The sequence below is a fragment of the Aulonocara sp. 'chitande type north' Nkhata Bay genome, linkage group LG11 (assembly GCF_057382095.1).
Source record: "Aulonocara sp. 'chitande type north' Nkhata Bay isolate Kocher_YH1m ecotype deep benthic linkage group LG11, A_spYH_male_GT1.1, whole genome shotgun sequence".
Taxonomy (NCBI): Eukaryota; Metazoa; Chordata; class Actinopteri; order Cichliformes; family Cichlidae; genus Aulonocara; species Aulonocara sp. 'chitande type north' Nkhata Bay.
The window spans coordinates 8,343,720-8,465,615 of NC_141354.1; the positions used below are offsets into that span (position 1 = coordinate 8,343,720).

A 121,896-nucleotide genomic window follows, 5' to 3' on the forward strand; every position below is an offset into this window, starting at 1 on the left:
TTTAATAACAAGGAAATTTTACAACTCGACTTGTTGCACAGGTGCATCCTATCACAGTACCACACTAGAATTCACTGGTCCTGAGAGAGAACCATTCTTTCACACACACCTGTGGCCATGGAAGTGATTGGAACACCTGAATGAGTGAGTCTACACTTTTGGCACTATGGTGTATTTTGTTCCCACAGCTTTTATTTTTATTTTTAAAGAGACAAATTTAGCATGGGACCAAATAACTGTGTTACCTTGATCTGCATGCACATGGTTCATGTTGGACACTGCTGTGGTTTTGATTAAATGTTAATAAATCCACAGTGTCTAAAGCTGCTTTTTGTGCATCGACACAGCTGTTTTATGGTTTTCACCTTTTACACCTGATGCTAATGATCCATATTTGTTTTCTTTCTTAAATTAGGTAAAAATGTTCACTCGGATTTAAAGATGATCAAAGCTCATGGTCACTGTGAAGTTATTTTCTTGATTATAGTTTTAAAAAAAAATGCTAATAACAGTTCACACAATGTCTAATAGTATAACCTGATGCAGTGATGACATTTTAAATGCTACAGTTCAGCTTTACCATGATGTCACAGTGTCCTGCAAAAAGGGCTTCTCAAACTCGGGAAGACTCAGAGAATGTGTGGACGTGTTTTAGATTTTGTTGGATAATTATTGGGGAATCTAATATTTGGTGTCCACCTATTGTATTCATTTAAACTCCTTTGACTGCTCAATGGAGTAATTCCAGTTCTGTTATCATCATCTTTCCCTAACATTCATTGAGTGTTAGGTACAGTACTATTAGGAAAATAGGGTAGAAGGGATATTGATGTTGTTATAGACAGTGTGTCCAGCTTGTACCCCACCTCATGCACTATGAAATCTGGGACAAGCTCCAGCCTCTGCGTGACCCTGAATTGGATAACGAGTTAGGAAAACAGAGAGAAGATTGCACTTGTCAGAAAGATTCATTAACATTTATTTGTTGCCTTAATTGGGTACCTATACAATTTCTACAAGATCTTGTTTGAATTACCTTGAATTTATTCCAAAAGAATGGTGGAGTGATTGGTGTAATTAAAATTTCTGGTAGGTGAAAGAATGGAGGAGCTGCTACGGCAACAGACTGATGGGAATCTGCTCTTTCAAACATAAAATTAAGCAAGCAAACTCCTTTGTAAGGTGGCTGTGAGGCGTCCGTTTCAGTCTGTTTCTGCTCTTGTATCCAGGCAGGGCCAAACCTCTCCAGCACACCCGGAGCATGAAGAAAGAACCTCTTCACGCCACTCCTCTCTATTCATTATCTTGTTCTGTGGTACACTACTCTAGGTGTGTTGTGCTGTGATGTGCTGCTCTGCTGTGTGTCGCACTGAGCCGTGTTGCTCGTGTATGCTTCCCTCCTCGCCGCTGCGCTCCCTATCACTAATGCAACAGACATTAGCATAGTGTTTGATGTCAAGTTAGGAGACGTTTAGACGCTCTCTGTTTAACAACTGTGTCAAGTGTTTGCGGCGTCTATTTACTTCTAAAACAACATCAAACAATGCGCACACGGGGCCACAATGACGCCCTGGCTGAGGTGGATGATGGGAGGAGGAGAAGGAGAGAGGAGATAAGGAGTGAGAGGGAGAAAGAGAGGGAGAGAGAGAAATGTGAGACGAGTGTGTCTCCCAGCACTGTAGCAAACAGGAGTGCTGTGAATCAGCAGCGCTGTGAGGCGACTGCGGTGTCCACTGCAGGTCTCTATTAGAGCACAGCAAAGACTCGGCTCTTCTTTTTTTTTTAGATGAATGAGCACCATTCAACTTCCAGATATACAAATGTGCACATGTCATTCGTTTTATGTGTCTAACGTGGGGGGGAGAAAATATCTGTGCAAGTTTAAAATGCATGTCAGAGGAGATAAATGAATCTCTAGATTTACAGAGGGAAAGAAGAGATGGTTCAAAGACAAGAAAGAAATTCAAAACGTGGATTTCACACTGAATCATCTGTGGATGAGGCAGTCTCACATTTTCCTAATTTCCCAAATTTGTATAAAACACAATAGAAATGTGACAGTGTTATGCTAGGCATGTAGTTTTCATGTGTGACTGGACTGCTTCCTTTTCCATTAAAATCACATGAATATCAATAAATAAAAAATGTTTAATTATATCGAAATCCTGTCACTGTGACTCAGGATCCCTGCATACAAACACCAACAGGCCACAAAGCCTCTAGACGCTTACAAGGCATTCAGCTGGTTTTAGGTATGTTTTTATTGGCCATTGGCCTCAGTATGTCACCCAGGACTAATGATGCCATTGTAAAAGAAAGACATGGCACACGGAAATATTGGAGTGAGATAATTCTGCAATAGAAAAAATGTTTTTACCCTGGAACTCTGATATTCGATATTCTTATTTTTGACCATTTAGATGCATCCTTTAAAAAACTGCCCAAATGAGTGTCTGGAAAGATGAGACTTGCTTCCTGGAAGGGCTTTGAGGAACAACCCAGCTGGATGTTTACTGTTTATTCACTCTCACCATCCCAGAAGTGAAACTCACATAAATGTACAGTTCTGTGAATTGCATGTCAGTTTGCATGTCTTTCATCCTGTCATACTTCTCTCTCCCCAACCGGTCGCAGCAGATGGCCCCGCCCCTCCCTGAGCCTGGTTCTGCTGGAGGTTTCTTCCTGTTAAAAGGGAGTTTTTTCCTTCCCACTGTCGCCAAAGTGCTTGTTCATAGGGGGTCATATGATTGTTGGGGTTTTTTTTCTCTGTATGTATTATTGTAGGGCCTACCTTACCATATAAAGCGCCTTGAGGCAACTGTTGCTGTGATTTGGCGCTGTATAAATAAAATTGAATTGAACTGAATTGAATTGAAATTGAACTGTGAAACAATATTTACCCCCTTCCTGATTTCTTAGTTTGTTTGTTTTTCAATACTTAAATGTTTCAGGTCATCAAACTTTAACATTATACACAGAAAACCTGAGTAAATATAACATGCAGTTTTAAATAAATAAATAAATCATTTTATTTATCAAGGGAGGAATGCTTCCAAAAGTGCCTGGCGCTGTTATCTGTCTTGTTCAATCATGGATTAACTGTGATAAACCACATTTTTGGGTAAGCCGAGTTCAGACCAATTAAACCAAGAAATCACGTAAATAGAACCTGTCTGACAAAGTGGAGTGGCTACAAAATCTCATAAATAACACATCATGCCATGATGTAAAGATTCTGAGAAGCAACATCACCGACATCTATCAGTCTGGAGGGAGTTACAAAGACTCTTAGAGTCTTAGGTTTGGACTCAAGTGAACCGCGGTGAGAGCCATTATCCACAAATGGAGAAAACTTGGTACAGTGGTGAACCAGCTTACCAAAATTGATGACTCACCAAAGGAGGTCACAAAAAAAACTACATCATCTAAAGAACTGCAGGCCTCATTTACCAACCAACAGCAGGGGAGCTGAGGGAGGTGAGAATAGAGCCAACGAGTTGAATCTGTTTTTCAATAGATTCGACACCACAGTGTCTGCTCCCACCCCCACAACCTCACCTGTAGTCAGCCTGGAATCCAGAGCCACACCACTGTGCCAGCCTCTCTCTTCACATGTTGCCTCCTGTGAGATTCCTGACACCCCTCCCCCACCCATCACCTTCACTCAATACCAGGTTGAGATGCAAATGAGGAGACTTCACTCAGGCAAGTCTGCTGGACCAGACGGAGTGAGTCCCCTCGTCCTCAAGACCTGTGCCCCCCAGCTGTGTGGAGTCTTTCATAAACTGTTTATGCTGAGTCTGAGTCTGCAGAGGGTCCCGGTGATGTGGAAGACATCATGCCTCGTCCCTGTACCAAAGTCCCAGTGGCCCCCAGGATTACAGGCCCGTGGCATTGACCTCCCACATCATGAAGACCCTGGAAAGGCTCATCCTGGACCAGCTGCGACCCATAGTAAGACCACACCTGGATCCCCTTCAGTTCGCTTATCAGCCTCGTCTCGGAACTGAGGACGCCATCATCTACCTGCTCAATCATGTCTACACCCATCTGGACCAGCCGGCGAGCACTGTGAGGGTCATGTTTTTTGACTTTTCCAGTGCTTTCAACACCATCAGGCCGACCCTCCTGGGTGATAAGTTAGCAGCGATGCAGGTGGATGCTTCTCTGGTGTCCTGGATTGTTGATTAGCTGACAGGAAGACCACAATATGTACGTCTCCCACAGTGTGTGTCTGACAAGGTGATTAGCAACACAGGGGCACCACAGGGGACTGTCCTCTCCCCCTTCCTCTTCACCCTCTACACCACAGACTTCAGCCACTGCACAGAGACCTGCCATCTTCAGAAGTTTTCTGATGACTCTACGGTGGTTGGATGCATCAGCAGGGATGATGAGACAGAGTACCGGGCTGTGGTCGACTCCTTTGTCACGTGGTGTGAGCAGAATCATCTGCAGCTCAACGTGGCAAAGACCAAGGAACTGATCGTGGACTTCAGGAAGACCAGGAAACACTTGACCCTTGTTTCAATCCAGGGGGTCAGTGTTGACATTGTGGAGGACTATAAATACCTTGGAGTACACATTGACAATAAACTGGACTGGGCTAAAAACACCACAGCACTTTACAGGAAGGGCCAGAGTCGTCTCTATTTTTTGAGGCGACTGAGGTCCTTCAACATCTGCCAGAAAATGCTGAGGATTTTCTATGAGTCTGTTGTGGCCAGTGCGATCCTCTATGCTGTTGCATGCTGGGGGAGCAGGCTGAGGGTTGCAGATGCCAACAGACTTAATAAACTAATCTGTAAGGCCAGCAATGTTGTGGGGATGGAGCTGGACTCCCTCGAGGTGGTGTCGGAGAGGCGGATGCTGTCCAAGATAAAGACAATGTTGGATAACACCTCCCACCCACTCCATGACATGCTGGTCAGTCACAGGAGCTCGTTCAGTGAGAGACTGAGATTACCGAAAAGCACCACTGAACGACACAGGAAATCATTCCTGCCTGTGGCCATCTCCCTGTACAACGCATCCACTTAACACACTGGTTACTGCTACAACTACACATGTTTCTTTTCCAGCTATTTATTTATGAGTGACTTATGTATGTATGTATGTATATATATGTATATATTGTACTATTCTTAGTTAGTGTATTGTCTGTCTTGTCTTAATGTTGGTTTAAAATGGAGCACTGTAACAAAAAATAATTTCCCCCAGGGATCAATAAAGTATTCTGATTCTGATTCTGATTCTTAGTTAAAGTCAGAGTTCATGATTCAACAATAAGGCAGAGACTGGACAAAAATGGTATCCATGGGAGAGTCTCAAGGAGCAAACTACTGCTGACCAAAAAGAACACAAAGGCTCGTCTCATATTTGCTATAAAAAAACCATCCTGATGAGCTTTAAAAATATTCTGTCGACTGACAAGACAAAAGTTTAATTTCTTTGAAAGTTTGTTCTGTTACATTTGGCATCATAGTCAAACATGGTGGTGGTAGTGTGACGGTCCGGGTGTCATGGTCCGGGTGAGCTCCAGCGTTTTCCCTGTGCCCTCCCCGTGTTCCCTGGTATCTGCCCTGGGGCGGAGCCCTCATCATGCCACCTGATCAGTTCACTTGTTCCTGATCTACAAGCAATCAGCAGACGTTATTTAGGATCTGCGTCCTCATTTCTGAGGTCAGCCAGTCGATCGGCTAACCTCACATTGGTAACAGATCTTGTTTTATGCTCTTTGTTAAAATCTCGTACTTACTTCATATTCTCTGTGCTACTAGTTGCCTCGTCTCACCATCATTCCACTCACCTGCAGCTCAGGATCTTCTGGACGCTGGTCTCCACGGCAAGGCTCCTGTTTTGTCACCGCACACTTCACCACTCAGGTTTGTATCATTCACCATCTCCACCTGGCTGTCTTCCTGGCACCGTCTCTTGTGGCTCTCTGGAATAACTAGTCATCCTACTCACTCAACTGGCCATTCACCAGAGCTGTTTACACTCCACCCGCCAAGTAAGGCTTCTCTTCTCTCTAGCCGTACTCTCCCTCTGCCCACAGTTTTGACTTGCTCGCCTCCTTGCCAAAAATCTCTCCTTCGTGTTGCCTTTAATTCCTATGTTTAAGCAAATGAAGCTAGTTAAATATTTATTATTGCTGTCTCCCCTGCTTGAATCTGCTTTTAGGTCCTAGCTCTTGCTTTAGCCTCCTGGCTTCCATGACACTGGGGCTACTTTGCTGCTTCAGGACTTGGATAATTTGCTGAATTAAAACAATTCTGCAAAGAAGAGTGGACCAAAATTCCTTCACTGTGATGTGAAAGACTCGTTGCCAGTTATCACAAATGGTTGATTGCAGTTCTTGCTGCCAAAAGTGGCGGGGGGGCAATCATTTTTTTCTCAGTGTTTTTTATTTACTCAGGTTATCTTTCTCAAATTTGACTATTTCTTTGATGATCTGAAACATGTAAGTGTGACTAGAATGCAAAACAGTAAGAAAACAGGAAGCAGCACTGTAAGTAAGGCAACACTTGGATAAAGTAAACTGTTGTGTGTTCAAAGTGTAAATGTTCCAAACTCACTGCAGGTTTTGGCCACATCAGTCCAGCTGTCTACACAGGAGGTATAGTTGTTCATTTTTCATTATACAATAAGTTGAAGATTTGAGAACTAGATCTAAGACATATCTTCACTCTCTGAGTCTTCCATTCAGTGTCAAAATACAACACACACACACTACATGTCCACATATTTGTGATTAAATCCACACATATTTGTTAAATGTCTCAGTAAAGTGTTCTATGACTATGTTGTGTACCTGTATATATATATGCAGTATTACTTAACTGTTACAACAAACAGCGCATATAAAGTCCACACACTGATTGAGTGCAGTCTAAAATTGTGTTTCATCTGCATAAATGAATGCATATGCTGGAGTATGTAAGTTTTTGTGTGTTTGCATGTTTCCCTCTCTCCACCATCGAAGAGTCCAGGAGGAGAAGGAAGAACGATAAGAAGAAGAAGATAAGAGGGGGACCAAAAGAGGAGAGAAAGCTCTGTGCACGAAGGGAGATAAGGTGGATGAGGTGAACAGCAACACTTGTCACAGCCGATGCTGCTGCAGATTGGGACGGGAAGAATTTAATGGAATCAGGGCAGGAATGGGATGGGCTGAAGGCGAAGAATCTGTTTGGATCTTTGCTGTGGGATGCAGCACTTTGTTGCACAAGAAATAATATGCTGTCATTTGTCTGTTTTTCATTTTTCCAGGAAATTGGATTTACATTGCATTGAAACATATGAAGCCTCACAGCTAATCTCTGTTCTCCGTTGTTGCTTGTGGGGTTTAATAAGAAAACATTTAATTATTCTCGATGGTGCCATTATGGAGCCAGGAGAAATGAAATGTACTTTCTGCCGCCATTAGATACGCTGTCATTAAACAAAGGAAAGTAAAGATCAGTAAAGTTGTAAAAACGAGTAAGAGCTGTCAAGTCATTGTGGACTGTTTTATAACATTTTTATGTTTTGCCTGGGGTTTTGGGGGGTGGTTTGTACATATCTACTTTATGTATGTGTACATTTGATCCCTAAAAATCAATAGCTGTCCATCATCCTGATGAGGAACACTGTTGTCAAATGTGCAACTGTGTCCAGTTGTGACAGGTGTTTCTCTGCTTGGGCAGTCAAGGACAAATGGCGGGAGATGTGAGGGTCAGCGGTAAGTAACAACAAGCAATCTGTGAGACATCTCGCCTCCATTTGCTACCATCAGCTTCAGGCTGACTCGGGCGGTCAGGGCTGCCCGAATTTTATATATATATATATATATACACACACACACACACACACACATATATATATATATATATATATGTATAAATATATAGATTTTGTCCTCTGAATATCTGCTACCTGTATAACAATTGAGCAGAGGTGTACAGCAGCCAAAGGCCTCCTTCCTTTGATATGAAGAGCAACCAAGAGGTCTTTGGCTGGAGGCTGATATGTGTCAATCAGCTTTTTTTTCTCCTTCTACCCCTCACATAGCTGCAGCACAAGCAGTGTACGGCATCCCGTCCGTCTCTCACCCACAGCGAATTCCTCCCCAGCACTGATAACACTCCAAATAACAGGTGAGCGACTGCTGGCAGAAAGGAGATTGCCTGACCTTATTGTTTGCCTTCGCCTCCTCTTTGTTCTTCACAAATAAAGGGTTTTTTAATAAACTGAAAGGTCCTCTGTCGTGGCCCATAGAGAAAATGAAAGGGGGCAGTGAGGTATGGTACAATGTGGCGGGGAAAAAAAGAAAAAAAAAAAAGAGCAGCTCATCAGAAAATAACAAAGGTGCAAGTTAAAGATAAGGCGCCTGTCAGAGATTAATCCAGGCCTGCTTGATTGTTTTCTTTAATACCAGACCTGCTACAGCAAGCGATAAGTTTGCTGAGTAATTTGGTTTTCTAGGGGACGGGCAGCGAGTGGGTGGCTGGGTGCTCGAAATAATATTCAGGTGTGCTCCATAATTGATTTCTTTTTTTCTTTTTTTTCACACCCCACGGTTCTCAAAGAAAAATGAGATGAAACTCAAAACTGCTTTGACTTGCCTTTCTGTTCTCTCTCCTTTTCTCCCCCACTTTTTTTTGCGCTCCTTACCCCTTCTCTTCTCTTGTTCCCCTTTGGATTAATAAACTGGCTTTGTTGAAGACAATAAAGGAAAGAAGAGAGTGTGCTTGAGGAAGCAGTTTTCTGTTCTTGCTTGCAGCTCCATTGTGATGGTTCCTGAAAGAGGCAGAGGAGAGAGGAGAAGGATGGGTAACATACGCAGCAGACAGACGTGTGTGTGTGTGTGTGTGTGTGTGTGTGTGTGTGTGTGTGTGTGTGTGTGTGTGTGTGTGTGTGTGTGTGTGTGTGTGTGTGTGTGTGTGTGTGTGTGTGTGTTTGCACGCACATCACGTTTCTGATGAGTCTGAGGAAAATGAATGCAAAGAACAATAGATTAAAATCTATTAGTCTGGTAATGGAAAGAGCGGATACAGTCGCCCTGTGTTAATTTGGCTGCAGAAATAAAATATGTAAATACGATATGGGAGGGAAAACGAGTTAGAGGAAAAATGCTGCCTAACTTATCTGAAAGGATTTTTTAATTTTCTGCAGCAATTACCATCCATTCGCCCTTTTCTGTCTCGTCCCTCAGAGATCACCCTAGTTAAGTTTCTCTCACTTGCTGCAGAGGAAATGTTTTGCAAGACACACTTTAAATTAGATTCATCAAAAATAAAAAAGACAGCGTACTTATGGGCTGTAGGCTAGGTTTGTGCATATAGTATCTCTCTCTTTTTTTACATACATATATCTCAAAGGTGAGAGAAGGCTTTTGCAGTTTGAAGATCAGTGCAAGACAAGCCTTGGCAACATATTTATTGCTAAATCAATCATTCAACCCCCGTGATTTCCCAGAATCCGCTGAGCCTCTCAACAGATTTGAATAAGCAACTTGTTTTTACGGTGAAAGAAGGCGCGGAGAGACAGAAACACAGGAAAGAAAACCTTTTCCTTCATTTCTCATTTTTGCCATTTTGATTCCAGAATTGATCTGCCTCTTAAAGTGCCTCTCTCCCTCACCCAGCTTTGTCTTGCTCTCTCTCTTTCTCCTCCATCTCAGCCACTTCTGCAAAAGATGGCCTGTACTCTAGGGCTGTTTTCCAATTATGGCTCAACCTTTTCAGAGAAGGTCATTATAATTAGAGACCCATTTAGCTTCTCCGTGAAAAGCGCAAAATAATTTTTTGTGATTGTGGTCCCTGAAAGAAGAGGAAGCATTGGGAGTAAAAAAAATTGCTGCTGTGGTGCTGATCTCAAGTGGCTCTATTATTATGGCTGGCTGGACAGGTTGCATGCATTAATGGCTTCACTTGGAGGAAAGACTGGCCTTTTACACATTACTAGTGCATGAATGGAAAAAGACATCTTGGAAATAGCTCTCCAAATCAATACCAGCCTTGTATGTGTCTGTGTTCACTTCAGCAAAGAGAGGATAATGAGTAGAGCGCCACTTTATTGGGAGTGGATGTAGCTACCAACTATAACCTGTCTGAAAGATGAATTCTTCATATGTAATCTGAAGTAAAATGATTACAGAGTTGATCAGTCCTATTTGAACAAGTCCAGCAAAGACTCCCTTTATTACAGTGTAGTAACAGGATTGAGTCTGTGGACTGAAACACTGTACAGGTGGTTAGTCCATACCATCTGATACTAAAGGGTTATTGATTTACACACAACTGGATAAGGAAGACCTTTAACTAGACACAGTGCATTGTGAAATTCTCCAGCCACCACTCAGTTTGTATTATTTCTCTTCTAACGAGTAACAGTTCTCCAGGGGTTTTTAAGGTCTTTAAAAAAATTTATTTTAATTGAAAAGAAAATAAATTGTGTAAAAAATGAGGAAACTGCTGAAGTGTAGAAAAATTAGATAATATTTAAAATTTGAAATTGTAACACTTGGAAAGGATTTGATTTGCAACTTCTTTTTTTTCAGCATGACAGTGATCCCCAAAATTAAATTCAGTTCCCTTTCATTTATATAGTGCCAGTTCACAACACTCACCTTGTGGGGCTTTATATTGTATGGTAAAGACCAGACAATAATAGAGAGAAAACCTCAATAATCAGTGTATGCACTATAAGCAAACACTTGGTGACAATGACAAGGGAAAACTCCCTTTCAACAAGCAACCTCTGGGAGAACCAGGTTCAGGGAGAGGCATTTGGTTGGGGGTGAGGGGAGGAAGAAGCCCCTTCTTCCTCCCCTCATAAGACAACACAGAGTGAAAAGATGTTGGTAAAGAAGAAACACCCAGTGCATCATGGGAAGCCCCCTCAGCAGCACAGGCCTATTACCTAGGGGACAATTCAGGGTCATCTGATCCAGCCTAACTATAAGCTTCATCAAACAGTAAAGATTTAACTCTAATCTTAGAAGTATTGCATTTATGCATTTATGCTTGCGCATGTTTCAATAAATCTGTACCTATTTCTTTACCATTATATAAAGGAATGATGGTTAGCTCAAGACTTTTGCACAGCACCGTACTATAGTTCTGTTTTAAACTAGAAACAGAACATCTGATTTGATTTTGATTTTGATTTTTATTGATTAGCATTCAAATTCAAATCTCAGTGAAAACAGTGAAAAAAAAACAAACAAACAGTGAAAACAGAACAAAAATCTACCATAAAGAAAGAAAGCACGAGACAAGGCTAATCAAAAGGTATTGGCTGAAGCATTTGCTTATTACGCCAACCCTTTTAACAAAAGATCTTTTTGTATGCAGCTTCTGTACACAGGGCTTGAAGAAAATAATAAAACAAAGCAAAAACCAAACAAACAAACAAACAAACAAACAAAAAAACAAAGAAAAGAAAAAAAAAACTTTCCACCTTAGATAAGTAACCACATCAAAGCAAAAGAATCAAGAGGTTGTTTTTTTTTCTCCTTTTTGCTCTTTTCATTCTTGATTTATATATTTTTCTAATACTCTATTTTTAAACATGTTTTTAAACAAGGAAAATGAACCACACCTTTTTAAATCACTGTCATAACTATTCCACAGGTTAACTCCTCTAACAGAAACACATCTCTGCTTTATATTTGTCCTCATCTTGTTTTGTTTTTTTAAAGAAATCTGTTCCCCTTAAGTCATATTGACTCTCTCTGACTTTGAACAGCTTCTGAGTACTGCGGCAAAGCAAGTTATTTTGTGCTTTATACATTATCTGTGCCATTTTATATTCAACTAAATCATAAAATTTCAGGGTATTCAGATTAATAAACAAAATGTTAGTTGGTTCTATATAGTTTGATTGGTTTATAATTCTTATAGCTCTTTTTTGTAATTTGAAAATAGGAAGAGTATTTGTTTTATATGCATTACCCCATATCTCCAGACAATAAGTCATATATGGAAGCAACAGAGTACAATAAAGTGTGTATAATGTTTTTTTGTTCAGGACATGCTTTGTTTTATAGAGAATAGCAATGGTTTTTGACATTTTTGTTTTCACGTGGTTTATATGAGACTTCCAACTCAGCTTATCATCAATCATCACTCCAAGAAATTTATTTTCGTACACTCTTTCAATTTCAATTCCATTAACCCTGATTTTAGATACATTTTTCATTTGTCTAGTGCCAAAAATAATCAATTTTGTTTTCTTTATATTTAATGATAACTTATTTACATCAAACCAGTTTTTTAATATATTTAACTCCTTTTCCGCTGTAGTCAGAAGCTGTTCTAAGTTTTTACCTGAGCAGTACTGAGACTGTACTGTGTTAATAAATCACAGATATCTTGTTTTCTGATGTAATTGTACAGAGTCTAAACACAACTATCGCTTAGCAGCTGCAAAGACGCATGACAGGCCTGGGAAACTTTGATTTCTATGTGCTGCTGTCTGCTTGGCACCCATGTATAGTGTCTTTCTAAAACATAAAACACTAACCACAGTAGCAGCTGGGCATGACTTCAAAGCCAAGGAGCACATGACTAACTACATTAGCTTGTCAAGTTCTCACATTCCCTTAACATACACTGTGTAGCATTTCTCAGCTTTGGCATGTCCTGACTGTTAACAGGGTAACATTAGCAGATTTGTCCTGCTTTTTTTTTATTGGATTTGGTTTGCACTCATGTAGCCCCTGCAAAACTCCATATCTGAGTTTTGTCAAACACACGAGGTAGTCCCCTAGAAGACCTGTTAGAAAAATGTATATCTGTGAGTCAAAATGTTTTTTTGCATGAATTAGAATAAAGAAAGACAGAAATTTTGCTGGTATAACTAAAGAACTTTACAAGAAAAAGTCCATGTCTTCTCATATAATCATTAACTGGTAAAGATGATACTTTTTTCCATGAGACTTGCTGCTTTAGTAGTGAGGGTGTGCTGCTCATGTAATACTACCATCTATGAGATTCGGGTTTACAATGACTGAACTGGTGTTACATCCAGCCCACAGCAAGGAATGTAATGCGCACATTTATCAACAACATAGTTTCTGTGCTCCAGTTTCTGCTTTTCATGAAACAGATTAGACAGTGTTACTGAAATAGATTCCCTCAGCAGCCACGCACAATAAGAAATGGAATCTGCGTAGTATACAATCTATACAACAGTATTTTTGCTCCTCTCTGTACTATGGAAGCAGATGGCTGGGGACCAACTCTCAGAAGTGCTGGAAACCAACTAATTGGTTTGAGGGAAATCGATATAGTGCTGGCAGCAAACTCCTCCTCTCCCCTTGCAGTCTATCAGTCTCGCTCTGCAATTACCCCATTGATTGGCCGGTGCTAATTGCAGGTCTCATTATTGCGGGTTTCAGCCAGTCGCTATTGCTAGCAGCTGAATTCTGAGGTAAACGGTAAGGAATGACTCATAGAACAAAATATGGCATGAATGAGAGTGTGTAAAGGTACTCCTGGGATGGGTGGGCAGTACAGTGTACCCAGATGTTTTATTAGACATTAAAGGATGGTTCCCTTAATGCTCTAAAACAGAGGGAAAACAGATCAGCTGTATAACAGCGTGTGGAAAAACAAGTCTACTTTGAGCCTAATCTCTGAGATGGTGAGTTTAAAGCTGCAGCACTAGTTTTTATATAATTACTGTCTGCGGGCGTAATATCCAAACCTAAGGAGAAAAGAAATGACACAGCAACATTAATGTTATAATACTTTCTTCCCAAGACATCTCTTCTGCTCATTTCTAATGCAGATGTGTAATGTGACGATTCAGAAATGAATGCAGAAAACCTCAAAGAATTTATATGATGTAAATGTCCAGCTTTTTTAAAATATGAAACATGTAAACGTGACTAGTGTCCTTGTGATCTGATTCAATTTCACTGATGAAAGAACTCAAGTGAAATGAAATGATGATGAACTGGTGTAATCAGTGGAAAATGAGATTATTCACTGAAAAAAACATTTCATATCTTATCCAGTCGTTAGAGCACTGTAAAAACCTGATATGTATAAATTCATTACTTTACTCAACACTAAACCTTCACCTCACCTTCAACCAACAAGCAAAGAGTGCAGGAAAAGCTTGAAGTTTTAAAATGAAACTTAGATGATGATGAATGATGACAGCCACAGCACAACCACAGTCACACACACGCACACACACACATATATGCATCCATTCACATACTGATATATACATATGCACACAGGTAAACAAAATGCATACACAGAGGGACACACAAACCCAGTCTGTGTTGGTCCTCTTCACTCCCGTGGGTCTGTGTTAAAATTGACCTTCTCTGCCTTTCATCACAGGAAAATATCATCCTCAAAGAATAATAAGGCCGCCAGACACATTAATTAGGGAGCATCTATTTAGATAAACGTCTAAGGGGGGGTGGGGGTGGCTGGGGTAGAGGAATTAATATGCAATTTGTTAATAATTGCATTATAAAATAATTGAAACAATTTCTCTGTAGTTGGCAGTTTCTGTCTTTTTATGGCTATTTGTACGGTAATATTTATATTTTTTTTATGTGTATCAACAATATGCAACATTTGGTTCGGATTTTTTTTGTCAGTCATATTAATCACAATATCCGTTGTATGCAGTATCCCCGTGTCTTGGCATGTTTCTTTGTGTCGCGTTGTGCCTCCCTAGATGTATAAAGACTGAAACAGCTGTCTCAGCTAGCAATAAGTGATTTTTACTTGACAACTTACCCACTGGCCTTTTCTTGGGAAGAGGCCAGCTGTGAACTTTGCAAAGAGATGAGGGGTTATACCTGGACACAGTTATAATGTGATGTTAAGGTCAGATAACATCACAGTGTTTGCCCACCAGAGCTTGCAAGAGTGTAAGATCTGTCTGTCTGCACACGGACTGTTTGCATTGATTTCGATGCGAGGTACCCACCTCCTCTGCTCCTTAAGGGCTTGTCACCTGATCGGGACCTTAAGTGTGTGTGTGTGTGTGTGTGTGGGGGGGGGGGGGGGGGCAGTAGAGAAGTCATCTGAAAATAACCACATCTGCCACCATTTAGGATGATCTGTAGGTGACAGCTATAACCTGCCCAAGACTTTGGCTCAGCTGGGATAAGTGCTTCATGCTCCACGTGTCTCATAATAGAGATGCTAAGGGAGCTGGACCTCGCAACGTGTTTGAGGACGTGCATCTTTTAAAGCATATGGGGTGAGCCGCCTTATTTTCACTGACTAGTGAGAGAACAGAAGAACTACTTTCACTGCATTTGCTCTTAGCCTGTTTGTGGTGGCGATCAGAGAGAGCCATCACTTCCTCACATGGACTAAAATCATTTTCTTCACCTCAGAGCAGCACTGAAGCTCAATGCCTTCACACTGAGCGACCCCATGTTTGCTCGAGTTCCAAAGGGTAGCACGCACACAAAGGTTGCATTTGATCAATAACCCCTGACTGGATGAGTAAAAAGATCTGTCTCGGGGCGGTGATGCAGGGCTCCAAATGCATTAACCGATAGCAGTATTCATTAGAAAGCTGTGCATGCACGCACAGACTGGAGTTAACATTGGTAAATGTTATTTGTCAGTGTATGTATTGTATCTATTACTGTAGGATCTACTGTACAATATAAAGCGCCGTGAGGCGACTGTTGTTTTGATTTGGCGCTATATAAATAAAATTGAATTGAATTGAACAGTGTGTGTGAGCCTCCTCTCTGAGACATGCTCATATGACACACATCACTCTCTTATGTCTCAGGTGTGTTAATCATGCACCGTAGAGCTGAGTGCAACCTAAGATTTCAGTAGGTGTTACTGGCATTTCAGCGGGGGTTATTTGCGTGTGTGTTTGTGGAACCTGAGAGAGACCCTTTATAAATAAGGATCTGTGCTCCATCTGGTCCCAGTCAGAACAGTTTGAGGTAACATCTCAATCAGAGCTGCTGATTGGTGTTGCTTTCATGTCTGCGCTGCACCTGCCCAGCCCTCCGCCCAAACACACAGGCCGAGATCAGCTATGCCTGCACCTTGTTCATCGCTTACATTCGCGTTTTGTGACTTTTCAGGCACTGCAGGGCCAAATGAACGGGAATAAACAGAACAAAACAAGTTTATAATTAAACTTCTGTCCTAATAATTGAATTTTCTACGACACATCCATTTCCTCTGATCTTGGTTAATCCTTTGCTGCCTTCAGCTTCTGCTGGAAAAGTTGTATTTCATGTATGCACATGTATTCTTACAGTTACATGTAATATACCTGTTTTTTGATGTTTTACATGAAAATTTAGGGTCGTAGTGGGGGGCTGGAGGGATGTGGGCTGGGAGGGGGCTCTTTTTCTATTCTTAAGTGTTGTTAGTGCTGCCATCAAGTACAGAAGTTCAGAGGTATGACTTAGAAGTTCAAGGTTGCTGCTGTCTTGATTGTGTGTGTGTGTGTGTGTGTGTGTGTGTGTGTGTGTGTGTGTGTGTGTGTGTGTGTGTGTGTGTGTGTGTGTGTGTGTGTGTGTGCGTGCGTGCACTTTTGTTTTCTTTTTGTGTCATTATTTATTCATTTATTTGGTTCTTGTGTGCATTTGTGTGCGCCTGGCAGGGGGGAAGCGTGATGGTTGCCAAGGCAACAGTGAAATCTTTTTCTTGTTCTTTTGCAGCAGGAGGCAGGGAGACTTCATCAGCACTGGATGACCCCCACCCTCCAGAAACACAGGTGCAACATCTCCTCTGTCTCTCTGTTTCATTTTCACACAACCTGCACTAACACTGTCAGCAGGGCACTGATTCATGTGAGGCTAAACAGCTGGTCAGTATATCGACAGGTCAGTTAATGGGAAAAATAATTACACTGATTATTAGAGATTCATTTGTAATAATTTATAGCACTGTAAGTGTAGCTAAACAGGGTTTTTCTTTGTCTTTTATTACACCGAGCTGCATCCTCCTTACGCTTGAACTCCGCGATGCCATCCATCCATTCTGTTTTGCCTATTTCTTATAGGGGCCGCGTCAAATCATGTCATATCTGGCCTCTGACCTCACACAGTTACTCAAAAGTATTTTGCCGTTGTTTGTATTGACAGCATATATATAGAGAGAGAATGATATATGGGGATTTTAAATATCACGTTACTTTGGACCTCTGACTCCTTCTTCAAGGTCGAATACGTCAAGCTTTTATAAAACGTCTTTTCACTTTAAAACCATGTTTAAAATTCTACTTCCTTTGGTCCTAATGATGATACTGGTATATGGCAATTCTAACTATCACATTATAATTCACATAGTCCATTTATCATATCTATTCCCTTAAAAGTAAATCCTGCTAACACTGAGAGCTGCTTTGCTGGAGGTTTGTGCTCTCTGAGTTCTTCTTGTTTCTAATATATTGGGAGGAGTGGTGCCGTATATTAACATGTTTATATTTACAGTGTTTCCTTGTTTTATTATTCTTTAATTTCCTTTATTATTGAGTATGACCCCAAAAAAGGGATTGAGAAGACTTGCTAAATTAGCTTTGTTGTTGCCCACGTCACCATGTCCATGCTCTCAAATTACCCAGCAGCTAAAATAGCAGCACACAACATGTGTGCCAACACAGAAGACATCCGGATCCAGATAGAGATAGACAAATATATAAATGATTAACTCATACTGCTGCTTTCACAAACATCTGCTTTCACTTCTGTGTCACGAGTGAAAACGTGCAGCACAAAATTAGCCTGCGAGTTGAAGATGTGCCCCTCTACTGCAGTATAAACTCAGCTGCTCTGACATTTTCTTTAAATAAACAAAGTCAAAGGGACAAAAAAATTCTTCAGACAGCTGTCAGTGTGTGTCACTCACAAACCTGATTACAGCACCTGATGGAATTATCATATTTACAATAAGACCTTTCTGTTAGAACGCTCAGCTATTGTGCTTCAGGTAGCTGCAGAAATACAGCACGGGTAAAATGCAGCCAGTAAATGTCAGAGCAAATTTGACAGACAGGAAGGAGAAATTAAAAAAAAAGAATGAGTGAACATAATAAAGTGAAATGACAGAGTGATTGTGATCTGACGGGGCTGCTTTGTATGCATATTAAACAGCAGGTGATATCAGATCACTAGTGCTTTTTTTTGGAGGGGGAGACAGAGGGTAGAGTTAAAATCTGTAATTTTTATTAGAGCCTCAAAACTAATTACACATGTTAATGAGGAAGATGTTTGGTCACAAGGAAATGTGAGGTTAGAGTGTAATTTCGGCGCGCTCCCGGTTATCGCTTTGCCATGAAGACTCGGGGAATGTTTAACATGCGGCACTCTAGTTTGGACCTTTTCTTGGCTCCGTGCCTCATGAGTGTAATTTGGATGAGTGCAGCTCGCTTGCCTTTGGGCTCATTAACAACAATATAAACAGTAATTACTGTGATCGCCTAATTAATTCATTTAAAAATGCTGCACGGCGTAAAAGGCATGAGCAAATCTTTTCGGGAGATAACAATTTTACGGAATCACTGTTGACACAATTAGCAATTTCATGTCCCAAAATACAGCCCAAATAATTAAAAACTTCTTTTTTTTTTGCACGTGTGTGTTTGTGTGTGTGTGTGTCGTGTCACGCATTTACTCCTTTATTATTCAGGCCGCTCCCCGGTTTTCTCTCCCTTTTCTCTAAGCCTGCTTTCTGCGAGTTATCCCTCTCTGATCCCGTCTCTGTCTGCGTGGCGGCTCTGCGGTCCTGATAAATGTAATCCTCCCCTCTGGACACGTTCTTTTGTTTTTAGGCCATTTTCACGCTCCTCCTCTGATCACTAGGCTTTCTTTCTCACAGAATTCTCCGCCTTCGTTCGGTGGGTTTTGTTCTAGTGAAGAATTGTTATTTGGCCCTCGATCTACTTTTTTGGGGGGTGGGGGTTGGACAGTTAATTGTGATTAACAGTAATTAAGACTGAGCAGAACAAAAAGTGGATTTGGACAATAGACAAAGTGACTGATTCAATATTTTATTTTTATTTTTTTGCATTTTCTCCTCCACACCACACCAGACAGAGACAGACCCCAAAACAATGTTTCAATTAAGTCTAACAATGAGTGGCACAGACAGTATGTTCCCTGATAACTGGCTGCTGCGGTTTCCACATGACAGATAAGATCAGTTCATATATAGGAAATACAATGCATATTTTCCAAAATCTATCATTCAGACATCCAGAGCTTTTAATAAAGCAACCACTGGTGCATAAGATGAGAAGCAGAATGTGAGAAGCATGTGACAGAGTGCTTTATGTTGGAGGGACAGTCCTCTGACCCTTCAAAACCCCAATTAGTATTCCTGCAGAATTTATTACCACGCCTGGCATCACTTGGTGTTGATTACCTCTCCGCTCATTAAAGTGAGAGTAGATTTATGGACAGATCCAACTGATGCAAGTGCATGAGTTGGAAAAATACTAGTCGCGGCAGTGATAAATCTCGTTTGGGATCCAGTGGAGTTTGGCTGAGATTAATGATAGCCGTGAGTTATTTACAGCTAAACAGAAGCAGAGGGTAACTTCCTGGAGACTCGTGAAATGTTAACAGTATCCGAGAGTCCACTGAAAAACTTTTCTTGCCTTTGTTTTAGATGATTAAATTCGAAAAATATAATTTTCTTTATTTTTTTTGCGGTTATTATTTTGGTTAGTTGTAGCAAATATTGTAAAATGTAGAATTTCTGAGCTTTAGGTGTCTGACCAGCACTACACAGATGTATTTAGTTTACAGACGCCTGTAAGAAAAGCATTAAATGTTTGGATTTGAGAAGCTCGAAATAGCAAATAGCTGACTTTGGTTTGTAGTTCAAAAATTCAGAAAACTATTGTAGATGTTTTGTCTTTCTCAAATTAAACAACACTTGTTTGTAGTATAATCAGTAATTCTGAAAAAAAAAGTAACCTCTTGCAAAGAGCAGTATCTTTTGGGGCTAAAATTATCTGAATCGCAGGGTTTTATTTTGGCGCCTTTTCTAAGGTAAAGAGAGACACAGGACCACATGAATATGGAGTGCAGCACTTGATCGCCACCTGGTGGTGCATCTTTGTATAAACCTCAGCTCACTGTTGGTTAACAAACGGAAGAACTGAACTGACTGTGGCTCCAGATAACACGGCCCCTGTCCTTTGTAGGCGTTCTGTTCAAGCAAACAGGCAAACCAGCACTGTTGGACCCCGCTTTTGGTTCCACACTGATGCTCCTCTGCTTGGGTCACTGAATACTGCAGAAACCTACACTAAACATACTAAAAACCCTTTAAGTAACAGCAAAGAGTCAGCTTCTGTTTTCTTAGAAGAAGAGCTAGTTTCCAGCTGTTCTGACTTCATTAGCTTTACTAATTTCATATCATTTTACTGAAACATCACAGTAGTCCGAGTATGCTGTGCAGCTCTATTTTGAAATGATAAAATAGTAAATGGTCTGGTTCTTATATAGCATGTTTCTATTCTACTGGAGCACTCAGAGTGCTTTATACAACATGCCTCATTCACAAAAGCACCTTTTTCCCCCCCTAAAACTAAGTGTTTTCTCTCTAACATTCACACTATGATGAATGCACCAGGAAGCAACTTAGGGTTCAATATCTTGTCCAGTGATACTCTCTGACATGCAGACTGGAGCAACCAGGGATCCAGCCAGCAACCTTCCAATTAGCAGCTCACCTGCTCTACCTCCTGAGTTCAAAAGCATAAGTATAACTCACTCTTTGAGGCTGCTTAAGTAAAGGTTATCCATCCATGATCTTCACTGACACTCCTGCACCAACCAAATGTTCAAGTATTGATGGGATAGTCTTCCTATTAACTGTGAATAGACAACAAATTTTTCTTTTGTTGGTGTGGATGTGCTGGGGTTTTTAGGATGTGTACATATGTGTTAAACTAAATAAATACATTTTGTAAAACCTCCAGTAAAAGTCAAAGTATTTACTCAACGTCTTTAGTCAGGTATAAGTGAAAAAGCACAGGCTCTGAAATGTGCTTAAAGAAGGTCAAAAGTAGTAGTGTTCTCTGGATTTTTGTGAAAAGCTAACTGAAAGCCATGCTAGATTAATATACTAATAACATAATATCATGACCAGGTTTGAGTTTGCCTCTACACCTAAGCAGAAGAATAAGTGCAGGCAGGTGTTAAAGTGGGGTTGAGCAGGTGGAAGAAGCTGAAGATCAGTTAGTGGCTGATCAGTGCTGAGGTTTACTGCTCCTGGAATGGTTTTACACAACTGTATTCAACTAGATTTAACCCATGAGTTCACACGCTATTTAGCTGATTTCCATTCCCCACTAGGCCACGCTGTTGGTATGAATGTAGAATTCAGTGGTTGAATCTCTGTATCATCAGCTTAAATTCAAATTCATCTCTGCTACACTTGATGTAATCTAACTAACCAGGAACACCACAGCCGCTCTACTCCAGTCCAACACATTGCTTTGATTTCTTCACAGTACAACAAGTTAAACTGTTTACCCTGCTCTAAAATACTGAGTGTTTGCATGCAACCTTTGAATGACACAAGGTTGCATGCATCAGTTTTGTTTTGAAGGACGTTACACAATATGAAAAATCACATCAGATACAGATCTGGTATGAGGACACTTTACATTTTAACAAAGCCCATTGAGCCTTTAAATGAAACCTCGCTGCTGCTGCTGCTGCTTCTTCTTCTTCTTCTTCTTCTTCTTCTTCTTCTTCTATCCAGTTCTGTCTTACATCTTATTTCATCTCTGTCTGAAGTTATCTCTCGTGTTTTTTTCCAGTACAGATACCTGAAAACTGTAATAAACTAGAGTGACAAAGTACTTAGAAGTAAATTAGATAAATCTGTTACAATGCATTATTTTTTCTCAAGAGATCAATATTTTTAGTGCATGATCTGAAGATATTTTTATTTGTGTTTATTTATTTATTTATTTATTTATTTTTTCAATTTATTTGAGTTAGGAACACAGTCATGCCAAAAATGATCGTCTGCAAAAATTTGATTTCTGGTATTTGCCAAAAAAAAATGATTGCAGGAATTTAAACTAATATAAATGACTTATTGGACTATAATCTGTCAAAAATATGTCAAACATATCGCTCATGAATGATATCATTTTGAGGCAGAAAGAACATTCCTCCCACAAGGTAGAAGCTGCAATCTGTTTTAGCAAAGTGACTTTTGTACATCCATCTGAGTAAAAAGTCTTATTGACATTAAAATGTATTTTTAAGCGAGATCTGGCAAAGAAGGCATCAAAAACAGAGACAAATCCAACATGGCAGTCATATAAACACAACAAGGGACCAAAAAGTGCTATAATGATTATAAGGTCAGTACAATAACGCAGTCACAAAAAAAACTTGCAGAACTGGTCATGTCTTTATTTTATATATTACCCTTCATATATCCTATTTACTACAGTCTACTTACCAATATAAGTAAATGTATTAAACATTAAAACACACACAGAGGGAGAGAGAGAGAGAGAAAGAGAGAAACATCGAAAATCACTTCTTGGGGACACCACCAAAAAAAGCCCTATTGTCTAGTTGTCCACTAGATGGCGCCAGAGTCAAGTATAAAGTCATTACAATGTAATTTGATTCGCGGTGGCTAAAGCGGAAGAAAACAACAGAGGTCCCACTCCGCTCTTTTTCTTGGTACCGCAAAATTTGCACACATATTTTCTTTGCAACACACGAAAGGCGTTTTCGTGTGTTGCAAAGAAAATATGTTTTGTTTGAGCAAAACAAAATTTTTTTTATTTAGTTTCTAATGATTACATTCACACTTTAATGCAGGGAAATGCCTCGCAATAGACCATTTGTATAACCGTCTCTCTCTCCTGGGCAGCACATCTTTTCTATGCTATCTTTGCTCTGACTCCGCGCTCGCTGACACTTGTTGGGGGCTACATGTGTTCCTGTGTCTGAGCGGTTTGGGCTCTCAGGTTAGCCGGCAGACGAAGAGGCCAGCCCCGGGTGTACTGTAACATAGTGGTGAGTGACCGCTGTGAAGTTGTTTGTCCCTATTTGATAGCATGTGTAGCTCTTTTGTTTCCTCGCAAATGGCTGTGGTAAATGACTGCCGAGCACAAACATAAAGCGACTCACTCGTGTGGTCTACAGCGGTCTACTTTTTGCTGTTGTGCTGCAGGTTTGCTCAGCACGTACCCGCGTCCTGTATCCGAGCACAGCTGGGTAATATGAGGTTTTAATAGCAGAAACTAACGTAACTCATCTGTTATTACATTTGTCCTTTCTGGCCTGTTAACATTAGTTAGCATACTGTTCCGATTTGCTCGTGTTTACGGGCTGTAGGCGGATTCAAACTCGGACTGTTTGCTTGGAGAAAGAAAGCTCAGGAGGATTTAAGCTGAATTGAATTTGTGTTTGTTGGCGATCAGGCTTTGAAAACCTTCACTCAGCATCACAACTCTGTCCTAAAGGAGTCTTAAGCTGTGATTTGAAGGGGGGGGCAGGCATCGCCTCCTGTTTTACTCGGGCCCATGATCATTTCATTACATATGAACTGAAGTTGAGTGTGGATGTACACGCCCACATTTATCTGCCTTGGAGAGATTTTTCCTGGTGGCTGAGATACAGCCGGCTCCTTATCACACAGGTGAAGAGTAAACAAACCTTAACTCTGTTTAGTCTGTATGCATCACATATCTCTGATGACAGGCACCGCCGATAAATCAGCCGTGCTCATTCAGACATATTATATCAGATCTGAACGCCAGGCTTTAAAAAGCGACCGCAGGAGTGACAGACATAGCAAACTGCCCCTAAGAACAGGCACCATAATCTGAGTTTGACCACCAGAGAGCACTGACAAGCTGGGGTTTTGTGTTAAGAGTGAAAAACGCTTTATTTATTTTTTATTTTATTTTTTCCCCTATCTAGAAACGTAAAGAAGTCTTTCTGATGTATTGGATCATTTTGAATTCCCTTCTGGTGTTGTATGAAAATATGACAGCAGTAAAAAGTAGAAAAAACTTTTTCTTTTTTAGATACATGTAACAGTCAACAGTCCACAGCCCTGGTAGGTGCAGATCTATCACAAGGACACCATCTGTCTTTAGTTTTTTACATGTGTTGAGAGACATCTGAGAAAGGAGGCGGATCGTTAGACCGCGGGAGAAGTTTTTATGAAGAAAGACGTGCCCTCTGGTCAGGCCTGGAATATTTGAAGATAAATATGAGGATGCTTTAACAGTGTAAGATATTACTCAAGTGTAAGTGATCTTTCTGTTTTTTATATGACAGCATGTGATAAAGCGCATGACTTGCTCAAAGTGAAATATATATACTGGAGATATGGGGCAGTGATGATGCTCATATTAACTATCGACAAGGTTTCAAATAACGAGTCTGTAAGCCTAAAAGTGAGACATTGTGTGTGATGACAGTTGAGAGTGGACCTGTTGATACAGTCCTCTCATGCACACAGCGCAGGCACCCATCCACCTTTTGCTCAAATTCGTTGTTTGAGCGGTGCGGCCAATCACAAGAATGCTGGGTGGCTTTGAAGGGAGAGAAGGTAAAGCTACTTGTTTTAGACAGCGGTGATTTTGAACTGTGAATATTGTAAAGCTGCTCTGGTTGAGTCCAATAGTACACAAATAGTGTTGAAGATGAGCATAATAGGTCTCCTTTGTATTTTTCTTAGGATTGTGCAGTGTTTAGTCCGCAGCGTCTTCTGTTTTAGTGGGCAACGCACCGCATGGTTCTTTGTAGCATGTGTATGAATGGGTACAGTGTAAAGTTCTCTGGTTCAAAGTGTTACAATGTACAATAGTGAAAATGGCAACTTGCAACTGAGCAGCTTTAATCAAGTGAAGTCTATGACAAGAGTCAGTACAGGCAGCGCTGCAGTCAAACCAGTTCTCACACTTGTGTGGGTCACTGACCCTAAATCATTAACTCACATGCACTCTAACAAACAAAGAATAGTACACTTATGGTTACAGACTTCGTGCTTGCATGTTGAATACGCTACATTCACTTCTGAACTGAACATGATTTATTGTGATAGAAAAATTCATGTATTCTGCGATTAGACTTCGATGACCCATCGTGGCAGCACGAAATCCCAGCAGTGATAGGATTTAGGACAGGACCCACCCCCCCAGAGTCTAGGTGCTGCTGGTGGTGAAGATGAACTGAGGCTTTGATGGAGCTCTGGCTGAGGTGTCGGTGAGGTGGAGATGGAGAGGAGGTGGGTTGCATGCAAAGTGGAGGCTGATTGGCTCAAAGGAGGCAGACAAGGAAATGATTGGACTAGAGTAATGAAGTCTGTACTGAGATTGAAAGCGTGGGAAAGTGGTAGTGATGTAAAGAGCAGAAAAGCAGCCTAACACCCAGGAAAGCAGGCAGATGACTGATTACAGATCTTCCTAATAGAACTCACACATAAGCTTCATATAAACAGCTGCTGTTCTACTGGTAAAGTCGTCCTGCTATTAAATTGAAGTTTAAAAATTATATTTTCTGTCTTTCCTCAGGTGCTGGTAACTTTCAGATAAAGTTATTGGTGGATAAGGACTACCAGCATAAATTCATCTACCAGAAGTAGAAAGCTCACCTTGGTGAGTGGCATCCTTTTCATTACTTACCTGATTTGGGTTCAAAGTGATTGATAGTGTTGTCTCAGAGCTTTGGCTGGAATGTGTTTCCTGCCACAGTCCAAAGAAATGCATACGAGGCTGACTGCGTATGAATTTCTAGGGAGCACAAGCACATTATAAGCCCAAAAAGAACAAACACTTGATGTTTCATAGGATCCAGCCCCCCTATAAGAAGATCCCCCGCCCCTCTGAATTGGATAAGCGGAAGAAAACGAATGACGTGTTTAACCGTCATACCAAAACAAGCAACACGGGGTCTCCACAGCTGGTAGCACCAGTGTGGTAGCTTCATGGTGGACACCATTCCTCCCCTAAGAGGAGGGTAGTGCTGGGATTCGAACTCAAATCGCCCCTTTACTAGAAAACCAACTAAGACTCAATGCCACACTTATCTTACCAAGTTAATGGTTGTAGTGTTGCTTTTATATATGTGTTGTAAAAAAGATTTGCTAGAAACAATTCAAACAGTCTGCTGCAGCACTGTTCTTCTCACGCTGCTATTTTGATCGTTCATTATTTTTTCACACCTGTTTCCCTTTGTGGTGAAGGAGGTGTCTCTTTCCTGTTCTAGACAACTTTTCAGCCAATCGGCGTTTGACCTTCGCACAACATCGTCTACGCTTGGCTGCATATTGTTGGGGTTTTTTGGAGGACTGCATACAAACTCATCTCAGTGGGTTGCATACCAAAGTCCTTCGCTCTGTGTAGTGAAAGGGACACAAGCACTGTACCACACGCTCTGCTTATAGCTGTGGTATTGCATTTGTTTTTTAAATGGATAGGTGGGCTTACATTATAAGCATATCAAACACTGTGTCCTTAAAGGCCAATCATCCATGTTTGAGTGATTTACAAATGAAAACATGTCGAAGCAGAAAGTTCACTGGTAAATTTTGAATAGAGCTTCAGTTAGGGATATATTATTTCATATTATTTTTCAGAACCGCATTAAGTTTGCTGTGCTTGTGTGTAACTGAGCAGTAATTCAGGCAGCTCCTTTTTCCAACAATGTCTTTTTTTAAAGCTGGCAAAACCTCATTATTTATAGTATCAGTTAAAGAGGCTCCAGCTTCATAAGGAGAAAGAATAGCGTCTGTTAGTAGAAAACGATTGAGCAGCACCGTGGTTGACAGTGTGGTCTCAGAGCATGCAGTGTAACCTATTTCCCATGCTAGGTTTACTGGGTGTTGGTATGAATTTCTGTTAAGTGTTTGCACTCTAACAGAAAGTTCATGAGACGAAAGCACCCTGTAAACCCAAAGGCTGTTAAAAGATGATGAATATCAAAACAAAAGGCAATGGAGCCCTAGACTAACTTTTCCACCAGCAATAGTCTTAACAGCGCTTTTAGTTGGTTGTAGCAGCTCATGGTTGGGCCACAGACACTTTTTTGTACAATATTAATTCATGACCCAACATGCTGGTGCCTTGTAATAACTTTAGTGCAACTTACAGTGTATAGGCAACATTGTCTGTACACACAGCAACTTAGCATTCCCATTGTGCTAATTCGGTTGCATGTACTGCACTTCATTGTTAGCTGCCTAGTCACTCCCTGCTTGCACTTTCATTATCAGTGTTGTCTGAGTTGGAACTTCTCGTTAGCTGTTCCTCCCCCCTCTTACTTGTCATTTTTATTTTTAAGATACAGTAAAAAATATATGTGATGTATTTTTTGTATTTGGCAGTTGATCATACACAAATTAAAATCATATACACATTACTAGAAATAAAAAAAAATATGTATGTAGCATGCAGGATGAGAAGAGTAGACATGCTCTCTGTGATGGGCAACTGACATGTAGAAATCCAGCCAGCTATGACAGCATGGTAACACTTGTGAGCTGGTCGTTTGATTTTCTTTGGCTCGTTTTCTCTAACATGATGAGCACAGTGTGGGAAACAATGTCTGCGCTTGTCCTTCGGTTTTCCCAGGAGGGATAGCTAGGATTGTTGGCATTCCTCATTTAAACCAAGGATGCAGCTACACTGCAGCTCACTGAGCTCAATACTGCTGTCAGGATGTAAACAGGTCAAATTACAGGCGGGAAGCTCATTTATAAATATTGAGATCACAAGGGCTGGAACACTTTTGAGTGCAGTATTATGCAATTCGCTGATTTACAACCCAGATCACTGCAGTCACATGCCAAGAAACCTAAAGACTGAAGCTAAAACAGTGTATCCACGATGTCCCGTGAAGAAGAAATGTCAAGACACATGCTTCATCAAATATGCTTGAAGCAGCACAGCACCTGCACACAATATCCCAGCATCCAAGTTCACCCCTCTTCACACCGAGCTCTGCAGTTGTTCTCCTTTGGCTGCGCTCTGCTCCACATGAGTGCGGCTGAGATCAAACTTGATCATTCCGACTCTGCTTTATGGTTCGCACAGACGCGGTGGTGACAAGTGAGAACATGATGTGCCGTCCGCTGGTGTCAGGTGAAGCTCTGCGCCCGGCACCCTACCCATGCGTTCACAGGTGGAGTCTAGTGTTTGTTTAATACTTTTAAAAAAACTCTGTTGTTCCTGTTCTTCGTATTTAGGATGTCACATTTAGATTTCTAGCTGCAGTAACTCACAGAGATGGCAGTGTGATGCAAACCGAAACCTAATTTTACAAGAACCCTCTGAGAGATCTTTGACTGATGTTACTGCCTCAACATGCAAGCCAGACCTTTTTTATTACAGCCCCTGTGTCATCACAGGCTGAATGGATCTGCTTCTGTTTTTCACTGTGGCATGAAGATTGTTGTAACAGTAAAAACAATAATAAATCCATCTTTATCTTTGCCATTTCCTGCAAATAAAGATGTGCATGAGGCAGATGAATTAAATCTGTTAACAGCTGAAATGAAGCACAGAAAACAGCTCGGTGATTTATTCTAATTATTTAATACCACGCAGTCTTATGCTTTGCATACATAGCACAACATGGAAACTAGGTGTTGCTCACAGTGAACCGAGTGCTGATGTTTGTGAATGAATACCAAAACGTACCCATGTATGGTAACACTGTGACATTCATGTAGAAGTACACCAATATAGAAACAGGAACTGGATGACAAACGTAATGAAATGAGTTTCATTAAAGGATCCTGGAGTCCTTCATCCACTGAGGTCTTGATTTGTGTCAGATAATCAAACCACCACTCTAATGGACACAATTAAGCGTTTGGGTACAGGAGTTCACATCATCTTAAGATTTTGATGTGAAAACGCATCTGTTGCCATGTTACAGAAAGCAGTTAAAGCAGCCTTTTATGTTTCGAGAGGTTACGAGAATGAAAGGCGCCCGACGTCTCTCTCTCGTGCGTGTCACAGAGTAATTTTGTGTGTCAGAGATGACAGCGCTGACACCTGGCCTCCCAATTGGTTCGATGCGGATCTCTGACCTGTGAGTCATCGCGGCGCTGCGCTGAGTGCCTGTCTGTTGTGTTAGATCATAAGCACTGTTGGCATTAAACGTAATAATAGATTTTAGTGAAATTGAGAGTGTGAAATGGTTTACTATAATAGAGCTGCAGTCTCTCAAACATACTTACTGTAAGTGTATATGCTGATTTCAGACTGTTGTATTAAAGCGGGGCAGAGGGAGATTGTTTGCCTTTACGACATGACATAGCACTTTACAGCTTAATCCTCTTGGCAGACACAAATAACTGTTAATTTAATTGTTTGGCGAGTGGAGGTATGAGGATATGCACGGTGTCCTTCAGAAAGCTACATCCCTCTGTGTCTCGTGTTGAAATGTCAGCTGTACACACCAGCTGTCTGTTATATTTAACCTCTCTGCTCTGTGTATGTGTTTCTCTGTATATCTGTCAGTCTGCCATAACTTTTCTCTCTGTTAGCTAGAGATGACCAATTGCCAGCGTCTTAGCAGTGTTGTGATGGGCTTCACAAGATCCTACATAAAAACATTTTCATGTCAAAATGACAAAAAAAAGAGGATTTCATTTGTCCCTTTATAGCTCATGTAAAGCAGCTTTTTGTTTTAAATATTGGTAGTCATGATCTTTACAGTATTGTGTGCAAAAGTCTATAAAAGTCTACATTTTGCTTCCAAGGAGCCAGACTTTTGCCAGTTTTTTGAAGTGGCTTTCTTTTTTTCTTTTTTTTGGGTTTTGGGTTTTGGGTTTTTTGGTCACCCGTGTGTACACCTGTGAGCATGGACGCGCTTGTTTTTTTAAAAGGTTCCTTCATGTAATGATCTGCTAGAGGGTGTGGGGGGGCCACAGCCCCGTCCTCCAGGGCATGAAGCAGGTATGGAGGAGATCAAAACTCCAGACATCCAGAGGCCCCCAGAACACAAGAGACCAAGGAAGACTAACAGAGGGGCAGCTGCACCACTGTCCCAGAAAGAGCTGAGGAGAGTCCCAGATGAGGGCTCACCCAGCAGCCGCGGAGCAGAAGCCAGGGGGGGTTGCAGTGACGCGCCCGTGAGCTCCGCCGGCAGCCAGCTGTGCCTGAGTGACCGAGCCCCAGGCCGAGAGGCTGGGGGCACCCCACCTCCGAAGTGGCCCGAGCGAGCCCCAGGCTCCAGGCCCCGATAAGCGGCCGCCAAGGAGTGAGCCGGTGTGTACCTGGACGCCCATCCCCAGACACAAAGAACCACCAACGCACCGACACCTGAGGGAGTCCGCCACTGGCAGGGGAAGTGGTGGTGGGTGAGATAGGCCTCCAAACCTTGGAGAGCCTGAGATGACCCCAGAGAGGTGGCATCTGATACCCAACCTGACATATAGACACAGACATACAGGCACACACAGATACAAACATCCATTCCCACCCTCATGCTCTCATATGCACTTACTCCACACTCAACCAACATGGAGACAGACATAAAGAGACGCTGTACTAGAGCTGGGCGATATATCGAGTTTTTAAAACATATCGATATATTTTTATACGAGATATAAGATGTGACAATATCCTTTATATCGATATAGTCTATGTTACGTTATAATTATAGTTGTGGAGCCGCAAGTTTGCCTCTCTTTCGTCCACTTTTGTCTCTACGCAACGTTACTCCGCCTCGCCTTCACTGAAGACAACTCCCCCTCCTCCCCCATCGCTTCACGTGCAGGCAGCGACAAGACGGACACGGCAAATCTCCGTTAACGAGTTACTGCGCATCGCCCCATGCGTGGGGCTGGACGGCGTCAACGTGCTAACGAGCTAAACATGCTAACGAGCTAACCGCGCTAACGAGCTAACAGCGCTAACCCTAAAATCCTTTCATTCTCTCAAAAGTTGATAGCGCGCCTTATGTATGAATTCTGGTTGTGCTTGGTGGCCGCGAACCGATTTTATGTGGTACACGGCGTTCAGCAATCTGTCAAAAATGTTTGAGTACGACTTTGGTAAGCTACGGAGCTGCACCGCTTGATAGATTGTCGGCGCATTACGGCTACCGAGGAGCTTCGCGGAGTGATACGTACTGTGCATCAACGTAATATTACCGTATTGTGTGTGTATAAGGACCATAAATGGCACCTGTAAGAGACGTGGTTATGAAGCGGATTTCAAACTCCAGGCTATCAGTCACACAGTAAAACTTGGGAACAGAACAGCTGTAAAATCTGTCTGTCTTTGTTATTACGCTCAGCGTCTTTTAGTTTACATTTTGACTGCACAATTGTGAGCTCTTTGTTTAGCACAAAAACAACCTTGTTTTCTTTTATTTATGGAGCATTATTATTTAATGAATGCTCATAATTTAATTTTGAGTAATTTTTCATGTACATCTGTGCTGTATGTTAATAAAAGTGCCTGTGTGACATCTGGGACACAGCTTTGACTAAGAACTCTTTTTGTTCTTACTTTATGGCTTAAAAAAAATATCGAGATATATATCTTATATCGCCATCCAGCTAAAAAATATCGAGATATGAATTTTGGGTCATATCGCCCAGCCCTACGCTGTACACACGATCACACTCCCCAAGCGTACTCTACGAACCGGGTCTAGGTACCCTTGCCCCTGGAGGGGGGAACTGCACCCAGACCCAGGTGGTGTTACCCTTTTCCCTGCGGTGGGGAGAGGCAGACCGCCCCGACTCCGCAGCAGCAGGGAGGCCCCACACTCCAGACTGCAGTCGGACGGCCAACTCCTCCTCCTAGCCCCCCCGCTCCAGCAGGCCGCAGAGAACGGGGGTGAGAGAAGACTCCAAACCTCCCTCCACCCGCTCATTGTAGTGTTGATGCATGTGTGTTCTAAGGTGCATTTAAAACCCAGGAGGGCATGGAGCTACCTGCCAGAGAGCAGCAGGTAAGCGCATAGTCCCTCCTGCTAGCCTTCAATGTCTACGTGTATTTAAAATTGAGAGGTGGGCAACGACGCCAGGGGTGAGGTGTACACCCTGATGGTCTTTTGGAAGTGGCTTTCAACAATTGTTCCCCGGGCTTTGTGAAGTTTTCTTTGGACATCAGCTGCTTTTTCACTCATTTTCAGCCCTTATTGGGGAGCTTTTTGTCAAAAACATTCCTTACTGTTAAAGTCAAAACAATAACTTCCAAATTGTTGGTGTTAAAAGTGGTTTTAGATACTGTTAAATCACAGGGTGCACTTATTTTTTGCATACTAGGTCTGCGTCTTAGCTAGGGATGGGTATTGATAAGATTTTCACGATTCCGATTCCATTTTCGATTCTGTTTAACTGTCACAAACTGAAAGCAGGGACTCAAGCGCAGAGCAGGTTGACGTATCAGAACACGATTTATTTACACACCAGTGCAATACTATATACAGTGACGGGGAAAGTCCAGGGTTCCAGGGGATTAGGGGAAGGCTCTCTCTCTCTCACGCTCGCTCACGTCCTCACATCCGACTCACACACGTCCGTACCGCGGGGAGGTCACAGGTCCGGGAAGATAAACTGGAATAGGGAAGGGAGAAATCACTCACAAATCACGAAGGTAGGGCGTAAAGGTATAAGACCAAAAGAAAGACTAACGTCAGTAGCTCAATCATCCAGCGATGAGAGGATCTGTGACCCAGCCTCAAATAGTAGACCGGTAATCAGCTGATCGCCATCAGCTGATCGCCAACAGCTGTGTGAGCCAAGGGTGGGAGCCAGCTGTGAGCTCCGCCCAGGCAGAGAGGTAGGGGAGAGAAAAAGCAAAACACAAGTGTAGCCTTGTGAGGCCGGCTGGGCAGGCACAGGGACCATGACATTAACGATTCGATTCTTTATCGATTCTCTTATTGATTCTTTTTAAAAAAGGAGAACACTAAGGTCGATTAGCTTAGAACTTTGTTTTATATCTTCTCTTTGAACGAGATAGAAATTTAGGAGTAACATAACCTTACAAACCCAACAGTGAGATCTTAAGAGATCCAGCCTACGGCTCTTCAATGGGGTGTCACAAGAATATCCAGTAATGTCCCTGCCTACAATTAAACACATTCACTTACCATCTGCTGTGGCAAATGGGTTCAAGCCTTTGACCACAAACTTAGTCACTGCGCGGCGACATTCGTCTATCCTGGCCTGACAGGAGACGCTACCGGTAGACTGCAGTGAGAACTGCCAGCGAGCGCCAGCCAGACTCTGTCTGTCTCTCTCATCATGGTCACCTAAATGCACAGTAATGGCAGGTTTTGTATTAAGGCAGATTGCGCAAACATAATATGCACTGTTAGTTGATTATTTACCTGCCGCATTAACGGGAGAGGACGTGCAAACATTACCACTGCTGCTGGGTTGAGATTCACGAGTCCGGAGCGGAATTAAAAACACGACATTCATTTAAGTTTATCGCGTGTTTTGTGAGCAAATGCTTTTGCATATTCGTAGTGTTTCCTCCCTTAAATGAAATATCTACTTTGCAAGTATTGCAAGTTGCCCTGTTGTCATCCGTTCTCGTAAAGTAGTACTACTAAAGATGGCGGCGCGTGAACAACGCGAGGCTCAGTGTCTCTCCAGAATCTGCTATTTAGCGGTTTTTTATCTACTTTTAACCGGATTATTCGTCCAGAATTGCTGTGCGTTGCTGACCTACAGCAGACAAGAGCTTCTGGACATCTGGACTCACAACTCCAACAGTTTTATCGCCGATCTCCGACTCATCCCAGAGATCTCCAGAACACCGGAGGCTGCCCACTCTCCCCGGCTGGGCGGAAGTGCACGCAGACGGCGCCGAGATCGTAAACAAAGGCGAGGTAGGCGCGGAGGGCTACGGGCTAAGCTAAAGCTAACACCACACCGGCTGCCTTTACCCAGTATTTTTCTCGCCAATGTCCGTTCTCTGGCAAACAAAATGGATGAGATACGGCTCTCCATCACTAACAACAGACGGATTATGGACTCAAATGTCATGTTTTTCACCGAAACATGGCTGAACAACAGCTGCCCGGACAATGCTATCGAGTTAGCAGGACGCCACACACACCGAGCCGACAGGCTAGCAGATGACTCCGGCAAGACCAGAGGTGGAGGTTTGTGCATTTATATTAACAATGCTTGGTGCATGAACTCCACTACTACTGAGAGTCACTGCTCACCTAATGCGGAGTTTTTAATGGTCAAATGCAGACCTTATTATCTCCCCAGAGAATTCACTTCGATCATACTCACTGCCGTGTATATACCCCCCGACGCTAATGCTAGGTTGGCCATGAAAGAACTTTCTGCAGCCATTAACAAACACCAGAATAAACACCCCGAGGCTGCTTTTATTGTTGCTGGCGACTTCAACCACACCAACTTAAAGACAGTCCTCCCCAGATTCCACCAACATGTCTCCTGCCACACCAGAGGAGACAAGACTTTAGACCATGTGTATTCCAACCTGGCTGGAGCCTACAAAGCCACACCCCTCCCCCACATTGGACAATCGGACCATCTCTCCCTGTTCCTCACACCTCGGTATTCACCACTCATCCAACGTGTGAAACCTGCTGTGAGGACAATTAAAGTGTGGCCAGAGGGGACAGACGCAGTGCTCCAGGACAGATTTAAAAACACAGACTGGAATATGTTCACCCACACAGACCTGGACCAGTATGCCTCATCTGTACTGGATTACATCTCCAAAACCACAGACAGTGTCACCACCCAGAAACGGATCACCATGTACCCCAACCAGAAGCCTTGGATGAACCGGGATGTTCGTCTCCTCCTGAAGGCCCGCAACACTGCCTTTAGGTCAGGAGATGCACACGCCTACAGTACAGCCAGGGCTAATCTAAAGAAGGGCATCAAAAAAGCCAAACACCATTACAAAAAGAAGGTAGAAGAACACTTCTCCAACTCCAACCCCCGACGCATGTGGCAAGGACTCCAGACCATCACAGACTACAGGACCACCAAACCCTCCCCCGCATCCTCTGATGTCTCCTTCCTCAACGAGCTCAACAACTTTTATGCTCGTTTTGAGCGAGGGAACCCCACAACCACAACCAAAGCAGACATGACGCCAGACCACCAACCTATGACTCTCTCCCCCACCGATGTAGGAGCGGTGCTGAGCAGGATCAATGTCCACAAGGCTGCAGGCCCTGATGGCATCCCCGGGCGTGTTCTCAGAGCGTGTTCTGGGGAGCTTGCAGGAGTGCTCACAGACATATTCAATCTGTCCTTGGCCCACGCTGTGGTACCGGCCTGCTTCAAATCCACCTCCATCGTCCCGATACCCAAAAACTCCAACCCATCTTGCCTCAATGATTACCGCCCAGTAGCACTCACCCCCATCATCACTAAGTGCTTAGAGCGACTGGTCCTAGCACACTTCAAATCCTGTCTCCCCCCCACCCTGGACCCCCACCAATTCGCATACCGCCGGAACAGGAGCACAGAGGATGCAGTCTCCATCGCAATGCACTCTGTCCTCTCACACCTGGACAACAACAACACCTACGCCAGAATGCTGTTTATAGACTTCAGTTCAGCATTCATTACAATCCACCCCTCACAACTCATCAGGAAACTGACAGACCTGGGTATCAGTTCCCTCATCTGCAAATGGTTACTGGACTTCCTGACCAACCGCCCCCAACATGTCCGGCTGGATAACCGCTGCTCATCTACCATCACAATGAACACCGGTGTACCACAAGGCTGTGTGATGAGCCCTTTCCTCTACTCCCTCTTCACCCACGACTGCAGACCTGCTGATGGTTCCAACACCATCATTAAGTTTGCAGATGACACCACGGTGATTGGCCTCATCAGTGACAACGATGAGGCCGCCTACAGGGAGGAGGTGGATCGTCTGGCTGAGTGGTGCGACAGAAACAACCTGCTGCTTAACACCGAGAAGACCAAGGAGCTCATCGTGGACTACAGGAGGAATGCTGACCCACATCCACCCATCCACATTAAGGGGACGGCTGTGGAGCGTGTGAGCAGCTTCAAGTTCCTGGGAGTCCACATCTCCGAGGATCTCACCTGGACGACCAACTGCTCCAAGCTGGTCAAGAAGGCTCACCAGCGCCTCTTCTTCTTGAGGACTCTGAGGAAGAACCACCTGTCCTCAGACATCCTGGTGAACTTCTATCGCTGCACCATCGAGAGCATCCTGACCAACTGTATAACAGTCTGGTACGGGAACTGCTCTGCCTCGGACCGGAAGGCGTTGCAGAGGGTCGTGAAAACTGCCCAGCGCATCGCCGGAGCACCACTTCCTGCCATAAAAGACATCTACAGGAAGCGGTGTCTGAAAAGGGCTGGGAAAATCATCAAAGACCCCAGTCACCCATCACATGGACTCTTCACCCTCCTGCCCTCTGGGAGGCGCCACAGGAGCCTCCGGACTAAGACCACCAGGTACCGGAACAGCTTCTTCCCCACAGCTGTCAGACTCCTGAACTCTGCCTCCTGACATCTGACCCACGTTAAACTCATGGACTGAACATACACACACCCACAATGGACAACTGTACCCTCAAACACAATAATAACATGGACTGAACCAATTCAATTCAATTCAATTCAATTTTATTTATATAGCGCCAAATCACAACAAAAGTCGCCTCAAGGCGCTTCATAGATACAGAGAAAAACCCAACAATCATATGACCCCCTATGAGCAAGCACTTTGGCGACAGTGGGAAGGAAAAACTCCCTTTTAACAGGAAGAAACCGCCGGCAGAACCAGGCTCAGGGAGGGGCGGCCATCTGCTGCGACCGGTTGGGGTGAGAGAAGGAAGACAGGATAAAGACATGCTGTGGAAGAGAGACAGAGGTTAATAACCACCACTCACAACCACTAGCACTTTATATAGCCTCTGTAGGAATTATATCTCACTTATCTTAACTGCACTACTGTATAGCTCTGTGTAAATAATCATTCTGTACATTCGATAATCTTTAATCCTACAACTGTTTACAACTTGCATAGTTCCCATTTCTGTATAGCTGTATATCCCAGATTCTGTAAAGTTATTTATTTCATATTCTGTATAGTTTTTCATATTTATATCCTGTTCATATCCTGTACATAGCTTGTACTCACTACAGCCTGTACATACTTATAGTTATAGAATATTCACAACATACTTCATACCGTGTACATTATAACATACCATAATAGACCCATTTCTGTAATATACTCACATATCTATATTATTGCTAATATATATTGTAATATATCTATATCACTAAAGCACTTCTGGATGGATGCAAACTGCATTTCGTTGCCCTGTACCTGTGCATGTGCAATGACAATAAAGTTGAATTCTATTCTATTCTATTCTATAACCAAACTTTTGAGCGTTTGAGCCGCCATGTTTCCTGCCAGGTAAATGACGCTCCGCAACATGGTGACATCATTCGGGGCGACTGGAATCGATAAGGGAATCGTTTGCAAAAATGGCAAACAATTCCAAGGAATTGAAACAGTGGGAACCGGTTCTCAACAAGAACCGGTTTTCGATACCCATCCCTAGTCTTAGCTTTGTTTTCTTATTTCCCAATATGTAGCACCTTTGAACTGCAAAAGGGTGTACTTTGTTTTTCACAACTCTACGTCTATGACCTGCCTAAGTAAGGTGTATGTAGGAAGCACTGAATATTACATAGGTGAAACTACACAAAGCTAAACCAAAACCATTGACAGGCATCCACACTGGTGATGCTAAAAAGCAAGATAAGAGTCAGGCAGTTACTGACAGCTGAACTGCTAAAAACTGTACGTGCTACTGTAACACTTTAGCAGCCACAAAGTTACACCGCAGTGCTGAGGCCAGGCAGATTGTCAGAAGTGATGGCATCACTGAGAGGACTTGCTAAGCCTCACTGACAGGCTTTGGCTTCACACTCTGACTGGCCAGGAGTCAATGGGCATGCCCTGAATTAGTGCAGGGCTTTCCCACCATCGAGAGTGCTGTGGTGGCTGGAAGGCCTGTCACTGGCAGACAAGTGTAAAGATCAGGGTATGTGCCTTATAGTTAGAGGGATTTGTAGCGACTATAGTGGACTATAGAGAATGAGATTATGCTCCATTTTCTAATGCACACATGTGCTACAATCAAAAACTGTCTTCTGAAATAAAGACATTTAAAGGGAACTGGTGTGTCATTGTCCTGGCTTCCTCCCCTCAGCTGGTCACAGCTGATGGCTATGCCGCCCTGAGCCTGGTTCTGCTGGAGGTTTCTTCCTGTTAAAAGGGAGTTTTTCCTTTCTACTAGAGCTGGGCGATATGAGATTTTTTCATATCACGATATGTTTTTTTCATTTCAGGCGATAACGATATCTATCACGATATAAGCCAAATAACTATATTTGTAAGATTTAAATGTGCCGTTGCTCACAAGTAAAATGTGAAATAATCAGCAGCTTGTTTTTATTTAAATATTTATTTCCCATAATAAGTTCAACAGGGTAGATGTACTTAAGGAACATGAGACTTTTTCAGATAAATAAAGGCAAATATTGCAAACTACACAAAAGGCAGCCGCTAAAGCGTTTAAGTTTCAAAATAGAACAAACGAAACAGACTAAATTGTCAATTCCACTTAGAAACAAAATATTAATTCTAAAAATAAATCTTAGTTTGTTTTACAGAAGAACAGACAAAACTGACTAACCTTTGTCAATATCAAATAAACTGAGAACTAAAAGGAAATTCTCAATCTCTCCTTGTTGTATAGCTTAGCTTTTCAAACAGTTTTAACAGTTACTTTAGTCTGACAAAAGCCGAATGACGAATTAGCGCTTCCAGTCAGAGACTGAGGCTACGTCCACACGTACACGGGTATTTTTGAAAACGGAGATTTTCCGTTTTCGTTTTAAAAATAATCCCGTCCACACATAAAGGGAGAAATGAAAGAAAACGCTGCTATGAACATGCCAAAGCAGCAGGTGGCGCTAGATTCCTAACCGTGCAGAAATGTTGGCCAATCAGAAGTCTAGAAGCCTCGGTGGGAAAAAGTAAACAAAGCTGGGGCATAGAAGCAGAACCGAGTCGTATGTGTGGACGGACAGAAAAATGTGTGTATATGTAAGCATTTAAACACTGCAGAGAGTAGAATTAACAGTAACAGTATTGTAGAAATTCATTTCACCGAAACAATAACGTGGCGCACAGTGTGACGCATGCACCAGTTTATTGTATTTCCAGACTTGCTTTCGGCACAATTTACAGTGCACGCTACTCTGTTTTTTGTCAGACTTGAAATAGCCGAAATACCTTCACACTACGGAACTTCTATGGCTCTTCGGTTCGACAATCTCTCCGGCATTGGAACCATCATCTGTTTTCTCTTCGGTCACGCTCGGTTGATTTTTCTAGTCGGCACACTCATTTCCTCCATTATGCGCTGGCTCCATTACCCGCTGGCTGCTTCCCAAACAAACACACGTGCGGCGTGGCACTTGTGCTGTACGTAACAAGTCACGCGACGTGACGCTGCGGCTGTGATTGGTTCGGCTCTGCGCTACTTGATTTGGATTGGCTGACCCTTTTTTTTTTCTTTTTTTTTTAAGAGGACAAGAGCGGCGAGGTCTATCGCGATAGCTTAATTTCTCTATCGAGTAAAAGTTATATCGCGATACATATCGTTATCGTTCTATCGCCCAGCTCTACTTTCTACTGTCACCAAGTGCTTGTTCGTGTGCGGTTGTGTCATTATTGAGGCTTTCTCTGTATTATTGTAGGGTCCGTAAATTACAATATAAAGCACCTTGCGGTGACTGTTGTGATTTAGTGGTGTATGAATAAAATAAAATAGCACTGAAGTGAAATATTTTTTTCATTTTGCTTAGTTTGCCTGTGTTTGTGAGGTTGTCTAATGGTTGAATGATGCTTAAGGAGGCATAGTAACACTTAAGGAAATCTTGTGAAAAACTACTGGAGGAAAACTGAACCACACAAAAAACAAAAGGTCAGAACTCAGCAGTATTATTTTTATTATTTATAATTACCCTAAAATGAATTTTTAGAAAGTTTTGTAACTAGTACAGGTGAATAAACCACACATCCACACACATGTGTAGCCCACATTCTCTTTATATAATGCTCCAGTTTGCCACCCAGCATTCAGCAGAGGAGAAGTAGGATGAAAGATTGCCGGAGCGACAGTTATATGAGGTAAACGTTCACGAGTGGGCTGCAAATCATGACAGCCGGTCTGCTGCGAGTATGGGAGGGTGAGAGGAAGAGTGAATAAGAGGAGGGGGTTACATGTGGGAGTGTACCACATCAAATATGGTAGGGAGACAACACGTTGCAGCCGCAGCCCAGTTTTATTGAGCAGATGAGCGAATGAGCAAGCAAGCGTGTCTCGTCCAGACACCCACACTGCCTGGGCTGGTGTCCTAGGAGATTAGCAATACATTGTTACGTCTTTCTCTGCATTATGTAGTTTTAAATGCCATTTTATTTTTTATTTTACATTCAGTCCTTAAAATCTTGTTTGCTACGCAGGGTTATTCCTGTTTAGCACACTTGCATCATGTTGTGTACCCACCACTGTTGGGGTGCAGGGCCAGCCTGTGCATGACGCCTGCTTGTGTAGGTAGGATAATTTAAAGATTTGAAGACAAAGCACAAAAGGTAAACGTTTAATTTGAACTTTGTCATTCAGAATGAGTACAACGGATCATTACAGAAGGTTTTAGAGACAGAAAATGCAAGTCATGTCCCTTAATACAACACTATGAGAAATCTATCCAGAACAGTGTCCCATATGCCATCTCATCTGCACTATGGATTTGCTTTGGGGCCAGCAATTTGTAATTGATTTTCATAAAGTGCACCACTCACTGCCTGATTTCAATATGGCTGGGATCCCTGTGCCCATCAAACCACAACCACAGCCTGCCGCAGCGCAAAAGCACAAACAGCATGAGCTCAGCTTCACCACATTAAAATGAAGCAAAGCAGGTCAGATAAACATGCATAAGTTCAATTACATGCTTTTCTTGTTCAGCTGTCAGTGATGTTTGGTCATTTATAGGAATGCTTTATCCTCACAGATATATTAGAAAAATAGAGCTCGGGAGGATGCTTGCTGCTAATAAAATGTAAATCTCTTGCAACATAGTCTTTCTGTTCATTAAACACAATTGCTCGAATTTGATTTGAATACACACACAGAGGAGATTTCAGTGGCTGATCCCTATGACTGTTGTACTGATTACACCTGAATCTGCTCCTTTCCCTCACCTACCAAATGCATAGAACATGTTGCCATGGTACCAGAGAAAGGCTGAGGTCTTGCGGTTGTCACATTTTGTTCAAAGACAACCTTAGCTCCCCACACTTATGTGTGTGTGTGTGTCTGTATCTAAATTATTTTACTTCCTTTGTGCCTCCTTTCCATGACTTTCCAGATGGAAAGCATGCACCTGCAGGTGTGTGTGTGTTCGTGTTTACATATCTTTGTGGGGACCAAAAATTGGACGTTTATTGTATTTGTGGGGACCAACAGACCTTATGGGGACAAATCCCAGTCCCCACGAGTTTGAAAGCATTTTTCAAACTCAAAATGTGATTTTAGTGTCAGGGTGACGGTTAGGTTCAGGCTAAGGGTTAGGATTATTCATTCATTTTCCATAGGGTAAGCGACTAGTTAAAGCATTATGTCAATTAGATGTCCCCACAAAGATATGAAAACACAGTGTGTGTGTGTGTGTGTTGGGTGGGGGGTTCTAAAAGCCACTCCATCACAGGCTTTTAGAAACTGGAAAAAAGAAAAAACAACTTCACAAAACCCAAAATGGATGAAATTAGAAAGCCACACTGCTATCTATAACGGTTAATGGCCCATTACGGTGAGCTCGTATTAGCCTGCTTAAATGGCTGCGTGATGATGTAATGGCATTGAATACCATCTCCTGAAAACCAAAACTGGCCTTCGTCATGGATTTTTCATGCTATTATTAGTTTTGTTTCAGCGCTTTCCTCTTTTTCCCTGACTAACTTTGTTATTGAGCCAGAAGTTACATTCCATATACGGACATCAGACAGGCCAACTACCAGGTCATTAATGTTTGTTTTAGTCACAAATGGTGTGTGAAATATGCTCAAGCCCTGGACAGCTACGTGCTACATATGTTTGTGTGTGCAAGAGAGCGGTCAAGCAAGAGTGAGAACGTGAGTGTGCGTAAACACTGGTGGTTCTGCTTTCACCCATAGGCCTATTAACATTGCTCTGAGCCAAACCAGAGCTCACAAAGCCAGGGCAAATAATGCCACATGATTCAAAGACGTCGGTGGATTGAAGGAACTGTTATGGGAATGTGTTTTGATGGATTGACTGTTATCTGTATACAAATGTGTTCTCAGATCTTTATTTCTCTTTTCTCTCCCTGCTTACTGTTTGGTTGGAAGGTGATGTGATAAAGTTATATTATTACATTATGCGTCTCTTTTTTCACAGAAAAGATCAGAGAAATGTTTTCTCTGACATCAGCAAGTCTATTTTGAGATGTTTATCGAGAAGCTCCCTAATATTATTACCCAACACTAAAAAGTGTTATCACATGATGTGCTATGTCTTTATTTGTCTTCCAAACTGCAAATCCTTCCCACTGAATAACTATTCTGGGAAAGACACTGCAGCAACACTTCATGTTTGGAGTTACAGTTGGAGCTGTTACGGAGGCCCTTTCACTCGACTCTTCCCACAGCGTAGAGCAATGATACTGCGCCATCATCATCACTGAACGATAATTATTATTTTATTTTCTCATTAATCTCACTTTTATTTCCTGTCACAATCCCTATTATTGCCAAGTGAGGGATCAGATTTATCTTAATTCGGTGCAGATATTCCCCCCATTATAATTTGGATAAAGTATTAATATTGCAGTATATTGTGTTGGCTGCTTCTTACTCATATATACTGGTGGCAACGTATTTTGTTTTGGTCCCTATGCATTAGGAACACGTGAATAGAAGTTAAGTAAGTTGTTTGCAGGGGCAGCAGGGGAAAATAATATACATTTACTGAAAGCATTTCTAAAATAGATAACGGCACACACAACCCAATTCCAAAAAATGTTTAAACATGTAAAAACACCATGTAAGGATTTGCAAAAACAAATTCTCAGTTTTATATAATATGATAACTTTTTTAGAATTAGGATTACAATCTTTTATATTACCATTATGAGCCAGAATCTGCAAACTTCAAGTATTATCAGCTATATCCAATTATGACCAACAGGTCAGCCTCCAATATGTCCAGTTATGATGCAGTACATTTCATGCATACACAACATAAACACAGTGGTGCAGGCACATAGTTCCGCTCACACTGATAGCAACAGGCGAAGACCTTAATAACAACAAACCGAATCAGACACTTAAATCACTTTTACCTAGCTGAACGCAGACATGTTTACAAAGCTAAATAAGACAAATCAGCTAAAGCTATCCAACACTCTCAAATGAACACAAGCCAACAGCGGGCCTCATTTCAGTTGTTTAAGTGAGAAGATGATGTAACTTCATGTAGTTTTGGGGGAAATTATAAAATGTAACAAAAATTTTGCATTGAATAAAGATTCATTTTTTTTAATATGATGTCAGTTTTAGGTCTTACAAAGAAAGAATTTGAATTGAAAAAATCAGCATTAGTATGTCACACTCAAAGCTAAAAAACATTCAGACCTCTTCTCCTAAACCAAGGTCAAGGCTCTAAAACACAAAAACCTGCATTAACAGGCTCATTACCTATTCTCAGCAGATTAGACATGGAACTCTATCATCTCCAGACAACTGACAACGAGCCAACAATAGCAACAGCTAGTTGGCAGCTACAACAGCTAATTAGCTAACGTTACACCAGCTAATGTTAGGTTTGAGTATCCTAAAAATAACTTTTCCTTTGATAAATAGTTTGTTTATATTTTCACATTGTATCAGAGTTTATTTGTTAAGTGTCAGATTCCAACAACATTAGATCCCCTTGAAGAAAGCTTCACTAACTCCGGCTAACAGCAGCTAACTCCGGCTAACAGCAGCTAACTCCGGCTAACAGCAGCTAACAGTGGTACAAACAGTAGCGCGTAGCAACAGAAATATTCAGGATATGCTCAACAACTCACTCATATTACTGTCATCAGACGGAAGTGATATTCACTGAATCATCAACTTGTATCAGTAATAATTCAGTTGAGTGCAATCTGCAGTTTACTGGCGTTAAGCAGTGAGACTTTACACACTGATAGATTAGGTTTTAAAACATTTATTTTTGAGAAATATTTATTCTAGATTTATAGAAAACACACACTCATCATCACCACCGCCAATAATGCACTGTATCAGGTATCACAGAATAGATGTTTTGCAGTACTGTTGTCATTATGAGCACCTTATCATCATAGTTTCATATTGTGAGATTTTACTTCTCATTATTTTGTAAAATAAAGCCCCAAAAGCAGCCGATATAGCTTTATATTTTATACATGTCATTTGGTGAACCAGACTTTCTGCTATTCGGTTGCCATGTAGCTACAGTGACTGTGTACTGGGCTCTGAGCTCTGCCAAAACACAGGTGACCTGCAGCTCAATAATGTTTCCTGTGTAGATACAGATAGTTGCTGCTGCTCTGCAAACACACAGCTAATGCTCAGCAAGTCATGGAGATTCAGTTATACTGTTTCAACATTTCTACATGACTGACAATAAAAACAATTTATTTTTCCATAATTCATAAGGTAATGCAAAGCGCTGGCTATATGTGAGAAAAGAAAGGGAGCAAATCTGTGCGTCTGCGTAAAAAAAAAAGAAAAAAGAAAAATTCTTCCTTTGTTGTGTAATGATGAATATGCTCTTTTGCTTCCACTGACACACAAACACCCTCTCACACACATGCAGAGTTGTCAGTTTGCCTGCAGAGTTTGTGGCTACCACACTGTGCTGTGCCAAAATTGTGTTGTTTGAGAAAGCCTGGGGAGAGAGGACAGGAACCTCAGGAGCTGTTCTGTTCCCTCAGCCGCTGCAACACGGAAGGTAGCTTTCCTCACACTTTCCCCTGCAGCCGCCCAACAGGAAAAAGCTTTAATGGCATCAGCTCTCATTGTTGAAGCTGAGACAAACACTCTGCGCTTGCAAAGAGAAGGTCATGCAGCTCGGTGTCCAAAAACGATGCCTGGAATTGAAGGGTAGTTATTATAAGATGGCTCATCTCTGTGGTAAAAAGGATAATAATGAACCGAAGTCCTGCATTGTCATTTTTTTCAGTCTCCATTCACTCCTCATTGCACGTTGTACTCAGACAGTCTTTGACGTCTTAAAAAAAGGATAATTTCTATTCTTTTCTCATTTTTCTTTTAATAATCTGGAGGCTTAATGACAGTTTAGACAGATAGATTGTTGATCAGCTTTCAAGTAATCAGCACACAGCTGGGCCTGTCCTTACTTTTAGATTTAGAAGGATTTGCTGTTCAAAAATAAGATTTCAGCTTTGGTATTCTTCCAGTTTTTTTCTTCTAAATATATCAGACCTAGTGACCAAGCTTAATTCCAATAATTCCAAGTTAATTTGACTATTTCCTTCTGAAATGTACAGTAGTTATATTAGATTCCCCCCCCCCCCCCAGAAAACGGGAGCTCTGTGCATAAACAAGCGCCTGCAAACCTCAACTAAAGCAAGAAAAGTGGGCCTGAATTTCTTCACAACAGTGTGAGACTGACAGAGTCCTACTAAAGATTACTTTGAGTTATTGAAGCTACAAGCTGCTGAATCATGGGATGCACTTGGTTTTCACCTAGCTATGTGCACTCACATGAAAACCTTATTTTCACAAGAATATTGTACGATAGTGTTGGTGTACAGATAATAAATCATATTAATGAATGGGTGTCGTGGTGGGCTAATAGGCTTCTGATGACTCTTAGTTTTGTTTAACTATTTTCAGAATCAGAATCAGAAAGGGGTTTATTGCCAAATGTTGAGCAGGTTTACAACATTAGGAAATTGCTGCGGTGCTTCAGTGCAAACATAGTGTCATAAATAGCACTTAAATAGACATGAAAAAATAAAAGTAGGGATAAGAATTAAAAGTGCTACGTAGAAAGATATGTGCATGAGCTATACATGAGATATATACATGAGAATAAGAATTAAGAGTGCTACGTAGAAAGATATATACATGAGTGGTGATCAGTGCCAAAACATGGAATGATGCAGTGACACAGCGTAGGGTCATGTGTTAGTGGTGGGAACAGTCATATGGTTATTGTTCATGTGTCCAACAGCAGAGGGGAAGAAACTGTTCTTATGGCGAGAGGTTCTGGTGCGAATGGACCGGAGCCTCCTGCCTGAGGGGAGCAGGTCAAACAGACTGTGTCCAGGGTGAGAAGGGTCAGCTGAGATCCGAGCTGCACGCCGCAATGTCCTGGAGGTGTACAGATCCTGCAGAGATGGGAGTCTGCAGCCAATCACCTTCTCAGCAGAGCGCACAACACGCTGCAGTCTCTGTTTGTCCCTGATAGTGGCTCCAGCGTACCACACGGTGATGGAGGAGGTGAGGATGGACTCGATGATTGCAGTGTAGAACTGCATCATCGTCCGTGTTGGCAGGTTGAATTTCTTCAGCTGCCTCAGGAAGTACATCCTCTGCTGGGCTTTCTTGATGACGGAGGTGATGGTGGGCTCCCACTTCAGGTCCTGGGTGATGGTGGTACCCAGGAAGCGGAATGAGTCCACAGAGGTGATGGGGGTGTCAGTCAGGATGATGGGGGGGAGTGGGGCTGTGTGCTTCCTGAAGTCCACAATAATCTCCACTGTCTTCTGGGCATTCAGCACCAGGTTGTTGTGGCTGCACCCTGTTTTTTTGCAGATCTGACCAAGCCTGTGCTCTAAAATCAAGACGTTACCCTGTACACTCAGAAGAAGACACTAAAGGTTAGCACAAAAAAACAAAACAGTAGCCACTGGTTTCTTTCCACATTAATATTATCACACCTCCAACATGAAAGAGTGATAAAGCAAACCAGGGTACACTGTGAACCTGTGGGGTAATCAGGAGGAACACATTGCTCACTCGTGTTTGTACCAACCTTTTCTCTGCATTTCAACCCTACAAATATAGATTTTTATAACAGGCAAAGAACACCGTGGCACACTAAGCCGATTAAGCTTTATTAAACTAAATGTTTCAGTGAGGTTTCTGTTTTTAAAAAAAAACAAAAGTTTTCATAATTACTGAGCAATCTATTGTTCAGTTTTCAAAGTAGTGCTGATAGTAGTGGCAGTTTGCGGCGCTTTCAGTCTTTTAAAATAAGATCTGATCGTTTTGATTCTACGGGTCACAGGCCAGGAACATAATTCTAGGTGTAACCCTGATCATTTTTTATCAAGCCCTGTTGACTTGGGTCAAAAGGCCATAGTGAAAGCAGTGTAACTGAAAAAGCTAAGTGAAAATACCATAGACTGTACATAATTTAGAGACATAGCCACCGGCATTTTCATCATCACGATTTAGGTGTTTTTAAACCTGTTGTGACAAGCGAGGGGTGGACCTGACTTTGAAAATGAGGAATACAGCAAGTTTTTCTACACTCAAGGGAGTCGCCCATCTGCTCACCACTTCAAATAATTCAGGTTTAAGACATGTCTGTCTTTTATACAGGCTATGATTACCACATAGTATTTTCTGTGAGTACTTTGGTACACAAGTCATCTTGTGTTTGACCATATTGAAAGCTTTTAATGTGAAACTGCAGCAGGTATTCTCAGTTGGGAGTAGAAGTAACCTAGTGTGTGTGGGGTTTTTTTCTTTCTGGGAACATTGACACAGATACCCACAAAATATATAAATGTTCCAGTACTAACACTTGTTGAAATGAGCTACATCATTATAAAGAAGAGATTTCTCTTTCCGTTTCCTTGTGAAGATGGTTTGCTGTGTCCAGTCTGAATTGGTGAAATGTGGAGTTGTCACTCTGCGGCATGCATGAGCCCTGTTGTTTTTAGTCAGTGTTGATTCCCAGGACTCCAAGATGAGCCAGAGGAAGCCCAGTGTGATTTCGACACAGTTCCCAGGCCCCCAGATCTCCCTCTGAACAAGGGCCGTTACAGTTACTCATAAGACACGGACAAATATGTGCATGTGTGTGTGTTAAAAGAGATAAATGGACCGAGCATCCTTTGGTCTTTGATCCACACATGTTCAGTCTTAGTTGTTAGCCACACACACACCCCCCCCCCCCCCACACACACACACACACACACACACAGACATGTCTCTCACAGTTACAGACAGCTGCAGCTTGTCCATATAAGAGGTCTACTGCAAAAAACAAGGACAGCCAGCAACTGCGCCTCCCCCACTCATGCTTGAGGTCACTTGGAGTCAGTGGAACCTCTTCCGCTTCTGCTAATCTAAAATCTAAAAGGGGAGGTGGGGTGTCACTGAATTTTGATTTCAGTTTACAGATAATATTTTATCAATGGAAGCAATCACAGTTAGCTGTTTTGTGTATCTAAATTGAAAGTTTAGATACGCACATGTGAGAATTAAATGGGAAAGTGGATAACACTCTGTGCACGCTGCAGTGCAATCAGTCTGTTTACAGTGTTAGCTCTTTTTCATCAACCTTTTTGTGTTTGTCCAAAGTTGGGGGAAAAAATTCTGCGTGACTCACTGGAAGTTCTGGGTGAATAGAAATCAAAATGCCAAAATATCTTCTGCTGCTTTGAGCTTCCTTCTTGAATTTGATCAAGTCTGACATTTGATTGGAGAGCTGCATCTATCTGTTCCCTTCTCCCCAGCAGGCAGTCATCAGTATGTGAACCCAGCGGCTCTATTTCTGTAAGACTGTTGCAGTTGTGGGAGTGTTTGTATGCTGGGTCTTTACATATGTATTCATTGTGTTCGTGCTGGCTCTAAGTAATAGTGAGCAGGGGACCAGTGAGTGACTCATAGGGGAGGTGGTGATGTTGCTTTTTCTTGCTTCTGGCTCCCAACCTGCTGTGTTCTGATAAGAGAGAGACTGAGACAGTGGGCTCTGCTTAATCCTTTCTCTGCATCCAGCCTGCCATCTGCCATAAAAAACAATGGGATGGGACAGACTGGTCATCAGTCTTGTCTTCAGCCTTTTGAATCATTTAGGAAAGAGTGGGTTGTAATGCTATTGAGTAACTCTTGAGACACTTTGCCGATTGTATAACAAACCTTTCTTTCACTGAAAATTTCCCATTTCTTCACAGCCCACCTCTTTAGCTATAAATAGAATTAAATAAATCCATTCTGTAAGTAACAATCTTCTCATCTCTCTGGACTGTGAGGAAATATAGACACATTTGACTCATACACAATTAATATGATTAATGAATATGAGGAGAGAAGTACAGTCATTTTTCTGCTTCAGGTCAAATTAGAGTCTGTCATGTGAACACAAGAGCTAGTTCCACTGCAGGGGAGCCCCATAGCTGAAGGGTCTGCCTCCCATTCAACTTCTGGAAACTCTAGGAGCCACAAGTGCTCTAGTTAGGCTTTAGTCACTTGGGGCAGGAAGCTGATTGGCAACCTCCAGTCACTAGGGAAAGATACTGTGGCGGGGCATGACTTCCTGCACGGCATCCACAATCATGCCCCACTGATTTAAATATTGTACTGGGTCCTGTGTTTGTTGTTATTGGTTGTTTGTTATGTTGAGCAGCCTCCCACCGCACCCATCCCCCTCCTCGGGTGGGAGCGGCTTGTACCCGGCTTGTGCCTGCGCCTGTTCCTGCTACCCGTAGGAGGGCCACGGAGCAACCACTGGGTTCACCAACAGCTCACCCACCTGCTCAGCCAGAGCGAATGGCAACCTTGAGTTCTAATAAAGAGATGCTTGAAAGCATGAACGTGCACCCGGGTCTGCTGTGGGTTTGTTACAGATACGTATTCTCGGACCAGTTTGCGAATAGTTGCTGGCTATAACTGGGTGAATTGCTATGGTTGCTTGCAGATTGCTAACCAAGTGGAAACTTGAGAAATTGCAGTGTAAACCAGAAACGGAGACAGTTCACCTTCAAAGTAAAAGTTGCAGATGTTAAAAGATGTTGGTTTCAGTGGTATTGCACAACTTTTAGTTTGAAGCCCAGCTGTCTCAGTTTCTAGTTTCCATCAAACAGTTTCGCAACTGCTTAGCAAATGGTTGGCTAGTAGGGGTGCAACGATACTTGTATTGATATTGAACCGTTCGATACAGTGCTTTCGGTTCGGTACGCATATGTATCGAACAATACAAAATAAATTTTTAATTTATTTTATCAACTTTCCTTCTGATGATGCTGTCTGTGTTGAGCGCTCAGTGGATCTGCGCTCGACAGTGCAGCCTAGGCGGAGTAGTCGAACGCAGATTCACTGAGCGCAGGGCAAGCTAGCGAGACAGAAGCTAAGCTCGTGGCAAATTGAACCTCCCGCACCCTCATTCAGTTCTGGCGTTTGGAACTATTTTGGTTTTCATGTGACGTATGACCCTGAAGGTAAGCGCGTCATGGACTAAAGTAAAACAGTATGTTGGATGTGCCACGCAATGCTCAATTACATGGGTGGGAGCTAGTGTGTTAGCGCAGTTAGCTCATTAACGTGTTGGCCATCCAGCCCCACGCACGGGGCGATCCGCGGTAGCTCATTAACGGAGATTTGCCATGTTGTGGCGTTAACGTCATTTCAACGAGATTTACGCTGACAGCACTAGTGGGAACACAACGAATACGACTGCACATTTACGCGGACATCATCCTAGTGCAAAGACAAGTGGAAGCCGACAAAAACAACAAGCACGCATGCTACAAACTTTACCCGAGTCATTTAGACAGCCGTTAGCACATGATTCTCCTTATGGGGACCTGATATGTTTAATATGCTGCTGAGAATATAGCCCAGAAGAAGCGTATAGTATAGCTTTTATTTTGGAAAGAGACATTTCTCTGTAATAAACTCTCTTTTCCAAAGATGAGTGATTCCTCAATCAGATACAGGGCTCACAAAATCGCTAGCCCGACGTCCCGGTGCTAGCGATTTTTCCAGTCGGGCTACCAAAATCTATCTCTGCCCTGCCCGTCGGCCTATCATAGGAAGGAAAAATATATGTCAATGCTTTTGCATTCTTTCGGAAATGTAGCTGGGTAATTATGTCATTGGCATCGGTGAGCCACTGTCAATATGTGACATATTGAAATCGCGTTTGAATTTGCGCTTGTTTTTTGCTTTCACTACTGATTGGTGAGTGATGATAATTTGCGCACCAATTCCTCTGACATCGTCTTATCAATCGTTAGCTTACTATGCAAACATGACAAGTGAAATCTCCCGCAGCAAGCTTAAACATGTGAGAGGTTGATCGAGCAGAGAATCACTGAGCTTATGTGAGTGCGTGTGTAAAAGCAGCAGGATATATATTTTAGTTCTGCTGAGCCAAATAAGACAGGTCAGGGTGAAGAAGTGACAGCCAAAGAAAAGCTTACCACAAAACGGAAAAGTTATGACAAATCAGACTATAAGGCAAAAAGAAAGTGCAGCTTTATGGTTTCATGGACAAAAGAATTTCTGTGGCTGCAATATGACGAGCTATATAACCAGGGCTGCACATAAGTGGTCCGCAGGTGCGCATTCGCTGTCAAAATAAAAGACGCGCACAAGATATGAAGTTGCAACGCGTGTTTGCGTACATAAGATTTTCAGGAGGAGGACAGACATTTGTTTAGAACTCCAAAGAAATGTCAGAAGGAGTCCGAACCACAAAAGAAGCACGTGTTCTCGGAAAAGTAGTTGCAGGAGGTGAGCTGGCTTCAAACAAATGATGAACGCACAGAGATGTGTTGCGGAATGTGCCGTGAAAATTTAATAAATGACAAATTAAAAAGGCATGAATATTTTTTTTGTATCGAAAAAATATCGAACCGTGACACCAAAGTATCGAACCGAACCGAACCGTGAATTTTGTGTATCGTTGCACCCCTATTGGCTAGTGTTTGCAGACAAGTCGATGTCTTCCATGCAGACCACAGGGAACTGTGCCAAATCTGCTACTGACCAAAGATGATAAAATCATATTGATTGACATGCAGTTTAAGCTGATGAACGTTTCAGTTCTCATTTGGTTGGTTGCCATATTTTCATAGTTTCTACAGAATGGAAAGAAAAGAGAATTATAACCTTACTCTGGCTGTGATTACTGATACAGTATTTCCATGTGATACCACCCATTTATTTACTTGATTAGCCTAAATTAGTTAATATGTTTGTGTATTTGTAGTAGTTTATTACTTAGTGACATCTGAAATGAGCAAAATTAGACCTATTAATTGTAACATTTTTCTGTCTACATTTCCTGATACATTTATAGCCACTCTGACAACAATTTGTTGAAACGTCTATTGCTCCCAATGTCTCATTCATGGAAATTACAAATGAAAGGGTGACATGTTGTTCTTAACACCCAGCTCCTCATAGTAATGTTAATGTTACAGTTTAGCTGAATTGTGCCCAAATGCAGGCTCACACAGCAGCTAGCATGGCTATAACTACTTTCATTTGTTGCCTAGTGACACTGCTCTATTCCCAGTTTGCCTTTTTCCTGTGTGTTATCATCTGTATGTACTCACTTGTTCACTGTGTTCTACTGTCTGACTGTCAGTGTCCACATGTAGGGTCTGCTCCCAGTCCGATACCTGTCATCATATAAACAACGTCTGCAAAAGAAATAACAGCCTTAATGCGATGAATCATTTCAATGTTGCAGCTAATCAATCTCAAAGACATGTATTTATGTTTTTATCTCTTTCAAGTTCTTTTTAACTTTGTGCACAAATCATTTTCTCCTTCAACTGATGTTTTATATTAAATTAATATGCATTACCGTATGTGTTTTGTTGCACTACACAGACCTCTGAGATGCTGTCGTCATGTGCTTTGGCAAACAGTGTGATATGTTGGATTAGCCTGTTCAGCGAGGTGCATCAGTCTGCCCTCCCCTTGTGTTGCAGTTGCATAACACACAAGGAAGAGATTTGCTTTTGATTAGTGGTTCTACTGAGTGTAGTGAGATTTGTGAATTGAACGTATGGCTATAAGAACAGCTTTGTGTATATACTTTATATGCCAGACTCCCTGACTCCAACTGCTATAGGGTGAAGGAGGATTTGCAGTCAAGTGACCTCCTTGCGGGTTTCTTTTCATTTTTTTACAGGTTATTTTTCCCAATGGGATTTTCTGCATGACTGCACATTTATATGGTTGGTGGTGGGCATGTGGATGTCTTCTGTCTCCTCTTAGGACAGTGCATTGTTACATTCATAACCATATGGTGTGTGGGAGATGATTTCACTTCCCTCTCTGCCAGCCAGGTTTCTGCTGATTCCCATACGTGTGTGTTGCAGTTGGAACATGCACAGAAATGCAAGACTTGCAATTGTGCAATGCCACATTATCTGTAATACCAATTAACAGTATCTGACATGCAGTGACAGAAATGCTTCATGCTGTTCCAAGCAGTTCTTGATAAGGATGGAGCAACAGTTCATGCGAAATCAGCATTTATTTACCCCTATGCTAGAATTTCACAAGAAATCCTAAAAGAAAACTATAATATTTTCCTTATTTCATGTCGTACAAATGTGAGATCATAATATTGAATGTTAATTTTAAACAAGGGCAAAGTTCATATCAGGATATGTGAAAGTAATTCTTATCAAGCAAAATCTTTTCATTTTTTTTCTGCTCCAAGTTCTGTTTGACAGGGTTTACACCCTGTCCTCAATGCCAGCCCATTGTTATATATGGTTAGTAGATAATGTTCTTAACTGCCAGCTAGATTGCAGAGTGTCCCGGAACCTTCTTGCTAAACGCTCTCTAATGCTTTTATTAATATTACTGGTATATTTTAATTATAAAATGGGCCATTTTGCAGCCATAGGTCTCTGTCTTTATGCTATTGGATCGCTACTACTCACATTGCGTGCATCCCAAGCTTTAATCGCAATATCTCACTGTAAAGGTTAGTGCAGAAATAGTACCACAGTCAGAATAAAATTTACTGTTTTGTTGTCCTTTGTTATAAACTTTGTTTTAAAATGATTTCACACCACATCAAATGTTCAGGACACCAAGTGCACTGACAGATTTTTCTACAATAATCAATGTTCTCTCTGTTATTGGTAGCACAGAAATAGACCTGTAATATAGTGCGTAATCAAACACTAATGCCCCAGTACAACTCAAAACCTTGTTGACAATCATGGGCCTGCCTCAGCTGACCTGCTGATTATCCATTTTATAAGCTGTTGTTATGTAATACCTCCAGCCCAGCTGCTGATATTAATATCACCAAAACTTCAACCCACTCATAAGAATGCATTCATGCACTGCTTGTTTTGATTGATTTGCCAATTCAGGAACTTTCATTGTTTCTAACCTTAGTTTATTTTAATGCCTTCAGCTGATTTTAGAAACTCAAGTTAAACAGTAATGGAGTTATTTAGAAATGTGTTTGAAACACTGACACAGTGTTCAGGGACTGTTTCCGTTTCCAGAGGAAGAACTTCTGAAGGGTTTGCCTTGGAAAGAGTTGTTGTTTTCTCTTCCGCCCAGGCTGTTGCTTCCTGAGTCTTCAGGAGGAAGGAATTCTCTCTAGTGCCTGTTATCCACACACAACATACACACCACACGCACAAACACAAATACCCAGAAACTGGTTGCATGCATGTAGAAGTTCTGCTTCGAAAGCAGCCACACCAGGTGGTCTACAGTAATGCATCTGTTTTCTGGAAATATGTACATAAAGTGTTTCCACAGCGCTATATACAGCACAATAGATGCACTATATAGCCAAAAGTGTTGGCTCATGTGCCTCACACACATATGAACTCAAGTGCAATGGCATTCTTAATCCATAGGGTTTAACGTGATTTCGGCCCACCCTTTGCAGCTGTAACAGCTTCAACAACACGTGAAAGACTTTCCACAAGTGTGCTTATGGGAATATATGACCATTCTTCCAGAAGCACATTTATGAGGTCAGACACCAATGTTGGACAAGAGGCCTGGCTCGGAGTCTCTACCCTTATTCATCCCAAAGGTGTTCTACCAGGATGAGGTCAGGACTCTGTGTGGGCCTGTCAAGTTCTTCCACACCAGACTTGCTCATCCATGTCTTTATGGGGCTTGCTTTGTGCAATAGTGCGTAGTCATGTTAGAACAGGAAGGGGCCATCTCCACACTATTCGCACAAAGTTAAGCGCATGAATGTGTTCAAAATGTCTTGGTATGCATTAAGAAGCATTAAGAGTTTCTTTCACTGGAACTAAGGGGCCCGACTACAACTATACAACACCACACCATAATCCCCCGCCACCAAACTTGTCACAGTGCGGTCAAACTAAGTACCATTCTCCTGGCAACCGCCAAACCCAGACTCATCCATGTGGTTTTATGTCACCACATCTCTGCAAATTGTCCCGAGCTTGGACGCAGGTTCTTGTTAATTGCACAATATTATTTTTAGGTAATTATTTTAAACATGCTTTAAAAGTTTTCACAACATTGTGAATACGGACAACAGGACAGACTCATATGATGCCTATAACACACGCCCATAATCCAGTTATTTCGATGGGCTATTTTCGCTATAGAGACCCAAGCCATGTGTTATGCTGATTGGATTTGAAATCCAGATTTTTGAGGATTGATTAGTTTTAGTGCGAGCTTCAAGTGGCCACTCCGTTATATGGTTCTGTATGCATTTTTCATCCTGGATGATACAATTTTACTGCAGCATGTTTATTTATCTCCTGCGTTAAAAAATACTTCACAGCAGTCATCATCATCCGTCAGTGGTTATAATAAATACCATTTTCTCCCACCTCCTTTGCCAAATCATATTCTGAAAGACTTTGCATTCACCTTAAGGCATCACCAGCCAGCCCACTAATCCCAGGACTCAGACTTTAGTCTAATATGTCTTTCAGTCACTTTACCAGCCTGACAGACTCTCTAAATTCTCTCTCCGAATGACTTTTCCTTGCACTCTGTAGCTTCTCTTCACCCTGTTTTTCTTTCTTTAGTCTCTTTCTCTGTGCCTCTGACTCATTCATACATAACCTTATTCACAGTAGTTCAACCCGAGGGTGCTTTTCTCTTGGCTGACCTCACCCCCACCCTCCACACATCCCCACCCTGTTCTGGGCCCCAATGCACTCCTTTCAACTGGCCAGCAGATGCTATTCAAATGATGTTATCATGCCAAAGCTGTTCATACTCACAGACTGGATGAGTGTAGGGAGGGAGGGGGGACAAGGAGGTTCTTTGGCCATTTTTTTGTCTCGCTGTCTCGTACTGGGCTCTGGCCCAGTTACACTTAATACAATGCAAACAACATTTTGGAAATGGTAGTGTAATGACCCTTCAACAAATGAGTATGTAATGCTAATGCTACAATTGCTAGTACAAAAAGAAAAACATATTTGCACCTACAGTGCTGCAAAAAGTATTTTCCCCGTTCATGATAACTTTGTTTTGTACATTTGACACCTCAAACAATTTTAATATTAGTCAAAGATAACTTAAGTAAATACAAAATGCAGTTTTTAGAAAGAAAGCCTTTAAGTTCATGCCAAAGTATATCAATGGGATGTTCTTGTCTTTCTTTATATCGTGTAATGATTTGTTATCTGTGAAATCTGTTAGCCTGCTTCACTATGTCAGAAATGTCCTATTTAGGTCTATTCTAGCTGTAAATTTCTATTTACAGTAAACTACAGTAAATTCAAAACAATCCAAATTTATCGTGTACACGGCTTTGTTTCACCCCCTCAGACCATTCATTTTCTGAAACAAGCTGTTTTAGCTCCCTTTGCAATCCCTTTAATTTAACACTTCTGATTGGCTGCCTCCTATAAGCAGATGTTTTGAACAGCCATGTGCCTTGGATGGGGGGGACTAGTTTCAGGAGTCAGAAGATACACCTCCTGTTGGCCATTAGAAAGAAAGCAGGTTTAAGGCACTTCCACCTTGTCTAAGTTTGGCAGACCCAAAGTAACATCCATCTCCTGTATGAAGTCTGTGTTTTTTTTTGCTGGGACCAGAACCGTCCTAGAGCCTTTGTCTTCCATATTCACACTCATAAATTACTGAACTGTACACATGTTTACACATGGATTTTGTTATGTCTGCACAGAGCCATTTCCCTGCTCTTATGTCTGGTTAACAAGCTGCTGACTAAAACATTCAAAATTAACCCCTCGTGTGTGAGTGGCATCAGTTTTCTCCTGCAAGTCTCCACCTCAAAACCACTTGAGTATCAGTGTGTTATTTCCTGTAAAAGGACATTTGTGGCACATTTCAACCAAACGCTGCTACCTGAAAGAATCAGGCTGATGTGCCTCATTAACTCTAGTGCATGTAGTGTTTCCAATAAAACACGGAGGTATAATCATACTGCTCCTTTTTTTGTATCTACAGCTTAATTTTACAGTATAATGACATTAAAACAGAGACACAACTGAAACTCAGCTGTTGTTGTCTCTTCTTCCCTAAATCAATGAAACTTGGTAAGTTTATGTGGGTATATTAATAATTTATTCACTTCCACACACTTATTTTAGTAGTCACATCTTGAATAGATCACTGGGGTCCTGCAGAAATTGAGTATTGTTAGACGTTTCAACATAAACAACAGAAGTGAACAGTTACCTCTGGAAGCCAACGCAACATATATGGAAGGTTTCGAACTTGAGCTTTACAGACAGGCACTGTACGGGCGGGTGAAGTGGTGATTTTTTTTTGTAACACATTTTTGAATAAGATTTGGAGAAACAGAAACTTTTTTATTCCACTTCTCCTTTTCTCTCTTACCTCTTCCTTCGCTCCAACTGCTCATCGTGAGTCTGTGTTTTAACACTAAGAATCTGTGTGTGTGTGCGTGCGTGCATTTGTGTGTCAGATGACCTATTGAAATCATTGTGGTGCAGAATTCCTGTTACCAAGGCAACACCGGCTTCTCCTTCTCGCACTCTCTCTCCCTGTGTCTTTTTCTCTGTCTCTTTATTTCTCCCTCTGTGACTCGCTGTCTGCCCTCCCCTTTTCATTTCCCCTCCACACCACAGCAAGGTCATGTGACTGCTGACGTCAGGCCTGGGAGGCAGGCAAGCAGTCTGAGAAGCAATTAGTTTGTGGGCTTTGAATAAACCTTCTCAGACTAGGAGAGTCTGGGAGTCAGTCACCGTCAGCTCTGCTTCACTCTCTCAGGCACTCTTCTCCTCCTACCCCCTCTCGACTGTTCTCCCCCCCTCCCCTCTCTCTCGTTCTTGCTTCATATTTGTTTTCTCTGGTGCTTTCTTTTATTCTCGCCTGTTGCTTCTCCTCCTCCTCCTCCTCCTCCTCCTGCTGCTGCTGCTGCTAGTGCCACAAAGTTAGTCTAGAGAGAAAGTGCTGGGTGATGGACTGCTGAACAGCTTGTACATTGCTACAAAGTGAGGTAAGCTTCCTGTGTTTTCTCTTTTGTGTGTGTGTATTGTGTGCTTTATCAGCCAGCGGTTGCTTCTGGAACAGTGTGCAGTGAAGTTAAAGCTGGATCAAGGATGGCTTTCGTTTCGTGTACTTAAAACACGTACCCGTGCAAAAGGGAAGTGGCAAATGACACTGTGTGTGTGTGTCAAGAGTGCTTTTTTTGTCACCTTTCAATCTAAACTTCGGAATGTATTAAGTGCAGAAATGCCGGGTGATGTCGGAGGGTTTCGAGGGAGATCCCCGCTCAGGGTCGGCTCTTGAAGACTAGTTGCTTTCTTTTGCAGCAAACACAGGCGGATCTGTTTTCGAAGCCCTTGCAGGAAGTGAGTGCACAGATAGAAGAGAGAAGGAAGGAGAGTGTGAACATTACATGGGGCCGTGTGTGGAGCTCCACATGGCTTTTTCTTCAAAGCTTTACTAATGTTACAGGCAGTAGTGTGGGCTGGAGCTTCGTACTCTGTCTGCCAGAGAGTCAGAGGCGGGGAAGTGGTGGGGGGCAGAGCAGCTGCCACCTGCCCCCCTCAGAGGGGATGGGAAAGCCTCAGAGAAATGCACTACAAAAATGGTTGTTGTTGTTTTTTTTTAAAACAAATCAATAATGGAAAGATAGAAGAGCTTTTTTTGTCTAGAGGAGTTTATTTCTTTCTTCTTTTTTTGCTGACTTTTCTTGGCAAGCTTGACAAGCTCCCCTTTTCACCACCAGACACCCCCCCACCTCCCTGCATGCCTCTCACAAAAGCATGCCAGCTAGTATTTAGCCCAAATAGGGTGGAAAGAAGGGGAAATGCGGATAACAAGTGGTTTGGATCCACTCGTCAGTCCTCCTCCCTCCCTCTGTCTCTCTCGCTGCTTCTCTTAAACTGCGAGACTTTATCTCTTCCTCTCATCCTTTCCTCAGCAGTGCCTCCCTCCTCCCAAATGAATGAAGTGGAGATCGGCCAAAAGCATGTAACCGGTTTCTGTCACTGTAGCTAAAGTGTCATCTAATGAAATGTCCGCCTCTGTACAGAATATTAGGGCACAAATTAGCACTCGCCTAATTGTGTGTGTGTGTGTGTACTGCATTCAAAGTGTGGTCTTTGTAGAATACCATAAATGGTCCATTTAAAAAGATTTTGTTATCTGTGAATGTTATTAGATAAGATGGTTTAGGCAAATAAACAGTACAGACATAAGTCACTCCTTTTTATGCCCCCTTTCAGATGGATTATCAGCTGATTATTCCTAGACTGACCTCAAAAACATTGAAATTGAATGAATTTTGCCACGTAATAATTTGTGCAAGCTACAGTTGAAGGCATACGTTGCTCTACTTTAAGTGCAGCTTCCATGTTAAGCAGTCCCAAATGTCCTGAAAGCCTGAGGGTCTCACCTTGTTGCAAAATGGGCCGCATGAGTCAAGGGACAGAAAGAAATTATATCTGTCTTCATATCTGTTCAACAGGCTGGGAATGTTGGCAGTATGAAAGCATGTTTGCAGAGAGGAGACACATATTAAAATACAGAGAAAGGTAGCAGTATACAGCTGAAAAATCAAATTCACGCCCAGATCGCAGTTTTATTCATTGTTCCGTGTGAGTGGCTGCGTGAAAACAGTGATTAACTGCATCTGATAGCTAAACTGTAAAACAGCTTTCTGTCTGTTTCTAAATCAAAAAGGGCCAAATGCCCCCAAAACTGAGGCAGGAATGCTCTTTTTCTACCATCATACATAAAATATGTCATCCAATGATAAATACTGATCTACTTTAAGGAACCCAAGCATACTAAATGCACTTTTTTGGCTTTAAATCTAACAATGCCTTAGCAAACAGTGCAATATTAGAGAATTGCATAATCATAATCATTAGTTGAAGCTGTTTATTTCTTAGGCTGCTGATGTGCTTCATCTGCTCTGCAGCTTCAGAGCTCTGTGCAAACATCAGCTGCATCACCTGTGTAAAAGTGCGAGTTTGCAAGCGTACACAGTGTGTATGCAAGCGTGTGTGTGGTTTCAGGTGTGTGACAGGAGCAGAGTTTGGCAGTTGGTTGTGTGCACATCACTGGCTCTGTTTCTGTTCAGTGCACATGAATGAGAACGTTATTGCTGGACCCAGGTGAGCGCAAATGTAGCCTCTCCAAGCTCGCGTGTATTTATATGTTCGGTCTCAGCTGATTTAATACGGTTATATCATGGAAAAAGTCGACCCTTCTCCCGTCTCGTGTTCTAGCAACCGAGCCCACACTCACACAGAGACGTTTGAGCGATGTGTTTATGCCCACATCCGCCGAAAAACCTGGAGAAGTTTAATTCTGCTACACACATGCTCAGCTGAACTGTACGAGCCAGGCTTCTATAACATCCTGTTTTGTACTTAAGGGAGTCTCATCTAGCACTGGTGGAAACTAACTTGAAGGCAGTTTATGTAACTGTTGATTTATGGCCAAAGGCAGGGAGAAAGAGAAAAAAGTAATTTAAGTGAGAAATATACAGAGATAAGAGAACAGACAGACACTTAGGAAGGCAGTTGGATGTTTTTCCGGTCTGGATTGCTCTTACTTTGTTCAACCTAGAAGTCTTCAAGACTTCAAATACTAATTCAGTGCTCACTTTAGGTTTGAATATAAAAAATATTCTTAGATGGTATAAAAAGGTATTAAAAGTCTTGGATTTGAATCCACCGTCTGGCTGGGCCCTTCCTATCTGGAGCTTGAATGTTGTTTCTGTGCCTCTCAAGGTCCCAACACAACAGATGTTCATCAAACATATCAATTACTTACATTTTCAGAAACATTTTCAGCCTGATCATTTCAATATAAAAGAATGTAAAAAAAAAAATGTATATAAAAGTTTAATATAAAATTTCTCAACGCTTGATTTTGCTTGAAAGTTAGATAGCACAATCTGCACTAGCATATTTGAGTCTATTATAATGTTCCAGTAGAATGACATCATCATCTAACAATTTCTATTTGACTTTTATAGGAAGATTTGGTGTCTGATAGCAACATATCCAAAATTTATGATATTATATCATAAATGATATCATATCTTCTGCAGCCTCAGAATGTGTAGTCTAATAATTGTGACAGAAAGTCTATTCTATAATGTGTGTCTCATGCACTAGGCTAACTTATGTATGAACCATTAATCCAGTATAGCCTTAACTATGGAAGCACAAAAATTGATGCTTTCAACATGACCCCAACTTCATCACAAAAAGATTTTTATGAGGAAAATAACAGTGGAAACTTCAAAATTGTATCGTCACCCTGTAATTTCTTCCGGGAAATCAGAGACAGGCAGGCTGGAAGCATTTGGTGAGCTGACATGGGATGACCCATGGTAAAAATGTCAAATAATGAGGTCAGTGTGTGTACACGTAATCCCTGTGAGGCAAAAGCTCAGGCTTTAGACTGCTCTAAACTCTTAGTTATGTAAGAAAGTTATCAGCACTTTTCCTTGCTTTACTAGAGAAAAAACTCAAAACAACAGTGGCTACATTTTCTTTTTTTTTTTTTTTTGAGCCCATCAGTAGCTAAACAGCATCATGTTTATTTGTTCACGCCAATTCTCAGAGGACTTTTTAGTCAGCAGAGCACTGATGAAACCGAATTTTCAGCTAGGCTAAAGCTAAAAGCAAAGGTTGTTTAATTTATAAAAGAGTGTGCTGAGGAGTCAGAATATAACAATATAAGCTGTATGTGAGATTAAATGACTTGTCACATGTTGCTTATAGCAAAGCTGCAAGTGCTGCAAGCTGAATTTGTACATATAAAAGCAGCTGTGAGTGATGACACAGGGAGATATGTAACCTTTGGTATTTCCTGACAGCACAGGTTCTTCACATCATCCGGCCTTTCAGTGCCTTTGTGTCATGCAACGATAGCAAAGCATATACATACAGTTGTTATTTGAAAGACTTTATCCACCATATTCAGGCAAAAAGTGTAACATTTACCAAAACATGTCCTGCTGTATCTTTGTTCCTGCAGATGTTCTGGACCTGATTTTCTTTTTAAAACTGTCAATCAGTATGAGACAGGATGGTTTTTGGTTGGAGTTTTGAACCTCTGCACCTGCAGGTGGAGGAGATGGTGCCTATGAGTAGCATATTCAGATTGCCGAGGTGAAGCCAGAGGACAGCCCGTGAGAAGAACGTTAGCTTAACCTTCTGGTTTGAATAATGGTAGGCTTAAAGGGACAAGAGTTAAAATGCTGAGGATTGCTCAGAGTAAGATAATTAGGGATAAAAAAGGATTTATTTTGATCACTTTATCATGAAAAATTGTTATAGCCCAAGAATAAAAGTAGAACGTAGTGCTGTAAAGACACGCTATGCCGGGTTCATTGGAAAGTTAGCAAAACTGCCTGGTTGTCGCGTGCAAACAGGAGAACATGCCACAAAATCAATAAAGGGCTGCTCATGCAAACACGCAGCGCCGCTGATGGTTTGTTTAATGGCGTAAAAACAAAGTGTTATGCTATAATTTCTGCTTTTGTGTAGCACGTGGCTTTAATTTGAGGTGGAAACACTTTGAAAGTATGGGCCCACTCATATAAACATGCAAGAGTGCTACTCGCATCAGTGCTAACATCTAAAAGATATGCATAACAATATAGATATTCACTGTTGCACTTTTAGTCAGACAGAATTTATTTGTTTGTGTGTGTGTGTGTGTGTGTGTGTGTGTGTGTGTGTGTGTGTGTGTGTAGTGTCCCAGTGTTACTGATGGAGCTGGTGCCGAGAAACACGTTTGACTTGAGTGTGGAAATGTCAGTGGCTTTGATTACTGCACTTAGGCAGCTGTGACATTTTTCACTACTTTACGTGCACTCAACGCAAAGGTCAAAACAAAAAGTACCGGGCCACTTAAGAGGCAATTACACTCCTCTGCCGAGGCGTTGTGGTTTGAGTTTGAAGTTCGCTCTGGGTGAAGCGTTCCTGCTCATTGACTGTTAATGCGCCATCAAGCTAGATGGATGCGTCGCACATTCATTACGTACAGCCGTGTTTTGTTGTCATCACAATCGATGCACATTGCTTTCTTTAACCTGCACTGTTACACCGTCACTGCCAACAAACACTGTCTATGCTGCCGCTGGTACATGCACTTAGAAGGTGCACGTCTGTCTGGAAACTCTGGTTAGTGTCGTTGCAAAGACAGGTCGAATTTAGTCTTTACTTGTCAAGAGCACGTTTCCTTTCATGTCATTATTAATTCAATTCAATTCAGTTTTATTTATGTAGCACTGAATCACAAACCGAGTCTCCTCAAAGCGCTTTATATTATAAGGTGAAGACCCTGCAATAATGTGCTGTTACACTGGATTATGTATGACTTTTGTGATCAGATGGAAAATCGCAGCAAAAATTTTCTGGCACAACTTCACCTGCTTCCAAGGTGCATGGAGAGGATGAAAGAATTCACAAGGCAGGAACTCCAGCCACACTTGAGGGAAGATGAACAACTTTAATAATTGACCAGATGGGATACATTATTACATGCCTGGCTGTCTGAGAATAGAGGCTTCTAGCACTGGGACCTGGGTATTTTCAAAGACTGTCAGAATTATGACATTTACGACAGATTTCCTAAACGGACTAAAATAGCGCGTTAGTGGAATCCCATAATGGCGCTCGTAGGTGTGGTTAGTTTTATGGGTGATTTGCAAAGGCTGCCCTGTTTTCTGAACACTCACTGGTGCACTCACAGTTCATTCTAAATCAATTTGTGCGCGTGATCTAAATATTCTTCCGTTTATATTTTATCCTGTGAAAAAGGAACTCCCAGAAAAACATATGAAACAGGTTAAGTCGCAAAAATCTCAGATTTCCCACCACTTACAGTCTGTGATTGCGCTCTCTGTAAATAGCGACAGTACTTTTTAGTGCAACACGTTAGTATATTTGACCACAGGTCTATTAATGGACGGAATTACTTCACCGTGGCTTCGAGAGTTGCTCTGGAGTGACAGTCTTCAATTTGGATTTTCAATTTTTTAATTGAAAAAGCAAAAACACTTTGCTTATAATGTGTTAACATTTATTTTTAGGCTTTATTTGAGCGACAGTTTATATGTGTTGGACAAAAGAGAATGGCAACGGTGATAAATTGATCCCAAAAACAAAGTGTGCTCCAGAGCAGCTTGTGCAGATACTTTAAGCTCCCATTCCCTTTTGAATGCATTCATGTCTGTGATATACATGTTGAGTGAGCGCTTGCTGACAGACAAGTGATTATGGAGGTTTAGAGGGACAGCTGGTCGGTCAGGCTCTTTGTCATTCTCCAAAGGGCTTCTTTATGAAGAGGTCATAGGTCACTGAGCTGAAATCCAGCCCCAGAGGAGAGCAGAGGGCTCTGAAGGATCGCCTGCAGCTAAAAGGTCCCACAGAAGGTTACACTCACAGATCATTTTTGAAGGATGGCCGTGGTCTATAGGCTCCCGTGTGTTGGTGGGGAGGAACTATGGGAAACAGATGTTCTATTTTTAGCCGCGGAATGGAATTCACACGCGCACACTGTCATGCTAGACGCGGGACACAAAAGATGGGAGTTCCTCGCTGGAGAATACTTGTCTTAGGTTTACTGAGAAGTTTTCTGTGTGTGCTTGAGAATGTTTATCTGAGTTCATTTCACTACACTGCACACTCCTACTTTCTGCTTACACTTTGTAAATTATCTTCAGGGTGTAAAACAATGTGAAAGCACAAGAAACTTTACTTTTCTATCTTTAGTCGTCTTATTTGCTGCGTTCCCCATGGGGGCTTTGCAAGTTAAATATTTCCATATTTCTTGAATGTGTGGTTAGCAGTCTTGGCATTCCTTCCACGAATGCATTTGTTGTCCTTGAGTTTCAGCTCTCATACAGTGAAGTATTAAGAAAGTAAACTTTTGCCAGCAGAACAACACTGGCCAGACGCTACATAATTGTGGTTGCTTACTCACTTAGGATAATAATGATGGCCGTCTGAAATAAAAATCTATAATTTTGTTGGGTTGTTGTTTTATTTATTTATTTTGCTCTACTACAAAGAAACCTTTAATGTTGACTGTCTTTAAACAAAAGAGAAAATCATCCATGTGATGCAACATAGCGTTTCATGTTAGCAAGATGCAGACGATGATGCCGTTAGAAAACGAGCTCAGAATATTTGAGTAGAGACCGATGGCCTGACTCAGATGAGGAGCTTAGAAGCACACACGGTGAGGATTGAAAATAACACAAAGTGCTACAAAAGCAAGTCAAACGTCCATCCATCCATTCGCTTCCGCTTGTCCTTTTCAGGGTCGCGGGGGGCGCTGGAGCCTATCCCAGCTGTCATTGGGCGAGAGGCAGGGTACACCCTGGACAGGTCGCCAGTCTGTCGCAGGGCCAACACATAGGGACAGACAACCATTCACACTCACATTCATTCACACCTAGTGGCAATTTGGATTATCCAATTAACCTATCCCCACAAGTTGCATGTCTTTGGACGGTGGGAGGAAGCCGGAGTACCCGGAGAGAACCCACGCAAACACGGGGAGAACATGCAAACTCCACACAGAAAGACCCCGGCCTGATGGTGGAATTGAACTCAGGACCTTCTTGCTGTGCGGCAACAGTGCTAACCACCGTGCCACTGTGCTGCCCCAAGTCAAATGTGTTGCTTAAAAATTGAGAGCTTGAAAGAAATGAATGTGGTATAAATAAGTGGCTCTTATTTTTTACTGTTGTCGGTCTGATCAGACCATCAGCATTATCTTTTTTCAAACTTTGCTTTTGTGTAATGTTATTGTCCTGGTCACAAAAGTAACGTTCAAAAAGAGTAATATATGTTTTCCTCTCATTTGTAGTCAGAAATAATCATGAAACAAATATTTTATACAAGAACAACAGCAAACAAAATGTTACATATTGCGATGAGATGTCCTTAATAAGATTTTTTTAGTTTTTTTTCTGTTTTTCTAAATTTCACACCAGATGCACTTAATAATTCACAGTATAGACAGTAAATTATATCCCATCAGGAATGATCCAAATAACTGGGTGGCAACTACGTGATGAATCTCACATCCATAGCTACTTGGAATTCCTCAGTGCTCGCAGAGACCTTTGGCAGGCAGGATGCATGCCTTACTAGGGTATGTGAGGCATAAGCAGATGAGTGCTATCATCGAATTGTCACTAAAAAAATGCTGAATTTAAATATCGGGTTGGAAAATCTGATCTCAAGCCGTTTATTAAAGGTGAGCTGTTACAGAACTGCTGTAAATCCACACAGATTAGTCTACCATAGATTATGAGTGTCTTTTTCCACATGACAAATCCTGTTCATGACTTTCCTTCATAATGTGTGATCAGTTATCTACACAGTAATTTCCTCTTGCATCTTTGGTCCTTCTTCAGTCGATATTAACTTGTTCTTAAAAATCTTTGGGTAGTTTTTTTTTCTGTAAATCTAAAACATAACATGTATTAATGTGCATTTGAAATGTTATTTGTATTTACTTGTCAAAGCTTCAAATTGGACTTTGGGATATTATAAACATTAAAAAACAGAGATTACTACACTTTCACTTTCTTAAAAGTCCAGGCAGTCTGACACTGCGATTGTGATCACATTTGTAATCTGTAAGTGGTTTTTTTGTGTTGTTTTTTTTAAACACATTCATTAAAAACTCTCGAGTATTGCAGCTTTTTTTAACCACTCCAGAGGAAACACTTTAGAAAGCTCTGCCTTTTCTGGCTGATTCAGTTTCACATATTTGCGACTGAGGCCCAGTGTCTCCCAGCTCTGTCTTTGTGACGACATTTTACATTTTTTATTTTTTGGAGAAAAAAACATAAACATAGATTTTGAAACGATTCAACATCACTTAGCTGCGTCTGCGTTTACGTTGTAGCGCCTTTTTACTGCCAGTAACAGACGACACTGAGCACAGTTGTGGTTAACGTTTTACGATACACTGACCTCTTAATGCAGTTTGCAGTGGCTGTTTTCCACTCACGCACAATAATGCGTGTCTCCTTTGTTCTGCCTCATCATCACAGGTGGTAACCTTGTGCGTTTGATGGTTACTCAGCTTTTATCTCCCGCTGAAGGGCAAAGAGAGATTTCCGTGTGCATGTGTGTGTCTGTCTGTGGTTATGTCTGTGTCTGTGAGATCAGTATATATCAGTGTTATTATGTCATTTTTCCAAACAGCAAATAAAGATAGTGGACGTCTAGGCTGGCAGACATCATTCTGCAAAGAAGGCTGTCCGCAGAATGTTCACATCAGTGCGGGAGGGAGAGTATTTACAAAGCCACATACCAGTCATAGCAAAAGGGGAAAAAATGTTGCAGTAAACTTGACATTTACAAAACCCAGTCTGGCCTACTGCACAGGTGAACTCATCTAAGCGACATGTGGAAAAGAAAGAAACACAGAAAGATAAGAAAGAAATACTTTAAACCAGGAGGCTGATGTAAAGATGATTAACAATATCTAAATCCTTCAATCTGCACATGTTTAAATTAAACAACCTGTTGCATAAATAAGTATAAATTTCAGGCTTTATTTCCAGTCTTGGAATCAAATGTTCACTGTTTCAAAATAAGAGCCTCAGATACTGTGCAAGATATTCTTTTTGTTCTTGCAGACCACGTCAGGTGCTTTACTTTTAATAATAAATATATTGGCTTTTGTTGGTTAGCTAGCTCCTGCGGTTGTTTCTCTTCTGTCAAACAAAGGGCCGTCGTTATTACTGCTGCCACAAACCTAAAATATCTTTCTTAACTTGGCAACAGATTGAAATGTACAGGATTAAGCTCCATTAAAACTAAAGCAAATTATGTTAATGGGAATGGGAAAATGTCAGTTTACTTGGAACAACACAGACTTATTCAAGCTGACTGACAGTCTGAATATCCAGAAATCTTAATGCCCCAAAATCTCTCTTCAACACAGCCCGGTTCCCCGGGTTAATCCTGACCCCTGACCTTCACACTGTGATGTAACTTCCCTGCTGTTTGTTATTTTCCGTGATGTTATATCCTGTTTCTATATTTTCTTACACCACAGGAAGCAGAGCCAGCTTTGTTGCATCCCCAGGGGCATTCTTCAGTCAGAACCATCTCCAGACTCAGGCTTTGCCCACGTCACATTCTCTTCCCACTCTTTCTCTCATTAATGCATACAGTGTTACAGGCCGCACCCTCAGTCCTGTAACAGACGTGCATTCCCCAGCTGCTCCTATAATTACTCTGCAAACAGCTTTTATCAGTTTCAGTTCAGCACAGTTTACAGCCATGTCACTCTATCGCTGCTGAGCAGGTGCTTTTCTTTCTTGTTATCAGCCGTCATTCGTGTGGAAAATTCACTTGGAAAGAAAAGAATAACACAGGCAAAAGTTGACATTATAGTGATGGAAAAATGTCAAGCTGCTTAATCTGTTCTCTTCCTTTTGCGTGGAATAAGAGGTTGACATCTAGTTCAGATTTTTCCCAGATCCATGTGGATCTGGGAACTGATGTCTGCACCAGTTATGACAATGTAAACCGACCACATGCAACTTCTGGGAATCAGTCCATGAAAGTCAAAAGCCGTGATACCATAAATCTTGGAAATTTGGGTGATTTCTACGTCAAGTTTGTGTTCTAGTCCAACTCTGGAATGATTTCAGTGCGACTGCTATTCTTAGAGTGCTATTTTGTCATCCTCTGCTGCTTTCTCTGGAATGTCACTATGAACTTGTGCCATTAGCTGTCCTGACTCGTCTGAAGGAGAACATTTAAAGGTTTATTCCACAGTGCTGTCATGTGGTAGTACACAGCACCGTGAAGTTTTCTTGGTAACGCTTTATAATCACCATCACTAACATTATACTTTATTATTAATCACAAATTATAGTTACCTATACATATAAATGTATGCGCTAATAACTGAAATAGGCATACGGTAGAATGAAATAGCTAGGATCTCAGGACCTTTCATTGGGTTCTTGTATTAACCCTTGTGTGGTGTTCGTATTTTTGTTACTCAGCCAGTGTTCATGGGTCTGGTGGACCCGCTAGAGTTTTGGCTTTCCAAATTAACATTATCAAACAATTTTATGTTAAATTACTCAACAGATGTTTACTTCATCCCAATTACAAGACATATGAACAGCAAACATGGTTAATTTTTTCCCTTTACCTTTATTAGATCACATTTATGAATTAATGTGCTTCTCGTTTTTCTTTTATATAAAATGTTATAAATAAATCAGTTATAATCAAGTGGAGTGAGTGGAAAGACACAACACATTTACACGTGAAAAAATAATTAATTGTTTAATTTTTCTTTTGAAAAAAACTGAACACGGGTCTCACAGACCCGAACACCATACAAGGGTTAAAATATATGTGCAATAGAAAAGTGACTGTAGAGTTTTAAGCAAGTTCATAGATTTAGGTTTAGCTCAATTAGCTTCCAAGCTGAAGTTGGGCTTTTATCTCTGACAAAGACAACCTCTACCCACAGAGCTGTGTAACAGTGCAAAGCTCAGTAGCTGAGCTAAATGGGGTCTGTTTGGGATTTGAGAAAACTCACTTGTATGAAATTTAGCAGCAGACCTCAGACGTAATCACCACAATAACAGCAGGGCAGACATCTATTCTGTTTCCCCCTGTTGGGCCCCAGGAGTTAGTCATCCAACCAATTTAGCAGGTCCAATGATCTAGTGCCAGGCAGACAGAGCGCTCCCACCAGGGCTACACAGATGGAGAGCCAAGCAAATTAGACACGACCTCGGAGTACAAGGCAGGGGTCGTTTTCTCTCAGACACAGAAGAGAAGAACAGTTTTCCACACAGGCATGCAACCAGACCTGATTCTCATAACAGTCGAAATAGTTGAGCTGAGATGTTGTTGTTATTCTACAGATTCATTGGGCCATCATACATTTGTACATCTAATGCAAATAAACAAGCCTGTATAAATAATTATTAAAATTAATTAATGTTTAATACCTTTAGCATGGCCACAGATCTCTGCACTGCAGCTTCACAGATTGAATTACATAACCTTTAAGCTGATTATAAAATTGACTTGAGGAAGTGTGTCATCTTGTGCATCTCACTGGATCGCTCCTTTTGCTCCTAAATCAATAGACACTACAGTGTGTGCGGTTGCCTACTCATCCACCCGCTATCAGGTCTGTTACCATAGCAACCTAATGAAGACTAAGAAGGCCTTTTAAAAGTATAACAGCTGAAAATAACGATCGTGGGCAGCTAACCAGCTAGCAACAATCAATGTGACAAGACTTCAAATGCTGTCTCTGGTTTGGTAGCGACTTAACGGGAAAGAGCCAAACAAACTGAGACGAAACAAGGAGTTCGATCCTAGAAAGACAGACTTCACTCCAACTGCTGCAAACTCACACGTCCTACTCTAAAGGTTTTAGAGTCACCTTCTATCCACCTGCTGACTAGCCAGTTGGAGGCCTCTTTGGTACCAGTGGAAGTTACAGACTGGTTAGAGATTTGCCTTACTACTGTAGTTAATGAAGATTCATTTGAAACATGTACCAAAGGCCTTAACCCCCCCAAGTTAAGTGATGAATAATTTGAATTGTTGTACAGTTTTCCTGCTGGGGCAGGAGGTGGGTTTCCTCAGGCTCAGCAGGATATAAGCAGAAAGAGTAGTCATCCATTCCTCAGCATTTTCTTTCTTATTTTAATGTCTATTTTTGTGTGTCTCCCCCTCCCCTTTCATTCCTGCTGTCCATTGTTCTGGAGACTTAAACTGCTGCAGATGTTTCTAAAAAAAACATGGGAAACTTTCTCTCTCTCTTTTTTTAACAATACTGCCATTTCTTTTTCAGTCACTCTCGTAAAAACAACAAAATGACTGCTTTATATTTGCACCTCACAGTCTCTTGGAGATCCGATGAATATATATGTTTTATTCAGGGGTTGCATCCCAAACTGCTCTCCCAAGTGCAGATTTTGCATCTGCACTTTCCATTCAGATATATGCGGCATATAAATATAATATAATAAAAGCCCTATGAATTAAAAATTAGCAGTGTCATGCAAAGTGCTTTAGCAAATAGAAGAAAGCTTTCCAAATGAAGTATCCCTGCACTTAATGAAAACCTTTTAGAACAGGTTTCTGTATCTTATACTCAAAATCTCATATTTGTTTGCCACATTTATCAATAACATCACCATTGCATAACACGGATTCCATGTATTATAGTGTAAATGGTAAATGGACTGGTTCCTATATAGCCCCATTCACACTAGCACATTTTTCTAAGTGCTTTCTAGGTAACATTCACACGCGTTCATATTCCGATGGATGCATCAGAGAGCAATTTGGGGTTAGTATCTTGCCCAAGGATATTTGGCGTGCAGACTAGGGGAAGCCAGGAATTGAACCACCAACCTTTCAATCAGTAGATGACCTGTTCTACCGCCTGAGCTACAGCCACCCTTGTACGAGTCAGACAGTGTATGTACGAGTTGAGGTGATAGGGAGTAAAACTGACAGAACTCTCTGATATAGCTTCAACAGATCCAAAGAGAACAGCAGTCTTTGGATCCTGACATAAAAACAGGATCTGTATCTGTATAAGCAAATGAGTTACATGGAGTTAAGCATCCCAGGTATTCCATGTGTGACTGCATCCCTGTGTGTAGGCATCACAGCCCAGTTCTACAAACTTGTTACATTGCAGCGCTTCAGTTTTACCCTAGAAATACTACTACGGCTTCTGATTGAAATTACAATCTATATACTAGATAGTAATCTGGTGAATTAGCATGCTAACCAGCTACCAGTTACCAAATGCCACTTTGTACCAACATTTTTTCCAACATGGGAGGAAAACTAGCAATTTTGAGATTCTGTTTTTCTTTTTTACAGTCTAGTCCCTGTTAAAAGATAGCCAGGGAATAAAACGGTAAACACAGTGAGTTCACTACTGTGCTAGTCTGATGTGATTAGCTAATTCAGCACGCTTCAGTTTTAGAAACCAAGATACCAGTGAAAGTTAATTACAATACAAATGATTCCAACTACATTGCATTGATAGCTGTACCTGTTCTCCAAGGTGTTATAGTCATTTATACCACCCAGGCATTCGTGAAAAACTGGATTTACAAGGTTGAATTAGAAGATACAGTTAAGCTAATTAGCTAATTTTATTGGATTGGTTGAAGAAATAGAACTGCTATTTCATCATTTTATCACAAATTGCAAAATAACAGCAACGTCTTTTAGAGTAATTTTTTTTTTGACTTTTAAGAAACAATGACTAAATGAATTGGTAGATTTTGTTCATTAACTGTATGTTTTTCTCAAAATGGTCAGTGTGTAAGAAAGGAACGGAAATTATAGAGAACACAGCTAAAACAATATTTCAAGCAACAATTTTCGACTTCATTTAAAAAGAAAAATTCAACATCTCGTGGCATATTTGGTGAGAAAACCTGGAAAAATTTACCTCCTTACTTGTGAGACAACTATTGTTTCTCCAGAGTTATCAGGTTTTCACAGCAAGCCCACATCTTAAAATCCACACATTTATTTTTGTTAGTCTTCTCCATTCAAGATTCTGTCTACACGGGCAACTGGTGCAGTGCTGCTGCTTGTGATTTCAATAAGGGGCAGCTATTGGGGCAGTTTAGGTATAGTTTGGGTTTTACTGTAAAAATATTTTATCTGTAATCGTTCATAATGTACACTTTAGGAAGAATGGGCTGTTGATATGTTGTTTGCTTCAGGACTCAGAACATCCAGCTGATTTTATGTGAATAAAAACATTGTGCCTCAATTTGGGGGGGTTGCTAGTACACTTTCATCTTGTTTTCCATGTATACTATTTACTTACTGCACAGAGTGTAAGTGTTGACCGATTTATCTGCAGGCCGACAGTATCGGCCGATATTAACTATATAACAAGCAAACAATCAAATTAAAAAAGTAAAGAAGAGGCAGGAGAAACACCCTTCAACCATGTTGATTTTGCATAGTTTATCCACCAGATGATATTCTGCAAATTCCCTGTTGGCAATGCAGATGTTTGGAACACCGCAAACACAAAAAAACCCAAAACAGCATCGACAGATTTATGAGAATATCTGATTTTTACATTGCCAAATATCGATACTGGTATCAATCCTTAAAATTCTACATTCATCATGCTTATTAGACCATGTATTATTCTGTGCAACAGCTATGGTGACATCTAAACAGCAAACCAATCCACAGACATCAGTGTCTTAAAAAAAAAAGATAAACGTAGCTAGCTAACATTTATATTACCATCTGCAGTATATTCCTCCTTCTGGACAAAAATTGCTTGCTGCTTCCTCCTCTTCTGCTACGCAGCAAAGATTGCAAATACTGAGAATGAGAAGTGTGCATCATTCTCCACTCGACTTTTTGACAGCTCCAGGTCCACCACGCAGGTATTTCTTGTGCATGTAGTCGTACGTGTCAGTGTGAATGCAAGCATGAGAAGAATGGCACGTATGAGACAGCAATAGACAAAAAGAAATCTGGCCTCAAGATGTTGCAGCATTAGATTTCCTGTTTACATCCCTCAAGGAATTAAGAACTGTAGTTACCAAGCTGCACGTCTCTATCTGGAATTGATCGGTGTATAAAAAACTGAATGGATGCTTCAAATGGAGGATTCATGCAGACCACTGTAGCGTTGGCCAATTTTACCTAGTTGTGATTACGGTTATTTGACTTTCTCTTTCCATTTTAACATTTTATTACCTTTTTTGAATTTGTTTAGCAGTTAACCACAGTTGGTACTGCACCTCACATTTCTGCACCCCCCACCATTATCATACACCTACACACAGAGCACAGTGTATTTGATTGAGAGTAGTGTGTGTGTGTGTGTGTGTGTGTGTGTGTGTGTGTGTGTGTGTGTGTGTGTGTGTGTGTGTGTGTGTGTGTGTGTTTTCCCATGTGCATGTGTCTGCTGTGCATGCAGCCAGAAATCTCATCAATGGCTCTATGATTTTGCTGAATGTTACTATGGTAACTGCAGTGGAATTGCCTCATAAGAGAGAGCTGGTCCTGTGTAGGTTGAAATAATGCTGAGGATGAAGAGCATTTAAATAATGGAAAAACAAGGTGCAAGAGAAAGGTGAGGAGTTTATGAATCAAAGAGGAAAAAGATGAAAGACTCTATAAGTTTCATATCGATACTACAAATATTTACTGAATATGTATTCTCTTCTTTCACTTGTCTCATAAACATGTTCATACAGTTTGATTGCAACCTTTGTTTTACAAAGAAATGATTTTGTCCACCGGGGAAGTGATCAGAAAGTCTCTTCAGCAAAGCTGAAAGGACTGTAAATTGTGAATGTGAATCCAAGCCGTAGTCAACCAGATGTGCATAGACTTTACTTCAATCTGAATGACTGTGCTCATTTTGAATGATAGTTCATTTGGTGTTTAAAGAATGCTGCAGCTGCTGTCTCCCTCTCCCTACAACAACTAAAATAAATCAACTGATGAAGTAGAAGTCAATTTCTGAAGTCATATTCAACAGTAAAAGTGTCTTTGATGCTCTCACTTGAACTTTTTGTGCCTGCGTGGCTTCTCTCCAAGCGCACCAGTTTCCTCAAACAATCCAAAGACATGCATGTTAGATTAATTGGTGATCCTAGCAGCGGAGGTGAGGATGTGATCGTGAAGGTCTGAGTGTTAGTATCTGGACCGACGCCATGTCCAACACACAGCCTACCTCTTACCCAGTGTCAGTGATTAAGCCAAGCCCCCATTGTGCCTTGGAACCACTTAATCCCTGTGTTTACATTGAGGCTGAAATTGGATGTCACTACATTACCTTCAAGGTTTTCCATGTGTAGTAATTAGAAACCAAGATAAGATCCTTACCCTGTTTGCTTAACCTGCAACTGATTATCATAAAAAGACATCTAGGATGAAAACCTGAAAAATTTCGACTACTACAGGTCACTGCTAGAGTTTAAACGTCTTAAAATCCAGCAAAAATCACTAACGTTGGCCTGGATCCACTATCCAGGACCACTATCCATCTTCCACACAGTAGATAATCTGCTCATGACAGTGGGTTCCTAGGCATGCTTGGAACTACAGCTTACAGTAAAGCTTAGAAGAAGCCCAAAACTCAAATGGGACCATCTATTAGCCTATCTAACACAAGAGTGTAGGCTTTTTTGGAGGACATATTATGAGGACTTAGCACCCCCAGCCTGAAATGCAAGAAACCAGCTTTTCCACTGTCTGACGTTCTGAAGAGCACACTGAAGGATGCAGCAGCCTTGAGACGCTCTGACACGTGTCCTGTCACTCAGCAGTGCCTACTCGTTTTAATGTCAGCTGCTGTCAATCCTTTGTGCACATTGCAGTACATATACATAGACATCTATCTGATTTGTTGTCCTAAGGATTGCCAGGCCTTTAGATCAGAGTTTTACAGTCCCCTTTGTGTATTTTTACCAAGGATAGCGAAAATCATTTTTCAATAACATGAATTTATTAATGATAATGTTACTCGCAAGAATCGCTATCCATTATAGAAGTAGCCAGTTTTGTTTTTTTCTCTCCTTGAGGAACTTTTTGGTCATTAAAAAAAAGACCACATGAAGATGAAACCACCACAAAACGTAGAACTTCCAGTGGTCCAGAAAAAAACACATACAGGCTTCAGCTGAAAATCCATGTCATCATCAAGTGGGTTGCCAGGAGCATCCTCGGTTGGCTAAGCATGTCATCGGGACTGGCAGAGTGGTTTCATGGCTGCAGCGGTGTGTGGGGTGAGTGGGCTGTGTGAGCGTATATGTACGCGCTGGAAATAGCAGGTGACAGGGCACAGTGGGTCACTAATTACAGATTTGTAAGTGTGCATGTGTCTGTGTGTGTACGCAGGCTGGTGTTAGAGCAGCAGACAGGGTCACGGCTGTGGATTTCATTAGGTGAAGTGCTTGGCGACAGACTCTGGTGTAACCGCTCCGAGGGTCCGTTGCTGACATTCGGTCAGTGTGGTAATTGGCACTAAGTCAGAGCTTTTGAAAGTTATTCAACCAAAACCTTTGTTCAGCTTCACCTGCTTCAAAGAAGAAAAATGAAAAATCACATGTGTCCGTCATTTCCTTTCATTTAATTTTAAAGGCCTTGAATGTATTTCTTTCTATGAATCATCTAATAAAAGAGAGTGCACCATTGCACACTGAAGAAACCACCTGAAAGTAAGCACTGCTTCATTTTTATTTCCGAATAGTATCAAAATTGTAACTAAAGACTTGGTGTAGAAACAAATAGCTTAATGTTTCATATTCTGTACAAGCTTTGCAGCCACATTTGGTTACATTAGCAGCATCTCTCTATGGTAGATGTTACACCTTCACAGTGTAATATCTACCATATGTGATAGGTTGCAGTGAAATTCTCTAAAGACACACACAATTCCCAGTATATATACTGGATAAATACCAATGTTATTTCCATTACCTGCTGCTGGATTCATGTTCCCTTAAATATTAATTGTAAAACTTCTGATCTTGTTTGCAACATTGAACATGATATAAGTCTGAATGCATCCAGTCTCACTGAGGCCTGAAATTATAATGGACATCTTGCTGTTGCATCTTTATTCCGTAGACATCTTAAGATGTCGGCCTCGCATCTTAAGAATGTAGCTCAAAGTGCAGCTGGGCTTAGGACCACCTTTAGTGCTGCTTGCATAGCTGCTGTTTTTTAGAGCAGTTGGAAAGAAAAAGAAAATGAATTTGTGGTGTCTGACCATGTTGGAAATACAGTGTTTATATTGGCCACTCGGAGAGAAAAAGCCAGCTGTAATATCATGAGGCAAGACGTGATAATTGTTTAGATATGGGGACATTCTCTTGCCGTAGGCCTTCGTACCGCTGCGTTTGGTTGCTCACAGAAAAGCTAGAGAAACAGCTGTGTGACAAACAAAAAGGAGAGAAGTTCAAGCCCTGCATACTCTTTGACACCGCTGTAAAGTTTTTGACCATTTAGTCCTGTTTAACTTTTGTCAGAATTCATACTTTGGGATTATAGCGCACATGCTGTATGTGCTAACATCTCCCCGGCCCACATTTTCAGTCCACTGCAGTTCTTTGTTGTGCCCTACGTGTTAGCAGAAGTCGTTTAATAAAAAGTAAACAAAGGCGATTGTATAAGTGTCATCAGTCACATGGTACTCAAGCAGTTGATTATGACCATAGCACCCCAAGCATCAGGGCACTTTTCATCGCCATGTTTACTGAAGAGAAGTGGTAGCTGTTCTATAGCGCCTGCCTGGTTATTGTACCATGATTTAGAGCACGGCTGCAGCTCAGATAATTCAGCACTCACTTAACTTATCACTTCTCAAATAGCCTTGCTTACACTGGGGATATTTTTCCTTGGTGACGGCCTTAGTCATACCTTGATATGAACTTGCTGGTGGGTGGGACTGCAAAGAAGTCACCTTCTTTTTTTGCTTCTCATTTCTCTCTGAGATTGCAGTATTCAGTACTGTGAACGAGCTGTTCGTCGTGACGTAAAAAAAGAGGCTTTCATTTCCTATGGTTTCCTAAAACATGCTTTTATTCATGGTGGTTTTGAGGACATAAGTGACTAATTTCCTTTTCAGAGTGCAGGCCAAGGCAGGCCTAACAGCACATCGCACAGAGCTGAATATATACTGTACACAAATGTACACAGCCTCAACACATGAATTCCAAAGCATATGCAGTCACCATAGCTTGGTACTTCTAAATATACTTTGATTGCATTCATACTGAAAAATATGCCTGTGCATATATTGTACACTCACATACACACTGACACTATAGTTAGTGTAATGAGAGCGCAATCTCTCTGAGATTAGGAGCAAGCACTTCCTGTTTGTGTCACCAAAAGGGCAGATAAGACCACTTAAAAGCTGTATTTGTTAGTATTTCCATGCCTTACTGAGTCTCCAGTGCAGTAAGAAAGAAAATAAATAACGCGTCATCAAGAAATAATATCATAATTGACTGCAGACAAAACAAAAGTGGCATTATATAACACGATTGTGCTTGGGAGTGGACATTTTAAGAAGAAACAGTGTGCTTGGGTATTTGAATGACCCAGCTGTTAAGCATTTTCATTTTATATAGCCTAACTAGGAAACAGTGAAATACTGGGTGATTTAAAGACACATAAAAGAATAAAGTAAATACACAAATAAACATCAGCTCCCTGAGAAGTTTCATGATCTTCTTAGCCAGCAGTCACCAATTGCTCAACACGAAATCTAATGAGCAGCTTTTATGAGCGCCGTCGCTTTTACTGTCTTAAAAGTAATACAATGGTCCATTTGCTCTAGCTCAAATAAAGGCCCAGTTAATGAATCATCATTGTCGCTACTTTAAGTAAACATTCTCATTTTACATGAACATTTCAGCTCAGAGCCTGCAGATGGGGATCGTAAAGCTTTAACCTCTTTATAAAGATCTGGGCCCGTATCCCTAAAGAATCTTTGTGCAAAAAGTGGCTCCTAGCGGCCAAATTCTAAGAAAATTCTCAGAGTCATGACGTTTTCTTAGAATTTCCCCTAAAAGTGACACGACAATCCCAGTTAATATAAAAGCTATTCCTCAAGATTCCTAGCGCTTAAAAGGGCTCCTAAGGCGAGATCTGCTAAGAGCAGGGAAGAGGACTTTTAGTGGCTTAGGAGTTCCCCTAAGCAGCTGCACAAAATGGCCAACAGAAGAGGCAGGAGAGATGTCCTGCAAACACTGGATGACAGGGAATTATTGAGATGCTACAGATTGGATCGTGCAGGAATCATGTTTGTGGTGGATCTCCTTAGAGATGCAATTACTTCACCAACTCGACGCCACAACGCTATTACACCGGAGACGAAAGTAATCACAACCCCGAGGTATTTGGCAACCGGGAAAATGCAACAATGCAGCAGTGATGACTTGGGTCTGCAATCACAGACATTGCTAAAAGCTGAGCCGTGTTACCCTCGTTAAGACCACACTGGACTTGTAACGTTGTGATTTCTACTTCATTAAGGACAGCCTCTTGAGATAGGCCATCTTGTTTTCAACAGGGTCCATATGGGAGTGAAAGTACAAAATATGCCAGCTAGGATATTAATATGAGCAAATAAGACACGAATCATTATTTGAACAGGGTGTAATGAGTTTAAGTTTTCACATATTTTAGATTCTACTGGCTATAACCCCTACAGCTTACTATTCATTTTCCAGATATTTTCTTGAATGTGAAATATTATTTACAATTACAGTCAGCATAAGATTAGAGTATATAATATGTTTAATGATTTGAGGGTACATCCTTTGCTCATTATCACCAAAAGCTCATTTCCATCGAACTTGTAGGATCAACCAATCACGGCTTTTGAAATGATGACTCATACCTAGCAACGGGGTCAACCACACCTCCTCACTAAGATAGGATTTTCCATCCATTCCTTGCTCAGAGTTCACTGAAAATGTTCTGGAATCACTTCTAAGCTAAAACTCCTGGCAAGGAATTTTTAGGTTAAGTTAGGAGCTCTCTGAGAGGATTCTCAGAATCTTTAGGGATACGGGCCCTGGACCGCAAACACTGATATCACAAGTTCCAGGAAGACAATAGAGAAATTGTCTTTCTCGAGAGGTTATGAATCTGAACGATGTTTGTTAAGCAGATCAGTCTCCAAATCATTTGACTGTACTGCCTTTTCCTTCCAGCGCATCTAAGCCAGTTAAGTGTGTTTGCGGAGATTTTATAGAGTAATTAAATCCATGTACTTTTGGTGCTGTGTGCACTCAGGGTCCACAGAGCTATTTTTATTTTCCATGGAAAGTTCCATTAGTTTTAAAAAAGGAGTGATCAACGTAACGTCTGAGGGGCTTGCTTACATTTTTGCTTCATATCAGGCGAAGCTACTAAAGGAGACAGCAGCTAGCTCATCTGTGTAGCTGATAGTCCAAATATGAACTTGTGCTTTATAAACAAAAACAGACACATTTGATTTTACTAGTTGATAACACAGCACAGGTCTAAACTGAGCAACTCTTCAGTGGAAAAATGTATGCAACAGTCGCCCTTGCAAAACTTTTTTTCATTGAATGTCTCACACTAATAGACATTTGTTCTTCGTGGATGTGTAACATGACTCATGGAGTTATGGGAAAATACAAAGATGGTTGCAGCGGTTAACGCTAAAAGCACTAGAAAATACATTATTACTTTTGTCACATCTCAAAATCAAGCTCGTTGTCTTCTCTGTGTTCCCAGCTGTGAGCTGAGTGATTGACAGGACCGACGACATGGGGAAGCAGAACAGCAAGCTCCGCCCTGAGGTGATGCAGGACCTGCTGGAGAGCACCGACTTCACCGAGCACGAGATCCAGGAGTGGTACAAGGGCTTCCTCAGGGACTGCCCCAGCGGGAACCTCTCCATGGAGGAGTTCAAGAAGATCTACGGTAACTTCTTCCCCTACGGAGACGCTTCAAAGTTCGCCGAACACGTCTTCCGCACGTTCGACGCTAACGGGGATGGGACAATAGACTTTCGGGAGTTTATCATCGCGCTGAGTGTGACGTCGCGCGGCAAGCTGGAGCAGAAGCTGAAATGGGCCTTCAGTATGTACGACCTGGACGGGAACGGGTACATCAGTAAAGCTGAGATGCTGGAGATTGTGCAGGTGAGTCTTCTGTGTAGATTGTGGAAAAGTGTCTAAAATACAGAAAATTTCCTACCAAGGAGAACATCTAACATCACTGTGGCCTCCAGCACTCTTCATGGTGCTGGATGTGACTCCACATTGACATGATTTTTGAGAGCTACGTCATTCAGGCCCTTATTTATTGCCAGCATTAAAATGTCAGTGTACTTAAAAGGTACACTTGGATTGATTGGAAACATTCATTGTGCTGCCAAGTAAAAGCAGTTTTGGAAACAGTCAGAGATTAATTAGCTCAGCTCCATCTTATATATGGCTTGTAGCCCTGTCATGATAGGAGAAGAGCAGATTTTCCCTCTGCTCCACACCTTTTACAGGAACAAATGGAACTCGGGCTCAGCCTAATCCACACTGGCTACATCGCTTTCAGTATCCTTTTGGCTTGCAGGTTCTATTATTTCTTGCCCTGTCATGTTTGAGTGCATGTTTCACCAGAATAAGCTACAGCGCTGGGCAGATGAGGAGGCACGTCTGTATTAAATCACACTGCTTGCTCACCTGTTGTTATTTATTAAGATAATGAAGGCAGACTAAAAAGCGCAGCACACTATGCAGACTTTCAAACGTCCAAGAAAGAAAAGGAAATAAAAGAAACAGATGAAATGCAATACAAACTCTGATCATTTTGAAATAAGCCACATTTTGTTTTTCTGTGAAAAATTCAACAGCTGCTTTCTGATCCGTGTAGCCAGGTACAGCTCACCTTTAAGACAGAAAAGCAGGATAAAAGCCGAGCGTGGGTGGCATTTCCTGCAAAAGCCTTTCGTGTAAACAGACTATTTCATGTACACACGCACAAACACAGTTTATATTTGACTTCCTTCACAATTACATGCCGGCCAGTCTCTCCCACTGCAGTTTCACTCAAATTACTCTCATCAGATCTTCAGTGTGTGAGCCATTTTCAAAACAGGCCATTTATGTTGTGTATCCTGATAATGAGGGGAAGGCGGGATGGAGGAAGAACAGGAAGCAATGAGAAGAAGCAATTATTTTTTACAGATTAACCCAAAAGGAATGCAGTGTGTGCGCATTTGTGACTATACATCTGTGTGTGTTACTATGGCTCTATATGGCTGAGGAGGAGGTGACTAAAAGGAATTAAGCAGTGATATATTGGTGGATAATTGTAATGAAATAAAAACTGATACGTGCTAACATGGTCTGAATAGTTTAAGGCACAAGGCAGCTTGATGATATTTGTGTTTGGGGTGGTCTCTATGAGTCATCCCATCCAGCGTGCTGTGGATTAACTCTTTGTTGCCCTAAAAATGTTCATTCTGGCATCTATAATAATAAGTGCTGTGAATATAATTGATTTTCTTTTCACCAATGCATGGTGGCTTTACTTTCTCTCAGCACAATCTGAACCACCGTTTACATGACAATGCCTTAAACCTGAGCTAGCCAGGCTGTGTTGCTTCACCTATCATTGATTCAAGGCTAAATTAGTCCCATTACTTTAAGACCACTATTAGTCAGACTTCACACTGGCACTTCTTTCTACACACTGACGCCATAAACCCTCTGCCCATTTTCCAGTAAAAGGTGTCACTGTTCACAAGGACAAAAGAACAGAAAGCAGTGACTCAGATGCTCGCGTCTATTCAGCTGATGTGAATATGAATGAATTTTGAAGGAGCACGTGTGAGTGCAAGTATGTTGCAAATGGTAACGCTTTAAGAAGTGCATGATTATGAAGAACTCTGTGCCATCTTAACTTTTTAGTGTCACGTGCAGACGTGCACGCTATGTTCATCTATTTTCGTCTTTGGCTTGTGGTCTGGTTTAGGGCCCCTTGCCTCTGCAGAGAAAAGGCTTGCTTTAATTCAGTTTAATTCAGCTTTATTTAAATCACGCCAATTCATAACAACAGTCGCCCAAAAGTGTTTTATATTGTAAGATAAAACCGCACATTATTAGAACAAAACCCCAACAATAAGACAGTGAACAAGCACTTGGTGAGAGTGGGAAGGAAGAACTCCCATTTAACAGGAAGAAACCTCAGTCAGGCTCAGGGAGGGGCAGCCATGGCCCGTGACCAGCTGAGGAAAAAGAGGAGAGATATTAGATAAAAGGCAAATCATAAGAGAGTAAGCCAGAGTTTAATAACTGCTGAAAATTACATGTATGAACACATAGGTGAGGTGAGGGACAAAGAAACACTCGGCATAAGCGTAAGCCCCCAGCAGGCTAGGCCTATTTCATCTTAACTATGGGAGGATTCAGGGAAACCTTAAGCCTTAACTATAACTTTCATCAAAGAGGAAAGTTTTAAGCCTAAGCTTAAAGGTAGACTGGGAGCTGGTTCCACAGAAGAGGGGTCTGGAAGCTCCAGGCTCTGCCTCTGATTTTGAAAACGTTATTTTAGAGAAAAGGTTTCAGACAGACCTTTAAAAGGAATTGCTAAAGTTAAAAAAGAATCCTTGAATCTGACTAAAGCCTTCAGATTAGTGTGATCACAGTCACACGCTGCTTCCAGTAGAATCAGACGGCAGATCCGACAGGTGACTCATAAAGGTAAATGCATTCATTTTCTCCTGTGTATCTGTGTCCTGGTGATAATGGTGAACGATTAACAGTAGTAGCCCTGCATCCAAGTGCCTGTAGACCTTTCTGGTTCCCTGATATTTCCAAGTAGCACCACCAGCACCAGCTCCCATGTATTGCTTGGTTTATTATATACATTATTGTCTAGCTCAGAATGAATTGCAATCACCTTGTTGGTCCAATGGCTGAATCTAGCACCATTATCACGTTTTAAATGTGCTTTACCAAATACCTCTAAAGATAAGACAGTGTCTTCAACCTCACATGTACAAATGGTGGCGTAGTAATGGTCAAAACTAGCTGGACGTATGTTAAACATGCTGAACGTCATCCAAACAGAGCCTTGTTCACTCAAGTACAATAATCACACGAGCTCTTCTGTCTTCTTTTGTGATCATTCATATTCTCCTCTATATTCATGTGAGAATATCTTATCTTAATATCACTTGCCAGTGCTTCACTCTAAGGACCCTGTCTGTTCCCCCACTGTGGTCTTCATATTTCCCATGCACTCTCGCCTCCGTTCGCCATTGTGCCTGGGAGCTCCAGCTTTTCCCAGCTAGCTAATGCTCTCTCCTGCAGAGAGTGTGTAAATGTTGGTGATGATCATAATTATCTTTGCTGTGAGAGTAATTGAATTGGATGGATCACCGCCAGCCCGGATCATCCTTTTCAGATAATGACAAAATCTGAACTCTGTCTCATCAATAGTTGATATCTACCCTCTGTCTACCTTTCATCTGAAACCAGGTGCCTTCAGCAGAGCAGACGAGCACAGAGGGACGTCCATTGTCTCCACTGGCAAAAAAGAAGATGGCAGAGAGCATTCATACTAGTAATTTAGGGACTGAACAGAATAGCAGAGTAGATGAATAGACGGCTGCTCGGGCGGATAAAGTCGCCGTGGGAAACATATTCAGCTATGGTGTGAGGGTGATACGAGAGACTCTGTGTTGTGTTTGTGTAGCTACTGCTGACCAACTCAAACGGTGCTCAGCCGGCTCCACAAATAAGTCTGACCAAGCTGAAGCCCTCCCTCACTCTTTGCATTTCTTCCTCTGTCAATGGTGCCTTTTTCACATCATTTCCTGTATTATACGGAGGGAAGGTAAAAACCAAGAGCCCTATGCAATCCTGCTTTTCTTCTCCTTCACTCTTACAAGTGGCTAGGTCTTTTTCTCTGTATTTGCCCTCACACACCTGTGCCTTTGTTTCTGGCTTCACTGGAGACATTATTGTGTGCTTGCTCAAGGCACATGAAAGAGCCTTCTCTCTCCCTGTGACATTCAGGCTGCACAATGGGTACTACTTAGATGGCTGAAGCTTGACTCTACAATTTAAAAAAAAAGAAACCTACACAGGTGCTACAGATAAATTATAAGAAATTTACTGGCGGAGGAGAAAAAAATGCCCAGGCTAAGTCCAGGAGATATAACAAGAATCCAAAGTAAGAGTGGGAAGTGAGAGTTGATATGGAGACAGGCAATTACTGTAGGGAGGATACAGCATTTGGCAGGGTGTCATATGTGAAGAGAAAGACCACAGAAAGACCTGACTTATTAAGACAAAGATTGTTGTCTTTGGATGCAGGGGAAGAAAGACAAAGGCTGAGGAACTGGCTTTACTTTTGGTTTAGGAGGCTAACTCGGGTAAAGCCGGTGTTATTCAGTAACATGACAGGTAGCGATATAGCCTCTAAATTTATCACAGTATTTCTAGAAAATTTGCAGTAACAAAAAGTGTGACTATGTAGGAAAAAATACTCACTTTTCCAATGAACAACTGTCACTGATGACACACTTCCTAATTTGAAATGTCAGTCTAATGAAATAACGTATGAGCACATTTAAAAGGAAGCTTAAGAATAATGAACAATCTCTCATTTCTGTGGTAATTTCATTGTAATTGGAGATAAATTATCTGAATTTCAGGAGACAACACCTCCAAACACGCCCCTTCTGGTTTTTTCTATATTCGACTATTAGTCGAGGCCATGGTTCTCAGCCGGGAAAAAAAATGAATTTATAATTGCTGAAATCCAAGGCCCAGTGAAGCTAAAGCTCTCGTTGGTAGTCCTTGTTCTGCGGTATTTTCCTCCTACTTGCAACAGAGCTCCAAAGAAAAAGATGCCTCGGCTGTTGAATGATGTCATCTTCAGTGAAGTCGTAAGTGAGACAGGAAGGGCCGAGGTTAGTTGGTTAGCAGTGATTAAACCTTTAAAATAAGAAGTAGAAGATTGTCCTCTGGTGTTGGCTTCTTATATAGAGCCTGTTCAAAACATGAAACACACCAAACGAATCCAATTATTACAAAGGTTGTTGGGGCAACCAAATTGAGTGCACAGACCAGTATAGTTTGTTCCCTGATGAAGCTGAAGCAAACAATAGTTTACTGGAAAAACCAAAAGGTGGAATTTCCAAGTATCGTATTCACAGAATCATCCTTTTAGAAAGTTCTGAAGAAAAATCCTCCGACTCTCTTGGGCTCAGCGTCCTTAGCTTCACACGTCGCTTCACTTCTTACTGGCTGCTTGTAATTTGGGGATTTAGAAATGTGAGCTTATTGTACAGCGTGTTGCTTCGCTGGATTAGATGAGCAGCTAAATCCCTAACATGCAACACCAGCTCACTTTACTCACAGCACCTCGAAGGATGCCAATTAATAACAGACCCATCTCCAAAGTGAAGTCACTCTGGCTGCTTCTTGTCCCTGAACTCCCGAGCTGCCCTGCCGCTTTGGTAATAGGCAGCATAACCAGCACCTATATAAAGCTCTGGCTGCACTGTAATCACAATCATCCCTCATCTGTTCACATGTCAGCTCCCATTCCCCTCAAAACCGCCTCCTTATTAGAGACAGAGTGGGCTGTGATTTCACTGTTTACTGCCAAACAGCCTGCAATGCAACAGAAAGCAAAGGAGACACAACACTGATAAATAGACTGCGTGTTGGTCTCCAAGCCTCGCTACCTAAAGCGCAAATACGCAGTCACAGCGCGGAGACGCAGTGCAACAAGCTGGCATATTGGAATCACTTCTGAACAGGTGGACATACTGTGGAAATATGCTCAATAACCGGCGTGTTTGTCACCATAAATGTCCCTAATATCAATAAAGCAAATATCACAGGGGACTCTCTGGATAAGTAGTTAAGTGAAAGGACGAATGGATGGACAAACCAGGGGGTATATGTGCGAGGGACAGCCAATCACAATGTTTAGTTTAAATAAGCATTATTATGAACTGCGAATTATGCAAAGCTACTCTAGTGGTGTCCAAAAGTAAGATTATGTAGTTGCAAATGTGGTAACCTTTAAAAAAGCAGGGAGTGAGCTATTCAAACTGTAGTTTTGTAGTAGAGTTTTTATAATGACCCAGAAAGTCTCCTAGTTACAAAAATAGAATAGACGATCTCTTACAAAACTGAACAGGTCAAAATCTTCAGCACATAGACTGCGTCAGGAATCCCTCCTTTTGCCATACATTATCTACAGCCTGCAAAACAGACCTCACACTCAGCTGTTCATTGTTTAATCAGCAGTGAAAATAAGCAATAAAGCATTCAGTAAATGTTTTTAAAAAGACACTAAACATCTCCAATCACATAACGCAAGATACACGCAGGCAGAAGCAGACAAGAGGTTTCAGCAGATCTGCTGCGACAATGAAAAGTCGTGTCAACCAATAGAAAAATGCCGGCCAGAATCACGCCTGTCAGCTGCAATCATTTTCAAATGTGTGTGCGATTCTACAGCTGAAGGCATAAATTAGTACCCGGCTCATCTGACCTTACTGTGTGTGTCTCTCTGTAGGCGATATATAAGATGGTGTCGTCCGTGATGAAGATGCCCGAGGATGAGTCGACACCTGAGAAGAGGACAGAGAAGATCTTCAGGCAGATGGACACCAACAGAGACGGTAAGAAGTACTCTGATGTAGCATTTACTTCCAGTAGTTTTAACTTTCAGCATAAAAGCATGAAATTATCCACACTTCACACAGCCTAGTTTATAAAGTGCACAAAGACTATTATTCCCTGTGTATTGATCTTTGATCTCTCTCACTGATAATTGCTTTAGGATGTTTATCACTCTGGATGAAAAGTTTGTTGTTTGAGTGATTCCATCCAACTACCACCTGATTAGCTGTCACCAAAGTCTTCTTTAATACGAGATAAAGAAGCTCTGCTCTGCCAGCACCGTTCACATACGTCACACTTGAGATTCACACACAGTTAGACTTGGATGCTTGTGCAGCTCTCTGATGCATCAGTAATGCTCTGTGTCGTGATCCTTCAGCACAGGAGAGGCACAAATAAGGCAGGAGGAAGAGAAAGATGGATGATGGTGCTGGGTGGGGCAGTGACGGAGAGGAAAAGGGAGAAAAATGGGAGCAAGATGATGCGAGAGCAAGAGAGCGCAATGACTAAAGCATGGAAGAGTCTTTTACTTCTTGTAATGAGAATCACAAGTGGAGAGCAACTCGTGGGGAGATAGCTGTAGTCTGTCTGTTAGTGATCAGAGAAGAGAGGACCTGTCTCAACACTGCCACCTTTTGGTGAGAAGTGGAACATATTAGGATGTACCGTTCATGTTGTAAAGCCTCTGAACTAAAGATGCTACCAAATAAGCATAAGAGATTAACCCTGAAATTGTTATAATCTCACTTAAAATGTTAATGGACTCAACACAGTCACACTTGCCAGACAAATGCTGTTTGAGGATTTTCTTCACCAGTGTGTTGCACTTTATCTCACACTGTTTTGGTATATATGCTTCTTTCTTCTTCAGCTTTATGCTGTGGACGTAAATATGAATGATAAAAAGATCATTTCTGTTCTGATTTTTTTCAGGCAAACTGTCTCTGGAAGAGTTCATCAAAGGAGCAAAGAGCGACCCCTCCATCGTGCGCCTGTTGCAGTGTGACCCCAGCAGTGCTGGACAGTTCTAAATCTGAGGCATCGACACAACCTGTAAGGCTCCTTTAAGCAGTAAAATTCACTTCTGTCTCTGTCTTTGAAGTTAAAGTTAAGTTAAATGTAAATTTAAACTTGAGAGTGTAAAAAAGAAACACCGATCCAACAAAGAGTGCTCAGTTTAGAGTCGTGCTGTTCGCGCTGACGGTGCTGCTGTGTGGTCGGATCGGTGGAGGGCTGAGGTTCAACCTCAGGAACAAACGCGCTTCTCCTACGAGCGGTTTTGCCTTGCAGGCAGAGAAGACGTCTGCTGGAGGGAATCTATTCCGAGGCTGCGTGCGCAGTGTAGGATGTGGGATGGGTCATCCACAGTGTCAGTGACTTTGTGGCTGCATGTAATTCATGGACTGACATGAGAGACTTTGTAGGAGGTGGCCTGGTATTTTGGAGCAGGTGCTGATGCTCAGAAGAAGCTTCTTCTTTTTAAAGCCCCCGTGTGTAGGATAGCTACAATGTTTCTGTGAGCACCTCTCTCTTCTTTTCTGTCTTGATGGTTCTGAGCTTTCAGCAGGACCTGCGGCACTACAAGACAAACCTTCCCGGTGTCAGCTGTAACTTCGAGAGCCAAGAATCAGATAATGTGAAGAGGAGATCTGTGAGTCAACAGATGAGTTACAACAGCAATCTGACAGCAGAGTGTCACAAGATGAGGTTGTGGTGTGTTGAAATCAGTGGAGAAAGAGAAGCCTGGCAGTTCTCAGTGTTTGTGTATAGCACTGTGAGAATCATTGTCGTGTCATCATCACCTCTGCACTCTTCCCTGCAGCTGACAGCTGATGATGATTTCTGTAGGTTTCCCCAGCCGTCCTTTCTCACAGAGCTGCTGTAGAGCATAACCAGACAGAATTTTTCATGCTAAAAGCTTTAAGATGTTGGAAGATTCTTCCAAATGTATTTTGCACAGAAAAAACACTGCAGACTTTATTCTCAATCACCTGGATAATATGAATTAAAATATATCAAAACTCTTTTTGCTGTTTCACAGCCTACAGTCATTTGTTGAAGTTTCCAGCAAGCCTCACACACGTCTCCTGAGCAATCCCAGCACATTCTTCTTTGGAGAATCTCTCAAGCTCCTCTATATTTCATGGTCTTCAGTTCACCCCACAGATTTTCAGTATGGGCTTTGTGCAAGAAAGCCATTAATGTTCACATTGGTCTTCCGGAGGTAGTTCTTCATCAGTCGTTGTGTTGAACGTCAAAGCGATGACCCAGAGCCGGTTTTGCTGGTGACTGCTTGAAGTTTTCTCTGAAAATCTTCACATAGGCTTCTTTCTTCATGATTCCTTCCACATTGAAAGGATTCCCAGTTCCAGATGCACTGAAGCATCCCAAAGAGTGTTACCAAAGAGCTCTAGTTTCATCTCATCTTTCCAAAGCGGATGTTTCCAGTAAGCATAATCTTCTTCCGTGTTGTCCTTAACATACTTGACTCAGGCTTGAAGTTGTTCTCTTCTGCAGAAGTGGAGTTTTTCTTGGTCTGCAACCTCACAGTCCATTCCTGTGCAGAGTTCCAGTGATTGACTTATTCTGGGGACTAATAATGTTGGTTGTGATCATTTTTGTTTTTTCGGAAATAATTCTGTTAATGTGTGCAAATATAAATGCTATGCTATTTTAAAAATCCATTGCTTTAAAAAACTTTAAATTTTAATAGTTGTGGCTGTGACTGACAGATGAATGTGATACATTAGCTCAAATAAATGTCAAACAACTGGCATTTTTGTGCCAGCTGAGCGTTGGATTGACCAAAGAGATCCTGCAGACTGATAAACAAAGCTCTGGACTCAGAACTGAAACTGGTTGTGCCAACAAAGGGCAAAAAAACAATGCATCCTGTCTACATCCTGTGAGATTGTGGTGATACCCATACGCAGACTCCTTTTCCCCTCCCATCTTTAGCTGTGAATAGATGTGGACATGCCGTTATTCTCATCACTGGATCACAGTTTGCACCTCAGGTTATTAGACTGAATTAATTAGACTGATTAAAACAACATCAAAGGATAAAAGGAATTTGACTCTCGTGAAGCAGAGAGAAGGAAACACGTTAGTCTCAATCTGGAACCATGAACGGAAATCTAACTACCGAAGGAAAAAGCAACGGGGGGGGTTCTACCTGGGATAAATATTCAAACTGCAAACGAGAAGCAAAAACAACACTTCACACTAAGAAAACAAGCTATTGCACACGACTGCAGCTATTTATGGCACCCACAGCCACCAACGATAACAAGACGCCCAAGAAATGCAGAGCACGCAAATATTCTTCACCCGTTGCCTACTGGTGGTGGTCAGAGGGCCCGGTGGCGCCAGTGTCCGGCAGCCTCGCCTCTGTCAGTGCGCCCCAGGGTGGCTGTGGCTACAATGTAGCTTACCATCACCAGTGTGTGAATGTGTGTGTGAATGGGTGGATGACTGGATATGTAAAGCGCTTTGGGGTCCTTAGGGACTAGTAAAGCGCTATATAAATACAGGCCATTTACCATATTTTTGTAGTCAGGCTTTTGAATTTGCAAGTAAATGCTAGAATAGGTAGGTGTGTTTGCAAGAAAAAAGTATAATACGAAATTCAAGCCCCTTAAGAAGAATCCTCTGTTAAGTTCTTTCTCATCAAATGTCTCTCCTCCACTTCGCCTTATCAGCAAAACATTAGAAACGTGTTGTGAAGCATGTGTGAGGGCGCACATTACTCCTTCATAATAAGAGTTCACGTGTGGAAGAACACACTTATTGTTGTTATTGTTGTTGTTTTGAACTTCTGGCCTCTTGTGTTGTTGCCAGTTAATAGCAGTCCAAGTTCAGCACAGTACAAAACAAAACTGAACCGACAAACGACCAGTGAGAGAAAGTTAACGCGAGGAAGCACGAAATGTACCGTGAGCGAGTACGGCCTGTTCTGAAAATGAATTAGCAGATGTATCTGGTAGTAATTATATTTAATTCAATTAAAACAGAATTAAATGCTCTGTTTTAATTCACTGTCATAAACAGATCGAGAGGCTCTCAGTCGACGTAACCCTCTGGAATCAAACGGCGCGTCCAAGTCACATGACCAATTTAAGATGAGCTAGCAGCAAGACGCAGCCTCGCTGAGTCTCTGTTTCAGCTTGTGTTGAAAGTGCAAACATCAAACTGTAACAGCGCAGTTATAAGGAGTTTCATGCAAACAATAATAGACATGCTGATGTTGTCTCTGCTGTGGACACGTTTGTAACAGGGGCTTTTTAGACATTTTCTCATGTGATAATGATACGCTTTAACTATGTAAAGTAATACATACAAAAGCAAAAATGTTCTGAAACACATTCAGCGTTTTATTGTAGATAATCTCAAAAGAGTTTGGGGTTTCAGGTATTTATTTTAGTTTAATATTGCAAAGCACTGTTTGCCACCAGTGGCTGGTGCTGCTCTCCGCAGCTGCAGGGTGGGATTAGGGCTAGCACATCTGATCACTTACACCTCGCAGGGTTAACAGAATATTGACTGCAATCTTATCAACCTAGCCTGGCGTAATCTGCTCTAAAATGTGATAGCATATTCAAGTATGTAGGATTTTGTTTCCAGTCAGCAAACCGGGAAAAATGGGAAAAAGATTAGAGATTTAATTTAGATATGAGATAACGTGGGATTGCATCTCAACTGCTTTTATATTACCTGTAACAACACCAGCCTGCAACACATGGTTGAAGAAGTGGGAAGAAGCCCGGAAGTGTTGATCAAAAACGCTTCCATATTTTGAACATGTCAGCACCTGTGTGTGACTGTTGATCTTCATTTGTGTCTCCACAGTGCTTCTTTGGGGTGCTAAATGCCCACAACTCTCCACTGTGGAGAGTCTGATGATGAAGATTGACAGGATGATGAGGATGAAGAAGACAGGCCTTTCAATGTGCACTGAGGACTTTCACACAGGAGATGGCCACAGGAGCTACACTCTCCAATTTCCCAGCCCTCCCACACCCCTCTGTCAAGCCGTTTATCCGAAACCCTCCGAACTCCAACTAAGACTGATGTCCCATCAGGTTATTAAACCCCACTGATTGTAATTGCATTCCTCAGTTCTCCTATAGGCATTTCCAAGTTTAAAGAAGGTTTACAGTAGGTTGTACATACGCAGTATAAACTGGAGTCTCTGTATCAGTGTCTTTGCTTGACTCTCTGTAACCCCCCCAGGCTCCGGCCAGGGCCGCACAGAGCCTCCATCACTCTAACATGTATAATAGACAGAGTGTGCACAAGACCACGAGAGAGATGATGGTGTTTAGTACTGTAGGCAAGATCATTTTTATCTGCAGAGAAGACCTGTGAAGTTTGTCCTTCACTCGGAACGAGTACCGCTTTCCTCTTTTCTACTGTGAGAGTGTGTACGTGTGTTTGTGTATTTTTTTTTTCTTTTTTTGCAGACTTGATAGACTTTGTTTCATATTTTGTGCTGGGCCAACAAGAACATGTGATATTACGCTACTATGCATAAGCACCCTGATCAGTAGTTTTCATTTTGTGAGGTCTCGCTGAAGGATAGAAAGCGTCCCTCTGCTCCGTTGTCTGTGTTTCGCAGCGGCAACGCCGAGGCCGTCACCGCGCGCTAGCTTAAGGCAGAAATAGAAAAGTAGTCTTAACAAGTATTTGAGTACCGTGTAGATATTTTAAAGTGCATCTCTACATTTGTATAGCAAACCCATGTAGTCCAGAGCGCTCAGTGCTCAATGAACAAACGTCGTGAAATATTAATAATAATTTTTTTTTTTTTAAATCTTTGTTTATTTAAGCTGTGGCGAGATATCGAGCATGCAAACCTTTTTTTCTTTTAATTGCGTGAAGAACAAAACCGCTTTTTCTTCACTTTTGATGTTTTTAAAGGCAGCATGTTGAACCAGTTGTCGGGTACGGGGGGGTAGACTAACATAGCACATATGCATGTGACTTACACGCATGTGTGTGTTCTTAGTGTGTGTTTATGGATATCAAACAAGACGGTAGCGCTATTCAGCCCTGTGCTCGCTTCTGTGTCGTCAGTGTTATTGACCGAGTGTGGATCGACAAAGCTGACGCGTCTGTAGGTTTACAGAAGAAGCTCTTTAGGTTGACTTCCCTGCACAACATCAGTGAGGCAACTGTAAACAAGCACTAAGCTATCAGAGCTGAGAGCTCCATCGTTAAATCACCATCCAATCGTGTCTCCAACACGGCGCCACGTGACACACCGTGAGCAGCGGCCCCACAGTCTCACACGCAGGATAAATATCATAATTTCAATCCGTGCTCCTCTCCTTTGTCTCTCTATTCTTCACTCTGCTTTCAAAGAAAACCTGAAAAGAGAAAAACCAAACTTCTCCACCCCTGAATGTAACCCCGCCCTCCTCCAGGCCCCAGCCGAGCCGTTTCAGTAACTGCAACATGTTCCAATTAGAAAAAGCTTTGAATGTTCAGTATAATAACTGCTGTTTGGTTTTTTTATGTAAAGAGAAAAAAGATGCAGAGCAACAAACAGAATCACAACTACTGCAATGATACTGTCATAATGTGTCACATTTATTATTTTTTTATGATTTTTTTTTTTTTAAGAAAAACGCTGTCATGTGGATCGTTTCTGTTAAAACGTAAAGAAAGCATCTTGTGGTCAAGTGCCAAATAAAATAAAAAAAAACAGTATTGTATAAATTTATACTGTACAATTGTTCAGCGTTGAACAAAATGTTTGTAATTGTTGCATTTTGTAGGTTTTGTATGGTATATTGTATTTAGTGACTACAGATTTGGAACACAGGATTCTGTTTTCTTCTTTTGGGGTCAAATTCAAAGGCAAGAATTAAATTTACAATATATTGTGTGCAAGTAATCATGTGGTGTTTGCTTAATTGTGGAATATTGTGGAATTAGATGATTAAAGTATTTAGGTTGTTACTTTTTCACCTCAGTGGCATCCTTGACTCACCACTCAAACCAGTGTTCCTACCTGCAAATAACTGTATCTCAGGCACTTTGTTACTGGCAGCCTGTTACCATCTTTAGTTGAGTCAACATAACATTACAAGATATTATTCGAGATAATCACTAATGAGGTGATTCCCAATAAGCTAATAGCAAAATGTTTGGGATATCTTTACACCTCAGAGCTCGAGATTGTTGCACATTCACAACTACCTTTCATTGCAAGGCATCACCAGATGCAATCTTTCTGCAAAGCCTGACTTGGGCTGATTGCAAACACTCTCAGAGACATTGTTGGAGGTTTGGAAAAAATTACTGTCTAATTCATAAACATGTTGCCATCAGTCAATGAGCACAACTTGAGGGGACTCAATTCAACTGGCTGCTAGCTGGTTGAATTCTGGTTATATTCCTAAAGTGCTAATATTGCTGTGCAATGTGATGCAAAGACCACTAGGCAACTGTTAATCATGCTAGCATAGTCAAAAACCTCAGAAACCACTGAGGTGTACACCTGTAGCCAGTATTTTATGATATGACTAAAAATGCCAATGGAGTCACCGATTAAAGATTTCAGTCTGAACTGAAGTGAGAGATCATCAATATTCTGATACACAGTCACATCACTAGCATGACTACAATTACATACAATTTTTGACCCAAACTGCTCTTTCTAGGACTGTCTGTACCATTTCCAGCATCCACTGAAAACTACTCCGTTCAGCTTCCTGTCACAGTTAACCTGTCACACTGGCAGAAGCTCGTTGATCCTGTTGTATAATGTTGCTTCCAGCTGACCTGAGGTCTCCTCAAGGCAGGTACTACTTTACAGAGTTTCTTTAAGGAGGGTTAATAAACTCTGAAATATGGCTTAGGTTTGTATGTTAACAAACACAGAAAAGCCTTTTGCAAAGTTACAAGTGCATACTCTAAATCAGCCCAGTGAGCTCCTTTTAGCCTGTAAGTGACACGTCGTAATAGCTGCAGTTTCAAATCCTTAACATGTGAAAGGAAACCTTACATATAGACACATCCCTGGATCAGTTAGTTTCCAAGTACACTGTTTGAAACCACTGTGTACATTTTGACAATAGAAATGTACGACTTTTGTGTAACTCATTAACAATATTTTTTTTTGTGCTACATTTTAAAAACCTTAGACTTAGGAAGTTAAAGAATGTGACTGCTTACATTCATTTTAAGGTCATGCTCAGCCTTTTTTATACAGACACCAATTTTTACCATATAATTGCACTATTACCAAACAAAAGTATAATTAACCTGTAAAAATCAATGTGACCTTTGTGCATAATTAAGTATGTTAATTTGAAATGACCAAAATGTGTTGTGTTAGGTTACAGTGATCACAACAAAGATCATTCAATTAAAAAAATAAATGAATCAATGACTCCATCCTACCTGACTGCCTCAGGATCCGTTTGGGGTTTGTTTTTGTTAGTTTGTTTTAATGGTACAGTAACATTAATACACGTACTGTAGATGTGCACTGGTAACCAGTATATGCGTTTGAATGAAAAAGACATGAATAGGATGTGTATGAATATGTATGGTGTTTTCCAATTCTTTTTCCAAAAGGCTTTTAAGCAGTGCAGTGTGAACGCTATTGATTATGGTAAACCAGTGTTGTAATAAATTGGCTACACAGGTGTACATATTAGATACTGACTTACATTTCCACTCCTGTAATTACAAATATTTAAATCAATTAACATCTTAAGTTATTCCATTTCCCCTCAGTTTCTAATTTGGGAGTGTTTATCTCAAGGCTAAGCCGTGGATGGAAGTCAACTGTCTGAAGTGATTTCCTATGAAAATTTCACAAATTACAAACCCTTAAATTACCATGATGGTAAGCAGATAAGATAAAGGTGAGATAATTCACCTCTATTGGACACGTCATCTTCATTACAGTGTGAACAGGCAACGGAGCAACAACATCAATTGTGATCAGGCCCTTCTACATGTTCAAATTCCAAAGACTTTGAAAACCATGTTCAGGACCTAAAGTTGATCCATCAGTGCGATCTGTCCAAACTGTAATACAGAACATTACATAGAGGCGTCATTTCTCCATTTCACAGCGCCATGTGAGAGTGTTAAAATATGCCTATTAGAAAGCTGTTTTGACATAAAATGAATAACAGCTAGAAGATGAGTCTGGTATTAAAACGCAGTTTAAAGGACACCGGTACAACTTGCTCTGACCTATCCCACGTGAGAAGTTCGCTTACGAATGTTTACTCAATGGCCTTCTTAAAGTTTTCCCCAGAGAATTATCAGAAAACTGATTCAAAATGCAGAACACCAGTGCTCATTTCTGTTAAGATACTAAATTCATGCAGTTTTGCCATCCGAACTATGATGTAGCCAATCAGAGGGCTGCTCATAGCATGTGTGATTTTGCCTTCATATTGTGACACTTGGGATGGGTGTAAAACTGATTTGGTAACAGTTTTTAACATATCTCGGATGTCTATTTTATCGGTGGAGTTCCTAAATGTTATATTTACATAAATGAGACAGGGAAACCTGAAAACATCACACTTCAGGTGACAGTTGTAGCCACTGTTGAGCTGTAAAAACGCACGCTGTAGATTTTGGCAGAAGCAGAAAGAAGTGACTTTATAGAAAACTATTTTTTTATTTGCACATCGTAAAAATTGTACTTCACTGCATGTGAAGTATATGAAGGATACAGGCAGACGCACCGAGCTGGAACAGGATCGCTCCGCTGCTGTGCTCTGATCGGCTGCTGCAGCCTCAAAGGAGTAAACGGATAGAGCGGCTGGGCCCTGCGAGTCCCTAACGAATGTCATAAATACTAATGACTGCAGTCTCTTTAGTGAGAGGAAAAGCAATTAACACACACACACACACACACACACACACACACACACACACACACACACACACACACACACACACACACACACACACACACACACACACACACACACACACACACACAGAGGAAGCAGAACAATTTAACAAGAGCAATTTAGACCAGAAGTCCTGTTCTATAACGGTGCCTCAATCTAATTATAGATCCCAGGACAGTGGCATGTAGTTACAATCTGGGATAAATAACTGTTATTTTTTCACTGGCACCAACAGGAAACATTTAGCATGCAGTAAAAATATAACCAATCAAAAAATAATAACATAATGGATGCTAATAAGAGTTAAAGTACCATCACTTCAGATTAAAGTCGAGACATGTCTAAAATTGATTAGGAAGGTAGCAAGCAAAGAGCAGTGTGGCACTCAAAGGTGTTGCAAAGGCTTTTCAAATGCCCGTCACGTCATTTCAAAGTTTCGATCACAGGAGGAAGTACAGGGAGGATAACAGAAGGTGCAGGAGAAGCCCGGAGCAGTGCTCTGTGCTGTTAATCTGTTATGACGTCTTCTTCCTGACACCACAGAGAGCTGCTGCTGTCTTTGTGCGGACCGGGATGAATCCTGTTTTTAGTGACAGCTGGGCAAAAAGGGTTCACAACTGCATTCCTGCCAGCTGGTAAGGTTGCTAGGAAAGATCAAAAGATTTTTCCTAACCTAAAAACAAATCCACAAGTTTTCAACGTTTGCTGAGCCTGTGTCCCCAGAGCCAAGGGCCAATGTTCAAAATGATCCATGCAGGACAGGAAAGCCTGCAGAGACTCCCGTGTGATTTCAAAGAACAGTTTGGCTCCAGCATACAACACTGATAACAGCGTTCATGAGTCTGTGCACATGAAATGGATAAAGAGTCACCAAGCACTGATCAACCTCCGTCTGGAGCATAATGAGTATGACAGTGCAGGGGTTAGTAGCCATCAGATCTCCGACAGAGTCACACGCCAGGAGTCTGCTGAGCTCTCGATAGCCAGGATGAAGGTGTCCTCATTGGAGTATTGCTGGATGATGTTGTCATCCATGTTCACCAGGAGCCTGGGAAAGACAGTAAACACATTTAACGGTAATAACTGATCTGGTCAGCTCATGTCTCTATTGCAAATTGATTTCTACATACATGATCCCTCGGCTGTTCTTCACACGGCTTCCCTACAACTTCATTTAATTTCAAAGTTTTGTCCTGAAGTTTGGTTTATGCTAAAATATGCCTTCTAAATGTAAGACGGGCATATTTATTCATCTCTTCTTCTCCTCGTTAGCAAGGGTTACTGACACTGGTTGGCATGTAAAGCTACCTTAAGCCAACAAGCAAACAGACATGGAAGCAAGTGAAAAGCAGAAGAAACTGTTTTTACTGAGTTGGACTCACCCTTTTTTGCTTTTTTGGTAAACCTTGGCTATCTTTTCAACAGGCACCGCATATTTCTCAGAGATCTGTGAAGACAAAGTAGATGTTAACAAAACTGAATCTCTCTCTCTCTCCCCATTTATATATGCATGAATTCAATTCTTGCGACTATTCCGGTTTCAGAAAAGTGTAAGATGTAAGAAGGATCAGAAATAACTACTTCTCACATCTTCAGTCTCAGAAAACACTTTCCTGATGAGTTTATGGTCTCAATCCCTAGTTTCACATCTTAAAGCGAAGAACATTACTAGCCAAAAGGAGGATAAAGCACAGGTCTATCTTGCGACTGTTGGATCCACTGCTCATTTTGTGACGTCTGGTTTGAAGAAGCTAACAAGGTAACAACCAAGATGCTCCAGATGATGCTTCAAAAACAGGGCTTTGCAAACCAACAGGTCACATTAGCTTTGACCCATCTACAAACCGTTTGGCAGTGAACTATTGGTTTGTAGAAGTAATGACTTCTGTTTTGTAAGCAATGTATTCTCAGTACTCACAGCCTCCATCAGAGCTTTGAGGGTTGGGCTGCGCAGCATCAGAGCATCAAACACTTCATCACACGCCTTCCTCACATATAGTAGAACTGGAAAAGTCAAGGTATAGGAAGACAATATTAGGTCAAACCACGACACCAACAAGGACAAGAACTCTTAATGAGAAATAAGTTACCTTTTCTTTCTGGTTCCACTCTGGACTTCTTTAGTGCAGGTGGACAGAGGTCTTCCTGGCCAACACATGAAACCCTCTTCATTAAAACACCTCTGATGAACACACATGCAGAAACACGTGTCATTTTATGGGAATGCTCTTGGTTCCCTGACATGTAACAGTTTGTTTCTTCTAAGGTAGAAACAAGGATAAAAACAAAATTAGCCTTTGTCCAACCTTCTGTAATCTTCTCACCATGGAGAGACCCTCAACAATAAACTCAAGGTCTAAGCGTGTGGAGCAGTGTGCACTAACACAAAGCCACTGTGGGACTCACCCATTTCGATCAACTTCTTCAGTGTTGAAAGCAAACACCTGCAAACAAAATAAAAAAAAAAAAAAAAACAAAAACCATTATGTCAATTCTGTCTTCACTAAAATGTCAAAACGAATGTGTGTGTGTGTGTGTGTGTGTGTGTGTGTGTGTGTGTGTGTGTGTATATTGGAAAGAGCGTGGTCCCTCACCTGCCCCGCTCTCTGCAGGTTTCCAAAGTGGACGTCTGGAATGAAGAGAACGGGCTGGGAGTCCAGGTCTCCAATGCTTTTGAACAGTGCACTTTCAGCACTCTTTATCGTGGTCAACCCCGAGCTGCCATTTTTCCCTAATCCAGAGGCAGTGTGAACTTAACATCTGTTGCCAAGCGACAACTTCAAGTACAGAATTGATTACATTTGCAAACCTTTTTAAGTCTCAGTGTCCTAAGGTCAAGGATTTGTAACCTTGTTTCAGTGGATTTTAAAACAACATGAACAATTTTATTTCTGTAAATAAATTGTAATCACGTCTTAGCAACAAACAAAACCAAAAAAAGGTTTCACCTTTCATACTCTTCCTGAGCTGCTTTTTTTCCTCGTCGCGAAGCTTCCTCTCAGCACCCTGCAAACAGAAAAAAATGTCAGAATATGTTAAAAACAGGTTAAAAAGGTTTATCCAATTCCATGTTATTAGCTCACCGTTGAGCACATGTGCTAGCAGGCTTCTTTACCTTGTCACAGAAGACCTTAATCTGAGTATAGGCTCTGTGGATTGGCCTGCTGCCACAGCCGTTGTTGTAGCTGTACGTGTCGATCTGAATAATCATAGGCATCCCCTTCACACCCTTCTGAGAGGAGAAGTCTGTGCTCAGACAGTTCACAGAGATAAAGACCTAGGAAGCAACAAAAAAAGAAATAAAAACAAAACATTCAGTTTTTTTAATTTTGTGACTTAAACTGAAGCAGAGATGATGATCATATAACATTGCTAAATCCATGCCATGCAGGGCAGGAACAAGAAGCAAGAACACCCAGACCTCCCTCTCCCCACCTTCTCCAGCTCATCTGGGAAAACATGTTCCCAGGCCAGCTGAGAGATGCAATCTCTTCAGGGTGTCATGAGTCTGCCCAGGAGGCCTTTGTCTAGTGAGACATGCCCAAAACAACTCACACAAAAGGCATCCTTGTCAGATGCCCAATCACCTTGATTTGCTCTTTTTGATGCAGAGGAGCAGCTCTACTCTGAGCACCTCTCAAATGACTACACTCTTCACCCTATCTCAAAGGGAGAGGCCAGCCACCCTTCAGAGAAATCTCATTTCCACTGCTTGTATCCGCGACCTAATTTTTTTGGTCACTACACAGAACTCATTATCATAGGTGAGGACAGTAACGTAGACTGACAGCTTCGCTCTGACGTTTCGCTCTGTCTTTAACACAACGGGACAAGGCAATATCTGCAACACTGCAGCCGCTGCCCCAATCTGTCTGTCTGTCTCCCACTCCCTTGTCCCCTCCCTCGTGAACAAGACCCCAAGTTACTTAAACTCCTCCACTTGGGGCAAAAACTCATCCCTGACCCAAAGAGGACACTCCTCACTTTTCTGGCAGAGAAAGTATCCAATTAGTAGGGGTGCAACAATACACAAAATTCACGGTTCGGTTCGATACTTTGGTGTCACGGTTCGATATTTTTTCGATACAAAAAAAATGTTCATGCCTTTTTAATTTGTCATTTATTAAATTTTCACGGCACATTCCGCACCACATCTCTGTGCGTTCATCATTTGTTTGAAGCCAGCTCACCTCCTGCAACTACTTTTCCGAGAATACATGCTTCTTTTGTGGTTCGGACTCCTTCTGACATTTCTTTGGAGGTGGAGGAACATCACAGTAATTGCTTAAAGGAGCTTGCTTCTTCGACATCTTTAAGAGTTCTAAACAAATGTCTGTCCTCCTCCTGAAAATCTTATTTATTTATTTATTAACCTTTATTTAACCAGGAAGATCCCATTGAGATTAAAAACCTCTTTTTCAAGGGAGACCTGGCCAAGATAGGCAGCAGCAGATGTCTCACAGTTACAGAAATTACTCAAACACAGGCAGCAACAACACACATGCAACAATAAGTGAAAGAATACAAATAAAATAAAAATAAAATTCAATAAAATTCAAATAAAATAAAAAGTCAGTTAAAATGACAATTATGGACTTGGCCTCAAGGATTCGTAGTTTAGATTTAAAATCACTTAATGAAATGAATTCAGTCATTTTCCATTCCTTCTGCAGTTTGTTCCAGGCCGAGGGTGCTAAATGGACAAAAGCTCTTTTACCAAGTTCAGTTCGGGCAAATGGAACAGAAAGCAACAAGTAACCATGCGGACGAAGAGAATACCGACCAGCATGTTTCATTACAAGCAGGGAACATATATAAGAAGGCAGCAACCCAAGTATCGCCTTATATATAAAACTGTATAAATGAGAGTTCCTCCGACTTACCAAAGCAGGCCATCCTACCTGAGAGTATAACTCACAGTGGTGAGTCTGAAATTTACAGTTAGTGATGAACCTCAGAGAAGCATGATACACAGAATCAACCATTCGAAGACATTGAGCAGAAGCATTCATATATAGAATATCACCATAATCCAGCACAGGTAAGAATGTTGCAGCAACAAGCCGCTTCTTTGTATTAAAAGAGAAACACAACTTATTTTGAAAATAAAATCTCAGTTTTAACTTCAGGTTTTTCACAAGATTCTCTACATGTGGTTTGAAGGTAAGCGAGTCATCAATTAAGATTCCCAGATATTTATAGGTGTGAACCAACCTTCAAGAGTGGTTACTGATGGGATTGTTTGGGCTCGTCTCCTTGATTTAGAAAACAACATGAGCTTTGTTTTGTCTGCGTTGAGAACAAGTTTAAGCTGATGTAATGAGTGCTGGACAGCAGAAAAGGCTTTCTGCAAGGAGTCGATGGCTTGGACAAGAGTTGAACCACAGCTGTAAATAACTGTATCATCAGCATAGAAGTGCTGATGATACAGCACTTCTATGCTGATGTATGCAAACACGCGTTGCAACTTCATATCTTGTGCCCGTTTTTTATTTTGACAGCAAATGCGCACCTGCGGACCACTTATGTGCAGCCCTGGTTATTTCGCTTGTCATATTGCAGCCACAGAAATTATTTTGTCCATGAAACCATAAAGCTGCACTTTCTTTTTGCCTTATAGTCTGATTTGTCATAACTTTTCCGTTTTGTGGTAAGCTTTTCTTTGGCTGTCACTTCTTCACCCTGACCTGTCTTATTTGGCTCAGCAGAACTAAAATATTGTGGTGAGCTCAGACAAGGAGGAGACGGAGGTATCGTTTGGTCTTGCTTCCCGTGAGCTAGCCAGGGAGCACAGCCGTTTATTGACATCTGCAGAAGAACACTGCCGCTAGCTAACTGCTCAGCGCGGCAACAGCACAGCAACAACAACAACAACAACACCACCACCACACAGGGCGCCCTCTGACCCCGGAAGGACACACCGTCGCAGTGAGAGGGCGTCAACCGTCACTACGGCAACATAAACAAAACATAACTGTACAAACAGAACCCCGAACAGCCCTGACCTGCTACATAGCCCCCAACTAAGGGGTCAGTCGTCCCCGACGACCCCATTACCCCACACAAAGTCCTGCAAATGTCCAGGTGCCTTCTTTTGGCGCACCGGCCGGTCACAACCGGCGGGGGAAAAGTCACTCGGGTCAGAACATGGGGTGCCACCATCATCCCACTTCTGACACCAATGTGGCGAGCTCAGACAAGGAGGAGACGGAGGTGTCGTTTGGTCTTGCTTCCCGTGAGCTAGCCAGGGAGCACAGCCGTTTATTGACATCTGCAGAAGAACACTGCCGCTAGCTAACTGCTTAGCGCGGCAACCGCACAGCAACAACAACAACAACAACACCACCACCACACAGGGCGCCCTCTGACCCCGGAAGGACACACCGTCGCAGCGAGAGGGCGTCAACCGTCACTACGGCAACATAAACAAAACAACTGTACAAACAGAACCCTGAACAGCCCTGACCCTCTACATAGCCCCCACCTAAGGGGTCAGTCGTCCCCGACGACCTCATTACCCCACACAAAGTCCTGCAAATGTCCAGGTGCCTTCTTTTGGCGCACCGGCCGGTCACGGCCGGCGGGGGGGGGGGGGGGGGGGAGTCACTCGGGTCAGAACATGGGGTGCCACCATCATCCCACTTCTGACACCAATGTGGCGAGCTCAGACAAGGAGGAGACGGAGGTATCGTTTGGTCTTGCTTCCCGTGAGCTAGCCAGGGAGCACAGCCGTTTATTGACATCTGCAGAAGAACACTGCCGCTAGCTAACTGCTCAGCGGCAACAGCACAGCAACAACAACAACACCGCACAGGGCGCCCTCTGACCCCGGAAGGACACACCGTCGCAGCGAGAGGGCGTCAACCGTCACTATGGCAACATAAACAAAACATAACTGTACAAACAGAACCCCGAACAGCCCTGACCCGCTACATAGCCCCCAACTAAGGGGTCAGTCGTCCCCGACGACCCCATGACCCCACACAAAGTCCTGCAAATGTCCAGGTGCCTTCTTTTGGCGCACCGGCCGGTCACGACCGGCGGGGGAAAAGTCACTCGGGTCAGAACATGGGGTGCCACCATCATCCCACTTCTGACACCAATGTGGCGAGCTCAGACAAGGAGGAGACGGAGGTATCGTTTGTCTTGCTTCCCGTGAGCTAGCCAGGGAGCACAGCCGTTTATTGACATCTGCAGAAGAACACTGCCGCTAGCTAACTGCTCAGCGGCAACAGCACAGCAGCAACAACAACACCACCACCACCACCACACAGGGCGCCCTCTGACCCCGGAAGGACACACCGTCGCAGCGAGAGGGCGTCAACCGTCACTACGGCAACATAAACAAAACATAACTGTACAAACAGAACCCTGAACAGCCCTGACCCTCTACATAGCCCCCACCTAAGGGGTCAGTCGTCCCCGACGACCTCATTACCCCACACAAAGTCCTGCAAATGTCCAGGTGCCTTCTTTTGGCGCACCGGCCGGTCACGACCGGCGGGGGAAAAGTCACTCGGGTCAGAACATGGGGTGCCACCATCATCCCACTTCTGACACCAATGTGGCGAGCTCAGACAAGGAGGAGACGGAGGTATCGTTTGGTCTTGCTTCCCGTGAGCTAGCCAGGGAGCACAGCCGTTTATTGACATCTGCAGAAGAACACTGCCGCTAGCTAACTGCTCAGCGCGGCAACAGCACAGCAACAACAACAACACCACACAGGGCGCCCTCTGACCCCGGAAGGACACACCGTCGCAGCGAGAGGGCGTCAACCGTCACTATGGCAACATAAACAAAACATAACTGTACAAACAGAACCCCGAACAGCCCTGACCCGCTACATAGCCCCCAACTAAGGGGTCAGTCGTCCCCGACGACCCCATTACCCCACACAAAGTCCTGCAAATGTCCAGGTGCCTTATTTTGGCGCACCGGCCGGTCACGACCGGCGGGGGAAAAGTCACTCGGGTCAGAACATGGGGTGCCACCATCATCCCACTTCTGACACCAATGTGGCGAGCTCAGACAAGGAGGAGACGGAGGTATCGTTTGTCTTGCTTCCCGTGAGCTAGCCAGGGAGCACAGCCGTTTATTGACATCTGCAGAAGAACACTGCCGCTAGCTAACTGCTCAGCGGCAACAGCACAGCAACAACAACAACACCACACAGGGCGCCCTCTGACCCCGGAAGGACACACCGTCGCAGCGAGAGGGCGTCACCCGTCACTATGGCAACATAAACAAAACATAACTGTACAAACAGAACCCCGAACAGCCCTGACCCGCTACAATATATATCCTGCTGCTTTTACACACGCACTCACATAAGCTCAGCGATTCTCTGCGCGATCAACCTCTCACATGTTTAAGCTTGCTGCGGGAGATTTCACTTGTCATGTTTGCATAGTAAGCTAACGATTGATAAGACGATGTCAGAGGAATTGGTGCACAAATTATCATCATTCACCAATCAGTGCTGTCGCTCTCTATACACAGTTCGCGCGATTGCAAAGTGAAAGCAAAAAACAAGCGCAAATTCAAACGGGATTTCAATATGTCACATATTGACAGTGGCTCACCGATGCCAATGACATAATTACCCAGCTACATTTCCGAAAGAATGCAAAAGCATTGACATATATTTTTCCTTCCTATGATAGGCAGACGGGCAGGGCAGAGATAGATTTTGGTAGCCCGACTGGAAAAATCGCTAGCCCGGGCAGGCGATTTTGCGAGCCCTGTATCTGATTGAGGAATCGCTCATCTTTGGAAAACAGACTTTATTACAGAGAAATGTCTCTTTCCAAAATAAAAGCTATACTATACGCTTCTTCTGGGCTATATTCTCAGCAGCATATTAAACATATCAGGTCCCCATAAGAAGAATCATGTGCTAACCGCTGTCTAAATGACTCGGGTAAAGGGTAAAGTTTGTACCATGCGTGCTTGTCTGCTTCCACTTGTCTTTGCACTAGGATGATGTCGGTGTAAATGTGCTGTCATATTTGTTGTGTTCCCACTAGTGCTGTCAGCATAAATCTCGTTGAAATGACATTAACGCCACAACACGGCAAATCTCTGTTAACGAGCTACTGCGGGTGGCCCGGGGCTGGACGGCCAACACGTTAACGAGCTAACTGCGCTAACACACTAGCTCCCACCCATGTAATTGAGCATTGCGTGGCACATCCAATATACTGTTTTACTTTAGTCCATGGCGCTTACCTTCAGGGTCATACGTCACATGAAACCCAAAATAGTTCCAAACGCCAGATCTGAATGAGGGTGGGGGAGGTTCAATTTGCCATGTTGCAAGGAGAGCTTAACTTCTGTCTCAGTGAATCTGCGTTCGACTACTCCGCCTAAGCTGCACTGTCGAGCGCAGATCCACTGAGCGCTCAACACAGACAGCATCGTCAGAAGGAAAGTTGATAAAATAAATTAAAAATTTATTTTGTATTGTTTGATACATATGCATACTGAACCGAAAGCACTGTATCGAACGGTTCAATATCGATACGAGTATCGTTGCACCCCTACCAATTAGGCACAATTTTTAGGGCCAAATATAACAACCTCAGTTTTGTCTGAAATTGAGAGAAAAAAATTACAGGACATATGGGTCTTTATGTCTTTTAGACAAGCCAGCCTGTACTTTCATCAATTGATTTTTGTCATCTGGCTGTTGTCATAGATAGATATAACTGGGTATTATCTGTATAGCAATGAAAGAGATATGCTAATAATAATAAAATGGCCAGCAAGTCAGGCCTCATACCAGCATGGGTATTCTATTTAGAACATATTCTTTCTATTATAGTCCTGAGTTGATGTCAGGTTGAATACAAATTTCAATATAATCAACTTCTACAAGCAGAGCATAAAGTACATGCCGCACAGCTTATGGGCACTAGCTGCTGCACCAAAGTTTCCAGAAACTGGCCAATCAGAACAATGTGGGATCTTAGGGAGGGGTCCCTAAAGAGGCAGGCATAAAAATGGTGCATTTCAAATAAGAAAATCTTTGTTACAGAATTCCATTTCACTTTTGTAAACACCTGTAAAGCAATAAACAGCAACTTGCTATTAACTAAAAGGTATTCCTGCATTAGTTTAACCATAAGAGCCCGTTATTAGTCCATATGTTTTCTAATGAAGCTGTATCTGACTCACAAACTGTGTGGTAATGATAGAAAGTTTAGAGGATCCATGAATCACAACAGCAGCAGTTCACAGGCCACAACAACTCATAAGCCTCCTTCAAATTCGCATGTGTCAAGTAAAAACACTTCAAAGACACAGAGGTACAAGAATGTGGGATTTTATATAAAGAAATCAACTGTTTAATATTGTTTCAGAACCGCGAGTGTCCCAGATTTCAGAAATATATGGCTCTTCTCCACCCATTCCTCTTTCCCAGAGCTAAAGTAATTGGGCATAGCTGCAGATCTGCAGGTTATTAAAAGCTTGTGAAAAGAATTCACAAAATGTCACCCAAGTAACAGCACCATCCTACCACTATTTTAATCATTTAGTGTGCTCTTTAAGCAATAATACATGTCATTATCTTAACACATTTAATTGCACAATGGAACAGATTCTCATGATTGGTGCCAAATCATCCAAACGGACAGAATTTCCACATGAATCTCCCAGCTAAACAGGACGGGCAGCTTCAGCAACAGGTCGGCAGAGACTGATCACAGTGGATTCATAACTGCGGCTAAACACCAATTTTCCCACTACGCAGCATCAACAGCATCGTGTCTGAACCTGCAGAGGTGAGGGCTGATTGCTGGAAAAGCCTGGAGCACAAATGAGCCTCCTACACACCTCCACAAATTCACACCTCCACAGACCCAAGCCATTTCAATTTTCTCCACAAGCGCTGGACGCATTGCTGCTAGCAGCGTGTGTATGTGTGCGTGGGAGGCTTGTTGTGTTTGCGCGATCCGCATGTGTAAGCGTACCTTCCTAAAAAGGGGGGGGGGGGGGAGAAACAAAGTTCACGAGGGTACTGCAGAGTGGCTGTTTAGTGCCATCCGCTCAACCAGCACAAACAAACACGAAAACAAGAGTTGTGTGCAGCAGGAAGCCACTCATCTCCCGCCCGAACCAACACATTTCACACTCTGTTACAAGGAGGTTGCCAACTGTTACCTGGCAACAGCCAAAGCATGCAGAAACAAAACATAACGTGTCCACCAAATAAAAAAAAGTATAGATATATTTATTTCATCTAAACTGGTGTCAAATTAGCAGTGGAGAGCTACATTTCTAAAAAGAAAAAAAAAAGATTATAGGAGTGACACGAGGCTTCACATTTCCTCACAGTAACCCTATTGTTTTGTCCTCAACCTTTTCCACCTCATTTCCCCTGGGGGGTGGGGTCTGGCCTCATACTGGAGGCTTGTGAGTCAGAGTGCAGCAGAAAGGGTGAGAACCACTTGGCTCACATCTTACAGCACAGCCACACAGTGTAATCAGTGCTTCTAATGACCTAATTGATATTTAGTAGGACAAATTGTATTCATTAGACAAAGCAGATCATATGCAAAACCCAGAAGAAGGGATTATTACAAACTGTGAATGATGACGAAGGGAGGATATCGTCACAGTTAAAAGCTAAATCCTCAGTGCTCTCACTTTCAAAATACCTACCACCTCTAAACAAGAGGCCAGACTACAGGATCATCCATGCTTTGAATATACATACTGGCAAAAATCCAAACATGCTGGTTACATTATTTTTTTGTTTAACATGCATGAAGGTGCTACCATGGAATTTTGGCCAGAGCTTGAGAGAAAAGTTCAACCTCACAGGGACTTCCTTGAGTTTCACTCACATTAAAAGGACTAAGATTCCTCTAATTTTGCACCTGTAGTATGTAGCCTGACATAAAAGTGATTTAACTACTAATAATAAAAGGTGCCATCTGAGACAGTCACTTCCCTTTCTGTAAGACTAATGGTACACAGTGGTACACGATTGTGGTCAGGTGTACAATCACACACACACACACCGCTCGATGCAGTACCGTCACAGTACCGCCTGAACACACATTTAAAGCAATTACGGTTTGTGAAAAGCGTGTGCGCCACACAGTAAATATTTATCCACAAACCAGCAAAACGGCAATTACCCGTCTGTCAGCGAGGCAGTTTGAGAAGTTCCCATTAAAACTGGAGCTGAATGGGAGCCCCAGGGCTCAAAACACCTTAGGGTGGACTCATTCTTTAGTGTGTTTGTGGGTGTGTTTACACGCTGTGTGCAATTTGTCTTCATCCAACTAACCGACGTCACTGCGTAGAAACCTGAGCAGGGTTGTTTTCAAGGGTTTGTTGCCCTGTACCCGGCGTCTCTGCAGCCCCAAATAACCTGACACAAAGCAGGAGACACGCCTCCCGTCATCGGGGCCAGTCATACGATCCCTCAACTAGAGTGAGAGTATGAGGTATAAACAGTCCACTGACGCGGTTCAGCACAGACCAGGAGTCCTAAAGACAAAAACTTGCGCTTTTACTAAGCAATCCTCCCCACACAGGGCTAAGAGTTTACGTCGTCTGACCTGTTCAGCTTCCATGGTGTGACACATACAGCCCCCCCCCTCACCTTGGCTTCTTCACTGACATCCCATGTGAAAGACACAGCATTGTAGGCAATTTCCTCCACGTTCCCGATGTTGAAGCTCTCCTTGTAGTCAGCTGAAGGCAAACGGAGGAAACAGGAGAAGTTTGGCGTCAGATCTGTTAACATTTTGCCTGTCTGGAGGCACATTTTCTTTTTTGTGTATGAATTTTTCAAAACATAGTTGCATAACAAAAACAACTATACATTTATCTTTGTATCTTGCTATATATCTCTATATAATAGAGAGAGAGAGACCCTCCTCTTCGCAGATCCTCTCCAAGTCATTAATGTTTCATGCCTCATGTTTGGCAACTGGAACCTTCAGCTACCTCCACAGATTTTCTATAGGATTAAGGTCTGGACACTGACTCGACCACTCCAAGACCTTAACATGCCTCTTCTTGAGCCAATCCTTTGTTGCCTTTCGTGTTTTGGATCATTGTCATGCTGGAATACCCACCCACCCCATTTTCAATGTCCTGGCTGAGGGAAGGAGGTTCTCACCCAAGACAGTACGTGTCCCCATCTCTCCTCCTTTGATCCAGTCCCTTTGGCAGAAAAAACACCCCCAAAGCATAATGTTTCCACCTCCATGTTTGATGGCGGGGACGGTGTTCTTGGAGTCGTAAGCCACATTCTTTCTCCTAAAACATGGCGAGTTAAGTTGATGCCAAATAGGTCTCATCTGACCACAACACTTTACCCAGTCCTCCTCTGAATCATTGAGATGTTCAGTGGTCTGTACATGTTCTTTCCAACTGTTTTCTTGGTGACTGGGTTTCCAGCTGCCTTGAGATCATTGACAAGTTCCTCCCGAGTAGTTCTGGGTTGGTTCCACAGTGTTCTCATTATCACTGAAACTCGATGAGGTGAGCTCTTGCGTGGAGCTCCGGACCGAGGGAGATTGGCAGTTATTTTATGGTTCTTCCATCTGCGAATAATCGCACCAACGGTCGTCACCTTCTCCCCCAGCTGCTTGGCGATGGTCTTGTAGCCCATTCCAGCCTTGTGTAGCTCCACAGTCTCGTTCCTGACATCCTCAGAAAGCTCTTTGGTCCTGGCTATGGTGCAGAGTTTGGAATCTGGATGGATTGATTGCTTCTATGGACAGTTATCTTTTATACAGGTAACAAATTAAGAAGGCTCCCAATGTCAGCTCGTTACCTGGATAAAATATACCTGGGAGCCAGAAATCTTGCTGATTGATGGTGAGCAAATACTTATTTCATTCATGAACATTTGAATATTTCTTTTTTATTATTGTTCTGTCTCTCACTGTTCAAATAAACCTACCGCTGAAACTATAGACTTATCTTTTCTTTGTTAGTGGGCAAAGCTACAAAATCAGTAGAGGTTCAAATAATTTGTTCCCTGACTGAGTGTCAACTAAATTTTTGATTGTTCATACTGATCCAAGAACTCATAAAGACATACAGTATACTTATTTAGTAAGTGGTTGAGGCAGTGATCATTTCCCAAACTAGGAAACTGCTCCCTCTGAGTCAGAACAACAATAACAGTTAACATTCCACCGTTTCTCTCCTACAGTAGCATTTTGTCTTTAAATCCCATTACAGGCAGCATGTCTATTTCATTATCTCATATTTTCAACAGTTCACAACACTCCACCATTAACTCCAAATACACTGCCTTATTTTCACTCTCCCACCTTGTCTGTGGCAAGTTCATGCCAATACTTGCCATGAAAATTCACCAGAGTTTATGACACCTGGTTCATTCCTTTCGGTTTTAAGCCACAGGCTGGGGCACGTCTTTTGCTGAACGCACATGATATGGCTACAATCCAAGCCCCCACCTATTTCTCCTGTTAACGTCTATGCAAACATAGACCCATAAGCGTCTTTCCACAGCACTCCTGTGGGAATTCAGGCTTGACTGTTATTCAAATTATATCAGGTTTCAGCTCTGGATATGTGACAGGATTCTCCTGGAGCCTCCTGTAAGACTGCCACCTACTTAGTCTCTCCTTAAATGGTTTTGTGAGGTTTAGGTGAAAATATCTAGTAGTCCCCATCTACACCATTATTGTACAGGTAGTGAGGACAGAACGTCTTACCGATGTCCAGCACTCTCTGCTTGGCAGTGTGCTGCCTTGAGTGCCAGTATTTCCAATTCTTCAGCTGCTCATCTCTGCCCTTGTCGTCCCCAAAGACAACCATGATAACACTCTACAGGAAAATATGAAGTAGAATAAGGTCAAATATTTCACACTACTGAGTGATCAAGTCCTCAGCCTCCTCCATCTTCCCTCACTCACCTGTACAATACTGTTCTGTGGCAGCTCAGAGCCTCCCACGGTGCACTGATCACTCCTGGATAGACTCCTATCAGCTCCATGGGATGATGTCACTCCAGTCACTCCGACTTTCCCTCTGGGCTGATGCAGGGATGATCTGAAGCTGGCCGCAGAGAGCGTCAAAGGGTAGAACTGGCCGCGGTTCAAGTAGGCCATGGGTCCTTCTCCTTGGCGTGGCCGGAGAGATAACGTGGCCTCCAGGTTGTACCGGAAGCTGTCACTGTAAGGACATAATGGGCTCCATAACTGCCATTGGTAAGATGACTACTAAAACAATGACAGGTGAAAGTAAAATATAAAACTGAATGTTATTAAATATAGCCTTATACACTCTTCATAATATATAGTTTAGGCTTTGAAGTCTAAATCCTGTGTGTGCCAATAAGGAAACTGGACTACAGTCATTGAACTCTTGCAATCCTTGACAATATTAATATTTGATAAAAATTAATGACTTAAGACAATCTTTTAAAATGAAGGACATCCTAATCTAAAAATCAAATTATATACCAGCTTCTTTCATTTTAGAAAAACTCTTTAAGTTGATGCTTGTGCACTAGAAAAACTCTATTCCTGTCATATTATCAAATTAAAGCAATCACAGCCAAATGGAGGAACTTGTTAAAACTTTAAAACTTTCACTCTAGGAGAGCAGATTAATGCTGGTGTATGTGACTCAGTAAAAGAGGTCAAGCAACAGCAGATAGTCAGCATCACCTTTGACATACTAAACACATTACTGTCCAGAGGTAAATACTTAAATCAACATTTTAATCGTGGGGGGGGGGGGGGGGTGAAATGAGCAGATAAGAAGATTGCGAGGAACTCTTTAAAGACACTTATGACTCTAAACAAACTTGAGCCCAACATACACTCAACAAAAACTTTATTACTAGTGTCCCTTTTGCTTTCAGAACTGTGTTAATTCTTCATAGTGTAGATTAAACAAAGTGCTGGAAAATTTCCTCAGAGACTTTTTTTTCCACATTGCCATGACATGCCGTGATTTCCGGGGCTGCACATCCACGATGAACATCTCCAGTTCTACCCAAAGTTGCTCCACTGGATTGAGATCTGATAATTGCGGACACGAGTACAGTGAACTCATTGCCATGTTCAAGAAGCCGCTTTGAGATGCTTTGAGTTTTTTGACATCATTATCCTGCAGGAAGCAGCCATGAGAAGATGGTACACTGTGGTCAAAGGGATGGAGGTAGACAGCAACAACACTCAGGTAGTGCTGTGGAGTGTAAGCGACACTGTTGGCACTAAGGCATCTGCAGTGCAAAGAAAATATCTCCCACGCCATCACACCACCACCAGCCTGAACCGTTGATTCAGTGCAGGATGGATCCATGCTTTCATGTTGTTTAAATTAGGTCTTAACCATCCACCTATTGGAGCCAAAATCATCAAAATCATCCAACCACGCAATGTTTTTTCCAATCCTCTATTGTCCGATTTTGATTCCTACTGTCTTCTTCTTAGCGGGCAGAGCAGCTGTAGCCACAGCACACTGAACCACAGTTCAGTGTGTTGTGTGTTCAGAGATGCTCTTCTTTTTTGGAACAAGTGGTTATTTGAGTTACTGCTGCCTTCCTATCATTTCAAGGCAGTCTAGCCATTCTCCTCCAACCTCTGTCACTTAAATCACCTTTCTTCTTCATTCTGATGCTTAACTTGAACTTCAGCAATTCATCTTGACCATGTCTGCTTGTCTGAATGCATCCAGTTGCTGCCAAGTGATTGGCTGATCAGATCATATTGTGTTAACAAGCAATTGAACATTGCATTGCATTTTGTACCAAACAGCGTGGCCAGTGAGTGTGTGTCTGGGCCGCATAGATTCATTGAAACACACCGAAACCCTGGTTAACCTTAAAAAACACACATTGCAGTTTCTTTAGACTTAAACCCCCACATACACCATTCTTCCAAAGCACTGAATGAGGGTTAATCCAATGCTGAAAATAGTTCCATAAGTTCCGCCTGCAGTGTCATGTTAAGGAAACTGTGACTGACTTTACAGGTTTTATTTTGTTTATAATGTTTTGCATGTTTTGATTTGATAGCTTTACGCAGGATGCCCTTCGTGATGCAATGAATGTGGTTGCAGCTTCACAGAACAATCACAGTAAATGGGGAAACTTAAACGGTGTTTATGTTTTTTCCCCACATGAGATTTGTTGGCAATTTTTTTTTTAAAAAGCACCTAAAATTCATAGTCATTCTTCTCTCAGGATAAGATGTGTGCACATAAATGTTATTCTAATTTTTTGTAGTATCGCCATGTTTTTAAACTTACGCTGGTAGACTGTGGTGAAATTCATCGACTCCCGAGGAAGAATTTTTATGGTACATCTGTAAAAGAAGATACTAATGAGCAAACTATTCATGTAAAAAAAAATAATAATGAAAATAATGAATAATAATAATAATAATGAAAAAGGATACTTATCAGTATCAACAAAACTTGTATAGCAACAACCAACAATTCTATTCAGATTAGGTCTGACCTCTTTTTCCACTGGCTCCTCATACGTGCTGTCCAGACTGCTCCTCTGTTCGTCTTTCAAATAGCCAGTGAAGGACATATCATAACAGCTTTGCTCATACAGCCTCCTTATTTGGTCTCTAGGCTCTTTTTGGCAGGTGCCACCAGAAAATGAAAGTGGCATGGGGGCCTGGCTTTCTGTCTTGACCAGAGCAAGAGGTCCATTCTCTCCACCTTTACCATCTCCTTCTCTAGAATCTCCTGCGTGGCTTTCAGCTCCATATTTGTAGCCCTGCTGGTGCTCAGTGGTTGTGCTGTTGTTTAAAGAGAGGTTAACAGGCAGTGACACCATAGCTTGAAGCTGGTGACCCACCATGTCCAACTTTCCGCAGTTGCTGTGCCCATGAGCAGAAGGCTCTGTGGGCTTAATGGCACTGGGTGTATACCTCTTCTCTCTGGGAACCTGAAAGGATTATGACAAGTCCAGAAGCAATTCAGACCTAAAATAAATCAGATCATTGTATGTGGCAATGTCCTTTATTATTCTTTGTTTCATACCTTATAGTAGTCATACAGCACCCCTAGAGCTGCTGGACTGTTCTCATCTCCATTGATGTTCATCATGGCCTTTGAGGCAGCTGTCAGTGGGTTCTCCAGGAAGATTTTCCATGCCTAAAATAAATCAGATAATTATAAGTGGCAATATCCTTTATTCTTCTTTGTTTCATACCTTATAGTAGTCATACAGCACCCCTAGAGCTGCTGGACTGTCCTCATCTCCATTGATGTTCATCATGGCCTTTGAGGCTTCTGTCAGTGGGTTCTCCAGGAAGGTTTTCCATGCCTCATCCTCACTGCCGAGCGGTTTGCGATGGGCCACCGACACTTCGTTTGGTACCACCACCACCAGCCTTTTGCTGGGAACGACCGATGGGAAAAGACAGAGAGGCATGTTATTACTACAAAGTCATTCTTTCATTAACAGAAGCCAGTGCCAAGCCACTAAAAATGCCCCAGGCTGTTTCTCACCAGACTTCACTCAAATTGCCTGCTCCATGTGGAGCATGTTTATTTAAGTCCACTTTTGCTGGTATATCTTTAAAAATGAACCAGTGGAAATGAAGTCATTCAGAGATATTGGCATGAAGATAAATTTCGTCTGACATCGTGGTAGTTCTTAATTTTCAAATTTTTGTGAAATCTTTCATAATAATGAAAGCATAAACGAAACCAGTAACGTTTATGTGCAGGTACGTGAACGGTAATTAACTCATTCTAAAATAAATTATATTAGTTTAGTTTAGTAATTTGTGTCCCTGGGGGTGTTTATATAGCATAGGCTCCAGTGCACATCTACTGATAGCAAGAAGACAAAAAATATATCTAAAAGGAACTGGACTAAAACTGACAGAAGTTATTATCAGTGATGCTAAAACTTTCTCTTACCTGTCCAGGTCCATGTTGCTTCAAGTCCCTGCTGTTTTCTAGGATTGCTAGAGAAACTGGACTTTCAAGTTAGTGCAGGTAAGTTTGTGTGGGAAACTGCAAAAATCAGCCCGGGAAAGGCTGGCTCTATTTAAGGTCTCACTAAAAACCACCAATGAAATCCTCTGGATCCTCGCGAACACATTTCCCGATGCCCATAGTGTAAGAAGAAAATGTCCATATTAAAAACAAACAAACAAACAAAAACAAAACAAATCGATAATAATCCGTATAAATGGAGACAGGGGTGTATTCTGTTTGGAAAAGGTGATCAATTAAGACCGAGGTAGTACAGCACCTAAGGCAGGATAAACGAGGAAACGAAAGCTATCCCTGTGATTGGTGATATACTTCTAAGCGTCGTAGTACAGGACTGCTCCCCATTGGTGAATGGAAAGCAGAAAGGCGTGTCTTGAAAAATAGGTAAAAGGTGGACTGCCCAACGTTAAATTATATATAATGTACGTTGTTGTATGTACGTGTTGTTTTTTGGTGGGGTTCTGTGTGTGTTTAAAAACAAGCCCGTGAGCAGCAAAACAGAAAAAAACGAAAACACACGCTCTTCCAACTCAATTTGATATTTTAATTGGCTATATTGGTGATATTAACGGTGTCATAAAATGTATTTTACGAAAGCTTATGAATATCATCTTAATTGTTAATTGGCGTAAGAGAAAACTATGGTGGCTGTTCCTTCGTGTTGTATCGCGACACCTTGTGGCATGCATTTGTCTTGCACCTTGAAGGGAAAACTGTTATACATTTGCTGAGTTCAAAGGTGTTTTGCTATTCTTGTTGTTTCGTTCGGAAATGTATTTTTGTGGTTAAATAACTACTTTACGTTTTATTACGCCAATTTTTCTTCCTGGGAAATGTTCCTCCTGTAAAGAAAGATGGAGCCTTCATGTGCTGTCAGTAAAGCCCCCAACTTGATTCGTGTAGAACTGTCATGATTTGGGGTTTACTGGAAATCTTTGAATGCATCATAGTTCATGGTTTGGGCATGCGCACTAGTGCGGTGACGCCAAACGGCAGGGATAGGCGAGAGTTCCAGAGGACTCAGCGTAGTGCTGCTTCAGTTTAGTGATTGTCTTCACTGATACAAGTACTTTTTTTAACTGGTAAGGTATTTACAAAACGCCTAGTAGTACGTTTTAGTGCTCAGTGTCTACTTAAAGTCGTGTTCATTGTATGTGTCAATGTATTATCCAAGCTACCGGATAGCAACCGGCTAACTGAATGCTAGTGTCTCTGAATTAGTACGAAAAGAAATGTATGGTTACATTTTTTTTCTAAAAAAAAAAAAAGTTATTTTAGTGTTATCAAGATGTCTCCGAAGTGAGAAAAACGGTAGTTGAAGTTGTTAAGACTAAAGCAGCATTTTCAAATAACGTTAGCCTTGAATGGGCACTGCATGGCGAGGACTGTCCTTACATCACCCACGGTGGTCAGTGGTGGACGATATTTTAACTTAAATATTTGCTGATTAAGGTAATGCAATGTGGCAACTGAAAAGAGACATCAACACTTATTTTGTGACGTGCTTATTATTCGAATAGCTGACTGATTCTGGTTTGATGATAGTAAACGAGTTCGGCTTTAAAAATGTCGCTCAGAAACAGAGTTCATACAGTCCCTACAATACTGACCTAAATCTTATAGTCTGTCTATAATAACTTTGAAAATGAGCATTTAGATTTTCTTTGGGGAAATTTCCGAGATAATTGCCTGATGCATGTGACCCAAAAAGCAACAGTTAGCCTAGTTCCAAACGGCGTTTCACAGCCGCTGCTGCCTTGCACGTTTTGAAGTCTAGTTAAGTTAGGAGACAGGTATGCTTCAGCTGTAAATAATTAATAGTGCTTAAGCCAAACCCTCAGCTGCTGTCACTTCTCTGCATTTCAGGATGGTGTGGCTTTTATTCCCTTGGTGCCTTGCATTTCCCTTCACCTTCCCTAAAGTCATTGTATTAGAGGCTTGTCATCTTCTTGCTAGTGCTGTGTTGATTAAATTGTTGTATATTTTTGGCAGGTGGAACATCAGAAATGGCCCGTGGGCACCAAAAGTTCCAGTCCCAGCAGAAAAACGCCAAAAAGCAGGCAGAGATCAAGAAGAGTAAAGGCCATGACCAGAAGGCTGCAGCTAAGGCTGCTTTAGTATACACATGCACCGTGTGTCGGGTATGGGCTAAAGCTGACATTAGCAGCATTAGCTAACATTTAACCATGTAGTTAGGATGGAACTCACTACACAGGAGGCTGGCAAATCACTGCAGTGGATTTGATCATATTGTTTGCAATGTGATTAAGTCAATACCTATACCATATCTCATTTCACACTTCACTGTAACACTGAAGTTGGAAGTTATACCTCCCAGCCAGCTACCTTAAATAACTTCACCATGTTATGTGATTACTAGGTATGATCTCATTTCAGTAAAGTCTAGGTCAGTAAGCTTTCCTAGACTGAGTTAGAATTGCTTGGCATTTCTTATATTTTGTAAACAATCAAATATAAAACATTAAGAGTAGAACAGAAGTGAGTCACAAGCTGAAAGCAGATCACAACCGAGATTGGATTCATCCCAGTGCTGTTTTACCTGGACAGCATGGATTTGTGCAGGTTTATAATTGACAGCTTATTGATAAAGTATGCCAAGCTAACAGGTCATAGTAATCTTACAGCCCCCCCACCCCCCTTCAAGTTTCAACTACATCTCTACGATTGTTAGAAAGGTGTGATGGAAAGTGGTTAAAATCCCTTTCTAATACCCTCATACACCTTTTGCTTCTCTTTTCACACCTGTGCCAAGGACGGTCAGCTTTTCTTGTCACTGCCGTCATCTGACACACAGGTGGTGGCATGCAATGCTGCTCGGTTGGCACAGCACTGCCCAATGTTTAGCATAAATGACATCAGCTTCTGCTCTTCCTGGAAGAATGAAGCGACAAATGCAGGCAATTTGTTTTTGATTTTACCTGCATTCAGTGGGACAAACAGATTTTCTGTCTCTGAGACCATTTCACAGTCATGTTCTCTTCAGTGCTTGTCCAGAATCGGACTGCTTTTGAAATTTGTCAGAACTCCAGGCGATTTTCCTCTTCACCAGTCTGTGTTTGCTCCTGGATTGACTGACCAGGTTGAAGTCAAACATGAGCTGTCATGCTACATCCTGTTTACATGTTTTAACTGGAAAACTCACCAGGCAACGTGACTTTCTGTATTACCTGTAAATAAGTTTCTGTGTTTCCTCTAGCCATTTATCACTTATCCAAGCGATTACAGAGCGGCAGCAGCTCAAAGCCTTAACAATGACTAAACAAGCTGGTGTTTGTAATGTAATCTAATATCCAACCAGTCGAGATCATATTGTGAAACACCTTTTGTCTCATATTATGGTTTTGCTGATATATCTGAGTAAACTGATGTCATTCTCATTGATGTCGTCTTTTTTTTTTTTTTTTTTTTCCTTTACCAGACACAAATGCCCGACCCGAAGACCTTTAAGCAGCACTTTGAAAGCAAACATCCAAAGTCTCCAATGCCCCCAGAGTTGGTTGGTGTGGAGGCGTAATGGATTAACCTCTTTCTGTAAGGCAGTTGGAACCAACTCAGGACAGGCTTCTACATTTTGAGGTGTTTCAGATAATCTTCAGTACAGCTTCAGTTATTGCTCATGATGATTAACTGATGTATGGGTGTGCTTATGTAGGGATTTTACACAATCAATTGGACTGAAGACAGCTACCCTCTCTTGGCATAAATGTATGTGTTCCACTTTTGATTGTATGCAATATTTGCAAAATCTGATCATTTCAAAATGTTATGCTCACAAGACTAGCTTGTCCATGGGCTCCACCACCATCTCAGGTCTCCCACTGTTTCACAGCAAGCTTTGAATACAAGATGAATTGGCACTGGCTCAAATGAACAAAGATGATGATGATAATTGGAAGTTATCTGCCAAATCCAGTGTAATGTGAAATCCATTATGGGTTTTGACTGAGATGGATTTGTGATGCAGAAGGGTTGATGTCAAAATAATAGTTATCCAGAATGTGACTAGAGTTCATTAATGTCCTTGCAAAGTCACATTCATAACCACTAATGCTGTGTTCTTTCTATTAGATTCAGATTTACTTCTAATCTGCACTGATTATATATATCTATATATATATATAAACACATATATTTTTTGGCTTGGTACCATTATTTTTTAATGAGTCTATTGTTGTTGAAGTGAAAAATGTGTCAAATGTACTGTCCTGCACAGTTGCTGAAATTGTGCATTGCATTTACCCCTCAGATTATCATGAAACAAATTTTGTTTGTGTCAAATAAGTTTTTGTCATGTGCAAAATTTGTAAAAGCTCTGCAGACAGGGCACTACACGTCTGATCACTGCAAAGCTTTCCATGTTCCTACTCTGCTGCTGCAGTAAACATCTGGATATTTACCTTTGATCCTATTATAAGAGGTATGTCGACTGAAAATAGGTTTGCACTGGGTGTTGTAAATGACAACACTAATGAACTCCTGTCCCCAGAGATGGTCATTGTAGTAATACATGTGACATAATTGTGCACAGCTATTGTATGTATTCTGCAGTGTAACTTGTCTCACTGTCATCTCTATGGTGTATGTGAAAACAATCCCAAGTGCAGTCTCGTGCTCTTTGGTTTGTTTCAGCTCTGAACCTGCAAAGTCTAAACTAAATTACACCGTACATCATCTTACTTTACCTTATTTTATATAAGTTGATCATAGCAGGCAAAGACAGTTTTAATTCATTGGAAGGAACTATTTTCAATACATTTGGACCTGTTGGTCATTAACCACTGACATTGTAACACTGCTAAAGTCTGGACTGACAACCAGCCATGTTTTTACTTTTTGTAATAATCATATCTTTGTCCACAAAATGTAATGTATAGCCTTTGAATAAAGTTATTTTATATTAATATTACCAAGTTGTGTTTTTAACTTTGAAAGTTGCTAAATTCTGCCTTAGGTTCCCCTACAGTAGGTGGAAACTTAATGGAAGCTCAGCTTCTTTTTTTCTGCCGCTCCTCTTAGGGGTCACCACAGCATCTGCTCCATCTCATCTTGTTCCTTCCATCATTTTCTGTTACTCCAACCATCTGCATGACCTACTGTGGGCTTCCTCTTAACCGACAGCTCCAAATTCAGTATTGTTTGTCCGGTATCTCCACCGTCTGTCTTCTGTACATGTCCAAGCCATCTGACCTTGAGATGTCCTTCATATTTTTTCCAATCTGGTCAATCACTTGGCCTCCTGCCTTTCTGTAAGTGCCACTGTCTCAAAATCATACATCATAGCAGGTCTCCCTATCATCTTGTAAACAT

At 41.8% G+C, this 121,896-nt stretch overlaps 3 protein-coding genes across 5 annotated transcripts; 2 read left to right on the top strand and 1 right to left on the bottom strand.

Annotated features, from left to right (window-relative positions):
* Positions 1-22,805: 22,805 nt before the first annotated feature.
* Positions 22,806-94,680, top strand: ncalda (neurocalcin delta a). Of its 3 annotated transcripts, XM_086310367.1 has the most exons (6): positions 22,808-23,002; positions 25,513-25,596; positions 80,793-81,202; positions 87,603-87,708; positions 88,643-88,762; positions 92,558-94,680. In XM_086310367.1, the coding sequence occupies exons 3-5, from the start codon at positions 80,825-80,827 to the stop codon at positions 88,738-88,740; spliced, it is 582 nt and encodes a 193-aa protein (XP_086166493.1). In that variant the 5' UTR covers positions 22,808-23,002; positions 25,513-25,596; positions 80,793-80,824; the 3' UTR covers positions 88,741-88,762; positions 92,558-94,680. The 3 variants fall into 3 exon arrangements, with proteins under 3 accessions (XP_086166494.1, XP_086166493.1, XP_086166492.1); XM_086310368.1 differs by lacking the exon at positions 25,513-25,596 and having other exon boundaries at positions 22,806-23,002; XM_086310366.1 differs by lacking the exons at positions 22,808-23,002; positions 25,513-25,596 and adding an exon at positions 58,172-58,504.
* LOC147318435 (grainyhead-like protein 2 homolog) lies at positions 93,142-116,849 on the bottom strand. The gene is made up of 16 exons (XM_086310365.1): positions 116,491-116,849; positions 115,796-115,961; positions 115,603-115,716; positions 115,067-115,507; positions 114,856-114,911; positions 112,512-112,770; positions 112,311-112,422; positions 110,216-110,307; positions 100,715-100,876; positions 100,548-100,605; positions 100,194-100,330; positions 100,006-100,043; positions 99,690-99,781; positions 99,518-99,603; positions 98,982-99,046; positions 93,142-98,647 (listed from the first exon to the last, which is right to left on the bottom strand). The coding sequence occupies exons 1-16, from the start codon at positions 116,502-116,504 to the stop codon at positions 98,533-98,535; spliced, it is 2,007 nt and encodes a 668-aa protein (XP_086166491.1). The 5' UTR covers positions 116,505-116,849; the 3' UTR covers positions 93,142-98,532.
* Positions 116,850-117,534: 685 nt separating this feature from the next.
* On the top strand, positions 117,535-121,495 carry LOC147318436 (transcriptional regulator ZNF706-like). The gene is made up of 3 exons (XM_086310376.1): positions 117,535-117,650; positions 118,561-118,709; positions 120,008-121,495. Exons 2-3 carry the CDS (start codon positions 118,575-118,577, stop codon positions 120,101-120,103), a joined length of 231 nt encoding a protein of 76 aa, XP_086166502.1. The 5' UTR covers positions 117,535-117,650; positions 118,561-118,574; the 3' UTR covers positions 120,104-121,495.
* The last annotated feature ends 401 nt before the right edge of the window (positions 121,496-121,896 follow it).

Coding starts and splice junctions, on each gene's coding strand:
- LOC147318436 (XM_086310376.1), top strand. CDS start 118,575: ATGGCCCGTGGGCACCAAAAGTTCCAGTCCCAGCAGAAAAACGCCAAA. Junction 118,710..120,007: donor ACACATGCACCGTGTGTCGG/GTATGGGCTAAA, acceptor TTCCTTTACCAG/ACACAAATGCCCGACCCGAA.
- ncalda (XM_086310368.1), top strand. CDS start 80,825: ATGGGGAAGCAGAACAGCAAGCTCCGCCCTGAGGTGATGCAGGACCTG. Junction 81,203..87,602: donor AGATGCTGGAGATTGTGCAG/GTGAGTCTTCTG, acceptor GTCTCTCTGTAG/GCGATATATAAGATGGTGTC. Junction 87,709..88,642: donor GATGGACACCAACAGAGACG/GTAAGAAGTACT, acceptor GATTTTTTTCAG/GCAAACTGTCTCTGGAAGAG.
- LOC147318435 (XM_086310365.1), bottom strand. Junction 112,423..112,511: donor CACAGAACAGTATTGTACAG/GTGAGTGAGGGA, acceptor ATTTTCCTGTAG/AGTGTTATCATGGTTGTCTT. Junction 98,648..98,981: donor TACCAAAAAAGCAAAAAAGG/GTGAGTCCAACT, acceptor TGTCTTTCCCAG/GCTCCTGGTGAACATGGATG.